The sequence below is a fragment of the Phoxinus phoxinus genome, assembly GCF_949152265.1.
Source record: "Phoxinus phoxinus genome assembly, chromosome: 5".
Taxonomy (NCBI): Eukaryota; Metazoa; Chordata; class Actinopteri; order Cypriniformes; family Leuciscidae; genus Phoxinus; species Phoxinus phoxinus.
The window spans coordinates 22,859,204-22,984,967 of NC_136880.1; the positions used below are offsets into that span (position 1 = coordinate 22,859,204).

At 37.7% G+C, this 125,764-nt stretch overlaps 7 protein-coding genes and 1 long non-coding RNA gene across 20 annotated transcripts; 5 read left to right on the top strand and 3 right to left on the bottom strand.

The window, feature by feature from the left end:
* The first annotated feature begins 15,032 nt into the window (after positions 1–15,032).
* Positions 15,033–32,511, top strand: palmda (palmdelphin a). 2 transcript variants are annotated; one of them, XM_079613821.1, is made up of 9 exons: positions 15,033–15,088; positions 23,967–24,018; positions 24,527–24,607; positions 24,708–24,826; positions 25,646–25,760; positions 25,920–25,944; positions 26,047–26,163; positions 26,476–27,330; positions 31,372–32,511. In XM_079613821.1, exons 2-9 carry the CDS (start codon positions 23,974–23,976, stop codon positions 31,410–31,412), a joined length of 1,398 nt encoding a protein of 465 aa, XP_079469947.1. In that variant the 5' UTR covers positions 15,033–15,088; positions 23,967–23,973; the 3' UTR covers positions 31,413–32,511. The 2 variants fall into 2 exon arrangements, with proteins under 2 accessions (XP_079469947.1, XP_079469948.1); XM_079613822.1 differs by lacking the exon at positions 31,372–32,511 and having other exon boundaries at positions 15,042–15,088; positions 26,476–30,226.
* A 23-nt stretch (positions 32,512–32,534) lies between these two features.
* Positions 32,535–41,673, top strand: LOC306998390 (uncharacterized protein). 2 transcript variants are annotated; one of them, XM_079612424.1, is made up of 4 exons: positions 32,535–32,805; positions 38,045–40,079; positions 40,179–40,267; positions 40,460–41,673. In XM_079612424.1, the coding sequence occupies exons 1-4, from the start codon at positions 32,800–32,802 to the stop codon at positions 40,469–40,471; spliced, it is 2,142 nt and encodes a 713-aa protein (XP_079468550.1). In that variant the 5' UTR covers positions 32,535–32,799; the 3' UTR covers positions 40,472–41,673. The 2 variants fall into 2 exon arrangements, with proteins under 2 accessions (XP_079468550.1, XP_079468549.1); XM_079612423.1 differs by lacking the exon at positions 32,535–32,805 and adding an exon at positions 34,779–35,100 and having other exon boundaries at positions 40,460–41,379.
* frrs1a (ferric-chelate reductase 1a) lies at positions 41,414–48,373 on the bottom strand. The gene is made up of 17 exons (XM_079612428.1): positions 48,254–48,373; positions 47,907–48,013; positions 47,258–47,493; positions 46,987–47,126; positions 46,311–46,405; positions 46,017–46,161; positions 45,734–45,916; positions 45,536–45,634; positions 45,219–45,366; positions 43,772–43,885; positions 43,399–43,514; positions 43,147–43,233; positions 42,403–42,500; positions 42,250–42,308; positions 42,008–42,151; positions 41,733–41,791; positions 41,414–41,551 (listed from the first exon to the last, which is right to left on the bottom strand). Exons 3-17 carry the CDS (start codon positions 47,478–47,480, stop codon positions 41,459–41,461), a joined length of 1,803 nt encoding a protein of 600 aa, XP_079468554.1. The 5' UTR covers positions 47,481–47,493; positions 47,907–48,013; positions 48,254–48,373; the 3' UTR covers positions 41,414–41,458.
* agla (amylo-alpha-1, 6-glucosidase, 4-alpha-glucanotransferase a) lies at positions 47,995–74,078 on the top strand. 4 transcript variants are annotated; one of them, XM_079612420.1, is made up of 35 exons: positions 47,995–48,058; positions 48,245–48,341; positions 49,439–49,597; positions 50,503–50,713; positions 50,826–50,995; positions 52,333–52,536; positions 54,234–54,415; positions 54,518–54,629; positions 55,462–55,588; positions 55,892–55,994; positions 56,069–56,166; positions 56,412–56,551; positions 57,367–57,554; positions 58,623–58,746; positions 59,665–59,828; positions 59,914–60,015; positions 60,112–60,267; positions 60,945–61,095; positions 61,846–61,970; positions 62,265–62,377; positions 64,476–64,610; positions 64,880–65,010; positions 65,893–66,029; positions 66,452–66,585; positions 67,010–67,185; positions 68,591–68,693; positions 68,972–69,197; positions 69,617–69,728; positions 69,814–69,949; positions 70,081–70,193; positions 70,511–70,722; positions 71,169–71,266; positions 71,360–71,447; positions 71,538–71,671; positions 72,030–74,078. In XM_079612420.1, the coding sequence occupies exons 3-35, from the start codon at positions 49,519–49,521 to the stop codon at positions 72,145–72,147; spliced, it is 4,602 nt and encodes a 1,533-aa protein (XP_079468546.1). In that variant the 5' UTR covers positions 47,995–48,058; positions 48,245–48,341; positions 49,439–49,518; the 3' UTR covers positions 72,148–74,078. The 4 variants fall into 4 exon arrangements, with proteins under 4 accessions (XP_079468546.1, XP_079468544.1, XP_079468543.1 ...); XM_079612418.1 differs by lacking the exons at positions 47,995–48,058; positions 58,623–58,746 and adding an exon at positions 58,216–58,339 and having other exon boundaries at positions 48,242–48,341; XM_079612417.1 differs by lacking the exons at positions 47,995–48,058; positions 48,245–48,341; positions 58,623–58,746 and adding exons at positions 49,088–49,187; positions 58,216–58,339.
* On the bottom strand, positions 73,746–74,547 carry LOC306998394. Its single transcript, XR_013797555.1, has 4 exons — positions 74,410–74,547; positions 74,181–74,278; positions 73,940–74,078; positions 73,746–73,869 (listed from the first exon to the last, which is right to left on the bottom strand). It is a non-coding gene; the product is annotated as an uncharacterized lncRNA (long non-coding RNA).
* A 345-nt stretch (positions 74,548–74,892) lies between these two features.
* On the top strand, positions 74,893–81,845 carry LOC306998393 (putative defense protein; the record flags this gene model as incomplete). 5 transcript variants are annotated; one of them, XM_079612431.1, is made up of 7 exons in its annotated part: positions 76,053–76,766; positions 78,099–78,128; positions 78,481–78,568; positions 78,844–79,036; positions 79,752–79,876; positions 80,092–80,186; positions 81,611–81,845. In XM_079612431.1, exons 4-7 carry the CDS (start codon positions 78,844–78,846, stop codon positions 81,843–81,845), a joined length of 648 nt encoding a protein of 215 aa, XP_079468557.1. In that variant the 5' UTR covers positions 76,053–76,766; positions 78,099–78,128; positions 78,481–78,568. The 5 variants fall into 5 exon arrangements, with proteins under 5 accessions (XP_079468555.1, XP_079468559.1, XP_079468557.1 ...); XM_079612429.1 differs by lacking the exons at positions 76,053–76,766; positions 78,099–78,128 and adding an exon at positions 74,893–74,927; XM_079612433.1 differs by lacking the exons at positions 76,053–76,766; positions 78,099–78,128 and adding an exon at positions 74,899–74,927 and having other exon boundaries at positions 78,517–78,568.
* A 2-nt stretch (positions 81,846–81,847) lies between these two features.
* Positions 81,848–99,988, bottom strand: LOC306998389 (ADAMTS-like protein 2). 2 transcript variants are annotated; one of them, XM_079612422.1, is made up of 18 exons: positions 99,308–99,988; positions 96,695–96,832; positions 94,572–94,647; positions 94,248–94,350; positions 93,779–93,924; positions 92,723–92,846; positions 92,162–92,242; positions 91,897–92,072; positions 90,543–90,975; positions 89,330–89,678; positions 87,911–88,014; positions 87,702–87,828; positions 87,336–87,549; positions 86,673–86,828; positions 86,403–86,573; positions 86,045–86,221; positions 84,970–85,114; positions 81,848–83,069 (listed from the first exon to the last, which is right to left on the bottom strand). In XM_079612422.1, the coding sequence occupies exons 1-18, from the start codon at positions 99,313–99,315 to the stop codon at positions 82,948–82,950; spliced, it is 2,850 nt and encodes a 949-aa protein (XP_079468548.1). In that variant the 5' UTR covers positions 99,316–99,988; the 3' UTR covers positions 81,848–82,947. The 2 variants fall into 2 exon arrangements, with proteins under 2 accessions (XP_079468548.1, XP_079468547.1); XM_079612421.1 differs by having other exon boundaries at positions 96,695–96,837.
* olfml2bb (olfactomedin-like 2Bb) lies at positions 98,751–110,027 on the top strand. 3 transcript variants are annotated; one of them, XM_079612425.1, is made up of 9 exons: positions 98,751–98,865; positions 103,171–103,258; positions 103,550–103,816; positions 103,994–104,101; positions 104,509–104,670; positions 105,094–105,283; positions 107,623–108,072; positions 108,157–108,333; positions 109,124–110,027. In XM_079612425.1, the coding sequence occupies exons 1-9, from the start codon at positions 98,783–98,785 to the stop codon at positions 109,720–109,722; spliced, it is 2,124 nt and encodes a 707-aa protein (XP_079468551.1). In that variant the 5' UTR covers positions 98,751–98,782; the 3' UTR covers positions 109,723–110,027. The 3 variants fall into 3 exon arrangements, with proteins under 3 accessions (XP_079468551.1, XP_079468553.1, XP_079468552.1); XM_079612427.1 differs by having other exon boundaries at positions 98,813–98,865; positions 107,626–108,072; XM_079612426.1 differs by lacking the exon at positions 98,751–98,865 and having other exon boundaries at positions 102,004–103,258; positions 107,626–108,072; positions 109,124–110,026.
* The last annotated feature ends 15,737 nt before the right edge of the window (positions 110,028–125,764 follow it).

The following is a 125,764-nucleotide window of genomic DNA, read 5'->3' on the forward strand; positions in this document are numbered from 1 at the left end:
TATGTTTATTCTCTGATATCTATCAGCATGTCATTTGGCAGTAAATAACATTGCATGTATACATCCAAACCATCTGTCCCCTAGATTGCTTAACAAAATGGGCTAGTAACATGGGTTTATCAAATATACCAGCAGATTTTGTCTATGATAAGACGGCCTGGTTTCAGTATCGCATTAATGTGCTCTTTTTTCCATTATTCTGTCTTATTTCAAGACTTTGAAGAGACAAATTTTGGTTTTCAAAAAAGGTGATATTTATCTGAATAATTGCCAGTGTTATCTGAATGTGAACTGATGGTTTAGAAGTTGATCTGCATCTACTATACTAGACTACACTGTAAACGATTTATGTTGTTTTCACAGTATTAAACTGTTTTTATCAACAGTTTATTGCTGTATAACCTTTGAACAGTATGTTACTGTAGATTTTGTTGTTTTCACAGTATTATTTCGTTTTTTCAACAGTTCTGTACTGTGAACACAATTGACAGTTAGTTACTGTAGATTTGCAATGCATTCTGGGAAATTATCAGTTACTGCAAATCTAAATACAGCAGTGCAAATGGACTGCGAAAAACAGCACACACAATTTGCAGCTAAAATTGCTAGCCAACTAACATTATTCTTACATAAAGCACTGGGTGACCATAACACTCTTAATTTCTATCAGTGGGGGGTGCATGAGAGCGCATTTAAAAAAAAAAAAAAGTTTTCTGTGATGTCAGTGCATCGTGTCTTCTCTGCCGACCTGGAACTTCGTCGTGTGGTGAGTAATACATTTTGATATTTTCATGCATACATGGATTCAGAATTTCTAGCTTATAACTTCAATGTTAGTTGAATAGCTGACCGCATATTCAAGGTATTTAATTTATTCTCAACATTTGTTTTTGTGTAGCCTAAATGATACTAAGGTTTCGATGTAGTTTGGAACATGTTAGCCTTCGGTAAATTTAAATAGATACGAAAAGACCGCGAAAAAATAACCACAAACTGCCATTTTATGAAGAACTTCAGTTCTCAGAGCAACTTTGAGAGCCTTTGTCTCGTGTCGCTGCCTGCCTGCAAAGTTTTCGCCATAAATATCTGGTTAGTGATGAATCTTTATTTTTTTATGCAAACCAAAATGTCAGTTAGTTTAAAGGGGGGTACAATGGTGTTTCATGTATTCAGAGTTGTTTACAGTGTTAAAGAGATGGATTCTCATGCTAATAATGGCCAAAGTTTGAAAAGTTATTTTGAACGAATAACAGAGAATTTCTGTGCTGAAAATCATACTTCCGGGTTGCAACACGTTTCGGCTGTTTTTTTTCTATCGTAGATCTAATGACGTAGACCAGAGTGGAACTCCTTATATGAGCATTGCTCTCGGAAAAGCGCGTTCACGCACACGTCGACCAGAGCAGAGCCATATAGAGAGAAAAAACGCGGAAGCGATCGTGCATAGAGCCAATCCTGATTCAAATATATTTGCCGACTTGTTTTATTCATATCAGATTCACAGTCGGCCCTATTGGCCCAACCCTATTACTGAGAGATGAGTCAATATTTTTTTTTTTTTTTCATTAAACATGTAGGCCTACAATTAATGCAGAATATAACCAAACACAATTTTACCATGGTCTTGCTGGCTTTTTTTCACATCACTTGTTATTTGCCTACATTAAGAAAATATGTATTAATAATAATAAAAAATAGATTATTGAAGCTATTCAAAATATGCTAGTGCACTTTCTTTTATAAATTTGAATTCCGGAAAAGTGGCTGGTAAAAAATATAAGTGGCTGGTAAAATTGGGCATCCACCAGCCACTGTGGCTGGTGGGCAAAAAAGTTAATTTCCCACCCTGAGTGTAGATATTATTTTTTACTCTCTATCAATTCAGGACTGCAAGTAGCTGAGGACTAGATGCAGTCCATTCAAATGTTTGGGGTCAGCACATTTTCATTCTTTTTTTTTTTCTTTTTTATTCAGCAATGACAAAGTGAATTTTGTTTAAAAGTGACAGTTAAGTTACAGTAATAAATCAAATCTCACAAAAACAAAATCCTGTATTTTTTAGGCTGGTCCAGCGTGTTCTAGAGTAAACAAACAGATGTTCGGAGATTTTTATGATTTCTCTACAAATGGTCCATCAATTCACCTTGTAATGTCTCAGTTTTCAACAACAGAAACTTTTGAGATTATACATGCAAGAACGTCTAAACTTGCTTTCCATGATTTTTTTAGCGTATTAAGCGAGAACAGCCTGAATGCAGTACACAGAGGGAGACAGATGGAGGGGTCATCTGGCAAAGATAATGCGTCCACAGATCAGCTCCAAGGGGGAGAGACAATGTCAAGTTCATTTCATGGCTGTCAGGCACGACCTGTCAAGGTAATGTCAAGGTGGTTCCTCCAACAGAGAGGGACAGACATGACTGTCAAATAAAGCCTTCACACAGCAGACATCTTGTTACACTTTGCATATTCTGGACTACATTGTATGTTGCATTAGACCATATTAACAGGTAACAGTGGCAGCACATACATATTAGTTGTTCTTTTGATGCCCTATAACACAGAATGCGACTTGTTGTTGGTTTACAAGGCACCATTATGTCACATCTATTGATGCATAAGACATAACCAAGCAAATATTTGATGACTGTGCTAATTTATCAGCAGAAATGCAACTTTAAATGGAAAGTTCACCCAAAAAGGACAAATCTGTCATCACCCTTAGGCTATACCATTAAACACAAACTAAAATATTTTAATGAAACCTGAAAGGTTTCTATCTATTCACTTATAGTCTTAATCCAAGTCCTGTGAATATATAAGATTGCTTTATATTAACATATTTAATTTAAAGGGTTAGTTCACCCAAAAATGAAAATTCTGTCAGTACTCACTCTCATGTTGTTCCAACCCCGTAAGACTTTCCTTAATCTTCGGAACACAAATTAAGATATTTTTTATTAAATCTGAGAGCTGGATCACTCCTCCATAGGCTTCTATGGGATTGAAACTTGTCTGCCCAGAAAAGTTAGTAAAAGACATCGGTAAAATAGTCCGAGTGACTACAGTGGCTCGAGCTCAAGTTTATCAAGCGCCGAGAATACTTGTCTGTGTGGGCCTCTGAGTGAGTTCACGTAGGGTAACAGCGCAGCACTTCTGGGTTGTAACGTCAGCAGGTAGGCTCACTATTGGCTGGCGCTGGTCATGTGTGTGATGCGTGTGACGTACAACACAGAAGCGCATTTAGCCCAGCGCACAGCATTGTTTTGGGATGTTCGGTAAGTTCCGTCTCGAAATATACGTCATAAAAGCCGTCCAATCAGGATGTGATTTCCCAAATCAAGGAAGTGACCTCGACGTCCGGGTTAGCATAAGCCATCAGGCAAGTGTTATTTAAATAAACTCCTGATATACTTACAATCAGAGGTTAAGGTTATTAATCAAAAAACATCTTAATGTGTGTTCCAAAGATGAACACAAGTCTTACGGAGTTGGAACAACATGAGGGTGAGTAATTACTGACAGAATTAAAAAATTTCAGTGAACTAACCCTTTTTTTTTTACATCTAAACAATAGTCAAGGCACATATATAGAGCACATCAAATATAGTAAACACGGAAGTTCAAACACTAACCGATGAGTTTTATTTTAAAGTGTGATGCAGGCACATTTGTGCTTCCGTGTTTACCATATACTGTATGTGCTCTATGTATGTGTTTAGATGTGAATGAAAGCCTACATTAAATCGGATCATTATATAAGCCATCATATCTCCTCACTTGGATTAAAGCGCTCAATTCATATGGATTCATTTTACTATGCCTTTGTGACCTTATTGGATCTTCTAAGTATTTGTGAAATAAATGGTGGGCCAAAAACCTCTCAGGTTTCAATAAAAAATCTTAATTTGTGTTTCAAAGAATAAATAACCAATGTTGTATGGGTTTGGAACGACATGAGAGTAAGTATAACATGGTGAACATGCCTTTAAGGTAAATAAAGGGGGGAAATGAAATTCATGAATTCATTTACTTTCAACGTCTTCATCAGATACTATTTGTAAATGTTCCACCGTCAGCATGGCATGCTTCCTTCAAAAACCATCGGGCATCTTAGTTGACAGGATGTTAGGCTACGTAAACAGTGGATTTGGATGTGCTTTGATGCCCTCCTACCTCTATTGCCTCAGAAAATGGTATTTTTCCACAATCCCATATGTACTTTCATAAACAGATATTCACAGAGTCATCAGGCACATGTACCTTACACAGTCAGCTTCGTCCATCATACACAGTGCTATCAACACAGGACAACACACTGTCCTATTTAACCAAAGCCAGGCGATGAATCTGTGAGGCAAAGAACAGCAAGTTTTCCATCTCTGCGATGTTGCCATGGCAACTCCTCAGCAGACTCTGGATAGAACGAGAGTGTTTCCAATCAATGCTTTTTTTCCCTCTACGATGAGTGTGAGAGCACATTGTGTAGCCGATGGCCTTGGCGGTGCTGCTTCTGAATCTGAAAAACAACATTTTAGACACTATTCATACCCTCATGCTTGATATAAGCAAGGTGCAAAAAGCTTGTGCAGACATCTTGAGGTTACCAGAAGGACAGGACGCCTACGCTTATCCTCGGATGAAGATTATTTTACACATTTCAGCTCAAGCCACTGAACATTTGCATGTCTACGGTATGTCTCTGCTTACAACACCTCATTGTGGCAACAAAGGCAGGCAAATAAAGCTGAACCTTTAATGGAAGCCAGTCCATTAAGGTGAGCCTGGGGTTTAACCGCAAAATGAAATCTCTCTCATGAGCTGAATGAGGAAATTGTATTTCTGTTTCCTGCAGAGTTTTTCCTTATTTAATGGGATTGCCCATGAGGCACATGGAGCTGCTTGGAAATAGTGGTGCGTAAATAAGTTGTAAAACTGTATTCATGCACAACCTGGCATGTAAATGAAGTCGTTTGGCTATTATGATATCATTTATTCCCATGTGAATCTAGAAGAGACTGTGCATGATGATGTAGCCATATTATCAGTCTAGATGTTTCTCCTGGGAAGCTGCTCTTATTGTTCTCTCCTATTTATTTTTATGGTTCCTCACAGCATGAGCAGAAGATACAGTAAGTTACTTTTCTAATGATTACAATAGTCTTTGTATGCAGAATATGGCCTGATCTGATGGACTCTTGCTTATGGAAGCCTGTTTCTGCCTCAAAGAATAAAAAATACTTCCAATCTCATAATGTGACTTTATAATTACATTATTTCTAACCATTTTCACTTTAAATCTCACAATACAACAATGTTAACTTTATATGTCACAACTACAACTTTAAATCTCTTTTTTTTTTTTACCAAATCAAGGAAGTGACCTCGACGTCCAGTTTAGCGGTAGCATAAACTATCAGGCAAGTGCTATTTAAATAAACTCCAGATACTTACAAACTTTCCAGTGCCTCGTTTTATGAGTACAGAACCTATTTCTACTACTGTAGAAGTTTGGTACCATTCCGGGCATTAGGCTAAGGCTATTAGTGGGGTAATTTACGTGATACAACCTTGGATCCGTTAGCGCCTGCACTAAGCCATTCGGCTGATATATCTGAATAAGCTCAAACTATAATAATGTTCGACCAAGGGGAAAAAAACTTTGTTTGCCTCGAGGTCATGGTGCACAGGACCCTAGGTTGAAATTACTCCGAACCATCCTTTAAGCGGACCAAGACTAAATGTTTTTTGTCTGTTTGTTTGTTTTGGTCCGGACCAAGCTATTGCTTCCGAACAGCAGACTTTTTTCTCTTTTTTTAACTTTCTTTTTTCCTGATTTCTGATTTACTGGAAAAGTCATTCCAGCCATTTTAATTTGATTTGACCAAGTTTAATATGTAAATGTGGTTATAGTGAAATAATTTTAATCATTTACAGTTTAATATGTGAAAACAGCTACACCAGTTTATCAGCTTCCAAGGTCCTCCCTTGACTCCAGTCTGGCTGCTGTCTGAATTTGTTGAGCTAATCCAAAAGCAAATGTGTTGGTAATGAAGTAGTAGACATAATCATTAAGTCTCATTCATTCTTTTGCAGGGTTGTTTTTCTCCCCTCCCTCAGCAGATAGATCAATCCTGCTGCGTTAAATGCTTCTCACTGTTTTCACAGGTTTCACCTTTTTTTGTAGGATCAACAATACATTTATGCTTTTTGTTGTTTTTCTGTTTCTGTTTCACATTTTTCTCTGGCTCTCATATGTAGCTGAAAGGTCTAAGCAGTGTGTCCTTTGGGCTGAAACACCTGAAAATGGTGATTGTGGCAAATGTAGGTCATGCCATGTGAGACCCCCAAATCCTCCACACTGAGGCTTTGGGAATGCAAACGAAACTGAAGTGTTGATGTAACAGAAACACTTCTATAAAATATTGTTGTTTACTAAAATATACTAATACACATAGTTAAAATCTGGCTTATTATAGGCGATGTTGGAATATTTGTTTTTGCATTTCCGGCACTGACTTTGAGGGAAATTTTGTTGATTGAAACATGGTACATTTGTTAAAAAGATCTGAGAGTAATATATGCTTGCTTATTGTTAGATAATGATAATAATGAACTATTGCTTAAACTACTGGTGTACATTTGTACATTTTAATGTACACGTTTCTGTACTCTATCAGAGTATTGACAAATGAATGACAAACACTCTACCCAGCTAACAGGGAACGGGAACTATTTGGTTGGACGTTCATTTAATGTTTTAGAATTTTCGGAAAACAGTCAAAAGTAACATCCCATTATGTTTGTAAAATTATCTAATGGAATATTCCCTTAAAGGAACATGCTGACTTTTTGGGACTTTAGCTTATTTACCGAAGCTTATTAAGTCCATAAATAAAAAAAATAGTAGCAGTGCTTCTCCTTTTGAGAATATAGTTCCCAGTATGTTTACGGTTTGAAGATGGCTTTGTCTCATGTGACCCTGTTATTTGTACACGCTGTGACTATACACATCACAACATGTAAATAGGAAAATGTTGGCGTTATTTTGTCACTTATTGAGCTTATGTATGCTAGCTGGAGCCGTTTACCTCCAGTCTTTGTGCTAAGCTAGGCTAGCAGTGGGTGCGTCAGACAGAGTTACGGCACGCACAGAGATGAAAAGGGTATGTATAGACTCATCTAACTCTGGGGGATACGATGAATAGGCTAAAGTCCCAAAAAGTCGGCGTGTTCCTTTGACGTTCGTATAACCAATAAAAAACATTTAATAAATTGGACGTTTTGAACGTTCTGAGAACATTCAGAAAAAAACTTTTTCATAACCAAACGGGAATAAGCAAAACATTCTTAGAACATATTTTTGCTAGCTGTAGTTATTGTGAGGCTTATAATCATGTTTTGTTTCTGCACGCGGACCCTCTGTAATATTAAAAAGAAATGTGTAAAGTGTTTGCTTGTGGATTGGAGTGATCAGCAGCCGGTATCATTGCCTGCAGGGGAAGAAACTGTTCTCATGCATGTGAACGTGCAGTAGTCTTTTTGCAAAAAAACATTTGCTACTAGCCTCCCCCCTGCTGGGCAGCACACACAGAACTGCACAGAACTGGCAGAAGCTCAGCCTGTATGTAGGAAGTTACGCCTTGGCCTGGATGAGAGTCAGAAGAGTTGGAATTGAGGTAAAGTAAATGTGTTGTTACAGGCAGTGATGGGAGATCTCAAGCCCACAAGGGCTGCAATACCTATAAGGCAAAATGCATTTGTTTTCGGCAATTTTTTATTATTATTTACTCATCTGTCTTTTCAGTCCTGTATTATTTTGGTTGGGGTTGGACGGCTGCGCCGGAATTGCAGATCCGATACCCTATTATGCACTACGGACGGGGCCTACGCCAAATGACTTTGTATATTATCAGCTTGCTGAGCTGTCAATAAATGTACGATTGAAATAATTCTCCCGAGTCTTTCTGGTAGAACTACTGATCCTACATTTTTGAATGGCCTAGTGTATACAGTATGTGGTCCATAAGTGTGTAGTGTACTATGTGGTAATTCTAGTACTAGTGTACTCTTCTGAAATCAAATAATAGTTTTATTTGACTGACATTTTAACCATTGTTCACTGAAAATCCCATCTGTCTGAATTTGTGTTTACATTTTGCAGGTGCTTTTATCCAAAGTGACTCACATTGCATTTCAAGGTACACATTTTACATTCTTATCAGTTCTTGCATTCCCTGGGAATCAAATCCATGACCTTAGTGTTGCAAGCGCCACGCTCTATGTTTGAGCTACAGGAAAGCATTATGTTATGTTATGTTATGTTATGTTATGTTATGTTATGTTATGTTATGTTATGTTATGTTATGTTATGTTATGTTATGTTATGTTATGTTATGTTATGTTATGTTATGTTAAATAACCTACTGTATCGTGATGGACAAGTATGAAAATCAACTTACACTTTCTGCATAGCACCTCATTTTTAATTTTATGAAAATAAATATAATAATATACAGTTGGAGTGAGATGAGGGTGAATGACCTAAATGAAGACAGAATTATATTGTAATGCATATATTGTCAGTTACAACCTACAGTATATGATTTGTCACATGCATCACTACTAGAAATAGATGTGGGAGCTCGAAAATCAAGATGAGTTCATCTAAGTACACTCAGATTGTTCCTCCTTTGCAAACTCAGTGATGTCCCTATAGACATGAAGTGGATGAATCATCTTCAGCTCATCCATGAATGACACTCATTAGGCATCGTCCTGACAGGGATAGAATCTTTGAAGAACTTACACTGTCTGCTTGTGTCTACTTGGCTAAATCAGTCTGTGCATCTGCAAGCATGCATGCTTGTGTGTCTGAATACACTGTAAACCATGCATGAGGTCTTCACAGGGGGTTCGTGGTAGTACTGTAGGGGGTCTCCCAATTATTTTTTGCTCTCAAACTAAGTGTGAAAAATGAAAATATTCATAAGCAAAATTGTAACAAAAGTAAAAGGTAACTAAAGTTCAGCTAAATGTTTCAGTGTGGAAAAAAATGCATTACAGTAAGTTCAAGAATGTACACTACTGTTCAAAAGTTTGGGGGCAGAAAGATTTGTTTAAGAGTTCGGTAAGACTGGGGGATGTGTACAGTCAGCAGATTGGTATGCAAAAGAAACCTCTTCAGGATGATACAAGACCCTATTAGGGTATTGGCCTGGCAGGAAAAAATGTGGGAACCACTGTATTAGAGTATTGGTTAAGTTTTAGTAGACTAGGGTAGGGTTAGGGATAGTAGAATCAGGCGTTATGGCTATTAGAATAAGTTGACCTGTACAGTACTTGCAAAGTATAGTCAGTAGAATGTCTGTTGGGAGACATTTACTATAATGTGTTAGATACTATGCAGACAGTCTACTCTACTATGAGTTAGTTGACTTGTATATACATCATTAATTAGTCAACAGAATGTCATCAAATAAAGTTGTATACGTACAACATGTAGCCTAACAGTATGTGATGATGTGTTTGAGACATGATCTATCTATGATTCACATCACAATTATCTGGAATCTTATTTTGACACACTGATTAAAGGGATAGTTCACCCAAAAAATAGATATTTTATGATCATATATCACCATGTTGTTCCAAATCTGTATACTTCTGTTGATCACAAAATAAGATATTTTAAAGAATGTTGGTCACCAGACATTTGACGGCACACATTGACTTTTTTTGTCTGGAACAACGAGGGTGAATAAATGATGACAAAACTTTCATTTTTGGGTGAACTATCCCTTTAAAGAAACATGTGGGTTGGGGTGGCATAAAGGTGACTTAAAGGAGAACTCCGGCGCAAAATGAACCTTTGGTCTAATTACACATTGTTACCTAGTCAACCATTATCTGAGATTTGTTTTCATGATTATTGAATGTAAATAGTTTTATCTCTAAAACAGTTTAGCCTATAATGCTAGTATAACGCTAGTATAACGCTAGTATATAGGGCATTGAGTAATGATAAATAAAAATCGCTTGTTAATACCACTAACAAGGCTCAACATAGCCCCACACTAACATGGTAGCATAATGAGGGTCCCTACCTTCAAACCGTGTTAGTGTGGGGCTATGTTGAGCCTTGTTAGTGGTATTAACAAGCGATTTTTATTTGTCATTACTCAATGCCCATATACTAGTGTTATACTAGCGTTATAGGCTAAACTGTTTTTAGAGATAAAACTATTTACATTCGATAATCATGAAAACAAATCTCAGATAACGGTTGACTAGGTAACAATGTGTAATTAGACCAAAGGTTCATTTTGCGCCGGAGTTCTCCTTTAACAGATGTGACATTTCAGGGGTGACTGCACAGCTGTTTTCAATCAATACATCCCATACTTACCAGTTAGTGATACCATATCCATTAAAATAAATCAGTTACATTTTCTTTTGCAATTGCATCCCTTTGATTATTGCATTCTCGTTTGATTATGAATAATGTTCATATAATCTAAGAAAACTGCCTTTGTAATTGAGATCCAGGAGCAGAGAGGCCCAAAGTGAATCATGTTTACAGAGAGAGGCATAAAAGACCTTCCTTTTTTTTTCATCCTCTTTTTTCAAGGCATTTTTATAGTTAGCTGCATGACATACTGTGGAGGGCACTAGAGAACATGCAATCCATGTGAAAATTCACCATAGCAACCATGCCACTGAAGCAACGAGAGCGTCATTCACTGCAATAGACGACTCAGCTTGACACAGCACAGCCCGAATACTGTCACATCCTTGAATATTGCAGATTAATCTTTTAATATGTACAGTATTCACCTATGCATTATTAATAAAGTAATCAATTATGCATTTAATTCATGCATACAAATTAGCATGTACATTTTGGCATGTATTATTTGTGTTTTCTAATGTACAGATGTCATGTTATTTGCTGTGTGTCTGAGTGTGTAAGCGTGTGTGTAAATGTGCAGGTAGGTGTGCTTTTATCACAACCCCTATCAAAGAAAATAGAAGTGTTATTTGGCACTGTCCCAAACCCTTTGATAAAGCAAACTGAAGTGTGTGATTAAGGCTACATCAGGGGCATTAGCATATTAAAACAGTCTGTACCGGTGGTGGAGCAAATCCATTGTTATTTTTAAGCTTAAATGAGTCATGAATGACAAAGATGCATGATGGTCTTTTTTTTTTTAAGGTATACCGTATAAAGTAATAGAATAATTCACATTATTGTGTTGTAGTCTTGCCAGCTATCTGTTTTCCTATATCCATGGGCCACGGCACGGAAACGTTTCAAAGAATAGCTCTTGATGCATCACTGGAGTGAAGCAGCTTTTCAAAATGGCAAGCTCTTATCAAATTTTGCAAGGTCAACACACTTTCATTATGTGGGACGCTATTTATTTCTATGATGCTATTGCATAACTGTTACCGTAGTGCCTTCATGAGCAACACTGTGTGTCAAGCTACTGTATATTAGATCTGCTGCTGATTTTTCTTTATCTTTTGAGCAATCCTCCTGGAATGAGCATCGGATGCAGAGCAATGCCATCTACTGGAACTTTGAATAAAGCACAATTTATAAATCAATGCTGAGATGTACAAATATATTTTTTGATGTCCATTTTTTGCATGCATTTTACTTAAAAGTTTTCATTTTACTTTAGATAATTAAAATGTAGGTTCCATATTGTTCCTGAAAGCTAAAACTAGAACTTTCTTACAGTATATTAATATCCCATTCTCAGGTACTGTATGTTTGTTTGTTTTTATAGAAATGCAAGAAATTAGACTGTTGTACTAAACATTATAACACTCTATGTCTGTGTATGGAATTTTTGTCAATATTTAAACAGAGTTTATGAACAAGAGATTGTGCTTTGGCAACCATAATGATGCATCAGAACAAATAAATGAAAGGTCAAAATATAATACAGAGAAACAACATTATCATTGAGGCTGGTAAAAAAAAAGAGCTGCTCTATAGACAGGAATCCTTTCTCTTGTTCAGGCTTTAGATTCTAAATATACATAGTTACTGTCAATGACCACGTCACTGTGAGCAAATAATGACAGGCTGCTAGAATGTGGTGTACATGGCAATACAATAACATTGAACAACCGGTTTGCCTTATTCTCATTTGCAGATTAATATGGGTTGCACTTAAAGTATATAAAAAGCACTTTCTCATCTCTCATTACATGTTTCTGTTCCTTCTAAGCGTTACAGCACTTAATGTTCTTGAAGAGTAAGGTCTCTATGAAGTCATTTTGTATGACATGGCAACAGAGCTCGAAAATTAGCGCATTTCTCAGGCATCTATTTTTATGGGGTTGACCAGACCTTGGTTGTCTCACAAGAACCGTACAAATGCCTTTCTGCTGTGTAACATGTAGCACTCACAAATTTATGAGTTAAAAATGACAGGACGTGGGAAATATGATTTGGTCACAATAAATAATAACAACTCTGTGACTTTTAGAGGTACAGTATGTAACTTTTTGCCCTCTAGCTGTTAAAAAAAAACTGCATGCATTTTGTGGAAGAACATGGTTTTGGTTGTGCTTCGGCTCAGCATGACTGTGCGGATGAATATGACCCTTCACAATATATAATGCTTTATAATTAATTCTGTAAGAGAGCTATGGCAATTTGTCTGTTCAATGAAATCACTTAGCCTACCTGTTGAGTGGTTGACCAAATTTTGAGAAAAAAAAAGTTACATAGTGCAACTTTAAATTAAAAAGCAGTTTAAAATGAGTATTAGGATCATGTGACTTTTGAACACACACACACTCTCTAATATTCACAACTTCTGATCAAAACAGTGGAAAGAATCACAGCCTTATTGGATTAGGACAGAAAAGTGGGTTAAGCATCTTGGATGCCACAAATATATCAGACGTACATGGGCATTCTGTCACTTCCCAAACAGGGGAAAAAGGCCTTGAATTCTGTAGAAATTTAGAAGAGTTAAAGGTGATAGAGACAAACTAGAGGTCTCATCTCTAGAGGTCAGTAAAGCATATAAGTTAGCTAATCTGATCAGTCAGCATTAGAACATCAAATTCACACTAATTAAATTAATATGCATTTAATGAAAATTCATTCATATAAGAAAGTTACTGACACAAACATGTTTTACAATACTGCATATTATAATGAATGGAATAAAATAATCACACTGCGATTACACTGAATCATGATTAAGCATTTTTTACATTTATATTTTTATTAGTTTGTATTATATTTGTTTATTATTTGTATCTATGTTTATTATTTAATAATATTTGATATATTTATATTTTGATATATGATATTTTAATTTATATATAGGCCTAATAATAATGCATAAGGACTCTATATGTATATAATTATGCAGGGCCATCTTTGACGGGGTATATTTTATTTTTAGTGTAATGCAAGTTGGTTTTGTAAAAAATCATCAGTTAAATGACAAGTAATCAAATTAACCAGAGTTTCTTAATCATTACAACTAATACAAAGGTAACATATGTTATCAATATGCTATTTTTGAAGCAGGCTTATAGTCTGAAGATTGTTGATTTTTTTCCAGAGGCCTCTGTAAAAGCATTGGGTGCCCTCAGCTGTCACTAGGGCAAGAGCCTGTGAATGCCCCACCTCACACATACCCTAAATATCTAAATGCACGTGTCATTTGATCAGGAAGCAGAAAGTATGACAGATGCTACTGCAGGGAGGCTTGTGCAATATCCTTTGAATAGTTTTGTTTTACATTTGCAGTGTCTGTTTCTCCATGCATAGAAGAAAGAAAAAAATCATCAATACATTCAAATAAAATGTTGTGTGTTATTGCGTGGGCCAAAGCATCAATTTGAGATTGATTTAAAAGATTAGATTGATGAGAAAGATTTCAGCATTCTTCATTCTGTTCATTAGATGCAACAGTCGGAATGTCCCATCCTGCTGTGGGTTTCATTTTCTACAGCTAGTGTGAACAAACAGGAGAGTGCATGTAGGAATGTCTGACACTTGACTGCAGCTTGTGAGTCGCCCGCACGTCAAAATGATTTGTGACACTGTTTTTCTGCTCCCAAAGCAGCTCTGAAGTGTATAGCCCAATGAAAAATTTGAAGTGCAGAGACACTGCTCTAGTGTACAACCTATAGGCCAGTAAAAATGTAAACAAATTAGAAGAACAGCTTTCCAGTGAAATCATGTACTGTATCGTACTGTTTTCTGCCTTACAAAGGGCACTAACACTGAAACTTATAAATTGAATAATTTGATATCAACATTCACTTGTTGTTCAGCATTGAGCCACAGTCTAAGATTAGATTTTAGACAAAACTCAATTTAGACAAAATGCAGATATTTACAATGCCAATTTTTGTTTGTTTTTTATTCCCTATTGTGACATATATTTGAGTGAAACAGTGAACAAGACAAAATTATATAGGGCGGGACTTGATTTTGTCTATCGGGAATTGATTGGATGGTTGGATCATTGGAGTTTGCAGTGATTGACAGGTTGTCCCTCCATCGCGCCAGTAAACACGTCATTAGAGAAGAGAAAATATGTGGTTGCAAGTTATTTATTAAGTTATTTTGATTAAAAAAATTATGAGGGCACATCTTTCTTTTTTTTAAATGTGCACAGACAAATCGTTTATATTAAGCTAAATACTGCAATAGGCTATTCCATTTAAAAAAATAACAATTGTCAATTTTGATTTCATGGTGACTTTTTTTGAAAATACTTTTTTCAAAACTTTTCCAGCATTCTATTATGGTGTGTTCCTCCAAAACAATGTTGTTTCCAAAGGTTTGCTAACCTCCACAGACATCAAACAGAAGTATAAATTGACACATTCGAGCCTGCATGGGTGTGGGCTGTCGTCATTCACTGATGAAACTGATGAGACTGAACAACTGAACAAGCTCACTGGCGTTTCATTGGCTGAGGGCAGGACTGTCAATCATGCCTACAGCACCTGCGAGCGCTGTGGCCATTTAATGAGCTGCGTGACCACTGCGCGTGAACTCCGAAAACCCTTCTGGATACCGTTCGTCTTCAGCGGCCCGGTAACATAGACGTTGGAACAGGGGGGGCGGGGGGGGCGGCCGCCCCCCCCTCCCTCTAGGGGTCAGCCAGCTGTTTTATTTCGTTGTTGTTTTCGTTATATATATGAAGAGCTCTTTTCCAAAACGCGATAAACGCCATTTAAAAAAAAAATGAGTTTATCATGTCATTTTGCTGTGTACTGAACCTATTCACTGCTCCATCAACGTGTCATGCCAAAATCGCGATATTTCCTGGTTTAAAATGTACTGCAAGATGCAGTTTCTTTCCAAAACGCGATAAGCGCCGAACCTATTTTTAGCCTAAACGCGATACATCCTCTCGACCAATCAGAATTCGGGCGCGTTCTAAGCAATCAAAATAGGCGGCGATCTGAACAGACGTTTATTTAATTAATTCCTCAAAACGAGTGCTTTAAAGTTTACTAAACGCAGACTGGACAAAGATAATCACAAAAAACAACAACAAAAGAAGATTCGCGGGAGGCGCGTTAATACCAACAGTCGGATGTCAACAAAGCTGCTCCCACAGGTTTCTGTCAGGCTGAGAGGCTGTCACCGGACGATCTGATTTTTATTTATCTTGATTTTTATTTTATTTATTTATTACTGACTGACTTGCCTATTGAATATCGTTATTATCATTATTTAATAATTCGTTTTTTCATGCATATGTAGTGGACAAATTGGTCCTATTTGTTACAGGTTGACACTTTACTAAAAATGACTCTGAGTGTATTACTAAATAACTTATTGAATATTGTTATCATTAGGCTACTAGGCTATCATTACTTTTTTCAGGTTCGGCACCAAATTACAATTAGCCTAAATTACTAAATTATTTAAATGTATTTTTAACATTGTTGTATTTAAGGACTGGTATTTGTGTGTTAGGGCTATGTGCTGGACAATATTAAAATGTGTCATTATTTATTTTATTGAACTATTCATTATAGTTGGCTTTTATTTATTTCATGCATTTGCACTTGTTTAATTTATATTAATTTAAAGTATTAAAGACAAACCATATTTTTTTTGGAAACAATTGATGGATTTATAGCGTTTTGAAAAAAAAGAAGAATGGATTTATAGCGTTTTGAAAAATAAATAAATAAACTTTGAATTTATCATCAACAATATTGTTGTTTGATTTAATAATCATTGTTCAACATGTTCAGACTGAGCCACACAACCTTTTTAACAGGATAAATTGAATATTCACAAAATGTGTGGGTCTAGGTAAAAAATGTCATTTTCCTGAAAACTATTGAAATGGATTTATAGCGTTTTGGAAAAGAGCTCCTCATATATATATATATATATATATATATATATATATATATATATATATATATATATATATATATATATTGAATATGAATCTAACTCATTTGTGAATATTCTGAATTAAAAAAGGAAATATGAATACAAAAATACAATAAAAGCAGATCATCATTCATTCAGCGCTGTTGCTGCTGCGGTGTCAATGACGCGTCACCATGGAAACCAAAAATAAACATTCTAAATTACGGTAAAATAATAACGGTTGTTTTAATCTGGTTAGCATCTGAAGAAAACAACACAATGACACAAAAACGAATATCAAATTTCTTTTCAAAAGCTCCCACCACAGCAAAGCGAATAAGAGAAGGCGGGGCAGCATCACTGGATTCATTGTTAAGTGTAGCACCAGCGGAAGAAAGCCGCCGGGTCCGGGATGAGCAGCGGCAGCTGACCCAAGTGAGTGAACCTGAACCCACCACCCTCACGAGGAGTCACCCTCATCCATCCCCGTCGCCACACGCGGATAGTCAAAAATATGCAGGTAGCACTACACAGTCCTTCAGGCCTCCGGCTGATTATAATTTTCCAGTAAAAAAAAAAAGTGGGGAGAGCTTCGCACGCAGCTGTAGGGCATCCTGGTTCCAAGAGTGGAAGTGGCTGGAATATATTTCGGACAGTGATGGCATCGTGTGTGGGGTGTGCAGATCGGCTGTCAAAAGTAAACTGCTGTGCCCAACTACCACCGATAGTTTGTTTTTAAAAGATAAGGGATTTTCAAATTGGAAAAAAGCAACAGAGAAAATCAGAGACCACGAGAAATCTAAAACTCATTTAGATGCAACCCAGAGATTGGCAGCGTTAAAAAACACTCCAATAAATGCACTACTCTCTGAAGCCAAGGCAAACGAGCAGAGAACAGCGCGGAAAACCCTCGAACTTATTTTCAGCTGCGTAAGATTCTTGGGGCGCCAGGGGCTTCCACTGAGAGGGAATGCCAATCAGGATGGAGTCTTGTGGCAGCTAATGCAGGAGCGAGTGCGCGATTATCCTGACCTCGATAAGTGGCTGAAAAGGAGAGACAACTGGATGTCAAACAACATCCAAAATGAGATCCTGGAGCTATTTGCGCATGACATATTGAGAACAATTGGAGCAGCAGCATCAAAATCTGACTTTTTTGGGTTAACTGCAGATGGGACAACAGACATCAGTGGCAAAGAACAATTCTCAATCAGTCTGCAGTTTAGCAATGACCACCTAGAAGTTCAAAATTTCTATCTTGGCTTTTACAACGCCCCTGACACAACGGCTGAAACCTTATTTCTGTGCATAAAAGATGTCCTGGTGCGCCTCCATTTGCCACTGGAGCGACTGAAGGGCTACTGCTTTGATGGAGCCAGCAACATGTCAGGGAGGTTCAATGGGGTGCAAGCTAAACTGAAGGAAGTATGTCCCGACTCGGTTTTTGTCCACTGCACAAATCACTCACTGGATCTGGTGCTGCAAGAAGTGGCTCGTGAAGTCCGTCTTGTTGCTGATACGCTAAACTTTGTGCGTGAAGTCACTGTTATAATCAACGATTCAGCAAAGAGAAAAGCGCTGTATCATTCCCTATTTGGAGCCGGAGACGTTGTGAACTTGCTTGGCCTTTGCCCAACTCGGTGGTGCGTCAGAGTTGGGTCACTGTCACGTTTGCTGGCCTGCTACGGAGAGATGATACAGACTTTCAGAACCTTGGAGAGTGACAAGACTGTGAAGGGGGACACCCGTGCCAAAATTGCAGGATTGCTAGCAAAAGCCACAAATATGCGCACAGTGTTTGGTTTGTTTGCCTGCGTAACCTTATTTACCCCATGTGAAGCAGTGGCACGATCACTTCAAGGAACCAAAGTCACAGCTCTAGGATCCATGGAAGCTGGCAAACTCCTTTGCAAACAACTGGACACACTGCGAAAGGATGAAACCCTCACTGACCTTGTGTCCAAGACCAAGCAATACGCAGAGCGTTACGGCCTGAAGCCGCCACATCCAGTGCGCAGCAGCAAGACACCTGCACGCTTTCGCTATACACAAGTGGAGGAGACCAATGACATGCAAGAGTGCAGCGAAGTGGAGGGTAAGGTTTTGCAAAAACTCCTGTTTATCGCAAAAAAGTTTACGCTCGGCTCGGTGGTTTTTTAAGCAATTCGAAAAAGGAATATTTCGGATATAAGGAATATAACTGGAAATAGTTGCATTTTCTTATCAACAGTGTAAACAAATTTATCATTGGTCATACAGACAATATTAATGCATTATTATCAACTTATTTTTATTTGTGCAAACTCACAATAACAAGAAAACTTTGCATTTGTAAAATAAAATAAAACAATCAGACGCGCTTTCATGATCTCCGTGGAGCGTGAGAACAAAACCAGTAAAATCGACTTGTTTTCCATATTAATTTGTGAATATTTTGAATGTTTAATAAAGCGACAGAAGTCATAAAAAATCTGAAATGTCACAATCCAAACCTCGGAGCAGAAATTAAGGAGAATCAGAAACTCCTGTCGTTCGCATTAAATTAAACATGTGCGCACATCTGTAATGGAAACGAGTTTGTAATAAAAAATACACAATTGGTCTTTTCAGTTGCTAAGGTTATTTATGTTATATTTCTGTATTCAGTGTATCCGAACGTGTGGAAAAGGGAGATGTTTGAGGCGCTGGACCTGGTGCGCTCTGAAGTGGAGAGGCGTTTTGATCAGGTCGGAATCCAAGTTGCTGCAGGGCGAGAGCAGGCGATCATTGAGGCAGCTCAAGGAAAAAAAGTTAATGTGACTTCCCTGAAACTCACCGGTTTTACAAGAGATCGACTAAGTCATGAGTTGGACATGCTGCGGAATATCTGTACAGGGCGTGAAGTTAACACAATTCGGGATGTTGTGTCCATTCTCCAAACCACGCAACCACAAACCCGTTCCATGCTGTCAGAGGTGGAAAAGCTCATCAAACTATGCCTGTGCCTGCCTATATCTGTCGCTGCATCTGAGCGCTCCTTCTCGGCTTTGCGCAGGTTGAAAACCTGGCTGCGTAACACCATGTCACAGGAGAGACTAACGCACTTGGCCATTATGAATGCCCACAGTGATCTCCTGGATGAAATCGATGTCTCGACTCTGATAAAAAATTTTATAAGTCGAACAACTGAAAGAAGATCCACCTTTGGAAATGCATGAATACATTTTTTTTTGGTTTAATGCACTTTTTGAGTAGCGTGTCTAGCATGTTCATAGCTTTTGACCGTCAATGTTATTTTAATAGGGCTATATGTTCGTTCAGTGGCTTGATATTAATGTCCATCCATCCATCCATGTTCCAAACAATATGAAATTTGTGAATTTGAACTTGTGAAAATAAAACAGCTCTCCCTCGTTTATTTCAGGGGATCTATTTAATTACCATTTGTGCATTTCATTCATTGCGCCTTGACACCAGTTCAGTCCCACAAATCCGCGACCATAACACGTAGTGGCTAATTCGTACTAATTCATACGACCTGACTCGTACGAATTTATACGATTTTTGCTAAAACGTACATATTTTACGAGTTGCAAATTCGTATGAATTCATACGAATGACCTACTCCCGACCCCGCCCCTAAACCTAACCGTCACGTGGGTTTAGACAAATCGTACGAATATGTACGAGTGAGGTCGTACGAATTCGTACGATTTAGCCATTTTTTAATCACTCGTACAAATTCGTACGAATTGGTCGTGAGATAGTGTTGCAGGCTATACAGACTCCGTGTAGGCCTGATTCGCTCTTTAGTTGTTCTTTTTTCTTTCAAAAATACAACAAATGAAAGCGTTTATCTGTAAGACTGATGAGAACTATTCATATACATTCATAAATCAGTCAATTTTGTATTTTATTATGAGAAGACATTTGCAGTAAAAACTTGAAATATAAATTCTCAGAAAATGCATTTACCAATATATTTAAACGTCTGTTTATAATAATAATAAAGGAGTCCAGACGTTGGAAAAATATCAGTCCTCCACATAGCCTACGTTTTATATTTAATATGAGGGAAGTATGCATGCATGATGAAGAAGAAGAATAAGAAGCTAATTCTGTCAGTTACACTAATCATATAGCAAAGTAATTCTTTCCACCGGATGAAGAAAGGTTGGCTCTCCACAGAACATAATATATAATTGCATCTTATTTTTCCTGTTCGCATTTATGAGGACAAAACAATGTTACGGACGTCACGAGTCAGTTCAGTTTATGACCCTGCTCTGCGTAAATGCATTGGCTCTTTTGACGCGTTTTGACAGATTTCATTGAAGGTAAATTGGAGCGGCCACACACGCAGCTGTGCGTACACAGACGTGAAGTCATAAATTGAATCAGGATAACACAGCGTACTATAGGCCTACACTCACCCCCCCCCCCCCCCCCTCCCCTCAAGAATCCCGCCCCCCCTCTCACAATATAGTTCCAACGTCCCTGCCCGGTAAGTGTGTTCTCTGCTATTTTACTTCTTCTTGTGGATTCACAGACAATTTAGCCTACTGATGCCATAATATGAGTAGGGTTTGTCTAAAGTTTTTGTAGTATTAATTAATTTGTAAAATGGGTCTCGATCATCTCAAATAAGGCGGCAGAATTCTCCCGTCATTTCTACGAATCCTGTAAATTGGGTGACATTTAGTTTCGAAAAGTTTAAACCCTCAAAAGTCATTAAAAAGAGTTTGTCATTAAAATATTCTGACATATGGAAACTATTTTATTTTCAGTCCGTTTGAATGCTGACAAAAATGTGAGCATGTTTTATCATTATTAGGCTAATGTTTTTTTCTTTGGGGGGTCTTTAAATACTAGTTTTATAAAGTATGAGATGTTCTTAATCTTTTTATATTCAAATAGGCCTACAATAACTGTATAGTTCCTGGATGTTTGTCCAGTCAGGAGGATATTGAGCAGATGCCACAACAGGAGATTTACATCTTAACTGACTGGTGATCAGATTAGAGGAGATTAGAGAGAAACTTCCTCTCGGCTAAAACTGACAGGGGAACTGACCATGTGCAGGAGCGGCCTGCAAAGAGTATCATATTCATGTGATTGTATCTGCCAATCAGCTTGTTCAGTTTGCTTTGGGTCTCTGCTGAAATGTTCCTATATGCCATATAAAGCTGTCAGCTATAGTAACCCAAACTGTTTATATATGTACTTGTATTGTCACTCTTAGTTTTCATATAGGCAAATGCAAATGTACATGTATCTGGTTATCTTTGCATTTCTTTGGGGTTTTAAACCCTGACCTCATCAAGGATCAATTTAAAAACATTCAGATAGGCATGAAGGTATTTGTTCATAGCCTAATTTATTGCTCATGTTATCCATTCTCTACATCAGCTTCACAAGTGTTTTATCAGTTTGATCCGTTTCAGAACAATTGGTGGGTTTTCGTGGCAGGGAGATGAACAGAGACCTAGTGCTGGTGTCCCACAACCTCAGACTCATTAGGCAATGTACCCCTGGGTGGCCTTGCTATTTTTAGATGTGCCTTAGTCTAGTGAAATTCTGGAGCATAAGGGGTTCGATAGGGGTCTGTAGATGGATGTACAGATAGATAGATAGATAGATAGATAGATAGATAGATAGATAGATAGATAGATAGATAGATAGATAGATAGATAGATAGATAGATAGATAGATAGATAGATAACTTGATAGGTTGTAATGGGAATTGTAGTTTTATGCTAAAAAGCTTTTATGGTTAAGGGCCTGTGGTTTCTTTAAGACTATAAAAAATGCTCGGTTGTTTCAACCCATTTCTGGGTCAAATATAGACTAACCCAACTGTTGGGTTTAAAATTGTACAGTTTGGTTTGTCTATATTTGATTCAAACATGGGTTGAAACAACCAAGCATTTTTTAGAGTGTAAAGTATATACAAAAGTTGTAGAAAAGTTTAAGATAAATTTTTCTTTCAAACAAAAATGTATAGGCATAGTCAATTTTACTTAATTTGTGTGTTGAAAGAAACTTTAATTTAGCAAGAATGAAGCATTTTAATTAAAAAGTAACGGCAAAGACTTTTACATACATTAACCTTTTTTAACTTTGGAACTTTCTATTCATCAAAGAAGAACATGTATCACTGTTTTCACAAAAATGTAAGCAGCACAAATGTTTTCAAAGTTGATAATAATAAGAACATTTTCTTAGAATGATTTCTGAAGGATCATGTGACTGAAGACTGAAGAAAACCTCTAGTTTAAATTGTAATAATATTTCACAATATTACTGTTTTTACTGTATTTTGATCAACTAAATGCAGCCTTTTAAAACATTAATACTGACCTTAAGCTTTTGAATGGTAGTGTATAGATTGATTAATTTTTTTATTGTGCGTTAATATTGATTGCATATACATAAAGCGGTTTCTCTTGCGAGCTTTTAGAATATGTCACTGAAATGAACATTGTAACATTGAACTGTGGGCAGTGAGAGGCCTTATATCTAAAGCAGATGAGCAGGGTTGTGTTGAGTCAGCGCTGGATACTGTCTATGTATGAAGCAACAGAGACATGAAGTCTGGACTGGAGTCGGTCTCACATATCCTGGGAAAAGAAAGAGCAGCCTGGAGACCCGCAGACACAGGCCCTTCTGTCACTATAACATGACAGTGTTACATTTTCAAATACTTGTGTTGGTCAAAAACTTGTAACTGAAGTATATTTAGCACAGACACAACTGACAGGGTATCGGAACGGAAGTAGATGATGTAAATTGAAATGATATAGAAAGTGACGGTCAACTGCAGTGTTTTCTGTACTTTTCCGCTGCTAAATCTACAGCGTCACAGCAAAAGAAAATGTATTTTACCCTATATCAGTTAAAAGTATGGTAAAATAAAGCAAAGACAGAATGTCTTTCAGTTGCGTTGTCTTTGTGGCCGCATGCAAAAACAAACATGCAGGACAACCATTATAGATTTATGAGGTCAAAAAGTCAGCGTAACTTTCATAACTGGATTACACATGCTAATAAAACATAACTCTTTAAAATGCTGGTCTATGTATTGCATACCTTTGCGATGTTTCATACTCTTGCATTGCACTGATGTGGGAATCACTGCAAGTCACATCTGGCCAGTTGTAAGAGATATTTAACTGAATGAAGCATGAAGCTACTTCAAGGGGCAAGTTCTAGCCTAAGGCCTTACTTGGATGTCTATTAAACTAGACAATATCTACAAGGGGTCACCCACTCAGACACGGGCAACCAAATCCTGTCAGGCAGATCATTTATGGTGCATTGCAGAGACTGTTTTACCACTGCTGCTATTCATGGAAACAGTGATCTTTAGAAAGCAGGAAGCAAGTGGTGATGAATGGACATGAACTAATGTATCAAAATATCAGTGTCACTGTATGGAGTTTGACCTACATATCGGCCAACACCCTTTTGAGGCCCCACTAGGATGATGATTTATACTGAACATATCCAGGGTTTTGCTCATCTATCTCTTTTTATCTCTTATAGTGTCATATAAAGGTAAATTAATCTTTTTGGGTTTTTTTTTTTCTTCTTCCAGAGGCAGGATGGAGGAAGCAGAACTCGTAAAGGAGCGACTTCAAGCTATTACGGTAACCTTGCATGGGTTTGTCTACTTGTTTCAAAGCTCTCTGAAATACTTGATTGTGGTTGGTTAAATGCCGCAATCTGTGCTAAAATATTTTTGAATGATGATTGCTAAACAGTATCAGTGTTATTTTAGTGTTATTCTTTTTTTTGTATTATACACTTATTTTATTAATATTTTGAATTAACAATTTTTTATATTTTAAATTTGTTTTACAAATTGTTACATGCTATTTTACATAATGTATTCATATTAAGCTTTATATATATATATATATATACTCATATTTAGCTTTATATATTTATTTCCGTTTTAGTAGTTCAACTTGATAAGACATTTCTAAATGTAATTTGTTACGGGGGGTTTTTTTTATCTAATTTGCATTTTATTTCAGCTTTATTATTTTTCAACAATGAAGTGTATAGTTGACATCAGGCAACCGCTTTCCCATCACATAGATGTACTACTGTTTTTCCATGTCTCTATTTGGACACGTGTCCATTTGTCCACAGAATAAGAAAAAGATCCAAGAGGAAATTGCCCACAAACGGCTTGAGATTGACAGAGAGAAACTGAAGCTTCAGCATGTTAAGGTACATTTTTGATGTTAGAAGTATAGTGTCATTTTCATCAGCATTTTTCTGAATTATAAGGGTCTGGAATTTAAAGTATGTCTCTATGTGTCTTTTATAGAAAAGGTCCATGCGAGATCTGTGGCTCATGGATGGGATGAACAGCAGTAATGCACAGGAAACCCAAAAAGCGCTTGATGATGCCCAGCAAACGAAACACCTCAAGAGTAATATATATCGGTAAGGCAAATTAATTGTGTTGTGCCTTATTGTACTTTTAATTTCAATGATTTCATTACTGTAGTTTTATTTAAACCATATTCACCACAAGAGTGGCTGTTGATCCAAACACCATTTTGCTATTTAAGATTTTTCCATAAAGTATGTCAGCTAGTTTGTTGAGATTATCATAGCATATCTGGCATTCTGGCATCTTCTGAATACAGTTAAAACATTTTCAATCTGAATCTTTTGTATTTCGCTTGAGGGGTTGGCCTGATGTTTCTCAGCTAATGTTATTTGCCCTGTGGTGCCCTAATAAAATCTTTTAGAGTGAAGTATGAGGCAAGCGGTGTGCAATGCTTTGTAACCGCATTGCATTGTAGTAGCAATGAAGTCAGAGAAGGACGCTTAAAAAATCTCTCCCCATGTCCTTGAGAAGCTGCTACATGCAGGTCACACAACCTGGTACAAATATTGCTGTTGGTTTCATTCTTTGCGGGTGTGTTAAATGATTTTGGCCGATGGTGATTCTGACTGAACCTGTCGTATGAGAGAATAAAATTATAATGTCTGTTATTAAATATTTGTTTATAATGCTTTCATACCCTCTTAACAACTCAATGTGTATTTAGCTCATTGGATCTAGCATGTCTATACAGCAAAAAGTGTAAACAGAGTGACAGGCTTTGTCACTCTTGTGTGACTTAACCCGGTAACAGAGGCCAGTGTGTGCGTGTGCGTGTGCGTGTGCGTGTGTGTGTGTGTGTGTGTGTGTCGACGAGAACTCTAAAAAACGGAAGATTTAGAAAGCAATTATTTTTTACAAATTCTCTGTAGGATAGAGAAAGAGATTGAAGCGTTGGAGAGAGAGGAAATTAACATCTCAACAAATGAGGGGCTGATTCTAAAGAGGCTAAAAGTCATTGAAAAATCTCCAGAGGACATCATTAAGGTACAGTGCTTTTGTTATGGTTCATTTAAAATAATGAGAAACTGTGTATTTTGCTTTAATTAACTATATATCTATATATTACTTTTTAAAATAGGCTTTATACAACTGAAAATTGAAGACACTTTATATTAGAAAATTATTCTGTTTGTATCCTCACAGGCAGTGAATGCAGATTTCATATCAGGTAAATGCTGTAAAATTACATCACAATAACAATGTTTATGGAACATAAAACTGTTTTTTTGAATTCTGGATTATTTATTAATATTGTAACTTTTTTTCGCAGACCCGATCTATATATATTCAACAATTCCAAATATGCTAAAGCCCAGCACACCTCTATTAAATCAGAGGAAGAAACAAGACCTGGAAACTGAAGCAAAAAATGATCAAGCCAAACCTGGTAAACTGACTTCAAACGTCTTCAATATATTTCTATAATGTAGAACTAGCAAAACATATCTCTTAAAACAGGGTTTCTCAAACTGGGTTTCACAAATGCCTGGGAATAGCAGGGAGTTTGTGAGTTGATTCATTATTGAAAGCTAATTAATTCAATCATAATTTTGACTAAAAGTTTAAATAAAAACAATCAAAATGAAACATTTACTAAACCAAGATAAAAAATAATAATATTTGTACACTTTCATGGAAATGGACATATCTTAAAAAAACATATATGGTATATTACACACATTCCATTTGTCTCTTACAGCTTTGTTTGCCATGGAAATTAATGTTCAGAAGGACTTGCGCACAGGGGAAAGCCAAGTGCTGTCCACCTCCGCCATTTCTCCCCAAGAGCTCCAGCAGAGAGGCATCAAAGTCTACGACGATGGCCGGAAGTCAGTCTACGCCTTACGCACGGACGGTGACCAGCCTGGTGCAAACGGAGTAGATGAACTCAGTCCCGTGGAGGTTGAGGAGCTGCTGAGACAGGCCTCTGAGAAAAAGAAGAGGTCCAATCAGGTTCAAATGGACCCTTCTTATCCCTACAACATCTCCCATGAACCACAATCAGACCCCAACAACATAGAGAGCCACAAACCCAACGGACTCCAAGATCCCTACAGCATCGACTTATCTGCATGGCCCGAGCTTGTGTACAATGATGCTGTTCGCTATCCGGAGGACGCGGGTCATAGACTTCCACTCCTTCCAATGCCTGATTATAATGAAAGACCAGACGAATACTATCAAAACGGCAATGGGAACAACCACAGCCGTGAGTTATATAGAGAGAAAAGACACGCACATGGACAATATTACAACCGAAGAGAGAGCAACCGGGTAACGCAGAATTTGGATTGTGACATCAGAAACCACAGCCTGTGCTCGGCCTACTCTGAGGACTCCAAAGTCAGCATCCTGAACGCCATGCCATCGGACGAGCCTGTCACCATGATCTTCATGGGCTACCAGAATGCCGAAGATGACAGCCAGAGCTATGAGGGCTCAGTTCGGGCAGAGCTGGTAATCGTTGGAGATGGTGAAGATGACAAAAACGCCTTTTCCTACTCTGCCGGATGGAAAGGCAAAAGAGAGGGCACAGAGGACCCATCAACTACAGGTACTCGTAAGATTAAAAAAGTCAAAGAGAGACACAAGCACTGCTGTGTGCTGATGTAGTTGCACTAACACTCTATCAGCTCTTCTATGATGCAGCTTCTCACCAGACTGGCTTTCCTCACTCTGCATGCTGGACACTGCTGTGGTTTTCAGTTTTTCAGTGTCTTAAACTGTCCTTCATGTTGTCATTTGCTTATGTTGTCTGACAGTGTTTGTAAAAACACCTTGTCGTATATGTGTAGCTTTAGAGCGGGGGTCTTCAACTGCAGGGTCCAACAATTATCATTAAGTCTCAAAAAAAAAATTGTGAAAATGTGTTGAACAAAGAAATCGATAATAAGTCAAGTAAAAACAAATCTAAGGTCATCTAAATACACTACAGTTTAAAAGTTTTGGGTCAGTAAGAGTTTTTAATGTTTTTAAGGAAGTCCTTATACACACACAGGCTACATTTATTTGATCAACAATACAGTAAAACCAGTAATATTGTGAAATATTGTTTTCAATTCAAAATAACTTTCTATTTTAATACATTTTACAATGTAATTTATTCCTCTAATGGCAAAGCTGAATTTTCAGCATCAGCTCTCGTTCCCTCTCAAGGAACTGGGGTTATATTCATAGACACTCCCCTTCGAGGGAACTCACCGCTGCGTCATAACGTTGACGCTATGAGAACGTTAATACCCACTTCGCCATGCTGAACAAGCACCTGCTTCACTAAGCTGTGAAGATATGCACAATCATAGTGAGCCAGTGTCAATAACCCAAGGGACTCACACTGGAATTTAATATATCAAAGTCTGTTCAGGCGCATAACCATGATATGCAATGCCCTTAATAACTAGAAGATCTAGCGGCTCAGCTAGTGACATTCCCGAAGCTCAATGTTCTAACTAACCAGGTAAATTCCATAACAGCCCAACAATGGATGAGATGCAGAATTGCTATCGCAACTCTAAACATCCTCAACCCGTTACAACCTCTTAAGCACTAGGAACAGCCTTAGCGAAGGGAGCATGAGGTAACTCCTCAGCAGGCTGATCTCCAGACCTAAAGTTCTGGAGAGGGCGACAGAGGGCTAAGCTCTATACCCTTTGCCTCATTGGCTAATAAAGGCCTATTCCCACAGCTTTAGTGAGGAGGACAGAAAGTGAGCTGCCACAGCACAATCCCACCTTTATACTCTGTCTTCATTCTCCTCACGAACCTTTAGGAAATGTGTTACATAGTTCCACTATGACCACACTATCACCATGTCCAAACTGGAGGGGCGACAGATGAGGAGTCTGGGTATTTGCCCGGTCTTCCTAATCAATACAGGTCCAAGGTATATAAACGCTTCCATCATTAACACTTCCAGGTCCAAACTGGAGAGGCGACAGATGAGGCAGTGGGACGCCTGTGGTGGTGTTGCCCAGTCTACCTAGCCTGTACCAGCACTAAAGACACCTTACCAAGAAGACTCACAGAGCCCTTCACACTTGATATCACTGTCAAGGTCTCAGCATGATGACCCTCTAGAGTGAGAGGAGGCTTATCTATGCTCTACCCTACATACACTCTGGGGAGACTAACTGATGAACTGATGATATCAATGGATCGAAATAGGAAAGCATAAAAAAGGGAAACTCCCCTGTCAAACTCATCCACCAGTTTATATCCGTGGTCCCCGTGATCAGAACCACCGCGGTGCCTCTGCAAACACAGGGTCTATGACGTGATGTGCAGTCGCTCGATTCTGATCCCTCAACAACAGAATCAAGCGAGAGCAGGACTCATTGCAGTGCGTGCATGACAGCACTCGCACTGCTCTCAAGCTTACATTGACAGGCGATATCTTCACACACACACACACACACACACACACACACACACACACACACCTACACAAGCGGATCCTGAAGTCAAAGGGCTGATGAAGTCTAAGGCAGGACTATAAATAAGGTTTATACTCACGGGCTGCATGTCATAGGGCTGCAATCTGCCAGTCAATTGCCGTGTTTCCACACCTGCTTGGGGTACATGACCACACCGGTCATGCCTGGGGGCGTTCGCATAGCGTCAACGTTATGACACAGCGTCTCATTCCCTCGAAAGGGAACAGTTGTGCTGCTTAACATTTGTGTGGAAACTGTCATACACTTTCTTCTCTAACGAATAGAAAGTGCTAAAGGACAGCACTTTTTAGTCTTTACAGTCGCTTTTGATCAAGTAAATGCATATTTGCTGAATAAAATCATGAATTAAAAAAAAACACAGAATATCTTTGAGGCCAAACTTTTGAACGGAAGTGTAAGTCATTGTACCTCTCATATTAAGATGTACATTTCATTTATATTTTAATTGCACCTAATACACTTAATATGTGATTCTGATCATTTGAATTAATTTGCAATGTAAATATTATAAGTATGTAAATGCATGTATACAGGCCTATACAGTATACATGTTATTAATGGTTAAAATACCTCAATTAAATTGTATGCAAAATGTGCGCACTATCCACCAAGGGCTCCTTGACAAAAAAAAAGACCCCTGATTTAGAGCTTTACCTCCCTCTAATGGTGGAAGGGCAGAAATGCACTTCTCTTTCAAAATAATACATTAAGAATGCAATAACTCTTATTTGTTTTCACCTGCCAAACGTTCTATGCTTCAAACTCTCTACTTTCTATATTTATTTTTTCATATGTTGCTTATAATTTCCTCCCTGTGCTTTTGCCGCTTTCAACAATAAGCATGACAGCATGCCATCTGCTGTGACATGAACAGCCATGCATGCTTTGGATTGTGTTTCTTTTCTGTCATGCATCCTTTCTTTTGCTTTGACATTGAGTGTATGAGAGTGTGAAAAGAGTGAGAGATTAATCTTTGTAATAAAACTGATTGAATGAGTCTTGTTTTTTTTTTGTTTTTTTTATATATATTCTAATATGTTGTATATTAATAACTAATAATAACAAATTAACTATTAATATCCTAATAGTTCGCCCAAAATGATAATAAATAGGTTTTTATTATTATGTAAATGAAATTATTTAATAATATTTTGAATTAGATTTTTTTATATTTTCAGTTTTCATTATAATTTTGTTTAAGTTTTAGGAATTCTGTTGTGTGTTTGTCTTGAGTTTTTTTTATTTTTAGCTTCAATTTATTTTTATTTAACTTTTACTAATTTTAGTACTTCAACAGAGTTTTTTTTTTAATGTCAAGACCATTTTTTTTTTTTACTGTTTTCATTTTATATTATTATTTTATTTCATCTTTAACAAAACATTTTTTTAATAGTTTTAGTTTAAGTGTACAAGTTTTTTCATGGAACACAAAAGCTTGACAGCCGCTGTCATTATTACTTTTGCAGAATATTCATTTTTGAGTGATCTATTCCTTTTTATGCTGAAAAACAAACGGATGACGACAGCATCCACCTACACAAATGTTGCATGAAAAGATAAGTGACTCACATCTTTTGAGGCCACAATAACTTAAAGCCATTATGGCAATATGTTGCTGATAGACTCAATATAAATGATGTCGTTTAACAGTATGCTTTATCAACAAAAAAAAAAAAAATATATATATTAATATATAGGGGACACTCCCACACATGGCCCCCTCTCTGTCATCTCTTCATTGTAAAATACGCCATCCAGCCCTGTCAATCTTCTTCAGAAACACACTTGGAGCGCTCCAGTGGTGGGCAGATAATTTGCTGTGCATGTCTTCCAACCTTAAGAGGCTTTTAAGAAGGCTGGGTGGTGTGCTTGAAACACTCTTATATAATCAATCTTGGGGATTATATAAATGGGGATAGCTTGTTTCATGAGGACAAATGTCTTTATAGCTTGAGTTATTAAGATTACCCTTTTACTTAAACTGCCCGTGCACAAAAGATGAGTCAGTGAGGAGGTGGAGCACTGCCGACAGGTCTCAGAGGAAAGCTATGGTGTGCCTCAGCTGTCCAGTAACTTCTATTTGGTTGGGAGGATAGAACCGAGCTGCTAAATCAATGTCTTTTCTCTCATGCTCCCAACAGCATTACAGATCCAGATGGAGAAACTGGGTCAAACCGCATAGTGCCCGACACGCACATTTTGTGGAAATCACACCCTGCGAACTCTGAGAATATTTTACGATTGTCCGAACTGGCCAGCAAGACAAGAAACATAGATCAACATCTCGGCGGAGTCTTCTGACAGTGAAAGGAGGATGTGCTATTAACACTTTTCAGGAAAAATAGTCTATAAATCTAAACCGCGTAAGATTTTGTGCCTCTGTCAGTTTCTTTTATTCATAATGGTGCTTCAAAGAAATATAACCCACACATATATCTGCTGTAAATGACACTGACTGATTGAAACGTCCAAAAAGGAAGATATTGTTGTCATTATGATATGTCACAGTCTGAAGCTTCCTTTCAGATGTGTTCTGCTTGTTGAGCAAAACCCAGAATGACAGTCAACCCTCGTGATGTGTGTGTGTGTGTGTGTGTGTGTGTATGTGGCTGACAGCTGTTTGGGACACCTTTATTATCTGTGCTATAATGAATGAATATTTCTGTTGTGTTTTTGTGTGGATTTTGTTTCATTGGATGTCCATGTCAAAGTCAGATTAGTGAGCCCATTTTCACTGTTAATAAGGGATAATTGTATTTTTTTGTTTTTATTTAGATAAGTGTTACCTTTATTAAAACAACTAAAAAATTAAAGGCATAGCTAAAGATTACAAATCTGTCAACATTTTTTCAACCTCATTTTATTGAACTTTCTTTCTTCTGATATTCTAAGCTGATAATTTATTTCTTTTTTTTAAGATATCTTTCAATATTAATGAAATATTTGACATTTCTGATATATATCATATAGTGAAAGTGAATGGGGACCAGGGATAGTCTTAGTCTCTATTCATTCTCATTATGGGAAAAAAGCAGCTTGGACAATCTGCTAAATAACTACTTTTGTGTTTCACAGAGTCATACAGAGTTATTGTAAAATGAGGGTGAGTAAATTATGATATAACTGTCCCTTTTATGAAACAGCCTATCTGACAAATATGTTTGATGCATAAACACCCTATAATGTTGTTTTTTGGTCCCCCTGTAGTTTGCAAAAGTGATGGTAGAGAGAAAAAATAAATAATAAAATACTAAATCAGATTAAAGCTGATCCTTTAATACACTGAGCCTCTGTATTTAATTCTGTTCACCGGCGAAACTCTGATAACAGTCGTCTGGTGCGAGCTTTTTTCCTTGTGTGTAAAGATGTTTTTTATTCTCCTTTCCCATTTATGTGTCTGTGTGTGTTTGAGCTTGAGCTTGTCATGTCTGTCAGTGGAGTTACTGCGCTGCCATTGGTCGATTCCCACGCATTCAATCACAGCTGTGGCTTCTGTCAAACACATTCATACATGCACTCAAAGGAAGAAACGAGACCTTCACTGTTAAACCAGCCGACCTCAAAGCTCCATGACAGTAAGTATTCAGATTTCAAACTTTTGTATTGATATGGAATACACATAGTGTAATAACACATCTTTCTGGATGGGGAGAGTCATTGTGCACCTGCGTCTGGTGAGAAACATTTTTAATGCTTTTTAATGAGTTTAAAAAAGCCTCAGATGTACACTTTGGAGTTTTGGCGAATTTGTGCATTGTAGTGGGAAGGTCTTAAGTAGAAAAGACGGAGGAGAGAGAGATGATGCCTTTTTTGGTGTTACATTTGCAATTTGCTGGAGTGTACTCATGGTTTTCTGTCAATTGTGTGGGTTGGTAGCAAAAACAGAAAAGATGGGGGAAACATGCAGAGACTGAGCCAGTGACACAAGCAGCAAACAGACAGAATATCCTCCAACAAACTTACTTTTGTTAAAGGTAATATCGGCTTATCTAAGATGCATTTGATCTTTACATTTGTCAATTTGCAATCATATCACCCAAAATGGTGTTGTAAATATGGTCTAAAAACCATGATTAGTTTTCACAAAATTAAATGCATTCTCAAAAGATTGTCACTTTAAGCCACGCCAATTTCATGATCAAGCCATTGGAATGATTGTTTTTTAAAAAAGACATTTTTTAAACATTTGGATATAAAGTTAGAGAGTGTGGAATTACACAATGAATAGAGTTCGCATCACATGTGACATTATTACAATAGAACAGATTTGAGTAATACTGAATTCTGGGTTATTCCTGGAAAAACATAATGATACATGAGGATTGGTTTGGCTTAGAGTCTAAGTGGAGGATGAGAGGATGAGTTTTATAGATAATAAATATAGAATATCAACATATGTGAGATTTAGTCTGTCCAAACTATTTTGAGGTTAACTTTTTATGTTAATATTTTACTTTAAAATATTATGTTGAATTTTTTGTTTATTTGTTAATGAGAAATTTGTGTACACATCATTGTTTTTTAGATTTGTATGAGTAAAAGTTATAGTTTTTATTCTAGTGTATAAAATATAAATTTAGACCCTTAGGGTAAGTTGTTTTAATCCCAGACATCTTTGTTTTCATTAAAACCTAGGTTAGTGTAGTGAAATCATTAAATATGCATTCATAGTCTTGCTATTATGACATATATTCAATTAAAATATTAAATATAAATGCCTGCATATGTCACGGGTTACTCAGGAACAAACCAGGAGTAAATCTAAACACTATTTATTTAAACACTGAGAGAATAACAGGAGCTTAAGTCGCAAACACTTAAACACAAACAATACCAGACCGGGAACTAACTCAAACTGAGGACTTAAATACACAGAGCAAACAAAGGAAACTAGATGGCACAGAGGTGCATGACAAATCAAATCAGTAACTATGACAACCAATAAGGAACTGGAGCATGGGAATTAGGTCAAACTAAACAGGCAACATAAGCAATATAACAGAATATAATCGTTACATATACAAGTCATAGAATAATTTACCTTTCAGATAAATCAATTTTACTGGGATTCTGCTGTCATCTGTTATTAAATTATTATCAACCAAAATTGTCAGAATAAAATGTTTAATACAATAGTTGATTTAGTATTTTACATTAATGACACTTTAAACATTATATAAATATTAATAAGAATTATATAAAAAGGTATTATATTCTGCAAAAGTGTATTCAGGGGGCTTCTTACCCCATCTTACCCTTTATATATATAAATATATATTTTACATTTTGTGTTATAACAAATGTTTCTATTTATTTCCTATAATAACATTGGCTGATGCATCATCACCCTGCACATGCTAAAGTTATCTATTATGTTACAGTTAAAAGTAGGCTAAATCCACATTGCTGTTAGGGGGGGGGGGGGGGGGGGGGGGCATATTACCCCATCCTACCCATATTAAAGAAGAGTCCAAGAGTGACCTTGCTTAGAATATGGACTGCATGTTCAAAAATCGCGTGGGCACAACCAAGCGTTCAATAGTTGGTTGAGAAAGTGTGGGCGCCCAGAGGAACAGATCGGCTCCGTTTCAGTGCAACCAGTGCTGGCGGGGCTCGTGCATTCAGTTGCTGTCGTTTTTGTCAATATCTTTATCTGCTCTATTTCACATTTGACAATTGCTGACGGATCGATAGGTCTGAACAGGAATTTGTCGCGAGCTTGATTTTCCCTCATCGAGTTCAACCATATGAATTACTCGCGACGAGTCGCCATTTGGTTACTCGCGTTATCAGTGCAAATTATTCAGGCATGTGCGTATTGCGGTAGATTGGAGATGATATCCGTTTGGCTCCTCTTTTTAAAGCTGCTGGTAGGTATCACAATATTGAAGCTTTGTGCATCTGTTGCATCCGTATCTGCTTTGGTGAACATCTGCATGCGCAAGGCACGACGAGCGAGTGATGCAGGAATTCTGTGTTGCTGCATTTGTGCTTGGAAGAGTGTCCAGTGTATTTAAAAAGAGTTATGATGCTGCTGTGCTGTCTATATCCGAAATCTCTATGACTGATCGGTATAAATTCCTTATCTGCTTGTAATGTCAACACTGCAGTGATAGAGTAGAATATAGCTACCCATTTACCAGAGAGAAGACTTAAAGGGATAAATCACATTCACCACAAAAAGCAAATCCATATACGTTCTGTGGAAAACAAAATGAGACCAGTCACCATTCACTTTCATTGGATGGAAACAAGATGCAATGGAAGTAAATGGTGACAGAGGGTGTTAGTCCCTAACACATCTTAATTTGGGGGGATTTTTCCCTTTAATGCAACAGTCACACTTATTGGATAATAACTGATGACATAATTTTGCTACAGTATCTGCAGAATTCCACCTCTGGCAAAGTGGATGCGATGTTCAGACATTAGAAATCTATTTTCCAAAACAGACAGGGGTTAATGGTGGTCACAGCACCAGCAGGCATGCATAAAAGAACACCATATCCGCTCGATATGAGCAATAGATTTGTTTCTCTGTCTCTCTTACTGGATAAACTCAGGCTGATTGCTCTAATAAACCAACTGCATCATGGCACTTTGATAAGGTTGTCTCTGACTAGTGAGCTGCATATACATGGCTCTGTATAATAAACAAGACAGCCTCCTCAGATGGAGCATGTTGCCAGGCAACCACTACTTTATGGGGAAAAAAACACAGAACAGACCCTCTGAAGTCATATCTTGCAAATACATTTACTATGACAGTATTAAATGAAATGGCATTTTGATCATCCTCATAATGTAAGCTCCTCTCAGTTTATGTTGCATGAGTGTGAGCTGAAGCAGCACAAAAGAAGGGGAATGATAAACGATTAAGTGAAAACTTCCTCACTTAATAACCTAGAGATGGCTGCTCTGTCAAGTCCTCGTCGTCGGTTAGGAAGGTGTGCTCTTTGATACCAATCTTTTATTTGAAAGTCACATGTCTAGTATCTGTAAAACCTCATTTTTTTCATCTAAAAAATATATCTAAACTACGTCATATGCTCTCAATGAAAAATGCAGAACAATTAGTTCACAAATTCATGACATCAAGGCTAGATTATTGTAATGCTCTACTGGTAGGTTGCTCGACACACTTAATAAACAAACTACAGCTTGTCCAAAATGCAGCAGCTCGAGTTCTTACCAGAACTAGGAAGTATGACCATATTAGCCCGGTTCTGTCAACACTGCATTGGCTCCCTATTAAACAACGTATGCATTTTAAAATATTGCTGATTACTTACAAAGCACTAAATGGTTTAGCTCCCCAGTACTTGAGCGAGCTCTTAACGCAATATAGATCCTTTTCCTATTTAGCACCAAAACTTTGGAACAATCTTCCTAACATTGTCCGGGAAGCAGACACACTCTGTCAGTTCAAATTTAGACTAAAAACACATCTCTTTGGCCTAGCATACACATAACACATTATAGACTTCTATAACTCAATGTTAGGCTGCATAGTTTAGATCAGCCGGGACCGTGAACACTTCCCATAAATCTTGATGTGCTTGGTACATCATAAGAAGGATGGCGTCTACGCTAATATTAGTCTAATATCTGTTTATCCCGAGGTTTACCGCTGTCCGCCGGATCCAGGCCGTATCCAGATCTGATGAAGGACCAGCGCCAGGACACGACATCAACGCAGTCCTGAAGTGTCACTCTCCCCTGTGAAGGCCTCCTTCCCTTTACCTTTATACAGATAAAACGTTGTCGGGATAATTCCGGTTCGCGTGGCTACGCAGACGCAACTAAAATTTTCCTGAATTATACATTTCTAAGGCCTAACAAGTAGTTTGTTGAGGGTTGATTTGTGAAGGACTACACGCCTGCGCACATATATATTAAAACGTGCATACCTATCGACCGAACACGTGATGCGCATGCGCGTGCCGTCTGCGTTTTCGCGGGTTTGCGTTTTTGAGGTTTGCGCAGAGAAAACGGATAATCGTTTGCACCTTCTAACCTATTTCAGGGAGTGGATTCTCGAGACACCTTACACTTTTTGTGCGGATGGGCGGTCGGAGCGCGTAAAGGGTTTTCTGTTAGAACGGTGTCATGTTAGCGGCCCCTAAGTTAATGACTAATGATCTTCGCAACTTCACTGTTACGCTAATTTCCATTATCACTGTAAAGCTGCTTTGAAACAATCCATACTGTTAAAAGCGCTATATAAATGAAGGTAACTTGACTTGACTTGATACATTTTAAGGAAATATGAATTATTGTAGATTGTAACTGAGTAAAGTCATCCAATTAGCTTTTGGATTTATAGTACTTTCAAGAAAGTAGTGTACTTTGTCAGTAGTGTTAGCATTCTCTTTATTAAAGCTTAGAAGGTTTTGTGATCACAACTTGTATTAACTAATTGGCCAACCCGAGTTTATTTAAAATTCCATACTTAAAATTAAAGCAGAGGTCACATATTTTATTTGAGGCTACTAAAACATCCTTTCATGTAGATTTTCAGCCCACTTTGTAATTGCCTGCATTGTTAGAAACCACTTCTCAAGGTTATTTGGTATCAAAGAGGTCCACCCACTCCTCACAGCATGGATGCCAGAATAGCTTGATGAAACTAAAGTGACACGGTGCAAATCTGCAGAAAACAGCACAAGGCTGGTTGTCTATGTTAATTGGATCTGAGACTTTTCAAGGACCAAGACTAAGAGAAAACAAATGTTAGCGTTTGTCATGTTTTGAGTCTTTCTAAGCTTGGTTCCTTTCATTCTAAATAGATCTGTTTCAATGTAACTTTCTTAGAGAGCCACAGCTGGTGTGGGAAGGTCATATGGAAGTGAACTAAATGAAGGCAAAAGCACCTCTGTAAATCAGCAACAAAAAGAGCAGAAATACCTCTCTGAAACAGTCACCATGGAGACCAGCCAGCTTTCAGAAATGGCTGATCTAACAGACTGTAAAATGGATCCTGGGTGTACAGAGGACCAGACATGCCAATTCACTGAGGAGGTAAATGAATGTTTTGCCACATATTTCTCAGAGTGCCTGGATACTAGAAAGAGCAACCCCCACGAAGACCTCGGTGGACAAGGCGACAAAGGCATAACTAATGCAAGTGATAGCTCAGGTGAATCTGATGGGAGCAAAGAATCTCAAGATAGCGTTATGGTCAACAAACAAGAACAGCTGAATGGTAGAGAATCTTTGACCTCTGATTCTCATGAAGACCCTCACATGAATGACCAACCAGAAGAGGAAATGGAAATCAACAATTCTGATGATGCCCAGGAGGAGGAGCACAATGAACCTGAGGAGAGGGTGGAGGCAGAAGAAGAATCTGTGCTGGAGCAGCAAATGAATGAGCTGGTGATTTCTGAAGTCCAGACTGAAACTTGCCCAGATATGGATCGAGATGACCTGAGTGACTGTCTGCTTGTGGAAATGGCCATAATTTCATCAGACAGTGATGCTGAGGAGCCATGGAGATCTTTAGTTCCACCAGCTGTCAACAAAGAGGAGATTGAAGAGAACGGTGATCTCTTGGTTATCGATCAAGCAGAGGTAAACACGGAAGACCAAGCAAGGCAGGAAGAAGTTGAAGTGATTGATAACAATGCTGAACCTGAAGATGAAGCCCTGGCTTTGAATCTTAATGAAACTGAGATTCTAGAACAACCAGAGTGTCCCACCGAATGTGAGCTGCAAGATATTTCTTTGGACTCTTCTGTCCATTACTGCAGCTTAACTAAGATTGCAGAGGACGAAGATGAGCTTGGGAAAACCTCAAAACACAACCTGCAGCGCCTGTCTTGTTCAACTTCAGAGCTCGACAAGAAGTTGCCGCAGGACTTCTGCGTGGTTCAGGAAATAAAGAGCGAGAATGTCAGCACAGAGCATCTGGATTTCAGGGTTGCTCGCAAGCAATGGCAGAAGATGGAAGAGCAAACCAAGGGTCTGGTGCACCGGCCAGTGATGAAGCAGGGATCTTGCCAGGGTGGGCACAGCTTCATGTATACACCTGTCCGCAACATTGACCGCCCTAGAAGAGACCCTGACATTGAGAGTCTTGGTCTGGGGGAGCACCAGTACACTCAATTCAGCCCCTGTTCGGAGGATTCTGGTCTGGACGACACAAGCTACAGGTCACCTTACGATGAGCCAGAGACTCCAGTGGAGCGGGAGATCCGTGAAGCTCTCGAGCGAGAGGAGAATTTCAGACGAGAGAGGGCAATGGCAAAGATGTCTGCTGGTGACGCTACACAAGTTCAACCCAGGCCTAGTGTTCTTCACCACAGTAGATCAGAGCCTGGGGTGAAAGGACGGATGTTTGACACACCGGAAGACAGATGCAGGTCTCAGAGGTCCCCTAGTGCAAGAACTCCAACTTTGTCCGTCACTGCATCTTCTGGAAGAAATCCCACATACCATGAAATGACCGCCAGCAATGTCATTATACTCGAGCCGGATTCGTACCCCACAAGTCCACGGAATCGAGGGAAAGGTGGGCTGCTCTCTCCAGGGACCAGCAGTTTCCAAGAATGGCCAGACATGAACAACGTGATCATCCTGGAGACATCAAATCTCATAATTCGAAGTGCCTCGGAATTCTGCCTGAGCACTGCATGTCAAGAGACACAAGAGAGCACGTTTCAGAACAATCCCTTCTTCAAACTGCGCTCTCACAGCACCCAGTCTCTGGTGGATCAGGAGATCAAGTTGGTGAAGCAAAGAGAAGAGGAGCTTCGGAGGCAGAGAGCACAACTATATGTAAAGGAGAGATATGACACAGTCCTCGTGTCCCCCAGCCAACTGCAGAATTTCACTTATGAGAGACCAGGTAGCACATTTTGCAACCAGTAAAATATTTACTTCATTGATGTTATTACACAAAGATGTAGTGAAGTAAACATCGTTCTTTTATTTGGACACTTTACAGGAGAGGTACCAGCAAAATCCAAGTCATCCCCCTCATCTCCATCGAAGATGCGCAAAATGGATCGCTCCGCTTTGTCCTGCGACCACAAGGTACATTCAATTTAGGCATGCTGATTCAAAGTTGCAGATTTTAAACTGTACATAACTTTCTGTTTGTCCTCTCATGAATCATATATAAGTGTTTGAATTCCATTGCAAAGCAACTGTTTTTCATCTGTTTCACATCTTTGACATCTCATTGATCTGTGCCCATTTCACCTTGAAACTGGAAACTGCATGCAGTTTTACAGGTGAAGTTTTCTCCTTTAGTTCCCTGAAGTTCCTTTCCCTCGAGTCAGACGAAAAAGTGCCCTGGCCCAGAGGTGGGAGGCAGGTATCTTTGCCAATCATCAGCAACAAGACTGAATGATTTGCCTAAATGAAGCACTGACGCACAAATCAAGTTTCCATTACAGTATACGCATGTAGAAATAGATTAAACAGTAAAACAGTCATTAGTACAAACCTGGAACTTAATAGGTGAGTAAAAATATTCAGAAATGATGTCATACCTTTTTTAATTTTTTGGATGCGAATAGTATTTTCATTCTGAATTTTATCCTGGGTACACTTTTATATTACTCCAGATGGAACATTTATACAGTAACGCATTCCTAAATTGCACTATGTACAAAAATAACGCCAAACACTGAGAAATATATTATTCTGATTTCATATAACATACATAGTTTTAGAAAATACAAATTTTGAGTCTTAACCATTCAGTTTATTGTTTATAAGATATTTTGTCACTTTAACCATACAGTGGTGAGCAGAAGTAAATAAAATACATTTATTATTATTATTATTAAATCAGACTAAAAGTGCAATTTAAGACAAGAGAAACCGCTTCTTGGAATGTCTGTTATAGAGAATATTATGGATGTAGCTTCCAGAGGTGTTACAGATAAGTAGCTGGCTTCTGTACCATTATAACATTGTGAGCCTTTTAAATATTTTATGCTTTGATTGCCTGCTTATAATGTCAACATTTATTCTTGTGTGAAAATAATAATTGAAAATATGTGTGAATTTCACTTCATAATATTCATGTTTGAAATGGCATCTTAATAGATATGTTTCTTCCTTGCAGGATGTTTTCAATCCAAAAATACTGTTCAAACCTTGCAATAAAATGAAATGACAACTGATGATGATTTGTTCTGCTGTATAAATAGGCCTAACTGTAGGCCTTCATCCCAGTTTATGTCCTGAATAACTGCCATGTGATTCATATGTTGGTTATACGTTCCCTATGGAGCCGAGCAGTGAGAGACAGAAAGCTGAGTTTCCGAGCACAAACACGGCAAGGACAGCCACTCTAAACTTAGTATCCTGTGGAAGCAAAAAGAAGGGCATTTAGATGCTTATATTAACATTATGTAAGGTTGTTTTTGAGCCTTATATTTTACTGTAAGTTTTTGTTGTGCCTATTGCAATACACACTGATTTATTTTATTATTTATTACGTTTTTTTTAAAACCTCCACCTTTAAGTCTGAGTAAAGTAAACTTACCCAGTTTACATTCCCTGAAAAGTCTGAGAAAACTGGAAGTTTATCTTCATTGACACTTCCTGTTGAAACAAGAAAAATGACTAAATATATAATGTTATCTTTGAAAACATATTTTGCTCCATTTCACTCTCAGTTGGAATCATCTTCAAATGTATGTCTGAACCACAGGAAGAGGGAACGTGATTGAACAGGTACTGTGTACTTCCAAATGAATCAGACTTTTGCTTTTGCACAGTCTTTCAGGTGTATTTAATGTGAAAATGATTCATACAAACCTTTTCTAATAACATCGTGCTTATGAAGTTTTAACACAAGCTTTAACACGATGGTCCAAACCACAAAAGCAGAGAGAACCCCTGTGGTCCACGGGTAAGGTAGCAAGAGAGACTGTTGCTTTATTCCAAAAAATATGGAAATCACTGCAACAATTAAAAAAACAATGTAATTATTACAGATAGAAACGGATTTATTTGAGATAGATTTTCTACACAACAAAATTCCAAAAAGCGAAATTCACCGGCAATAATTTCAGCAGCATGTCCAACACCACAGTGCAACCAGTTGAATATCCACCTCCTGGCAAAATGAAGTGATTATCCTAGTGTTATTATGTTTTTCAATTTATATGTAAGCAGAAGATGTAAATATGGAGTCATTGATGAGTCAGTACCTTGAGGAGTCTGGAGCTGGTCTGAATGCAGCCATTATAGGCTGACAGAAAGTGAGAATCATAACTGTGCAGCCTAGGTAGGGATGAGCACCTGCTCTCTGCAAACACATTTGGTAATAGGATTGTTAACTAAAACCAAAACTATTATTAGAAATTGAAATAAATCTGAAATAAATGAAAATCTAAATATTAGATGACATTTTTTTTTTAAATCTTAAAATTTTAAAAGAGAGAAAAATCTCTAGAAATAGTCTTATTTGTTAACATTAGTTAATTAGTTAGTTACATGAACTAACAATGAACAATGGCAACGGCATATATTAACCTTTGTTAATGTTCGTTAATAAAAATGTTCACATTCATATTAGTTCACAGTGTACTAACTAATGTTAACAGATGCAACTTTTGACTTTAAAAGTTAATTAATGAATGACTATAATAAATTAATAAATGCTGGATTAATAAATGGTGTAATTGTTCATTGTTAGTTCATTATAACAACTGTAGTTAACTAATGTAAAGAAGTGAAACCTTATTGTAAAGTGTTCTTAAATTAAAATTCAATCTGAAAACAATAATAAAAGCTGTAATACTGTACAGATAAACACATATTATAGAACATGGGCTTCAATATAACACACACAATGAAATGGGGCGCTCCCTATTGGCAAGGAGTGTAACTGTGGTATTTAATACATTGAATATTGCATTTTATTGCAAAACATTGTCTAGGCAGAGACTCACTGTGCTCCATTTTCCTCGGTAGATAAAAGGGAAAATGAAGCCCACAGCTGTAAGCAAAACTGTAAGGGACATCAACATGCGATGCACCTGTAAACAGAGAAAATGAAAAATATATGCAGTTAAGAAAAGCTGATTACAAGTGAAATGTTCAGAAAACTGCAAAGTATTAAAGCATGAATAAGTAACAAGCAGCAACTACAAAAAAAAAAAAAACAGTTTATAAAAACAGCATAATAAAAACATACTTCATACCTGGAACCATATTTTTTGCCCAAACAATGTTCGTTCTGGCCAATCGGGTTTAAAATAGCCAGCGAGTAATGTTCCAGTGCTTCCTGCTAGCATCCAGGCAATCAGCATTAGAGCTCCTGCATTTACATTTGGAATTATATTTGGAAACTTGCAAATGACAGCATTTTGCAATTTACACCAATAACATGTAGTAGATTATCTAATTACCAATTTGTCATGCTTTTATTCCACAGCAGTTGCAATACACTTTTCAATGGCACAATGATGATAATTGCACTTGCACATGCAACATTTCCTTTTCCTGACCATATATTTAACCATTCATGGAAGTCTCGGTATCCTGCAGTAAACTTAATTACAGCAAAACACTTACCATGACATTTCATGAGCAGTGGAGATCGAGAACCTGTCAGTATCTCAGGAGGGCCGGTTATGGTCTGATGGTGGGACGATATCAGTGGCTGCCACGTGTGTCTATGGATCATACCTGCAGCACAACAAAACAACACAACAATTAAACTGATGAGATAACTTGGATAAAGCATAATCTCACACCATTTCTATCAATAAAAATGGTGATTTATCATACAATAAAGATAGGATATAAAAAATAAAAATAAAAAGACAATTGCTGTGTAAATCGTAGAACATCACCTGGTCAAAGATTTTTAAGAAATGCTTGTGTGCTCATTTCCTTGTAAAAGTTTAATTCAGACTTTAGCAAGCCAGCTGTAACTATTTTATTCCCTGTGCACCCAATGACCCTGCCATAAAATAAATGAAAGGAAATGAGCACTGATTGCTCAGGCCTTCACAGACTTGTTAACCAGTAAGGTCAGAAATCCGGATCTGTGGAGTAACACGCAGTGGGGAGGCCATAAAAACAAAGTTATATGTGACACTGTATCTGATGAGATGCATGATCATTTGCCAAAAGGGGAAATACAGCCGCGAAGGACGTGATGACCGCCGGAAAGACAATTCCTGCTATATCATCATGCTGTAAATGTAGCAGTTAAAAAAAGTGACAGCACACATAAGACAAAAATTCAATCTACTGTAGCTTATCTATTCTGTAATATTTCATCAGTGTTATTTTAGTATATATATATATATATATATATATATATATATATGAAGAGTTCAGATGCAAAAGCCTCTAAGTGCCATCTGAAATTTTCTTCTAGAATGATCATTTTTATCAAGCTTGTAAAGTTCAGTTATTTCACTTAATTGGCAATGAAAATTACCTAATAATTGTCATTTAAGTGAAATTATTGAACTCACATATATGAGCTTGATAAAAATTATCATTCTAGAAGAAAATGTCAGATGACACTTAGAGGCTTTTGCATCTGAACTCTTTATATATATATATATATATATATATATATATATATATATATATATATATATACACTGTATATATATACTAAAGTAACACTGATGACATTATAGAATAGTAGATAAGCCATATAATATATACAGTATTATATTGTATTATTTTATATTATTTATTTAAGTTGTAGTACTTTTGTTGTGTTTTTTTATATTTCTATTTAGATTTTTTTTTACATCATTTGTTTTTATTTCAATTTTACTTTTAGTAATTTTAGTACTACAACTTATTTTATTTTATTTAGTTGCCAAGGCAATGCTTCCCATTTTTTATTTTCAAGTTTAAGTGTTTCATCTAATATATATATATATATATATATATATATATATATATATAGCTTCATTTCAATTAGTGAAAATAATTTTTAATAGCTTTATTTGACAATAACAACACTCTATGTCATTGATGCAGAAAATCTCACCATCTTCCGCAGTGCCGTGTGCCACGAACAGATAGTAACTGTTGTTAAGACTGAACCGGACTGGATCCTGAGGGGTGTAGATGGATCTAGAGAACTTGCACTGAATGACCCCATCGGAAACTCTCCAGCCTACATCAGTCAGCACAGACTGCAGAGGAAGTGAAAATCATGCTGATTACATTTTATGACTGACACTGCATAAAGTTTAGAGCACACGCTGTCATCTTTTTGGACTATAGTGTTTTTATGGTTTTAAATTTATGTTGTAACATACTGAAAACTAAAAGCAGCATTCAAATCCTGAAGTACTCTCTCACCTGGGATGCCTCCTCTGGGTATGTCCTTCCTGTTGTGTGTGCGGACTCAACGCTTACACGACCCCCGTCATTTACGCACAAGTACGCATCATCATCTCCCTAGAAAAACCATAAGATCTTCAGGGTCACATGAATATAATATATCTAAAGTCAGTTCATTATAATGCTACAATTTGAAATGCATTTGATCATGCTCACCATCCATTTATCCTTGGACAGGGCAAAGGAGACGTACCCCTGTGCAGGGCCACTGAGCTCAAACGAAACTTTTTGGCCCGAAGTAGAAAAAGAAAGGAAGAAGCAGTTTGTGTGTATAGAAGGGTTACAGCCGACAGGGTCAATAAGACAAGACTTCCACCTGCCACATCCCTCTGGAGTGAACTGTAAGACAAGTGGCATCATGCAGCTTTTTTTTTTTACATTAAAATGCTATGTAAAGCAGCTTATAAGAGCAGAGTATCTTTAGTATTTTGGCACGTACTGGCTCAGGTAGTATAGAGGTGCTTGCAGAGTTTGTAGACACGATGGTGGTAGATTGAGGTGGAGCGGGAGTCACGTCACCCTGAGATATGACCGGACTTGGAAGTTTGAGCCAGAATATCTTGTAGTGGGCAAGAACTGTGGCACTTGATGTGAGAGAAAAAAAGGAAGAAAAAAAACATATTAAATTTGAATATACCACAAATATTGTTTTTTGAAAAGAGCCAATACAGTGAGTGACTTGTTTATGAGTATTTTCAATATTGAATGACAGTAAGATTAGAAACACACTCACAGAAACTGTACAGTGGGAGGAGCATTCGACGGGGCTTTCCAGATCACCTGAATTTCGTTCTTTTTGGCATTACTGGTGTGACTAACGGCAGAGCCCTTTAAAAGACATAATACTTTCATTGTACGGCAACTCTTCAACATTAAAAGCAGATTTTGAGACACATTTTAGCATACTTTGTAATATCAAATAATTCATGGTAAGTGTGATTTATACAACAGCAGGGCTGTGATCAACCAATGATATTTAGTATAATAGAACTTTTGCTCATGTGATATTTTTAAATACAGTACCGGTTAAAAGTTTCAAAATGTTTTGAATAAGCTCTCATGCTTACGATTTTTTCGATTAAAAATACAGTAATATTATATTATAAATATTTTATATGGCTGTTATATATTATAAATATAACAGTAATGATGTGAAATATTACACAATTTTAAAAATAACCATTTTAAATTTTCTATTTTAATATATTATAATATGTAATTTATTCCTGTGATGGTAAAGCTGAATTTTCAGCAGCCATTATGCCAGTTTTCAGTGTCACGTGATCAGTCGTGTGATCATGTGTCGTTTATTTGGTGCTCATGAAACATTTCTTATATTATTATCAATGTGGAAAACAATTGTGCTGATTAATATTTTCGTGGAAACCGTGGCCTCCACTATAAAGTACCTCTATACTGTTGCATGTCAAACGCTGGGAAATCTTGGGATCTACCAATGCGAATGAGCCAACAGCTGATCCATCAGGGTTTGTGGCATCTCGGGCCTGAATTAGAAAGCCTTCAAAGTGGTCACTTCCAGAGAGAGTGACTATGGACAGTGGAAGTGTCAATAAATAAAGGCAACTGGCAAAAGGAAGCAATATGATTGTTCAACTTTACTCAAAACATCTAAGTTGGTAAAAATGATAATCATTGTTTAATGTGTTTCCCCCCCCTCACCTCTGATGTCCATCCCTGGGCTGAATTTACTGGCATTCACAGTCAGCCTGTATGGACTGGCCGTAGTGTTGGGTTGGCTGTGATGTTCTGGCATCATGCTCTCGCAAGATTTCTCCACCTTTCCATTTTTGTATCCACTTACAGCTGTCAAACACAAAGTCCCAAGGATTGCCAGAGACGTTTGCAGATTCCACATTTCCAACAGAAGCAAAGTGATCCTCATCTGTGGATAGATCCTGAGAGGAGTACAACTGGCCATTAGTCCTTATGTCATGGTTTATACCAGCTCCTTATGATTCGTATTACATTACATTAGGGTTCCCACATTTATTGACAAATTAAATTTCAATAGTTTTTCTTAACTTTTCCAGTCATTTGTTATTTCTGTGAATTTATATTTGTATGTCAGTTGCCATTAGAATTATAAAAGTTATATAAAATGTTTTTTTCCCAATATGAAAAAATGTTCTGACTCCCTTTCTCTCATGAAAAAGGCAAAGCCATTATAATTTGCTGCCCAATCTATTGAATTTTCCATGACTTCCAAACAACCCAGTTTAACAATGACAATATGTAGTAGGCTATGTGTGTAAATAAAGATGTTAATAAAAAGTTAATGAAGGTTTTCAAAAGAAAGCACTGCTCTTACCTTGTCAGCAACCTGTCTGCTCAGGACCAGGTAATGTTGGCAGATAATCGTTTTATGGATTGAACATGAATGGGCGGGTCAATGTCGCATTTTAAGAGTCTGTAGGCCTGCCACCACACGATGGAGACAAAATCTGAAACAACTCCCAGCAGGTTGTAGGGCCTATGTTTGTTTTCACGTTTAATCTTTGTATTTATTTGTTTATTCGTTATTTATTCGTATACGTGAATGTAATGTCAATACGTGACTAGTACAATATTTTTCTATCCAATCATTTGTATAAGCATACACGGTGTTCTGAAAACATTTCATGTAAATGGCAATGTGTATTTTATTAGTGTATTTACGGTAGAGGGAAGCAGAGTCGTGCGCACACGCCTCCTCCTTCACCAGCGACTGGAACGTCCTTAAGCCGAAAACAGGAAAAATACACTGGTGTGTCTTTTAACCCTACTGCTCTATAACACTATTCTCGTGCAAAACTGATCTAAATGTTTATATCAGTTTAGATTTTAGACTGTCGTGCATCAGAATAGGACAGTATGTACGCATGTTGTAATATGGCTTGGCAAATATTAGCCTACTGTTGTCCCGATTACTTATTTAAAATAGATTTGCTTGGCCTTTATCCGCTAGATTCTTAACCCCGACCAGTCTGAGATAGAGGATACTTTTTTTGGCCGTGCCTTTTAAATAGTATAGTCATGTTTACTATAGTGATGGAAGTCGGATATATTTCCGCCAGTCGGTTCTTTCGAACAATTTGTTTCAAAGAACCGGTTTAAACGATTCAGTGATTCTTTTTACATCTCGGTGTGGCCTACAGCCTAATGATGAAGATAATCTAGTAAATACGTACACACATAGGCCTATTGGTTATTGTGGATTAGAATAATTTTAACAATTATTGTATTCTCGTGTTATTAAGTTTTAGTTGGTTCATAAAACAAGTATTTTACAAGCTAAATAAAATTTGCATTTACATTAGATAAAACTCAAATTAATTAATATCTCTTGTAGCTAATAATTTCTGCAATTCGTCTCGGCAAACTTACTTTTCGACCCATTAGTCAGATAAGTCACGTGGTCACTCCAAGTGTTAGGTACATTACATTACGAATCGGACATGTTCTATCCAGTGAACCGGTTCAACCTATTGAAAAGATCCGACTCATATGAACGATTCGTTCACGAATCGGACACTGTTAAACTATCAGAGCTGGTGGTGATGGTGCAGAGCGTAGATACTAACGTACGGATACAATTCTTGACAATATTGAGGTATATTCCGTATATGTATTCCGGCAGAGCTCTCTGTTTTGGTGGTTGTAATGCTCACTCGTTATCATGTTATGTGGCTCTTACATTGTCACGGTAAAATGTTGCAATAATTTGTATTTTAAGGAAACTGTTGCAATTCTGTGTTTTTTCAGAAGCTACACTTCAGGCTTCTGTTAAGTTGAATCAAGTCATCACCTGTAATACAGTGTGTGTGTGTGTGAGTGATGATTTGTATTTTGCATATATTTTAGTTCACTCTTCAGTGAATGGGGTCCCGTTGAATTCCTGTTCATCGTTGTATTAAGGACGTTCTAAAATAAGGAGGGCAATCATGACACCAAAACAAACAAGAGTGATGGTCCTCAATGACATGGAGAAACTAGACAGGACCCTGTTCCGTCTGGACCAAGGCAAGTTTCAGCTCACGTTTAACTCTTTGCATTGTCCTGAGGCATGACAGAAGTATTAGTGTATTCATTGTAGTGTGATAATGGCCAGTAGTCTGTGTTACGTGCGGAACTTTCCGTTTGTGCTTATTTATAGACGGTGTCATGGTGTTCTCATGGGGCCAACTTTATTAAGTACCTATTCATTCATGCACTTATAATGTAGCAGAGTATAAATATAAATATAAATATAGCAGAGTAGTTTGGCACTGGCTAATAAATTTGAGACATGTAATCTGTTCATTATACTATGAATCCAGTAAACAAATCTTGTTCAGAACTTTTCACTTTTAATCCCATACTCTTATGAAGAGGTTGTCATTTGTATCAATGTATCTTCAAATTCATATGCATCATATACTGTTAATGCATCATTTCAAAATAGTGGAATGTAGTTAGTGTCTAGTTGTTATCTAATTTGCATAATGCTAAAGCTATGAGATGATATGTTATTAATATTATTAATAATATTATTAGCCCTATAGATCCTTCACATTATAATATGTTTTTTTTCTGATGATAACTCTTCTTTTTTGGATTGTATCATGATAATACAATGCTTTTTAGAGACTACTGTGATGGTAAAACAATGTTACACTTTAAGGAACTTTGAAGTACCATGTAAATATCATGGCATAATAATAAGGAATCAATACAAAGTACCATCATATTTCCATCTAATACTGTTACTATGGTACCACAAGACATTGACATTTATTTGAAAAAAAGAAAGCTTAGGCTAATTGTTAATGTCATGAACAGTTTGTGCCAAGTTCCACCAGTATTTGTATCAATTCCTTTTATTATTTATTTATTGCAACTCAAAAACAGCAAGATCTGTGTCATGAAGCTTATGTGTTTCTGCTCAGGGTTTGAGCTCCAGTTTCGCCTGGGTCCCACTCTTCAGGGGAAACACGTGCACGTATACACCAACTACCCTGCAGAAGGGGAGCGCTATGAGCACCACAAGTTTCACGCCTTAGACTGGATTAACCCTGCTGGAAGACAGGATGATTCGGACAAGTTCTGCAACCTTGACCTCAAGATTTCAGGCTCATACCAGTATTATTTTGGCCATGGGTGAGTTAGTTGCAGAATCTTTTTTTTATATATATATACTGTCAGTTCTGCATTTAAATGTTGTTAAAAACTGTACAACAGGTCTTTGTTCATTTCCTTTTTTACTCTTCAGAGATAAGGATAGGTCTGGTGGTGGATATATTGTGGTTGACCCAGTGCTCCGGGTAGGGGTGGACAACCACATCTTGCCCCTAGACTGCATCAGTATCCAGACATACCTGTCCAAATGCCTCGGTCCCCTGGATGAATGGCTGGACAGGCTTAGAGTCGCCAAAGAGGCAGGTAAGAAGACCGCTGGTGCTATATTAGTTAGACTTTCAATTTTAACACTTACAACTTTAACTCCATTTGAACTTCTCTTATCTCCTTCTCCTTGATTACATTAACACATCAATAACCAATAACTATGCAGACACTGAACAAATAGATTTAATGAGGTTAAGTTAGTCAAAGTTAGTTAGGCCAAGTTAGTTTTTCAGAATAATGACCATTATAGAGATGCTTGGGTCAGCTCTAACATCAGCCGAATCTACTATTAAAAATAAACCATCCACCCGCCACCCATCCGAACTGATTTTCTCTGATTTAGATATCTGATTTAGATATCTGCACCCGATCGTCACATTACAGTTATTCTAATTCTCAGTGTTAAGCGAGAGGATATGGTAACATATTAAACTGAAGTAGGCTGCTTTTAAATCAACATTGTTTAATGTAAAAGTTCTTTGGCAAAATTACATTTCCTTAATAGCCTAAACAAAGGCTTTACTCTCTTCAAACTTAAATTCCCACTAGTTCCGCCAACTTTCCGAACACACAGAAGAAATTAAATAATATGTTCAGTCCAAGCAAAGGCTGGATATAGGCTTTATTCGTTTATTGTCATATACATACTGCGGTTTCACAGCCATTACATATCACGTAGGCTACCCACCACTTGATTCATCCTGGTTAGCTATTTCAGTAAAATGCTTCCAACTCTGATCTGTTTTGCTTCCACTAACCCTGCAATTGCATAGTTTATTGAGAGCCTGACCAAAAAATTAAGCTTTTAACACTTTAATATTTCAAACATTATGTTGGAAAACACTCCTATCCGAATAATTTCGATTACGCTTGTGTATATTTTTATTTAAAGCTGTTAAGTTATTAAGCAATATCTTTTTTTCATTTGTGTTTTATATAATGACCACTAGGAGGTGATTGATGCTTACTACAGTACAGTATATGTTTTCTTTGATTGGTTTTCCCTGAAGAGATAAAAGTTGTTGTTGAAACAAAGTAAAGGAGTGACGCACATTTGTTGCATTTTACCATGAAATCCGCAACCCACCCGACATTAATTGTAATATTATTATCAGCAATGCATCACTATGAATGTATATAATCATACACATTGAAATGCATGTAGATTATACTTCTTTAAACTACTGTATATGAGTAATGTTTCCTATGAGCAATGTGCCTTAAAGGTTAATTTATGAAGATATATGGCTAATTTGGAATGTCATAGTTTGCTATAGATTGCATTAATGTGGTTTTATTACATTAGTACATTAACTGAAATATATCTTAGTATTCTGTTTCAAAGTAACTGATTTCATTTGCATCTTTTTTAGGGTATAATATGATTCACTTCACACCACTGCAGACGCTGGGTGAGTCTCGCTCCTGTTACTCTCTGGCCGATCAGCTGGAGCTTAACCCAGACTTCTCCCCTCCTGGGGAAGCTTACACCTGGACAGATGTTGGCAACCTGGTGGAGAAAATGAAGAATGAGTGGAATATGCTTTGCATCACGGATGTGGTTTACAATCATACCGGTGCGCGTTTTTCCATTTTTTTATTATTATCTAATTTATAGACAATTTTCAACAATGCTTTATGCATTTTTGGTACTTTATAACTTTTAAAATATCCTAATAACTCTGATGCATAACCGTTATAAAATAATTGTCAAAAGGTTGTTAAATAATTTTAGATTAAGTATAACATGTCACACCCACATGACTTCTCAAAAGTATTGCATGTCAATTATCCATTTGCAGGGTCCAGCTATAGTCGGTTCTCTTATTCCAATGGAAAAGGCCACAGTTCCAAAGTGAATGCATATAATCTCCTGTGTAAGCCCCCACTAAAAGCCTTTGCATTGACTTCAATTCTAAAAATAGTTTATTTGCAGAGGACAGGACCTATCGGTGAAACATTTAGCCTGTCCGATGTAGTGCGGTTAAGCTGTTGTATGGACTCAATATGTGAGCAGAATACTAAAGAGAAGCACTTTAAAACTTTCTTTCAGACACTGACTGACTGTGGGAGGTTTAGAGAAGGCTAATGTGTTTACAGATGAATAACTGCAGGGGAATTTGAATTGTTTACTTGTTTTGCGTAGTCTTGATACAGCGCTTCAGTCTCTGTTTGACATCTCTAAGCATGTCACTATAAGATCATGTTTCTTTTTCCTTAATCTTGTCTTCCTGTGCATGCATGTGTTTGAGTAGTTAGGCTTAATAGAAAGCAAAGTTCATAGTTAATTTCTTTCTACCAGAACTCAGCACAGCTAAAGGTCAGGGGGTGTGTGATACCTTATCTGAAGCTGTGTACAAATGCCAAACATTTAAACAAGGGGAAGTCCAGTCCAGTGCGGTGTGGTGTATGTGTGTATTTGTGCAGGTTACATATGGGGTAAAAAGTGGGGTCCAAAAGTCTGAGGCCACATTATGAATCTGGGAATCAAAGTCAAATATACATATAAATATACAAATATTTATTTGATAAAAAAAATATATATATATAGTAAAAACTGTAATATTGTGAAGTATTATTACAAATTTAAATAGTTGTTTTCTATTAATATATTTGAAATTATAATGTATTCCTGTGATGACAAAGCTGAATTTTCCGCAACGTTACTCCAGTCTTCAGTGTCACATGATCCTTCAGAAATCATTCCAATATGCTGATTTGCTGCTCAAGAAACATTTCTTATTTTTCTAACAATTAATATACAATTTGTAACAAAAAATTGTGCTGCTTGATATTTTTGTGGAATTCGCAAGACATAATTTCATGATTTTAGATCATTTGAAAGTTCATAAGTACAGCATTTATTTCAAAAATAAATATTTTGTGACCTTATAAATGTCTTACTGATCTCAAACCTTTGAACGGTATTGTAAATAATGAATAAATAATAAAATAAAGTAATAAATATTCATTATTATTATTTTGAGGTCACTAATGGAATTACTATTGTTCCATTAAATATTCCAATAAATAAACTGCGAAATAGACACATTTTCATTAGTGTCATTTCACAAGTCTCAAACCTTTGGACCTCATTGTAAATTGCTTGTAATCTATACATTCATTGTAAATACTGTCTCATTAGAACCAACAACTTATTCTTGAAATACATCAGTTGTCATTTAAATCCAAAAAAGTCCTTCAAAAGTGGACTGCCGTGACTTGCAGTGACTTACGTGATGCCCGTTTCATCTTCTATGTCCGCCTTTCTCAGCTTCTAACAGCAAATGGATTGAGAAACATCCTGAGTGTGGTTTTAACCTGGTGAACTCTCCTCATCTGAAGCCGGCCTGGGTGCTGGACAGGGCCCTGTGGCACGTCACCTGTGCTTTAGCTGATGGCAAATACGAAGACAGGGGTCTCCCTGCCCTGATCGAGGATCACCCGCACCTCCATGTGAGTTAATCGCTTTCTGTGAAAGCCATAGAATGGAATTAATTTGGAAGTGTAAGGTGCTCTTATTTCCTTTCAAAACGAACTGTAATGTGTTTTCACTAGGCCATTCGTGGAGTTCTCTGGCAGGATGTGTTTCCCAAGATTAAACTCTGGGAGTTCTTCCAAGTCAAAGTGGAACCGGCGGTGGAGCAGTTCAGAGCTTTACTACTAAGCGGTGAGTTCCTGGATGGTTCTCAGACACTTAGGTTAAGAGAAATGAAAATGTTAAAGAAGTTGCGATAGTCTTTTGTCCGCTATTGTGATGGATATCCAAATGAAACGGCTTGTTGAACAAGGAAAAATGTAGGGCGGCACTTGAATTTGTCCATCAGGGAATCGTTGGATGGTTGTGGGTTGCTATTGGTTGATTTCATGTGAGTGACAAGTTGTCCCTCGCGCCAGTAAACACGTCATCAGAGAAGAGAATAAATGTCTTTGCAAGAGGGGGAGGAAGATATTTTGATTAAAGATGACAAGGGCACATGAATAAAAAAAATAATCATGTGCACAGATTAATCATTTGTACTTCAATATTCCATTTGATTTCATGGTGACTTTAAAGGATTAGTTCACCCAAAAATAAAGATATGTCACCAATTACTCGCCCTAATGTCATTCTAAACCCATAATACTTTCCTTCATCTTAAGGAAATCTTAATCTTCAAGATTCTTCATCTTTTCATTAATAAAAAATGAAAATATTTTAATTTTAAATGAAATCTGAGATATTTCTGTCCTATTCACCCAAAACTCTGATGCTTCAAAACTTTCATAAAGAAATTGTAAAATAAATTCATATGAATCAAGTTGTTTTAATCCAAGTCTTCTGAAGAGACATGATCGTGTTATATGATGAACAGATTTAAGGTTTTTATTCACATATAAACATTGACCAGTCTGATGGGTTTGCAATGGCATGAGTATGAGTAAATGATGACCGAATTTTCATGTTTTAGTGAACCAACCCTTAAATGTATTTAGTGGTTTGTTCTAAATTGTCTGCACAGGAGCCAAACCTGATAAGATCAAGACTGATGGCAAACAGCAACTGAAGATCATTCAGGACCCTCAGTACAGGCGCTTTGGTAACACAGTGGACATGAACTCCGCTCTAGAAACCTTTGTGCCCCATGGGTTAGTATGCTGATGCACATTTGAGCATGTTTTCAGTGTAGACCAGGGGTGCAAAACTCAGTTCCTGGGGGTCCACAGCCCTGTAGAGTTTAGTTTCAACCCTACTCCAACACACATACCTGTAGTTTTCAAGTAAGCCTGAAGGACTTGATGAGCTGGATCAGATGCGGTTATTTAGGGTTAAAGCTAAACTCTTCAGGGCTTTGGCCCTCCAGGGAACTGAGTTTTGCACCCCTGCTGGACACTGTTTATTATGCTTTATTTGGTATTCTACAGATGAATTAGACATGTATGTTGTTGTAGGAGCAGTCCTGGTGCCATTGAAGATTGCTGTAACTGGCTGAGGAGGAGACTAGTGGAAATGAATGATGAACAGTTTCATGAAATTAAGCACCATCAGGAGCAGGTGAGTCTCTCTCTGTGGCATTACCTGTAATTTCAATGTAGTCCAGTGCAGTAATGTCATCTCTTTACTCTCAGGCTACCAACTGCATTGATGGAACCGTGAGCTATGAACGACTGGCTGACCATGGACCCAAGTTGGGCCCCGTCACCAGGAAGCATCCTCTGGTTACCAGGTAGCACAGTTCATTCCATCAGCCTCTGCTGAAGTTTTAGCATAATGTCCCTTTGTGTAAGAAAATCAATGTATACAATCAGGGCCGTAGCTAAGGTATCCAGAGCCCCGGTGCGGGTTGTTGTTGTGGGTCCCTGTCGGTTGCGCCCTAGAATTGTCACCAACTTTCGGCCCTCTAGTTATGTCCCTGAATACAATACAATATATGTAATTATGGTGCTTCTGAAAACTTTTGTCTGTATGCAGATATTTCACTTTCCCATTCGACGAGGCAACTTTGGAGGAAGATCTGGAACTGATGAATCAACCAGAAAAGTCATGCCACTTCCTGGCCCACAATGGCTGGGTCATGGGGGACGATCCTCTGAGGAACTTCGCAGAGCCAGGTTTAACAGTATTCCTTGACTAACAGAATTGTGTTACATATTTTCTTTAATTATGTAAATATTGTAGTTTATATACAGACCGTAAATAAACTTTTAAAATAAAGTTGCATGTTGATTTATTCGTTTTTTTCTTCATTGAAATGGCCATTTTGAAAGAGCTTTGAAAAGTACATTACCGTTGAAAAGTTTGGGCTCAGTAAGATTTAAAAAAAAAAAAATTAAATAACATTTTTATTTCCCAAAAAAAGCTATTCATCATTGAATACTAAAATAAAATGATCACGTGTTCCTCAGAAATATTAGGCAGCACAACTGTTTTCAACATTGATAATAATAAGAAATGTTTCTTGAGCAGCAAATCAGCATATTAGAATGATTTCTGAAGGATCATGTGACACTGAAGACTAGAGTAATGATGTTGAAAATAATTATACATAATATATTTAAAAAGTTTACTTTTATTTTTGATCAGGTGGTGAGCATTAGATACCTTTTTTTTAAAACACTTTTTTTATTTATTCTTACTGACCCCAAACTTTTAAACAGTAGTGTAATTAATTGTATTGTTTAAAAAGGTAAAACTATTCATGGCTAAATAAAAAAATAAGTTTTCATCTACCATTAAGACTTTAATATTCTCAGTTCTGACGTGTAACGCCTTTAACCATATTTAAAGTTCTGACAGTTCTGACTTTAAACACAAGGTGGCGATATCAACACATTTGTAAATCCTAATCATTGACAACACTTGCCAAGCTTTTTTGGCAGTGAGGTGAATCAAAGTTGCTTTTTCTTCTTCTCCTCATTCTGGTCAGGGTCCAATGTCTACATCAGGAGGGAGCTGATCTGCTGGGGTGACAGTGTTAAACTGCGGTATGGCAACGGGCCCGAGGACTGCCCCTACCTGTGGGCCCACATGCAGAAATACACCGAAATCACGGCCAAGCACTTTGTGGGAGTGCGTCTGGATAACTGCCATTCAACTCCACTGCATGTGGCTGAGGTACAGCGGCAGTGTCAAAAGATGGATTATTACTTTTGGCTAGATCGCAGATAAATAACCTGCTTGAGATTAACTATGTGTAAAGATGAATATTAGACATGGGGGGCAGGAATGTTTTTTTCCCCTACACATTTTTATATGGCGAGCTCGTTAGTTACTGTCTTGGTTAGTACGTTTTGGCTGCTGACTTTTCCCCATCCACCGATAGCTCCGTCATTTGCTGTACTTCACACTAAGAAATATTAAGTGTGGCTTATTCTCTGTCCTATGCTTATTGATAAATCAGTGATGGTATAAGAGTCATGCTTTGCAACTGACGCCTTTTCCAGTTTAACGTGGTTCTTTTTAAAGTACAAAAGTTGGTCCCGCTTTATATTAGGTGTCTTTATCTACTGTACTATCAACAACAAAAAAGCTGTTAGGTACAATGTACCTATTGTGCTCATGTATTGCAAAACACATTTGCTGCTATTGAGGTTACACCAGGTTAGGTGGTATTTGTATAAATGTATTCATTGGTATTAAGTCTAGGGTTAAAGTTATTTTAACACGTATGCACTGTATTTAAGGGACATGAATGAAACCCAGCTAAATTTAACATCAGTTGACGCTTTTCTAGGCAGCAACACTTCTGAATTTTATCACATGTTGTGCCCTGCAGGCCATGCTGGCGGTGGCCAGAGCCGTCAGACCCAATCTCTATGTGATAGCCGAGCTCTTTACAGGCAGCGAGCTGATTGACAATGTGTTTGTAAACCGGCTCGGAATAACCAGTCTCATCAGAGGTACTGATGTCTGTAAGCATGACACTAACAATGTCTTATCTGTTTGTTTTTCTCTTTTTGCTCTGCATATCCTGTCATTTCCTCTCTGAACTATCATTCCTGAATATTTCCGTCCTAAAACTCTCTCCTGGACCTTGTTTCCTGTTCACTCATTTTGGCTTCGTTTGAGGCATGACTCTCCTCCTTTACTAAACCCATTTTTTTGCCCCTCACCTGACATACTAACACCCGTGGTTTGGTTTCCTCTTGGCTGTGTGTCTTGCACTAACCCTGCTTGCTGCAGTTCATGCTGGATGCCGCCCGCACACTGAGGCCTGACCTGTACGTGGTGGCCGAGCTCTTCACGGGCAGCGAGGAGCTGGATAATGTCTTTGTGACTAGATTAGGAATCTCCTCACTCATCAGAGGTATGGCCTTTTAATAACCCAGGTCTTTGGCAAAATTGCATTGTAGCTCTTTTATTATATTGTTCGTACATAAGTGTATAGTGTGAAGTCTAACACTATTATCAAACATCCTGAATTGTTACCATTCAAAAGTTTGGGGTCACTAAGGATTGAATTTTTTTTTTGAAAGAAGTCGCATGCTTAACATGGCTGTATTCAAAATAAGTGTTTTTCAATTTGAATATAATTTATTCCTGTGACGGCAAAGCTGAATTTTCAGCATCATTACTCCACATGATCCTTCAGAAATCATTCTAATATGCGGATTTGCTATTCTGAACTGCCTGAAATGAGTCGTCAGTAATTCCAGTCTCACTTCCTGCACAAACGTATGTAGGTTTGTAAAAAAAAAAAAAAGCATAATCTCAGCCTATAGTCATCATTGGCTGCCTGCAAGCAACGTCTACTTTGACCTGCCCTCAAATACTGTAGTTGTAGCTGAGGCATGGAAGTGTTTGGTTTGTGTTGTCGACATGTCGAGATAACAAGACGCTGTTTTATGCACTGTAAAAGTGAAGCAACTTCGGCTCAAATTGGTAAAATTGATGCCATTGTTACTGTTCGTTTCACTTTGTATACAAATGCTGAGGAAGCTTTCGCAGCTGAAATTCAGATGTGTTAATTGGCATTTCGTTTGCAATTTGACCAATCACAACAGACTTGGCCGTCTGACCAATCAGAGCAGAGTAGACTTGGAAACTAGGAGTTTAGAGCAACAAAATCTCCAAAGTAATCTCCCAAAAAAAATGTATTACTTTGGATGCATGTAAACCTGATGTAGGAGACTTTTAAATAGCATAATAGGGGCACTTTAAACTGATGGAGTATTGATATTGATATTTTGCATTGCGTTACTTGTCATTCCTTGTGTTGTCGTAGAGGCGATGAGCGCAGGAGATAGTCATGAGGAGGGCAGGCTGGTGTACCGGTATGGAGGGGAACCAGTAGGGGCTTTTCTTCAGCCCAGTCTCAGGCCTCTGGTGCCCAGCATTGCCCACGCCATGTTCCTCGATGTCACACATGATAATGAGTGCCCTATTCAGGTATAGCATTTTGAAGCACGTTGAATTACATTAATGTTGATGGTGCTTCTTGAATGAGTTCTTATATTGATGTTCTGTGTTGTAGGTCCGCTCTGTATATGATTCACTGTCCAGCTCTGCTGTTGTTTCTATGGCCTGCTGTGCCACTGGTAGCACCAGAGGCTACGATGAGTTAGTGCCCCACCAGGCAAGATATCAACTTCACACGGACTCACAAAACATGGATTGAGTTCCTTTTTTTGAGTACATCTTGAAAGTCCTTCTTTTTTGCCTCTACCATCAGATCTCAGTGGTTTCAGAGGAGCGCTTTTATAGCAAATGGAATCCTCAGGCTAAGCCGTCATCCCCTGATGAGGTCAACCTGCAGTCAGGAATCATCGCCGGAAAGCTGGCCCTCAATCGACTACACCAGGAACTGGCTGCAAAAGGCTTTAACCAGGTAAATGCAGCCCTGGGGGTCCACAGTGATGGTAATGCGCGGAAGAACCCACTTTTTGGCCTTTTCACACTGCAGGAACTGGGAACGTATTTAGTTATAGAAATGCCTTTTGGGGGGACTAAATTAGCTCCTACTTCAGGGTAGGGTCTAACCCAGCACAATAAGAGCTACGAGTGACAAAACTGTACGTTGATTGGCCAAACGTCACACACCGACATATACTTACTCCATGAACTAACTCTACGAACATGGAAAACAGGGATAAGACATAAGCATACAGAAAGCTAATGTTAACGCCATTTACCTGTCGCCTTGCATTATGTTCTTTTCTCAGTCTCAGTGATATGTAGCACTGCAAGTTCTAAATACAGTTACAAATAAATGGTATTAAAATAAAAATGCAGAACAAGTTTAATCAATTAAAGCTGTAACTAAATAAACCATTGCTGAAACTAACCAGCTAAATAAATAAATGTTAAATATTTAGAATTTTTTTATATAGTATTTTATGCTATATAAAAAAAAATGCTAAATCGTATATACAATTATGAACTAGAAATAACCTGAAAAGAATAGAATACATTTGTAAGCACGATTCAAATAAAAACCAAACTGAAATTCAAAACTATAATGTCCATTGACAAGCTTTATCAATATGTCTTTGGGTCTTTTCTTAGGCGTTTGTGGACCAAGTGGATGAGGACATAGTGGCGGTCACCCGTCATTGTCCCAGCACGCACCAGTCAGTGGTGGCTGTGTGCCGCACTGCTTTCAAGAACCCCAAACACCATCGCTATGCAGATGAGGTTCCACCGATGTGCATCCCAGGTGTGTCACAGGCTCACTGCTCCTTATCAGAGATGCTGAACCTTCTTTGTGTTTAACTAGATGAGATATCCTCTCTCACTCGCTCTCACTAGCTACGTTCACATGGATACCTTTTGTTTGAATTCATTCCAATTGACTGCACGAATATACCAGAGTTTCTCGCTGTTAGTGCATACTAACCATTCTCCAATATTTCTTATTTTCTTTGTTTTAAAGAGCAGACAATATTTATGTATTTCGTGTCCTGAATAGGAGACGACGAGCACATGAACCGTTGTGCCGTGCTGCTTATGTTTATCAAGCAGTTTAAACGCCCTTTCCCGCGCTCAAAACAAGGCATCTATGGATGAGAGCAACAACAGCTCGTTCCGCACGTAATACTTCATTAAACCATTTCTACATCATTGCACATGCACAGTACTTTCAGTTTTCGGGTTTCAATCCCATCCAGTGTTTACATTTCCTCTCGATCGAATTAGAAAAGGTTTAAACCACCCCTTACTATCCGAATGAAATTTTAACCGGATTTGGCCAATTCAATCCGATTGACGTGGTTACATGTGACTTTTTTATTTTATTCCTGTGCTACTAGTTTTATTACACTCGGATTATTAGGGTCAATGTAAATGCAGCTACTGAGATTAGGTTCTGGTATCTGGTTTTATTCTGTCTCTATTATGTTTCCTTTGTACTTAATGCCTGACTGGAAATCAATCTCTGAAATCTCTTGGAACAAATCCTCTCTCACAGGTAAGATAGAGGAGGTGGTGCTGGAAGCGCGTACTGTGGAGAGGCAGACGGGCTCCTACAAAAAAGATGAGAGGAGCATTAATGGCATGCCTGGGTACACGGTGGAAATTAAAGAGCACATCCAGGTAACTTGAGTGCTGTGAGACCGCTCTAATTATAACCGTTCTAAGCCGACACAATGGCCTCAGCAGAGAGCACTCATTCACAAAAAGGTAAAAGCTCTATTCCTACAGCCCTCAAAGAGCTCTCGTTTCATCTCAGCAAATTGTTTTGGTAAACCTCCCCTTTCCTGCCTGGTTGTAAAAGTCTGCCGCCTGGACATGCATGGCCTTTTTATTTGCTGTACTGTCAACACTGCACTAGTTAATCTTATCTTTTGGTCTCAGAGGTTTCTTTTGTTTGCGTCTCTGTCTGCTCAGCTGAAGGACAGCAAGGTGGTGCGGCTGGCTGGGGTGACGTCTCGAGGGCGCAGTGAATATGTGCAGGAGATCGTGTTTGAGCAGCTGACGCCTGGAAGCGTTATTGCTTTCAGGTTAGACTTCAACAGCTTTACTGTCCCTAAATCGATCTATGACAGTGGTTTTTTAAATGGTTTTACATCAGGATTTTGCCTAGATTTTGCACTGGACATGAAGTGGTGATGCCAAAATTGTGTATCATACAAAAAGTAAATAAAAAAAGTAAAAAACGGCGCAATTCCAATAGGGTCCTCACACCATCGGTGCTCGAGCCCAAAAACAACTTGAAATGTATTTTTATTAATATGAACTGCATAGGCCTGAAAATATACAAAGTAAACATGTAATAGGCGAAATGGGACAATATTTATATAATAGGACGGCATTTATACACTGGTATTGACATGAAATTGTTTTCCTAAACACTATTTAAAATAATTTTAAAAAGTTTAAATGGAGTTTGATTGGACACATAATCTTTAATGTCAACAACAAAGGACTGAAAGTGTTTTGGAAAGTTTGGGGCTGGTAAGATTTTCAATGTTTTTTAAAAGAAGTCTCGTATGCTCACCTCGGCTGCATTTATTTGATTCAAAAATACAGTTAAAACAGTAATTGTCAGGTGTAGTTATACACACGAATGTTTTCTATTTTCATATTAATATATTTTAAAATGTAGTTTATTCCTGTGATGGTAAAGCTGAATTTTCAGCATCATTACTCCAGTCTTCAGTGTCACATGATCCTTCAGATTTATTCTTATATGCTGATTCAGTGCTTAAGAAACATTTCTTATTATTATCAACAGTTGTGCTGCTTAAAATTTATTAATTATTTTTATCAATAAAAATGTTATCAATACTGAGAACAGATGTGATGATGAGTTGAGTTGAACTTTATTGTCCAGTCTGTTTTCACAGAGCGGAAATTTATCTTTGACACTGCGACATACATTCACATTAGCTTACTGCTTAAAAAACATCACACATCAACAGCACAAATACAAAATTAAACACTGAAAGTAAAGAAAAAAATAATACTAATATTGCCAGCCGTTCTAGGCTGTTTAACTTAAAACACTGTACGATTTAAGATAATCACTGCCATTGGGAGAAAATATTTTTTATAGACGTTTCTTCTAGCCAAGGGAATTTTTAGTCTACGCCCAGATGGGAGCAATTCAAAAGTAGAGTGAAGAGGGTGTGTATTATCTTTAAAAATCGCAATTGCCATTTTTCCCATAAAATGATCAAACAAGCCCTGAATTGGCTGTTGTTTGTGTTCAATAATCTTATTTGCTTGATTAATTATTTGTGAGAGTTTGTTCTTTTGTTTTAATGTTAGATTGCCGTACCATGAAACAATATTATATGTGAGAATACTCTCAATCATTGATCGATATAACGTAGTTAGAGTCTGCGAGCTAATATTAAAACTTCTCAGTTTCCTGAGGAGACCCAAGCGTTGTCGTGCTTTTTTATGAATGTACTCTACATTACTTTCTTACTGATGGGTTTAATGAATGGAAAGTTTGAAAAAAAACAGCATTTATTTGAAATAGAAATCCTTTGTAACATTATAAATGTCTATTTTTTATTTTATTTATTTTTTTATTTTATTTTTTAGAGAAACAGGGACATCGTACAATAAACATTAACCTCAAAGGGAGAGATGCATTGTACCGGGTTTTAGCTCAAGAGCTAATTTTCACCCGTAGTCCCTGGGCAGGCTGATGTTAAGCTAAGATACATGAAAAACTAATAAAATGTCCAAATAAAAATGTACAAAAGGAAATTTTCACACCTTTCATATACATACCTTAGAACACACACTTACATACACACATACATATATCTGGTCACATGTGGGGACAAAATTGATTTAATTAAAGCCATTTATTTGCCTGGCGTGTGAACGTGTAAGAACTTGAAGAGTCTACTGTAACTTTTGATCAATTCTTGCTGATTTTTTTTTATCTTACTGACCCCACTCTTTTCAATGGTAGTGTATATATATATTTTATTACTTGCATTTTATAGTTGTTTCCTGCTATCCACACTCAGCTGATACAGTGCAGACTCCTCTGACCCCACCACTGACCTATGGAAAAAAGTTTTGACTTCTAATTCAATTTATTTAGAAGTACGTAGTGAATATGTCTTTGTTTCTCAGGGTAAGTCTGGACCCCAAATCCCAGGAGCTGGTTGGTGTGTTGAGGAACCATCTCATTCAGTTCAATCCGCTGTATAAAGCAGGAAGTCAGTCTGATCCGAACACACCCGACATACTAAAGAGCACCCTGACACAGTGAGTTCACACTAACAATTTCATCTTTTGAGTTTGAGTAACAGTTTTTTTTTCTTCTAATAATCCCAGTCTAGATCCGTTCAGCACATTTCCACTGACGCTAATGGACATCCCGTTCCTTTTTTTGTTGTGCTTAATAGCTACTGCAGCCTTATAGTCTTTCTGTCCCCCATAGATTTTCTTTCTGTGCACAGAGGACTGAACGTGAATGTTTTGTTCATTGTTGAGGAGTTCTGAAAATGCTTTTTGGTGTTTCTCCTCCACACCAGGATTATGTCTAAGATGACTCTGGCTGATATGAACATTCTGCTGTTTCGCTGTGACGCAGAGGAGAAGGAAGACGGAGGGGGCTGCTACAACATCCCCGACTGGACGCCACTCAAATACGGTGGTCTGCAAGGTACAGATTGTATTTAAAAGGACTTGTTTTAAAACTTTTGTTCAAAAGGACAATTTACACTAGGTTTGTATTTTGTGCAAATAAATGCTTTTCCGTTGTCTTAAACCTAAAAACCTTTTTGATGAAATCTGAGAGCTTTCTGTACTCTCCATTTACAGCTATGCTACTGACAATTTGACACTTAAAAATAAAGAGATCGTAAAACTAATCCATATGAATTGATCAGACTGATCCATATGAATTTAGTCCAAATTAGTCCAGAGGCACGATCACTTTATATGATAAAAAGATTTAATTTATGCTTTTTTTATGTTTTTTTTTTACATGTAAACATTCATCAACTCGCACATAAGTTGTGGTAAACAGAAGCTCAAGGATATTCGCTTGACGTGCGAGAACCAATGAGGTTCATTCTCGTGTTACGCAGCACGTTTGAACTTCCGCAGGACCAATGAGGTTCATTCTCGTGTTACGCAGCATGTTTGAACTTCTGGAAGAACCAGCGAGGTTTGTTCTTTCGCGTCAAGCAGGTTTGGTTGAGCTTCTGTTTACCGTATGTTCGCCGATCAATGTTTAAATGTAAATAAAAGTCTAAATTAAATCTGTTCATCATATAAAGAAATCGAGTCTCTTCAGAAAATTTTGCTAAACCGCTCAATTCATGTGGATTAGTTTTACAATCTCTTTATGAACTTTTTGAAGCGTTGCGTAGCTGTCAATAGAGGGACAGCAAGCTCTCAGATTTCATCAAAAATATCTTCATTTGTGTTGCGAAGATGAATGAAAGTCTTACGGGTTTGGTACGACATGAGGGTGAACTATCCCTTTAAATAAATCACAGTAACTGGCAATAACTGCTAGATAACAATTTCACCCACACAGGTCTGTTGTCGGTGATGGCAGACATTCGACCCAAAAACGATCTTGGCCACCCGTTCTGTGACAACCTTAGGCAAGGGGATTGGATGATCGACTATGTGAGCAATAGACTGATGTCACGCGGGGGCACACTGGCCGAGGTGAATGAGTCAAGCTATTAAAATAAATACTGTATATACCTGATAATCTCAGGGTGTTATCTGCTATGCTTTGGGAAGAGCCAGAGTTAAAAACTGCTGCTCCTACTTTTAAATCCAGTAGTTAAATTTGGGTAACACTTTAGTTTAGGGTCCAATTCTTACTATTAACTAGTTGTTTATTAGCATGCATATTACTAGGATATTGGCTGTTTATTAGTTCTTAAAAAGCACATATTAATGCCTTATTCTCTATGACTATATTCTGCATCCCTAATCCTACCCAATATCTAAAAGTAACAACTATCTTATGAACTATTAATGAGCAACTATTAATGAGTTTGCTGAGACAAAAGACATAGTTAATAGATAAGCTAATCTAATCTAAAGTGTGACCTAAATGTGTAACTCTAATGTGTGCTTAGGTGGGTCAGTGGTTCCAGGCTATGTTTGCTTACCTGAAGCACATCCCTCGCTACCTCATCCCCTGTTATTTTGATGCCATCCTGGTTGGGGCCTACACCACTGCACTTGATGCAACCTTCAAACAGATGTCAAGGTCAGTGTCTAAGCAAGAATGATCATCCTGGTGTTTGTGTCTATCCTAGCCCATCCTCAACTTGTGATTCCACCTTCAAAAACAACCATAGTATAGGGTTTGTGCATCAATAATGAAAACAAACAGTTCAGTTCAGTCATGAAACTCTTGTGAGGAGCTGATTGATTCTCCTAACCCAGCAACCAATCGATCTCTATTTCCTATCTTATTTAGCAACCTTATTTATTACCATCACAACCTGGTCCAGCTCAATACTGTGTGACATGGGAATGTTCTTTAGCCCTCCTCATCCTCCCCAGCACCACTTGTCTAGATCTGCTATGGGGTTCTACATACTTTACCCTCCAGAAGCAGAACGTATCCTAATGCCTGTTATTCTGAACAGCATTGCAGATCTAGATCTATTATTGTGTGTATGTGTTAGTTTTGTGCAGAATGGCTCATCTTTTGTGAAGCTGTTGGCTCTGGGATCGGTCCAAATGGGTGGCGTGGGACGATATCCAGCTCTTCCACCTCTCTCACCAGCCCTGAGTGATGTGCCTTACCGACTCAATGAAATCACTGAGAAGAAGGAGCAGTGCTGTGTCTCCTTGGCTGCAGGTGACTCTATAGTTACCCATAGACTCCTCAATATGTCACAAGTTGCACAGGTCACCAGAGTAAATGAATTATTAAGTGTTGCTAGCCGAATAGCCAGAGTGTCTGGGCTGCTAACATAGGATTGTAGGTTTAAAGGGCACCTATTATGACATTTAAAATGTTCCTAATGTTGTTTAGGGAGTCCCCAACAACAGTTTTACATGCATGCAATGACAAAAAACACTTTTGTTGTCGTATAATATGCATTTATTTTTACCTGATTTGCTCACTGACTCCCAAATGAATCGTTCAACGACTCATTTTTCAAACCCCTCCTTTGCGCGACGCTAATCTGCGTTGATTGGTCAGATGACCCAGCAGTGTTTACAGAGATAATACTTATTGTTTAACACGGAGTACAATGATGCTTTTATCAATTAAATTGTGTTATAATAATTATTATTGTCCACTGCTTTGTAGTTTGTAGTAAAAAACTAAAAATAAGATAAAGCATGTAATGTTATGTTAGCGAGCATAGCCCAGAGTTCATATTGTAAAAGCACAATCAGTCTTTGTTTGCGTTAGCCCGATGCATAAACATAACGTTTTTACAAAAATAAAAAAAATAAAATGCAGTTACGTTACTACGAGATATTACTCTATTCTTTAAGACAACGACAAACACTTCACATAGGCTATCTCAATACAATTGCCATTGAAGACCTAGAAGCTAAACGGTGCTTACACAACAAACAAAATAATTATTAAGCATGCTACATAAAATATAAAAGCAAAAAATTATTAATAACACTTACAGGTTGTGATACGGAGGAGGAAGCTGATGCAAATACACTTGGAACTGAACCTTCCTTCAATATCAGCCGGCTCGCGAATCCCAGTTTGAGTGCATTTAAGTTGGTAAAGCAATCGTCTTGAAAATGGCGTGAACAAAGCACAAGGCTCGGTACACTTCTGTGGTATAGTTGTATATATGAATTGTAGCCACTTAGTCTTCAAATGCTCCTCCTTGGGCAGATGAAAAAAGTTTGCTTTTGAGTAGCACTTCAGAACACAGCGTCTCCCTGATATTTTCCCTGGGCTTGGAGCGCAATAAGTGGGTGTATCGTATTCAAATAACTTGACAAGTTGACGTCATCTAGTCAGAGAAGCTTCGGTCTTCTAACGATTCATAAAAATGACTCCGAGTCGACTCTTACTTTTGAAAGACAATAACTTTATATACGGTGCACTTTCATATTTCAAACTTTGCAGGATGTTTTTGTTCACTTAGATCTATGTTACACACTACATGAAAGGTACATTTCAAAATTCCATAATAGGTGCCCTTTAAACTTAACTATGACCAGGTACATTGTTTAAGCCCTGTGTTATCATTCTTGGCCTTGATGATTTCCTCATTCCATAGGTCTGCCACATTTCTCTGCTGGGATTTTTCGCTGCTGGGGTAGGGACACGTTCATCGCCCTGCGAGGACTGATGCTGGTCACCGGCCGTCACCTGGAGGCCAGGTACTGAATTCAGTTCATTTCTTCAGCAATCAACTGAGACCAATGTGAAATATGCATAAGAATCTTTAGGCACCTCACAATTTCATTTTGATTGAGGGACTTATCAGGGAATTATCACTCCATCTAGAATCATTTGAGAAAGATTTGTGATGCAACCGCTAATGGATTATTTTCCCCTTCTGCTAATATGGATGACCTTAGACTGAGAAAAAGGAAAATGATTTTATTCTTGATTGACTAGTAGATTTATTTCTGTTTCTCTTCATCCTGCTTTACAGGAACATCATCCTGGCCTTTGCAGGCACACTGAGACATGGCTTGATCCCTAACCTGCTGGGAGAGGGTACAGGGGCCCGTTTTAATTGCCGTGATGCAGTGTGGTGGTGGCTGCAGTGCATTCAGGACTACTGTACCATGGTGCCCAACGGCAATGACATCCTCCAAAGCCCCGTGTCCAGGATGTTCCCTACAGACGACTCAAAACCCCTGACACCTGGCACCGTTGTGAGCACACCACCAAAAAAAATGTGTTTTCTCTGCCAGTATTGATTTCCACTAAAATATGTTTCAAATGTATACATTTAGCCTTAAAGCAGGATAGATCAATCTAATATGCTGACTTTTGTGTTAAAAAAAAAATTCTTATTCGTATCAATGCTGAAAACAGTTGTGCTGTTTAATGTTTCTGTGAGAACCATGATACATTTTCTTCATGATATTTGATGAATAGAAAGAACATTGATTTGAAATAGAAACATTTTGTAAGTAACAGTCTTTGCTGTAACATAATTAAATGTATCCTTGCTGAATAAAAGTATCAATTTCAGTAGTCATTCAAAATAGACCATTTAATGCACTCTATTCATATTTAGGCACTGTTAGCCAGATGTCACCAGTATTGTTTTGTTTTGATGATGCCACAGGATCAGCTGCTGTATGAGGTCATTCATGAGGCCATGGGGCGCCACATGCAGGGTATAGAGTTCAGAGAGAGGAATGCCGGACCACAGATTGACCGCAACATGAAAGATGAAGGTAAAGCCTATTGAAATCATTTTTAGACTTTTTTATTTTATTTTTTGAAAAATGTATTAATCTGTTTTATTATGAACTTTCTCAGGCTTCAATATAGTGGCCAAGGTGAACCCCGACACTGGCTTTGTGTATGGTGGAAATCGGTTTAACTGCGGGACCTGGATGGACAAAATGGGAGAAAGCGAGAAGGCCCGCAATAAAGGGATACCGGCTACACCCAGGTATGCACTGAAATCTCTTAAAGCCACAGATACTCTATTTATAAGACACCATTTATAAGTGGATCTATTTTCTTTCTCACATTCTATGTCTGTTCCCATGATTGAATATGACTCTTTTGTTCCTAATGCAGAGATGGCTCAGCGGTGGAAATAGTGGGTCTGTGCAAATCTACATTGCGCTGGCTGGTGGAGCTACATAAGAAAGGGCTCTTTCCTTACAATACTATGACCATACACAGAGACGGTGAGCTCAGATGTCCCAGACAGTGCTCATAACATTAGCTTTGTTCCAAAACTTAGTCAGCTGCCTACCTAGACAGCATTTTAAGGCATCATCAAGCACATTCCCAATGCAAGTGATGTTACCTTCTAAGATACCTTTTATCATTTCCTCCAATTATTTGTTTGTGTATATTGTTTGTGAGCATTTCAAATCATAGGATGCTGCCTTTGTAGACAACAAGGCAGCTCACTAAGCTTTGGAACAGAGCTAATATTTGTGACCGGTTCATTCGGCCATCCAGAATCTTTGAATCACAAGTGTTTCTGTTATACATGCAGGCAAACAGCTCTCTGTGTCCTATGAAGATTGGAACAGAAAAATCCAAGTGAACTTTGAGAAGATGTTCTATGTGTCTCATGACCCAAATGACCCCAACGAGAAGCATCCTGAGCTGGTCCATAAGCAGGGGATTTACAAAGACAGCTACGGAGCCTCCAGCCCCTGGTGTGACTACCAGCTCAGACCCAACTTTACCATTGCCATGGTGGTGGTGAGGATTCCTTCCAAATGTAACACACTAGGACTTGATCAGAACTAAAAGATCAAAATCACTTCATTTTGTGTGAACAGGGGTGCCGTAATAGGGGGATCATATACTATGTATAAATGTAATATAATTTATTTGCTTGTTTGCTTATTTATGTGATTTTTTTAACATTTGGTTTTATCCTAATCTTTAGCATTATTTAGAGCATTTAGAATCATTTACAGCTATTTTTGTGTTTTATGTTCATTTGATTTTATATGTTGCATCAAAAAATACTTACCGGTAGATCAGCAGTTTATTTAAATGAGATTTTAGGTCAAGCCTTTTATTTAAATGGGCAACATGCTGAGTTTTTATATGGGTAAAAAAAAAATGCCATAATGCTCAAAAGGGCCAGTTAGTTACTAAAAGTTTGTAATTTGTATATTTCGAATGGTTTCCCTTCCCAGGCTCCAGAGCTGTTCACTGTGGAGCGCGCTTGGGAAGCACTGAATGTTACAGAAGAGAAACTGCTTGGACCTCTCGGGATGAAGACCTTAGACCCAGAGTGAGAATGTTTTCCTACCGGCTTACATGAATTATACTGCGTTACCTTTATCCCTGTTTCCTGTGAGTGACTCAATGTCATTTGTTTGAATAGTGACATGGTTTACTGTGGTGTTTATGACAATTCTCTGGACAATGACAACCACAACCTTGCCAGGGGCTTCAACTACCATCAAGGCCCTGTAAGATCCATATAGTACTACTTCATCAGCACATTTTCAGCTTTTCAGTCTAAGGGATCACTTACCTTTCTGTTCATTTACCCTCATCAGGAGTGGCTCTGGCCTATCGGTTTCTTCTTCCGTGCAAAGATCTACTTTGCTAAGAAGTTGGGCAAAGACACTTATGACAAAACAGTGTATTTGGTGAAGAATGTCCTTTCTCGCCATTATATCCACATGGAACGGTAAACAATTATTGCTCTCCGAAGCAGTGAACAGTATTTTCTCTTAACTATTTTGTTGAACAAAATGGATTTTTTAATTACACAACTAATTGCTGGTATAGTGCAAATATTACTTAAACAATCTGATATGTAGTAAATCTCGTTAAAGTTCGTAAAGATAAACACCTGTTCAATAATCCAATTAAAAGTGAGTCATTTCAATATCGCTGTAGTCCTCAAAATGCGGTTCAACAAACGGCTGACCGTTTTAAATGTGAATGGAACAATAAATGATTATAAAAACAGATGATTAAATCTTATGCTGTGTTTAGAGATCTCATGTCTTCTGGATTTGATATATCTGTGTTTTGTTCCGCAGGTCATCCTGGAAGGGACTGCCAGAGCTCACGAATGAGAATGGCCAGTACTGCCCGTTTAGCTGTGAAACTCAGGCCTGGTCTCTTGCCGCTGTGCTTGAGATTCTTCATGACCTGTGAGCAGAGATCCTGTGCAATCTTGTGTCTGCTCTTTACTTTAACAGGTCTGAGGACATATCACCTCCCTGAGCTACAGTGTAAAGTACAAGACAATGTGCTGTACTTCCAGTAGTGTCAATAAGACATTTCCTTGTTCTGTCTTCCCTCCCTCGTCCAGCTTCTACTAGACTATTAGAGACTGTGAATGTAGCAGAATTGAGGCGCATAGTCAAAATGTTGTTGTTATTCTGTCAGAATATTCAGATCTTGTCTAGTATGACCTATAATTAACCCATTGTTAGTACTGTAAGTTAATGTGTGTCCTTCTTCTTTGCACACAAACGTCTTTCACGCTGCTGTAAGGTTAGGATGCATCGTTTAAAACTCAAAAAAAAAATTTGTTTGCATGTTTGAAATGACTGAATATTTAGGAAAAATTAAAAACAGGGATACATGTGAAATAAAAAGGTTTAAAGACTGAGTCTCTGGAAAATGTTATTTTTTTAAGTTACATTTTTTAATTCAAAAAGCAGAGACATTTTTGTTGCCAACTATTTATTTTATTACATGTTTAACACCTTAAGCGGCACCACCTTTTTTTAAATAGACATGAAAATGCACATTCCGAACTTTAATGGTTGTAATTCAAGAATGCTTTGGAATATGTAAGATTGGTCTTGTTTTAAAGAAGACATTTTGGCAGATTTTTGTAGAAGTGAAATAAATTAAGAAAGTTACCGGTAAACAGAAAAAAGTTATAGAAGTTTGAGTTTATGAAAATTTACAATGTTACAATTTTTATTATTCTTATATTATATAAAATATATATTTTCAAAACCTGGAGGACTCTAAAAATGAAAAAGCCAAAAATCTGAATAAGTTGTGTTTCAAATTTCAGGTTGATATCTCAAAAAAAAAGCTTTCAGTAAAATTTTGTTTGGGCAGTACCAAACTTTTTCACTAGTTGACATTACTGCCCATATAAGGGCGCCTCCATTTCCATATGTTGTTTGAGTGATCTGAACCATTATTTTTACAATTTATGAAGTAGACATCCTATTCAGAAGTAGTATTGGAAGTTTGGCAGATTTTGAAATAAATTCAACCTCTAAGAAACATAAAAAGAACACGTATGTGCATTATAGCTCGCTGCCACATCACAAATGGTGAATCTATTATTTTTTTCTTTATATTTAAAACATTTTCAGACCTTTTTTTCTAAAAGAATTGAATGGATGCTATCTTTTGAACTCTTGGCATGAAAACAAACTGAGGTTTCTACAATTCTTTCATGATTTTTCATGTTCATCACTATTTCAAAATAAAGGTCTGAACACGCCTTAGGAGTATGAAAATATTCTTGTTGCAAATTGATAAATTACGGCTCCTCTGTAACTTATCTTGAAAATCAGTCACCAAATATGTAAACTAGAGATTGTAAGCTTTCAAATGATATATAGTTTGTCAAGATTAGTTCAGGTTTATGATATTACTGTATTATGGATATTACAGTATTTATGTAATGGCTGTGGCCGGCCTATGCCAATATAAGGGGTTACAGTATTCACATACTCCACAATTATTGCATGGCTATATTCTATAAATACTAATATTGTATCGTCAAGTTTTATTACCTTTAATCTAAAACATCAGAGTTGAACAAAGGTTGATCGAAGTACATGTTAGTGCAAGGAGAATCGCAGTGAGTTGCATCGCACTCAAATGTGTGTTTTTGCAGGAATTCTGTCAGGAAAAAGAAAACATTCAAGCACCTGATGATTTGAAAATGAGAAGCATGTCTCTGAATACTCACTGGTAAAGTATGTTGAGAACCAGCCGGTGGTCTTGTTGGAGATGTAGTGTTGTTTGGAGGGGACTGATTGTCAATTGATCGAATTGTTGAGCTGTTCACCATGGTCCAGAAAACAGTGTAGTCTCTGACAAATGTCACACTGTAAGGGCATTCAAATAATGGAGAATTATGATCAAGGAGTTTTAATCATTTAAGAGACTGCAAAGTATAATTTGGCTATAAACGAGTGTTAAATGCATACAAAAACTGAATATCAACCAGGGAGGTGTTTGTCGGTGCTTCCCATGTAGCCTCAAATTGGGATTCCTTGACTGCAGAAGCTTGGCTGAGAGTTGAATTCTGAGGGCCAAAACCAGAGTGTTTCCATGACTCATGCCTCCTTTTAGCATTAAAGCAGCTAATATTTAATGCAATGAATCTGAATGAGCAATGTAATGCGTTAACTCCATCTTAAAATAACAATAAAGCACCTCTATATTAAAGCAGTTCAGGGCACGGGATTGGACGGTATTTATTGATGTGAAGCGTCCCACTGCAGTTTTTCCGTCCACCTCTCGAGCCTGTAACATGAAGCCTTGGAATTCTGAGGCATTCTCCGCCGCCTGCAGGGTTACTGAGAGTTAAACACATAGACAGTATATAAGAGGTTAAACACGGAGATGTGTGTTGACCTCTCCAGGCCTGTCAGCGTAACTCGAGTAGACCCCTGCTGCTTACATAATCATGAGCTTTTCATTATTGGGATAACTGCAATGGTAGTGATGTGGTATAATGTGAAACCATGAAATTACTCTTAATAACGCAGCGCAATTTTAAGGTGTTATGGTTGAAATACAAATAAAAGTCTTTAAGAAGATCCCATGAAATAAAGAAAAATTTAGCTTTTAGTCCATATCTGTTAGTTTTGATGTCATCTATAGACCTTAGTTATCCTGCCTCTTTTCAGCGCTGCGCTCTGTCTTCCGGTTTGCATTTCCACAGCATGAAGGTAAGATCTTACAGATTTATGAATGAACCGCTTGTTTTAAAATCTTCTTATGTAATGACATCCCCTTCAAACATTACAATGGTCATGATAACTTTTGCGAAGTCTACGATAAGTAAATCCACTTCACCAGCGAATTAGTACTCGTTGACAGCGATGCCAAACACAAAATTCTAAAGATGGCCGCACGCTTGTTTCTCTAGCCGCGCCTAAGGTCTACATGATCGTGTAAATGTTGACAAATTCAGTTCAAACTCAAAATTATAAAGATGGCCGCTTTTTGTTTCTCTACATGATCGTGTAAATGTTGACAAATTCAGTTCAAACACAAAATTATAAAGATGGCCGCACGCTTGTTTCTCTAGCCGCGCCTAAGGTCGACATGATCGTGTAAATTAGAGATGCGCGTATGGGCTATTATTTCATCCGCAACCGCATCACAAAACTCATCATCCATCAATAATGCCGAGATTAATTCAGTATAGAAATGCAGATATCCCAAGTCTCCCGGAAGTTCCAGGAGTCTCCCGCATATTGATAGCGGCTCACTGATCCCCGCGAATTAGTTAAAATCTCCCGGAATCTAGAACGAGAGCGCCCGCGAGATGAGACTGTGTGTTCCAAACTATTTTTTTACTGGCTATGGTTCAAACCGCGTAGCGCGTGCACGGCAGAGAGGGAGAGCGTGTGCGCGCGGTCTCTTGCTCTCTCTCTCCCTCTCTGCCGTGCACGCACGGGCTATGTAATTCCCCTATTTTCTTTTTTTGGATGTAGGTATTGTCAGATAACAATATTTAACAATGTATACATATATTTTTCATTTGATTGGTTCAACCGCCCGCCACCCGCCCGAATTTAATTAAAATATAATTTTTCGTCACGTCATCCGCCCAAACCGCGGAGTCCGCGGCTGTAACCGCCAACCACGCCTCTCTAGTGTAAATGTTGACAAATTCAGGTTTAGTTGATATGGGCATTTACATTTTTTTATTTTTTACAAAGTTGTAAATAAAAGATTGGCTATTACAAGAAAATATGGTAACACTTTATTTTGATGGTCCATTTTAAACATTCTGTTCACTATCAATAACTTTGCAATTACATGTCAACTAACTCTCATTAGAGTAGCCTATTAGTAGACTGTCTGCTGAATATCTGCTAACTCTTTATTGTGATGGTCCTCCAACAGACATTCTACTGACTATATGTAACTTTGCAACTACATGTCAACTACTTCTAACCCTAACCCTACCAGTTTACTCATACTCTACAAACACTCTAATGAGAGTTAGTGGACATGTAGGTGCAACATTACTTAGTCAACATAATGTGTTAAAGGGACCATCAAAATAAAGTGAAACCGAAAATATTTTTTTCTGTCATTCTACTTCAAAATGTCACATTTAATTAATGTCACTTGCCGTGTCTTTGTAATTATTTGTGAAATTTATAATGGGAAAGTCCCTCCCTTAATATCAGCAGTTTGAAACTGTGATGAAACTGAAGTCTAATTGGCAATTTTTTTTAAAGGGACAAGCCCTTTGATATGTCCTGCCCAAACTTCCTATTTCAATAGGAAATACATCATAGAAAACTGTGCTTGTCAGTCTTTAAAAATCAAATTTATTTAACAAAAGGGTTACCAATAAACCTAATATCTAAAAACCTAAAAAAGAAGCAGCAGTTAGAAACTGCCCCTCACCAGTGATGGTTTGTCCTGGTGTGAATGTGGTGCTGTTCACAGAGACTTTGTAAGGAGAGCTGCTTGTCTGGGACTCAGAGTTCGAGTGATAGGGGATCATGCTTTGACAGGAATCCTCCACTCGCCCATCAGGGAAAGATGTAAGCCCCCTCACACACACACACAAGAGCAGGAGAATGTAAACGTGCATCTAAAAAAACAAAAACAAATGCTTATCTAACAGATTTGATTGATTGATCAAAAAATATAGATGTAATTTCAGAAATTAATTGCAGCCGTAATTACATGCAGGTAAATATAAGTACAGTGTAAAAACGTGTCCTATACACAAAAAGTGTATTGTAACAAATCATTAATTTAAATGTTAGTACTTAGTTAAAGACACTTTTTGGTAACACTTTGGAGAATATGGTTCCGTCGTTATAATGAATAACTACACAGGAACACACGAGTAACACAATATTAACATTCTAACTACTATTAACTAAGCTCTGATGAATGAATTAGTAAGTAATAGCACTCAGTTGAATGGGCTTGTTCACTATTAACTATTCAGCAGCTACTATTATTTTCATAACTCCCAGAGGACAACTAAAAACTACTAAATACAGGCTCATAGTCAATGAGAGTAATGCACAAAATAAAGATCATGTAACGTATAGTAATGACTTAAGTATTACCAAATCCTGAAATCAAATAAGGAATGACTTATTTGGAACAGTATTCTAAAGTGAAAAGCATGATAAGTATTTTTAAGCTATTTGTTATGATGCTGTGGAACCAATAAAATATGTTTAAAAAAATAATAATTGCATGTTCTTCCGCTGTAAAATTCTCATTCAAAGACAGCAAAGTAAAACCTACCGTGTAAGAGTGTGAAGTTTGCTTCTCCAGAAACAGAGTTGTTTGAAGGCTCTTTATTGACAGTAGTAAATTTCAATCCCATATATACAGACTGAATACAGATTGAATTGCATGTGGGTGTAAAAACTCTTTTGTATTTGTGAATGTGCATGAGTAAAGTGTGTCGCAACTTTATATTGTGTTCTAGTTTTCCCATGTATATTTATTTCGGTTTTGATTGGGACATTGACTCTCATTCATTTAGATTTAGAGCAAAGTTTGATTTAATCTATTATTCAAACAAGTCATTATGCTGAGTAAAATTGATCTTAAAATCTTTATTTTTAATACAAAATTGAGATTATATTTTCAAAGAAATAGTAGTTGTTATTATAAACCTCCTAAAAAAGTATACACCAAACAGTGTGAGTGTGAAAGTGGTTTAAATAAGAGTTCTTGCTTGGTCACAGTATGTGCAGATGGCAAGTGTTCAGGGAAAGAGAACGAGTGGGTGGAGCTGAGGGATTTGATGGAGTCTACAAATATATATATTTATATGGTACTGTATAGTGTTCTTAGAAGCTAATACCGTAGGCGTTTTCTTTTTTCTTTGGTTACATGACTGAAAGTGACCCAAGAAACCTGGCAACCAATTTATGGTAAATATAATAAAGCAGATTTCTTATCACTTTTATTTCCAATAATAAATATGTATGTGTAACGTGGATACAATTTATGATGCACATTCAGGCGATCTCTGTTAGTTTTAGAGAAGCACTCCACTCCACTCATCCATTTTTACACATTTAAGAAGTACAAAAGACATGAAAGAGTGGATATTTATGTAGAAGAGAGGCAAATGTTTTTTTCCCCTCATAATTCAAATATCCACTTTTATTTTTCACAATTCACCAATTTTTTTACCTCATACATCACATATCCACTCCCCTTTCTTTATTGTTTTATGATAGCAATAATGATGTTTTTTGCATTTACACTCCTGTTCTCAAGGACATATAAATCCCTCTTCTTCCTGACACAAATCAGATAGTGACATTTTCTGGAAAGCTGCGCAACATTGCTGTTTGGTTTTGTTAAGGTTGGTAACTCTTGGTTAAAACATTTATTGGTACAAAAATAGTGCACTTAACTTTATTGTTTTTATTAAAATGTCAATAATTGTCATTAGGAATATTTATACTTGCTATATGCTATTCAAATTGAAAATCCATCTTTTTGATTGATCCTGTTTTAGATGCATGTACAGTTTCTCATCCTTGTTCGAGAATAGTCCTATATTGCAAGAAAATGTATACTTGCTATCTATATGCTATTAAAATTGAAAATCCATCTTTTTGATTGATCCTGTTTTAGATGCATGTACAGTTTCTCATCCTGGTTTTTGGGCTGAATCTTCATGCTCTAACGGCGTTCCCTAATGGACAGGTGACTCAGGCATGCATGTCTATGACTCCTGAACATGGGACTAACTTAAGCTCTTCATTAGAACCTCCATATACTGTCACCTCAGACGCCTCAAGCTACACAGATGGTCAGGTGATCACAGGTTAGTGACAGCTATTCATCTTGTACAAGCATGCATAAATGACATTTCATTAAACACAATCTGCAAACACATGCTTTTCTCAGAAATAACCACATTTTTACGGTAACACTTTACAACAATGTTCATTCGTTAATATTAGTTAATCTACAATGACCTGACAATGAGCAATACATTTGTTACAATATTTATTCATCTTTGTTAATACAAATCCAGCTTGTTTGTTCATGTTAGTTCACAGTGCATTAACTAATGTTAACAAATACGACCTTTGATTTTAATAATGTATTAGTAAATGTTGAAATTAATAACTAAGATTAATTAATGCTGAAGAAGTATTGTTCATTCTTAGTTCATGTTAACTAAGGTTAGGTTTAACCCTATTTGTAAAGTTTATTGTTCATTCTTAGTTCATGTTAACTAAGGTTAGGTTTGACCCTTATTGTAAAGTGTTACCACTTTAAGCAACACTATAAAAAATACTTTTTTTTTATCAATTTGGCTGTACAACTAATTTAAACTTAAATGATACTAAACTTAAATAAATCTAGTTGAATCTCGTAAACAAAAAATAAGTTGAAATTAAACAATTTTTAAAATAAAATTTGTTACATTATTTTGAGGATTTTTTTCAGTGTGGAGTCTTGTAATCTTTTGTATTGGATGTATGTGTCAGTTTCCCTCAAGTTCACAGTTAACATCACTGTTTTATTGTCAGTGACACTACAAGCAAATAATACTGGATTCAAGGGCTTTCTTCTTCAGGCCAGGGATGAGGAGGGTCCAGTAGGAACTTTCACACTCATAGGAAACAATTCTCAATTACTCTCCTGTGGAACCGAGGTAAAATTTCATTAAAGGGACAGTGAACATTCCTGTCATTTGCTCACCCTCATGTCATTCCAAACCTCTATGACTTTGGGAAGCTTCCTTCATTAAAGAAGTTTTGGCCTTGCATTACATAATTATAGCCTAAAGTGACTGGATACATATACCAAAGAGGGAAGGAAGATAGGATTGTCCTCGTTTTATGTGAACCAGCATACTCTGTCTTTCAGGGCTCAGCTGTCAGTCATAATTCCAGGGATGTCAAATCAACTATTGTGGCTCAGTGGAAAGCTCCCAACAGTAACAACACAGATATTCACTTCAGGTAAAACTTATTAGAGGCCAAACACCAAAGGTGTGTAGGCACCTATCTGTTATTGTTCCTTCTTCTTCTTCTTCTGCTCTTGAGTCTATGGCAGCCCATAGAACGGCTTGCGTGAAAATTATGAAATTTGACACTAATAAAGGACAGTCTCAACATTAACCACGGCAATTCTGGATTCTCTAACTCAATCCCTTAAGCACCACCAACTGACTTTTGTTTACACTAATAACTTTTGAACCATAAGGCTATAAATAAAATAAAAATTCCTCTGATTGGCTCAAGAAGATTCGATTGCACGTCATGCAAATTATATCATTTTCTGTCATGAAAATTCTTCTGCTATTTGGAATTTTCTGAGAAACCTTTTTCGAACTTGTCCAACACGGTTCGTCCAATTCTCACATTGGCTCAGATCATCTACAGACCATGCAGACAAAAATATATTAAAAGCTTTTTTGATATATCTCCGCATAGTTTATTGCAATGAATCTTGGTAAATGCCATCACAAGCATGACCTGAGGCAATGTTGTACAGCACAACATACTGGTTAGGAGATATAAAAAATGGCTAAGTTTACTTATACAGTTTGCCCAAAATATCCCAAAACGGTTCTCTTTTAAATTCACTGCAGCATACCGAGTCCAACGATTTTCCCATGGCCATTTTGAAAATTGTCATAAAATGCTTTATTTTCTGAACACATTAGTGTATCGTCATGAAAATCGTTATGTGTCCTGAAGGTTCTCAAAAAGGTTTACCAATTATAATGATATTTCAAATAATGCTAAAAGCTTTTGATTAATTTTGCCTATTTTAATTAAACTGGTCTTGGTAGATTCCATGAGTCATACCGATCGAACTTGCTGTCCGCCATTTTGAATTTACTTTTTGAACTCATCCTAGATTGTTGGTCTGATTTTCAAAAAAGAAAAGAAATAATAATAATAATAATAATTAATGAATAATATGTATATATATTCTCTCAGATCATCTTTAGACCATGCTGACCAAATGTTATTACAAGCTTTTTGGTTGAACAAACCGTTCTTGAATAAGCACATCAACGAAATTATGGCATGGTGCCAATCTGATTCTGAGGCTGTATCTCTGCTATGCTTTGGCATATTGACACCAAACTTTGTATGCGTCATTGTCTCCTCACAGTAACCACACAACATCAATTTGGTAACAGCGGCCCCTATTGGTCAAAAGTGATTAGCAATTTAATAATATTTCAAGTGATTAATCATATTTCAAGCATTTTTAAACATTGCATTCATAATGCAGCAATTGAGGATTCTCCCTTTGAAATGACACATTGAAAGATGCTTTCAACAAATAATTATGACATGCAGTGCTTTTCAGGTAAATCATTTTTCCTGCTGTCATTGCAAATGTAAATGGATTTAATTGTTTTTTGCAGGGCAACATTTGTGCAGAATGTCTCTCTCTTCTGGGTTGGTGTTCAAAGTCATCCTGTTAGATTTCTGCCAACAAATCCTCCAAACGTGACAGCCTCCCCACCGAACATGACAGTCTCCACAACCAAAGTGACAGTCTCCACAACCAAAGTGACAGTCTCCACACCCAACCGAACAAGTCCATCAATATCTCTCACATGGTGTCTTTTTTTTCTACCTCTGCTGGCAATTATTTAAAAAAAAAAAAAAAAAAAAAAAAACTGGACAAAATCCTTAATCTAATCAGTTTTTATTGGCTTTTAGTTTAAAACTCAAACAGTGAAGCCCATAGAACGAATACAGGGAACAGGGAAACAGGGAATATTGGTGAAGTACAATGGGGTTAAAAAAAGCACTTTTTATGGTCTCAAAATATATTACATTTGTCAATGATATACTGATATTGTAATATAAATACGTTTTCTTTTAATAGGGCAACATAAAAGACTTATTGTACCCTACTGTCATATTTATATTTACAATATATACGGTAGTGAAGCTTGTATCAAATCTTAAGACTATGTAGCCTATTAAATGTCAGTGTCTCGGTGGTGGGACATGGTGCACTTTTTTATCATCATAAATTAGGAATCATTTGAAAGCTTAAACACTCAAAACTTCAAATTAGACATTGCCTTACCATGAAAACAGGCTTAATTTTTATCAATAAGTTAGACATGTGGCTTTGATTTTCTAGCAATTTAAGAGTCCAATTTTATTTTGTATAAAATAAAAAAACATGTTTAGTTCAGTACATTTGCTTTCATTCAATTTACTTCTGCAAGAGTGTCTTTTACAGGTGAGAAAAGCATGAATGTTTACAGTATGGGTGAACACAATAGTCTGGATGTATGAAAAAAAGACAGCCCAGATCTCAAATCCGCTTTAGTTTTATTTCTCCTTCCAGACCAAAAGTGGACACAAAATACAAACAAAAACAAAACAAAAAAACTTTGTACATACATATATCATACGATGTGTTTAGAAGTATGTAAGAGCAGAATCAAGGCTTCTACAGTACACAGGAGGAGCCTGTACAGTTGTTTGATCAGAAGACAGTGTGTCTCTATCATCAGTAGACCCACGGCTCCTCCGCAGTCCAGTTACAGGAGCTGCCTTTCCTGGGACCAGTGCCCTTTTGATATAGCACCTTTCTTCAAGGAGGGGAGAGTGACAGCAATGAGGGTTGAAGGGCTGGACTATGGACAGGCAGGGGTAAAGTTCTGGGTTCAGTGCGTCCAGTATATGGAGGAGGGTCTTCACATTAACTGCCAGGCCACAGTGAGGAGCCAGACAGACTCTACTGGCTCTTGTTCCTGCAGGACAGACAGCAGGCCTTCCTGTAGTACCAGTGAGTGCACAACTTCACCCGCAGGACAAGGGCACAGTTGGCTGTCGCTTTATCCTGACAAGCATCCTCAGCTGAAAATAGAAATAGAAAAAAAACAAAAGAAAACAGAAACTTTTAAAAGACAAAAGATGTGAAACTTGATTCTTACATCATACATTTGCATTAAAAAAATACCTTAATTATATAATTATTATAACTTTTTAAATGTTAAAATCACAATAAATAAAATGTTTGTTTTTTTGCTAGTTTAATAGCAGTTCAGTCGGGCTCTAACGTCAACCCGACTTTCATTTCCAACCAAAATGCAACCCTTGTAACCAAAATCATCCTCTGACTGACGTTACTACTTTATACTCAAGGACCTTGACAGAAATGTATGTGGAGTAAAAAGTACGATACTTGTCTTTCAAATGTAGTGAAGTTAAAGTAAAACGTTTCCAGAAAAAAATACAGAGTACAGAGTACATATAGAGTACAGATACTCAAAAAGTGTACTTAAAGGGATAGTTCACCCAAAAATGAAAATTCTGTCATCATTTACTCACCCTCAAGTTGTTTCAAACCTGTATGAGTTTCTGTCTTCTGCTGAACACAAAAGAAGATATTTTGAAGAATGTTGGTGACCAGACAGTTGATGGACCCCATTGACTTCCATAGTAGGAAAAAAAGATACTATGGAAGTCAATGGGGTCCATCAACTGTCTGGTCACCAACATTCTTCAAAATATCTTCTTTTGTGTTCAGCAGAAGACAGAAACTCATACAGGTTTGAAACAACTTGAGGGTGAGTAAATTATGACAGAATTTTCATTTTTGGGTGAACTATCCCTTTAAGTACAGTACTCAAGTAAATGTACTATGTTACTGACTATTTAAATCCACGTCAACGTTCATATTTATAAAAACGGTCTTTGAAGTGGAAAAGTAATTAGCGTCACGTCAGGATCTAAGCAGACATACACACTTTTCCTTGTGGCAGAGAGTCGAAGTCCTGCAGGAAGAGAGGCGTAAGCACATTTTCTGTGTGGACATTCATTCTCTGAATCACCCATAGGACATTTGAGAAATGATCGTAAGATATAATGTAGTATGGAAAGCATTTTATGAATGAAAATATTTTATAAATGAGGCCCCATTTCCCATAATTGTGACTTTATTTTCAACCAACGTTGTGAGAATTTATTTTGTTATAAGTATATTTTTGGCATTTTTATGCCTTTTTTAGAAACAATGAAGAGGAGAAAGAAGACCGGGACAAGCATAGAACCGGTGCTAAGATTTAAACTCAGGTTCAAATCCCAGGTGACTGAAAACCTAAAACACTAAAAAACGTAACAGTGGAATGGGTGGAAACCTGTTTGGAAACAATCATGATTTTTGCAGTACGGCTTGTTGCACAGACATTACACACTTCACCTTCACAAGGCAAGTCTTTGCAGAGATGTCGAGAAAAGTGCTTTAAGTAGATCTCGATGAACATCAGCGACTGCAGGTCTGTACCATGTTCCCCCTACTAAATCTCTGACTGAGAACAAGGAATGTCACTGCTGTCCAAAAACACAAAATTGGCTGCCAAATTGACAACATGCATGATGCACTTGCCCTGCAAAGCTTAAAAACAACAAAGCATTAATCTGGTCTAAATTTCACAGGAATTAGCTTGTGTTGTGCCAAGATACATCCACATGTGCTTTTAATTGAGCCAAGCGTTTTAACACGCACTCGTTGCTGTGTTTCATTAAAAGGTACAGCGTAAACTACTTACAACTGGCATGATCAAATAACAGCCTTGCCAGAGTGCGTCCTTATAGCATCTTTCCAAATAAAGATAGATTGGATTTCTTTTCACTTCTCTCAGGGCCTGTCTTGTTGAAAATCTGCTGTCCGTATCCAAGCTTAGACCATCTCAAGCTGGTCAGGAAACCTCAATCTATATTTGTATCGTGGTGCTGGGGTTTGCTTTAACAGTACCTGGTGGCTCAGTGGTGCAGGGCTGCACCTCACAGCTCTGTCTGGCCTCTGGTCTCAGCGTTGAATCACAGCTATGGCCCAGTTCTTCTCCTTGATAACACTTGACCTCTCGCACACGCACTCCAATCCCACATGTCTTACTGCACTGGAGCGCACAGACACACATACAAACACATGTGTGAGCGGCTAACATTTGAATGAGCTATAAACCAGAACAGAGAAATCACAGCCTCTTTGCACTGATGACTTTTTTAAAGAGATGTGCAAAAGCAAATATTTTCTAAAATGTTGGTCTTACAGAAGCCCTGTATAATTAGGCTGGGTTACAGTCATGCGCATCAGATACCATACAGACGTGTTTCTAAAAGTGCTGACACATTCATTTTCAGGGAAAAAAGGTCTGTTGTCTTTGATGCATGTAGCACTCCTCACATGGAAGTCACTTTTAAAACAAGCAGCTACCTGTTGGTCAATGTGGCCAACCTGCACATGAGCAAAATCATCAAAATTGTGGGGAACTTTTACACCGTCACATGAAACTTCAGATCGTGCAGATTCCTATTTAAAAAATTTGCGATTTCACTCGCAAAATTACCCCAAGCAAATGTGACTGCACGTTTAGGAGGCTTGAACTTGTTCATTTCATGTCTCAGAATTGAGACTTTATTTCCGATAATTTCTAGTAATTGCAACTTTTATCTCGTCATCTTAATTAAATCCCACAATATCTCATAACTGAGACTTTCTCACAATTTTGACTATTTTTGTCTTATTGTTTGTAATTGTGACTTTTATTTATTGTAATTGCGATTAAATTGTGACTTTATTTCTTATTTTAAACAGGCTTCTATGAATGACCAGTAGGATGTTGAACATCTTACTTTATGGAAAACAAAAAATATAACTGAGATTTGTACAGTTTAAAAATGGCACATAACATTTTGTGTAATACATGACCCTAATATGTAAACATCCCAATGAACGTGCTACACATGGCATAAATTGAATTCTATAGAACATATAACATTTAATAATGAGTTTCCAAACCAGTTAAACTATAATAACCACTCCTAACCTGGGACCAGGAAGTGGTGAACCACTTGGAGCAGGGTCTCTCGAAACAGGCCACACTGTCTGCATGCCTGAGGGATCTGTCACACATCCGTTCGGGGAACTCCTTGAACACACCACCCTCCAGCCCAGCACACACCACCTGACGCGTCTTCACCCCACGGCCACATGTGGCATTACACTGGGAATGTTCAAGACCAAATACTACAGTAAAAAAACTCATTATACACATAGGAGCCGAGTTGTTATCGTTCACTAAAACTAAAATCGAAATATTGATAAATACTATAATAGTATATGAATAATGCTGCATAGGAGATGGATGGGAAGAGTTAGCGTTCATAAACTGCAGGTCAGCTCACCTGTTCCCACTCTTGTTCCACCCAGTGGGAATGGCAGTTTTTGTCTCCGCACGGATGCACCGCCAGCGGCTTGAGCTCTGGATCACACTGCCCATCAGAAATCACCTTCCCATTACTGTTCTTACACACCACGTAGCGTCTCATCCTGCCCTCCCCACACGGCCCTGAGCACTTAGAGAGGGACAAACAAAGACACATAATGTCATGTTTAACGGACAATCTATTTCAAGTTTCTGTGTGATATTTTACAGGATGGTTTCAGAAACCCACCGGCCCCCAGTCAGAGACGGTCCACCTGCGGTCACAAAGCGGCCCCTCACACTCTCTCTGGCTGGCCGGTCTGGTGGATTCGTTACAGAGTCTGGCCTCCATGGAGCAGCGCACCTCACGGCTCCTCACCCCACGACCGCCGCACCGCGCTGAACACTGTCACAATGAAAAACACTACGGTTCCTGCCACATTCGGAATCTTTCTCTCTTCTGACTGCTGTAATCAATCTCTCTATATTTTTTCCCTCTTTTAGAAAGTCATGGAAACGGTATTGTGAAATTTTTCTTTTATATTTGTATTTCTTAAATATTTGAAATGACTTATTACATAAAAAGATGTACTCACGTGGGTTAAAAAAGCTCTCTAAAGTTCAGCTAATTGCATTTAATATCATTTTAAAGTAGATTATTATTATTATTTTTAATTCCAATTATCATGCAATTAAGCATCTGAAAACATTACATTCTGTATGCACTGAAGTATATTCTTTTAAAGTATATTCTTTCTTTAATAAGTACTCTTTTTAAAAGCATTAAACAAATAAACTGAATTGAGATCAATGCAACTATCTGTGCAGGAATACATACATTTTTGGCAGCTAATATTCAGTTCACATGCACATTTTAAATAAAGTCTTGAGACTCAAGGCTTTACACACTGACCTCAGACCAGTCTGAGATCTCCCACTGCGGGCCGCAGCTTTTGCTCTTGCAGGCTTTCCGTGTCATGGGCTTCTGCAGCTCCGTGGCCTGACACAGCTCATCATACACAGTGCTGTCAAATCCCGGCGCCATCATCTTCCAGCAGCGCACCGTGCGGAACTGAAACCCCTCCCCACATGTCCGGGAACACTCGCTCCAGCGACTAGTTTCCCACCTGCCTCAGAATACAGAATACCTATCATCAACAGCATCTGCATCTATGCTTAAGATGCTGTTCCAAACATCTATGCTTAAGAATTGGCTTACTGTATAATGAAGCAAATTATGTTAAAACTCAATTCACTGCATGAAGTGTCAGTATCAAACCTGGGCAGGCACTCTTTCCCTGTGCAGAACTCATGTGTGGGCTCAGGCCTGGTCAATGCGTCGCAGTAGCTCTCGTCCACCTCTGACCCATCATACTTCACACATAAGGCATAAGAAGTGCTTATACCTACAGACACAGAGCAGAAGGTCAGGTTCGTCGTGTATTTGTAAATGTGTATCAGTGTCTATGTATATGCTTGTAATTTCACCTGTGGTACACGTTGAGCTGCAGGGTGCATACGCAGATACCTTCCATCTGTACATGTCGGACATGCTGATGTCATGATCCAGAGATTCCACCTCAAACTCATTACTGCGGGAGTAGGAGAAAAGAGAGAGAGAGAAAGGACAGATAAACAGAAAAAAGTTTGTGAGTAATGGTGGTTCAAATGACTGATTCATTTATTTATTTTTCAACTATGTATTATGTATTATATACCATATTAAGCTTATACAGTGTTAAAATAATGTTTTTCATCAGTCAACATATTTATTCACAGGGAAAAAAACAAGTATATTTTTACTAGGAAATAGACCTTTATAAGCTATCATACAGTATAGACAAAATATGCAGATTTTTTGGTTTTCACTTATACATTACAGATATATTGTAGCTGTATAGCTGTATACATTTTTTTCAAATCGTCTTTTTTTTAAATCAATAGTTTTAAAGAAAATTCTGTTTACTATTTGTAAAATAAAAAGTCAAAGTATAGAAAAAAAATCATAAAGAAAACTTAACATTACATTTAAAAAAATATATATATATATACCGGTATATATATTCTATTATATTATATTTTAAAATATATTGCTAAAAAGGAAAATGTTCATTCTTTTGTGGTTGGTACAGTGAAAATATTGTCAGGCCAAAAAACCCCCCACAAAAACCAGCACAAAAAAATGTTGGTGTAGTTTGGAAAATTAATCAGAAATTAGTTATTTCGAATTAGTCATTTAATCACGACAGACGAAATATAAGAGATTTCCACATGAGTTTATATGGCATTTAACTGAATAAGGTAAGACTAGCATTGGTCAACTGAGTTCCAGTTCCAGCTCTTGGTCATTTCCCAATCCTGTTTCTGTGATTCCTGTCTCAATTCAAACTGTCCTATCAAATAAAGCCAGAAAGGCACAAAAATATAGCTTTAAAAAAAAACTAAAGCCTGTTGTTTTAGATTACATAGGCTAAAATAGTGCACATAACTCATTAGACCTTGAATTCACCCACCCTGACACTTTTGTCGCTTTCACACTTATATGTATGTTTGCTTAAGTCTGAACCAGAATTTGATTCATTGAACTACACTACCATCAATACAGTCACTACAGCAGAAAATGTAAATCCCCTGAGTTCCTGCATATCCATAATTTAAGAAAAGGCTAATTTATTTTTCATAATTTCATGTTAACTTGCCCTCTGAGAATAGAACGTTGAAGGCTGGGAAAGGAAAAGCTTTCTACCTTTTTTCTACCCTAACAAGCACATCTGTGGAAAGGATGCAGTGACGTTTTGAAAGATTGGTGCACATTTCCATTCATAACAACTCAAGCCAGACCATGGCAATAAATATGTCAGAGCATTCATTAAAAGGCTCAATCCGCTCAAATGCCCTCTGTCTGACCTCTCACTGTGGGGGGTCTGCACTGGCTCCACCTGGTGGAGCAGGAGAAGGTTGGACTGGTGCTTTGTGGAGTCATTGGTCCTGGGCTCAGGCTGAGGCTCTCCATCTGAACCGTGCATGTCCAGGCTGCCCGGGTAAATCTCTAGTGTCAGGCTGTTGTCCAGTGAAGAGCTGGAGTTGAGCTTGATGATGGCACAACCTGAGAGTGCAGAACCGTCTTTACAGGGCTGTCTGGAGCCTGAGGGCCATTGCGCCCCATCATAGAAGAGAGTCTTCAGAACTGGCATCGAGGTGTGATTGGAGTCACTGGAACTAGACGAATCACCGTCAATCAAGTTGGAATCAGGACCTGGACAACAGCAAAGCATGCTTAAATGTGAAATCAGTTAATTGGGCCATGACATTTTAGCCAAGATTAGATTTCCTTTATCTTATAAAAGTTCTGTACAATATTTACAGTATGTGCACTTAACAATTTGGATATTTTTATTCAATTACTTCTACAGATTGTACTATAGACAAATGCACTGTTTAATAATAAAATATACAGTGCCGTTCAAAAGTCTGGGGTCAGTTTTTTAATAGAAATGAATACTTCTATTCAGCTAACAAGGATGCATTAAATTGATAAAAAGTTACAGTTAAGACATTTATTTTATAAAAGATTTCGATTTTAAATAAAGGCTGTATCATTAAAAATTGATCACGGTTTCAAAAAAATAATTCAACATTGACAATAATAACAAATTTCTGAAGCATCATGTGACACCAAAGACTAGTCCAGCTTCACAGGAAAAAAATTACTTATATATATATTAAAATAGAAAACGGTTATTTTAAATTGTAATAATATTGCACAATATTAATGTGTATACCAATATGTGTTTTGATCAAAGGTGAGCATAATAGACAAAAACATTAAAAAAAAATATATATATATATATTACTGACCCCAAAGTTTTGAAAGGTAGTGTATATAATTGTAGAATGAACATTGTTTGTTTCATATTGCCAAAATATTCCTGCATTTACATCAATCATGAACCATACTGTAGTTCACATGAACAGAACCCCCTTTTTCCGAACAGACCCACGGGTAATTCCCAAGCAAAACAGCTTTTACACAAATCAAACTAAACTAAAACTCTAATGTGAAAGTAGAATGAAATGCCAACGAATTAACCCAAAATGTTTCCCCCTTAAAATGACTTACCAAAACTGCCTTGTGCCTCAAGATGGTGCATTTCATCATCAAGCTCGTTCTGGAGGACCTCACTGGCAGGTCTAAACAACACCAGACCAGGGAGCTCACTGAAGTTTACAGAGGCCTGAAGCCCCCACAACAGCTCCTCGTGGCCCACGTGCACCTCCATGTCATCTTGAGCTACCAAAGAACTGCTCTGGTTGTCTTTCTTTCCGTATTCTTTCCGAGCCTCGATTTCATTATGAGTGGAGAAGAGCTCCGTGGAGGACGCGTTAACCTTCTGCTCTGCCGATGAAGGGTCTTTGGATGTCTTGGACATCAGATTGCTTATTTGAGGTTGCTCAGGGGTGGAGGCCATGGGAGGTGGCGCTCTCAACTCTGGAGCTCGAGGAACTGTGTATTCATATGTGATGTGAGGCATCTTTCCATTGAGGTTGTAATACTGCACATAAACACACAAAGAAAAAAACAGACTGTACTTAAAAAAGTCAAGCCACATTTATTATCGCTTTTTAGCTCGTTTCAAAGCAGCTTCACATTATCAAGCAGGAGAATAACAGCGTTAATGTAAAATTCATCAGTTATGAAACAAATAAAATTTTAGCTGTAAAACAACTCTACAGAAGATTATAGCGTCATTATTTAGCACAATTTAATCCAATGTTGTTTCTGTTCAGTTCAATAACTGCCAGTGTTGCAAAGTTCATCAATTATGAAACAAGCTCTGCTGAAGACAACAGTGTCATTATTCAGCTCAAGTCAGTTCAATGTTGATTCAACTCTGTTCAATAATAGTGTTGATGTTGCAAAGTTACAGTTATTATTCAGCTCAAATCTGTTCACATTTTGTTCTCATCCGATAGTGTCAGTGCAGTTAAATATGACTAAATATTAAAGGATTAGTTCACTTCAGAATTAAAATCTCCTGAATAATTTACTCACCCCAACGCCATCCAAGATGTTCATGTCTTTATATACAGTTCAGTCGAAAAGAAATGAAGGTTTTAGAGGAAAACATTCACATTTTTTAAAAGGGAAACATTCACATCGCAGAGCTAGTGCAAGATGAGCATTTGTGGTTAAAAACTATATAAATGTTTGTTTGTTTTTAGAAAATGACAGATCGTTTCGCTGGATAAGACCCTTATTAACTGACATTTGGACCTTCAACCCGTTGGACCCCATTGAAGTCCACTATATAAAGAAAAATCCTGGAATGTTTTCCTCAAATTTTAATTCTGAAGTGAACTAATCATTTAATTGTCTTTAATTATACATACATGCTGTCTGAGATATTATCAGATGGTCACATATGAGATAAAATAAAAACATGGTTGTGATTTTTACATACCTATATACCTACCATGACATTCAGGGCCTGATGTGTGGGACCCTGAGCCATGATGTACTCAAAGCCATCAGAGAAGAGGTTAGCCGGCCTCCTATACTTGAAGACTGTCCCAGCAACATGGAAGTTCTGTGGATTGTCAATCACACTGTTCCCATTGAAGAAGAAGTGACCAGCTTCATCAGAGAGAGCTAGAAGATAACGCAAGATACATTTAATCACTCTTTATTGTTCTCTTTGCCCACCAGAATTTTGACTGATCCACCAATGAAACTCTGACCCAAAATATTTTCAGTTTTCCGCCGCTCTATGATTTGGATATCAGTGGCACCAACTGGTATATTGGTTAAGAACACATAACCTAAAGACATAAAGACAAACGAAAACATTTAAAATTGTTCAAATAATGCTTGTGTTTAATGACTGTCAAATGAAACATCTTCATTAAGGGATAGTCCATCCAAAAATAAAAATGTGTCATTATTGACTCACCCGATGTCATTCCAAACCCATATGACTTTCTTTGTTCTGTAGAACATAAAAGAAGATACGTTGAAGATTGTTGGTAACCAAACAGTTTCGGATCCCAATTACTTTTATTGTATGGACAAAAAACAACAACAATGGATGTTAATGGGAACCAAATCTGTTTGGTTACCAACATTCTTCAAAATATCTCTGCAGAAGAAAGAAATTCATACAAGTTTGGAAGAATGTGAGGGTGAGTAAATTATGATAGAATTTAAATTTTGGGGTGAACTATTCCTTTAATTTATTAAATGCATGGAAAAAAAAGGAAACAGATGGTCTAATCAACCTTTAATGCTAACATTAGATATACCTAACTGTGTGATCCCTTTCCGGTAAGATCCTGAGACACGATAACAAGACCCTCCGTTTCCACCACAGACTCCACATTTGTCTATGGTTTTACTGGAATACAATTTCCCATCACACCCTACTACCTGCAACAAAGACAACAGAACAGTTAGCACTGAACTGAAAGTTTACAGTGATCACTTTATGACACCAAAGAGCTTAAACCAGCCGGTTGCATAAACTGCTTAGCCTAGTCTTAAAATTTAGTCACCTACATTTTTTCTTCAAGACTGGTCAAAACTTTTTGAAGTCAGTTACATGAGATGGTAGATCGGTCTAATTTGAATTCTAAAAGTTAGACGGAGATTACCCGTTGGTTAACAGCAAGTTGGTCAAACTAGTTCTTAAGAAATAGTCTTCACAGAGTTAATAAGTTTATGCAACATGCCACCTCCATCCACTTCCTTCTCTTTTCCTCTATTTTTACATTAAACACTAATTTAAAGTTCATCTTTAAAATAACTAATAACTTAATAACACTGTTAAATGCAATCTCTAGAAATACTCAAATTAATTTCTAATTTTCTTTTTTCATATTATAATGTTGTGATGCCTGAATACGTAGTAAACATTTTTTATTTATTTCCGTTTTTTTAAAGGTACACTATGTACTATAACTGGAAAAAAAGTTACATAGTGTACGTTTAAATTAATTTTAATATCGGGGGTTAGTTATTATCAGCCTTGACATGAAAATAATTATCGGTCATCATTTTAAATATTAGTGCATAATCAATTTATATTTAAATGTTAGCTCTACAGATTCCATGTTTCCATGTCTGTCTTTGTTATAAATGTCGAATAAATTTAAGTTTGAGCGTATTGATTATTCATGATTTCTACACAAACCGGTTAACTGAGACCCAATGCTATCAACCAATAAAAATTCAATTGAAAAACTGCTTTTGCTAGAATGTCAAGCATCCTACATATATCATTAGTAGCCATCTCGCCTTTCAGGACCTTGGCTTCTTGAAGCTTGGAAATAATCTTTGCACCAAGTATTATTCTGACACACCTGACACTGTCCCTCGATGCAAACACCCTGGTAGATGCCGTCCCTGCAGAAGGTCCCGTCGTGGGCAGGCACCAACAGCTGCCTTTCTCCTGTGGTCGTGGTGCACTGGAGGTCACATGGCTTATTGGAGATGTTGATGTAATCATCTGAACAGGAGGTGACATCAGCAAAACATCATTACGATCTAGGCTTTAGAGAATTCCTCTAGAGATAATAGGTCTTTATGGCATTGAGAGGCCTCTTTTGTACATAGGGGACTATGGGCTGAGGAAATAATCCTAAAGGGGCATCTGTGAGCTATAATAGAGCTGGCCAGGAGCCAAGACAAGAAATTCAGAAGAGTCTAGAACACTGAAAGGCTAAAAGATGGAGAGCAAATGAACTCAGAACACTAGAGAGATTTAAAAAAAGAACAGAGAGAGAAGGAGAGTGAGGTGGAAAAAGAAAACACTGAGGGACGTTTTTTTACCCGGATAAAGTGGAACCCACTCATAGTGCTTCCTGCCGAAGGCTTTGGCATTGAATTGAGAGCACTGGTGCTGTTTGAAGCTGATTCTGCTGTTTGGGCACGGCTAGGCAAACATCCAGACAACAATAAAGACACAGCTCGTGAGCCAGGCAGCAGGTCAAACAGCCTGCAGATATTAGAGCTTCAAGCCAACATGTGTAAAAATGCACAGTTATGCCAGTTGGCCTGGATGGAGTATTCCACCCAGTAAACACAGTCACATTATTATGGGTTATCATTTAATTATACACAAGCATCTTTATGAAGATACACTTTAGGTCATACCTGGTTTGTACACAGCTGATACTGTTTGGATGGTCCAGTGCAGAAGGAACTGTTGATGTTGTGGGTTGACGTCAGTCTGAAAACAGTTCATCTATAAGTCCATCTTGATGGGACAGAACATTTTTACCTATTCATGAAAGGATCTGCTATGGCGGACAATCGATTAATAGGCGACATTAAAATTATATTCTATTTCCTCTTAAAAAATAAAACACTTTGAAATCTGTCATTTTAAATGCTACAAGTAAATTAAGGCATCGTAACATAATTAAAAAAATGGAAATTAATTTTGAGATTAGTTAAAAATTATATTTAACATATAAAAATAGGGGAAATGAGCAAAACAATTTAATATCTAATATCAGCAAATACCAATAAATCTTTAATATGGACTGATAACCTTTATGGAACGATCATTCCTATAAATTTTTTTTAAAAAACTGACACCAGTACTGGACCAAACCGGTCAAGGCTGTTTTTTTTTTTTGTTTTTTTTTAGTACTGGTGCTTATTCAGCTTTGGACCAGTGTTATTTTAGAATTTATATTAGCCTATAGTTTTTATTAATATTTTGAATTAGCTTTAACTAAATTTTTTGTCATTTTGTCATGTGCTTTTGTCTTATTTTTTAAATATTCCAATTTGAGATAGTTTTTATTTCGGTTTTAATTTCAGTTCAGTTGTAGCATTTATTTAATTAAGCAATTTTAGTGCTTTATATCAAACTTATTTCAGTTAGATGTCAGGCAAAATGTCTAATTGCTGTTTAGTTAAAAGTTTTTCATCTAATATTTATTGACTTGATTGAAATAAAGCTAAAATAAAATAAAAAAATTAATGTGTTTATAATAGTTCGTGTTTTAGTTAACGAACCCTACTGGGAACATCAGCGTACCAGGATCCCATACTGGTGGTAACCAGCATGCAAAACACTGCATATGCCACTGGGATCTCTCTAAACGTATCCGTATATGATTCTCCTCATCTTTCTAGCTCTCTCTGTTCCCTCCCCCCACACACACACCTTTCGCTGCCTCCACCATACTGGGAAGTGCTAATGGGAGCCAGCTGGACTGGCTCAGCCAGGGCCCTTATCTTCAGTGGAATCTCCTCAAAATGTTTGACCATTTGCTTTAAGAGCCATTTTATAAATATGTTTGTCATTCTGAGCAGAATTCCCTGTGTCATGTGGGCCAGTGGATTGATTTTAATTCCACATGACATTCCTCTGGGTGCTCTGGAGGATATTAGTCAAAGGGGAATTCTCTCCCACTTCCCCCCTTTCTCATGTGAGGGTTCACTTGGGTTAGTCTGCGTTCTGGTATAGGCTGAGGAAGGGAAACTCTGTTTTATACATGGTTTATCTTCAATGGATGGGACAATTCTTCACTATTTTCTCTCTTTCTTTAAAGAAAATAATAAACTACAATAATTACTAAAAGTGAACAAATTCATTAAATAATAATAATAATAATTAAAGTCCCCATGAGCAAAATTGACAATTATTATTTTTTATGAAATATTGCCGTATTTATTAGTAATGATTTATCTATGCATTGCACATTATTATTATTTTTAATCCATGTGCTCTCATAATCTTCCTCTTGCAGCAACATCTCTTCTCTTCTCTGATGATGTTTACTGGCATGAGGTCTGGACAACCTGTCACTCAAATGAGATCACAGCAATAGCAAACCACAACTATCAAAAGATCCAATCAAAATCAAGTCCCATGTCCTACATTCTTTCTTGTTTGAGAAGCCGTTTGACCCGGACATACATCACAATAGGGCAGAAAAGACTATCACCACTTCTGTTTCATGCTGACTTTAAATGTAATACAGTTACCGATCAAAATTGTTCATGAAATCAAAGTAAAATCGTTAAGCGTTCAGGGCCAAATAATCCAACATTAAATGAATTTTGTTAGTTGATCGTGAGTGACATTACCCGGTGTGAAAAGTGGGTTCAGACCAGGGTCAAATTGACAGCTCTCAACCCATAGTGGAGAACCTCGCACAAAGCATCAGACTTGTCACTTCTGATTAGTACAGATTCAGAGGGTCCTTTTACCTCGGTTGAGCTGTATCTGAGTGAGCGTGTGTGTACTGGTTAAGGTTTACCTCTGCTGCAGACAGTGACGCTCTTGAGAGCGCACTCCTCCTCCGCAGGTACGGGAACAGGTGGACCAGCTGCTCCATTCACCCCACCACTGAGCTACCTCGTCTGGCTGCCTCTGGAAATCCTCCCTCCCCTCACTGCTGTCCTGGCAAAGACAGAGACACAGTGCTTCACTGCTGCACGCTTGCATGATAACATGGAAAATCTGTAAACAATGCCAATTATTGTCAGACACAACCACTTCTCTGTGTAACTTGTGGGTAAAAGCTGTCATGACTCTCAAGGCACTAATATTAGTCAAATGTTGTTGTAGTACAGATCTTGTTTACTACAGTATGTTGGACTCAAGTATTAACTCAAGTATTAAAAACTTTTAAGACAAAAAACAACTCAAGACACATTCATAAATAAAATAGAGAGAATTGAGAATAGAGAGCAGAATAAAAAAAAGAAAAATAGGACAGTAAGGAAACACTTTGGCTGAAATTGGAAACAGACTGACTGTCTATGAATTCAGAAACTCAGACAAGTCTAGACATTAAAGATGGGACTTTGTTACTTAAGAGAGAGATGAGTGGAGGGCAGTTTTAGGGAAGAGATGGAGACGAAGGTGGATGGAGCCCCCCTAACGGCCCAGATGAAAGGGCAAGCGACTGTAGGCAAATTAAGCAGACTCCTGTTGTCTAGACAGCAGGTTAATCACTCCTCTTCAAGCCGTGCATCAGTGAACTTTAACACAGCACAGGCACGGCTCCTTGGAAAGTCTTGTGAAGCTCTCAAAGAGAAGAGCTGCCCAGCATGGTTGATCTCAAACCAGCTTTAATGGTCAACGTTTGGATTTTGGTATAAGGAGGCGGATTTACACAAAGACCATTTTCTTCCTAGAGCTCTATGCACCCGTTGACCCATCCTGTCATAGTGTGCTGTTTAGTCCACAACTGACATTTGGAAAGTTATGCTATAATTAAGCATGAAATCCACTTGTTTGAAAGTGACATTTTGACATAGATGTGCACTTATACTGTCTTTTTTCACGACTGAGTCTCTTTAGATTAGAAGCATGATTACAGTAGAATACGTAACAGTATATGACCCTTAAAGCAAAAACACTGACTATTACTGCAGGCTTGTAGAAATGCATAATCATGGGATGTTTTGTAGTAGGCTACAGAGGTTTGGCAGCCCCCCTCTACAAACCCAAACAGCTTGGCTAGAGCCACAGTATCCCCCGCCCTAAACGCAGGGGATCTTAAGGGGATCTTGTCCAAACAAGGGTCTGCATGCCCATATGTTTTTTATCTGAATGCCCTCTAGATGTTTATATTCTAAATAGACAATAGACTTTGTCCCACTTTCTAATGCAGTCCTAAAATGGAGACCCCCAGGGAGACCACATGGGCCCAATGAGTTTCGAAATGTCACTTCAGTTGAGTTTAGTCTGCTGATGCTAGAACACGGCGCCGGTCAGGTCGAACTGGTTATATTAACATTCTGAATGAGCATCAAAACATCTTTTATAGTAACAGCATTGCTTTCAAACAGCATGTAGGCTATGGCTATAATAACGCCCATAAATGTTAGACCAAACAACTGAGCGAATAACAACAATGCTCTATTTATGGACAACCATAGGGATTCGTGAACGAATCGTTCTTTAGATTCGGATCTTTTTTTAGTGAATCGGTAGAAAAACCTGTTACAAATCCTGTTTGAACCATTCACGAAACGGACTGAATCGGCGCCAGCGGTTCTCGAGTCAAACATTGAAATCGAAAAATGGGGGGGATATGATGTTTAATAGTAGGAATGACAGCTTTATAAACACAGATGTTGGTTTTAAGAAATAACATTCTAACACGTTTCCAGCCGAGCGATGTAAATTTATTTTAACCAGTTTAGTATAGGCTTATTATATTTACGATCAAAACGACTTTTGTCCCGATGTGCTGAATAATGCCTGGAAGCCCCAGAGCAGAGCATGTAAACTGGTAACAGGAACGTGCGGTGACGTATGTCGACTGAATCAGTCTTTTAACAGGGTGCTTTGAAAATTACTGTTCGAAAGAACCGATTCACATAAATGAGTCTTCATGAGACTTCCCATCACTAGATTCACCTCGAATCAACTCAAACATGCAACAGAAAGAAAAGTCACCGGCACGGAGTACAGAAGGCAAGTGAAAAAGACATTTAATAGGCAAATAAATTTAATAGGCAAATAAAAATGTATTCACGATTTGGTATTCTCGCAAATTACTAAATCGTGCGTGTGGGTTAATAAATCGCAAAAAAAAAAAAAAAGTAATATTAATGTGCAGTTTTAATTTGGGAAATTCCAGACATAAAAACTCTGTCTGGGCTTTGATCTCAGAATCCAAATGAGCTCAAAACGCGGTATAAAAGAGCAATGCCGTGCTCGTGAACGTGGTCAAATCCGTGTTTTGGTGTGAAAGTTTGACGTTACTCCAGTCCCGCCACAGAGACATTTCTCGCTTCCCGCATTTTAACCGGCATTTGTAACTGAGCGCTTATTCAAAGCAGCGTTAGTAGATCAAGCTTACGACTTCAAGCCCAAAGAGTGTTTCACAGCGATACAAAAAATGAACGCGATTTACCTTAACATTTGCACCTGCTGCTGTATTAATAATCCATAAGTGTAAGACAAAGTAGTGTAGTAGAATATGTCCGAATCTTGCAGTCCAGAGACAGTACATGGTTCATTTGAGAACAAGGAGACCTCGCCCCCCTGATCTTACCAAAGACTAAAGAGAGAGAGGGGCTCGCACTTTGAGGTCTAACGGTGAACCAAAGCCTTGATGCATTAATGGCTTTACAACCTGCTGGAAGAAAAGAAAGGGGGCTGGTCAGACCCACTGTGATTGACCTTGTAGATTTCAAAGTACAGCATCCATCTCTATGAGGACCCAGAAACAGAAGTTTGCCTACATTAGTCATGTAAATGGTCTGAGTGAACTACTACTAATAACAGGACAAAGTTCCACAAAGGCTACTAGCTCACCCAGAATCACCTGGCATGTTTTAACATGATATCCTGATCACAGCCTGTCAGTTTTATGCTATTGCCATATTTTACATAATTAATTCGAGCCATAAACATGTGTAGAAGAAAAAGTTAAGGGGTTAAATTTTAAGAGGTTATTGGACCATTTCATTGTAGCAAACTACTTTTATTATGCTCAATGGCTGTAACATGATGCATACTTTCCCCTCGAAATGAACATTGTCAGTCACAATATGAAATATAGCCTATTCAAGTCTAAACATCAATATCTCAAGGTATCCATCTTTTGGATATATGATGCACATTAACATGCAAATTTAATCAAATTTGTATCATGATCTGTTGCACTGGAAGTTTTTTGTTTTTTTTCATAAATTAATATTTTTTCCATGAAGGATGCATTAAATCGATCAAAAGTGATTGTAAAGACATTTCTAATGTTGCAAAATATTTCTATTGCAAATAAATGCTGTTCGTGTGAAATTTCGATTCATCGAAGAATCCTGAAAAAATATATATCACGGTTTACACAAAAATAGTAAGCAGCACAACTGTTTTCAACTCTGATAATAATTGAAAGCAAAATTCTTGATCAGCAAATCAGCATATTAGGATTATTATGTATAAATTACATTTTAATATATATTAAAACTGAAAGCGGTTATTTTAAATTGTAATAATATTTCACAATATTACTGTTTTTACTGTATCAAATAAATGCAGCCTTGGTGAGCATAAGAGACTTCTTTCAAAAACATTGGCGACCCGAAACTTTTGAACAATAGTGTGCATGCCCTGAAAGACCATAAAAATGACACATTCTTAGTTTAATTACCTTATTAATTATTCACCAGATTAATTAAATTTAAATCAACACACAAGGCATTATATATCGTTCTCATGCTGTCATAAATTTAGGTTTCTGACAACAAAGGCATGTTCAGACACTCCGCCAAAGAACCTTGTGTCCTTCCACTGATTTCCCTGACTGTGCTTTCCAAAGTAAACCCACTATTCTGTTGCTATTAATTCCAATATATTATATTTTCTAAATAAAACATCAAAGCAATCCAGCATAAGTTGCAGTCAGTTAACATTGAATAAGCATTTCTCTGTCTGTCTGTGTGTGTGTGTGTGTGTGTGTGTGTGTGTGTGTGTGTGTGTGTGTGTGTGTGTGTGTGTGTGTGTGTGTGTGTGTGTGTGTGTGTGTGTGTGTGTGTGTGTGTGTGTGTTTTAGACTCCATCAATTAAGACTCCCATCATTCATGACATAAAGAGAATAAAAACTCCACAATGCCAGGTTGTTGCAAATACTTGATATAAACAATAGACACCTGTGATTTAAAAAAAACATGACTTTTGATTAAAGACCTATAGCAACATACTTGTAGGTGTGAGTCAATGTCAAGAACAGCTTCAGTGCTGCTCCGCACCGCTAAAGGGCATTGTGCCTACACAATAGACTTTTGTTTGGAGCTGCCAAACTAAAGGAATCTTTTTCTTACAGACACTGACATATGGACATTCCCAGTAATATAACATGAAACGTAGATCAAGCATTACCAAACACAAAGAGCTATCTGTCAGGCTTTTTACAGTATCCAAGACACCCTAAAACCAATGACACTATCACTGTGCTGATGTTAGACAGTTATGACAGTATGGTATTTGTACATTTATTTCGTCTGATGCAATCATGTATAAGAGTTATGATGTAGACATGCTTTTATCATGGAAGCCAAAATTATACAGACTACTTTTCTATTCTTTTTTACAAGTTCAACATTTACAGTTAAACTACAGTGGACACAAACATTTATTTGGACACTTTTGTTGCATTAGATAGGCTACAAAATATCCAAGTGGCTTCTGCAAAAAAAAAAAAAAAATCTTCTAACCGCTCTCAATGTGATTTACCTCAAGTTTACACAGGCATCCTAGACGAGTACATAACGGTAGTTAACTGTATGTTTCACAAATTTTGATTTATAGGTTTATTATCTGAAACCTATGAAACATTGTCTTATTATTATTAGTGCCCGAGCACCGATATACGGGAACTCTCTTGGAAGTACTCTGTTTATTTTGTAATGTTTTGTCTTTCTGAAGTTTAGAGTTTTTATTCTTAGCTGCTCAAGTAGTAAATACTAACAAATCATGCACTTTTTGGTAAGAATGGGTCTGCTAAGAACATAAATGTAAAATCTAAAGTCTCTGCAAAACATTGGTAACAGTGAATTAAGGTTCCCCCCCACACACACACACACACACTGCAGACATTAACTGCAATTAACTGTTATGTCAAACCAACTCTTTATACTGTACAAACAATTTGCATCTGTTTGAAAGGGTCAAAATGTATATATAACTTTGGTCAAAATAAATGTTGTTTGCTTTTGGAAACTCAGGACAGTTAAATTTGCAGTCTATATCCCCCGTAATTCAAGTGTGTGCAAGAGTTTATGTGAGAATGAGTAAATGAGTGAGAGGAAGGGGCAGAATAAATAATTAGTTGCATATACTGTTTTATAGTCATTCATTGGATAAGGAGGGATACCTTCATCTTTTTTTTTTGCTTACTATTTTGAAAAAATATATATATATTTAGAAAAATTAACACATTACCCAGAGTTAAAATAACCAAGTAGTTTTATAATAATAATCTCACACAGGTAATTTGCACATTAACATTTTCCCATTTGTTTTGATAACTTGCGATTCGTCTAAATGTCAGTAGATGGCGTAAACGCTCTACTTCAGATGTAGCTTCAGTGGCATTTGGAGTTTCTTTCTGTAAATCATGATGTCTTGCAAAAATATAGATGTTTTTTGACTCATAAACAACTGATCAATATATCTAAAAACCTCTAGAGAATTATTTCATAATTAAGACATAATTAATTTCCACAATGAAATACATTTGAATACTTTAACCATGAATATGCTATTGGGCATTTTCAATTATTTATATCTGTACCGTTTTTGTTGTTGTTGTTGTTGTTTTTGTTGCGTTTATTTATTTTAGAGCAGTAAAAAGTTTGGGTCATTGATCCAATGGCAGAACTCCTCCCTGTCTTCACACACTGCTTTAGGTTCCTGCCCACTGACTTCTGTTCATACAGCAAACCTTTCAAATATCCATTCATCACTGGCTATCCAACACACTGAAGGTCTTCTTTCTGTCTGTAAAAACCATAAGCATCTGCTTTCACCAAACCAAGGACCCTTTTGACGTCACCAGCGGCACTTTTTACATCTTCATTAATTGATGGACCGTTGATGCATAGATTACATGAAGAATAATTGCATTTTTACTTGGACGAACAGACAAAGAAAATACTTCACCTTAACGTCTTACCCTACTGCTTTAGCAGCTCTTCTTGTCTGAAGAATTTTTATAATGGAATTATTGTTTTTGATTTTTTGCTGTGGCACGTTTTGTGTTACACGTGGAAGTGTGACGGAGCAACAGACTGCTGACAATATAGACAACCGTGCAACTCTAGAAGATGAAATGGACAATCAAGAAAACATCTTAACACAGGTAATTTTTTTTGGTTATCTACATTTTTTAAAATCAAATTACATGAACATACTGTATGATAGTTAGTGAGTGTATCTTACATTAATAATCATATTATTAACAATAATTGCAGTATATTATTAAATAATTTGCATGACCAATTTTATAGATATGTACATAATATAATATATACTTCATGCACATAATATATATGTCAAGTCATATACATAATATAATAAGCTATAAAGCACTATTTTTAAATATTTTAAAACTTGAATTTTTTAATAATGATTCCATTCTTGACTCTAATAGCTCATTGGGGACTATGATAAGGTGAAGACTCTCTCTGAGGGCTCAGACTGTCGGTGTAAGTGTGTAGTAAGGCCTCTGAGCAGGAGCGCATGCAAGCGCATTGAAGAAGGCCATGCCAAGGCTGAGGACTTCTACACAGTGGAGACAGTCACTGCAGGACCCAGCTGCCAGAAGTGTGCCTGCATCGCCCCTCCGTCCGCCCTGAACCCCTGCGAGGGAGACTTCAGGTTTAAGAAGCTGCAAGACGCCGGGCGGGACGATATCAAGGTAAAGGGAATCATCACAACAAAAAACAACTGCACTGGTTTTAATAGATGATCCCTAATAATACTGGATCAGTTTTAAAACCAGACGTATCCTATTTCTTCTGTTTTAGACTTAAATAAATGAGTATTATAAATAACTTCTATTAACCCCCTAAACTCTTATTTTTTAATGTTTCAGCTTTCAAACATAATGGACCTGCTAGAGGGAGCATTTTATGGGATGGACTTATTAAAGCTTCACTCCGTCACAACAAAACTTCTGGAACGGGTCGATAATATAGAGAAAGTGAGTGAGTTATAGTACATTACATTTATTCATATTCTACACACTCAATGAAAAATCAATACATGAATTACCTGCTGTGTGGGCCATAACTAAAAAGTTCTTTTTTTATTAGTAAAAAAATGTTGGGTTGGTAAAAGAAAAAAAAGTTAAGCTTCCTTTACCACATTAGCTGACCAATCCAGTCACGGTACATTAAGAACAAGAACAGGTTGTCACATTATTTATTTTTAATCACACTGTTCCCCAAAATAACAATGTTGCTTCTGTGCACTATTCAGTATTACCATGGCAACAGAAATCACTGTGTCCTTTCAAATGTTGCCACTGGACAAAGGGGAATTGAGTTCAGGTGGTTTAGGCGGAACTGCCACCCATGGACCTCTATTGTGTTTACATTCTCCCTACAGTCGTTTTCCGGAAACTTGACAAAGGAGAAAGTGAGCGTGAAAGGTGAAAAAGCGCAGGGGAAGGGGCCTCGCTCCAACCAGCGGCAAGAGAAGAAGAAGCGCCTCAGTGTGCTGGAGCCCTCGCTGCAGAAGAATGCGGCCGCTGCCTTTGCTCACACCGAGGTACAGATGCAGCACACACTGGCACAATCCATTACAAATGCCTTAATATTTGTCTCACTTCACATAGAAGGCAACAGCCAACATATAACGAATACACACTGCAAATGTCATTTATAAAATTCATGCAAAGGGCAAAGCCACCAGTACTAAACCCTGCCCAGTGGAAACAGTGGTTGAATTCACTGTGAGCTTGAAGACATGTCAGTAGAGAAATAGTCGATTACAGCCATACTACTTTCCCAAAGCATGCTCAAGTCATTAATACACCACAAATTCCCCCCATCTCATCCAGGAGATTTATGCAGCCACACGAAAATGGGCGGCTTGGAAAGAGACAATTAATGCTGCTTATTTGATGCAGTGATAATTACATACATTTGTGAAGATAATAATTTAACTGACAATTTCACTGTTCCCGAGCAGAGGAAATATGAGGAGAAGTTTGTTGGGAATCAGGGCCCCGGCAAGCCTGTGCTGAAGAGAAGCAACTCTGGGGATCAGGAGGAGCCGCATAAACCTGTGAAGACCAAAGCAGGTCCCAATGGCATGAGCATCAGAAGCATGACCTTCTACAAAGCCAACACGATGGAGGATAGTGAGGGGGAAGAGCACAGTGAGTGTCCAACATCTCATTTTACTTTATTATATCCATTTTAAAAATGTATGTTATTACACTGGGACCTCAAGTTGCAGCTCCTATGTTTATCAAAGATATTGGCAACTGAGGGAAAAAAACTAAGAAGGAACAACAAGAAGTTCTTGTGTTTTAACTAGAAGCTAAATGAAAGTTCAACACTGATAATCACTCATTAGCATTACATAGTGACCGCCCACATTATTTTAACTACTTTCCCTGTTTATTTTATCCATAGGGTTTTCAAAAAACACTTCAGTAATGAGTTCTAAACCATGAACTAAACCAACCAGTTTTGAAATTAATCACAACATTACAAAATTCAATGTAAAACAAAAAGGTATATGAAAATCAGAAAAAAACATGTGTACTTAATGTCTTCTATGAGGCAATGAACTAGTGCAAATGATGTAATCAAATTAAAACAATATACAACTTAATTTATAGCAAAATGTAAGTTTAAAATCTATATATATTTACTACCAAAGTTTGAGGTCACTGTTTTTGTCTCTTTATGCTCAGCAGGGCTGCATGTATTTGATTAAAAATACAGTAAAACAGTAATATTGTAAAACATTATTACAATTAAAAATAACTTTTCTATTTTAGTATATTTTAAAATCTTCAGTGTCACATGATCCTTCAGAAATCATACTTATATGCTGATTTGGTGCTCATTTTATCAATTATTATTATCATCAATATCGAAAACAGATTTTTTTCTGAACATTTATAAATCTTCTGTAACATTATTAGTGTCTTTACTGTCACTTTTGATCTATTTAATGTGTCCTTGCTGAAGAAAGTATTAATTTCAAAGAATCCTACTGACCTTAAAGTTTTAATGGCAGTGTAAATGCATAAGAAATGTAAGGAGCCCCTAAAGGGGCGTGGTGGTGGAAAAGAGTTTGGGATGGGAGACTTTTTTTTTTATCTTTTGCATTCCCTCTCAAAACTTTTGCGTTCCCCGAGAAACATTGCGTTCCCTTTCAAAAGATATTTGCGTTCCCACGCAAAAACTGTTGTGAGCTCGGACAGACACTTTGGTTGTGTAAAACAACACCCTTTTTACCTCCACAAAAACAGCTCTATTCACAACGACCCGTTTCGGTGCATGTCTCTTTAAATGATAATGAGCAACTGTTCACCCCACCCTCTCTTCCATGGGGGGTGGGGACACAAGACACGTAAAGTGCTGCCTTGGCAACCTGCCTTGGCAGACAGTAAACAAATGGCTGAGATCGGAAATATGCTAATACGGGATAGTCCGTCAGTGGTCATGGGCGGAGCAAGAACAATATGACATCATATTGCTCAGAAAATCCGAACGGCTTGATTATTGAGAGCGTTTAGGCTTTTTGAGTGAATGGATTTTTTTTTTATTGTATAGTGGTTGTGTCCACACACTGCAAAGAGACATTTATATGCAAACACAATATAAAAGTGAATTTTGCATCCGATGACCCCTTTAAGGGGCTCCGTAAAATGTGATGGTGGAGAGAGACTTTTGCTCCATGAGGTTGGGCAGACATTCAGGGCTGTAAGACCAGTGCTTCATTTGAGCCGGATCCTGTTTCGGAAAATGTCAGATTTTGGATTTTTTGCATTCCGCCGTTTGTTTTTAAACGATCCAGCATTAACAACTGCATTACATGGTGATGTGAGAGACAGAGTCAGCGTTGGATTATGCAGATGTATTTGGAGGTTATGTTTTGCTATTGGCCCGCAGCATATATATTTTTGACCAATCAGCTTTTTTTTAGTTCAAAATCACTCTCATTGATTGGTGCTTACTGCTTAATTGTTTTGTGCGCAGTAACGCATACATTTTGGAGTGTGTATATGTACCTGACAAATGATTCTAATAAAAATATTTAAATATCAAACTGCTAATATAATCAGGATAGTGGGAGACACACGCAACGGGAGTTAGATCAGTCATATTCATAAATCGATGTAATGAAAGGCAACAACGTCAAAAGTGAGAGAGAATATCACAGATCAACAGAATAATATTTGGTCTCAACGTAGCTATATACATGTAATTAGGCCCATGCTGAAAGATATGATGCTCTTATATATAAGTTGTAAGATCACCATTTAGTGAAGTGATACATTCCAGGAAAAATTGTATGGTCTTGTACTACTTGTAAGTTGTATGTGCTGTATGGTCAGTGTCGGTCACAGAGCCTTTTCATTGCTGTTTTTGATCCGGCAATTATTCATTTACAAACTAGGCACTGTGTAAGACCCATTATTTTCATACTACAGGTGAAATTTTACAAACAAGCTCAACTTAAGCATTTTTCTTCTCTCAGTAGTTGCCACAGCAGCACATGAGGTTGTAAGTGGCGATGGCTCGGTGGATTTAATAATTGAGGACCAGCTCCATAAGCAAGAGCCATCTGCACCTGTGACACGACCTGGAACTCTTGCAGCAGTGACCCAGACATCCTTAATGAACCTCATCCCACAGAACGGAGACCCTTCTGCTGCAAACATGCCAAATGTGACAAAGCAAACTAAAGGAGAGACTGTAAAAGCCAAGAAGTCAGGCACAATTACAACAGCAAGGGCAATCCTGCCAACCTCAGTGACTTTAACTGCCACAACGACACCAAGCACTAATACAACAAGCATTGCAACTCCTCTTGCAGTGCCGAAACAGCTGGCCAGTGTTACAGCACCCACAAAGAAGTCCAAACTTAGCTGGGATGAAGCTACGACTCAGACAAGCACACAACCCCCAAAGAAGACTAAAGAACAAGGTAAGCTTGATCCCGCTTTGATGATTATTAACTAAAATGATCTGTGATATATAGATTCATCCCATCTGTTTTTATTGTTGACAGGCATCTGCAAGGACACATTAGCAAGCATTGCTGATCCTGTTACACACAACACATATGGCAAAAATGAAGGTGCCTGGATGAAAGACCCAAAAGGCAATGGGAAAGTTATCTATGTGACCGACTACTACTATGGGAACCAGCTTCTGGAATTCCGTGATATGGACACCTTTAAACAAGGTACATCTGACTTTAAAATAGTCACTTGAAGCATACTGTACTGTATATTGTCAACTTGGGGTCTGCAAAGGGATGTTAGGGGGAATATTTCAGACAGTGTAAATAAAAAATAAAATAAAAAGATTATTTTTATCAAATTGTTCATTCTTACAGTTTGATTGGAACTGGACTGGTTGGAACCATAACTGTAAAAAAATAATAACAAACTACTGTTTAACCTAATCTTTAGCTTAGTGCATTTTTGTAAATAAATTTATACTTTTATTCAGAAAGGACGCATTGAATTGATCAAAAGTGACAGTAAAGACATTTATAATGTTTATCAATTTACAATGTTTTCAACATTGACGATAATTAGAAATGTTTCTTGAGCACCAAATCAGCATATTAGAATGAATTTATGAATACATTACATTTGAAAATATATATAAAAATATAAAACAGTTATTTATAAGAGACTTCTTTCAAAAACATAAAAAATCGTACTCACCCGTATTTAGATTTTTTAGATTTAAACTTTTTCTCTTCACATTTATACATAGTAATACAGTATAACGTAATAATATATAAAGTAATATAATATTACTTTAGTAGTACTACGAAAAATGTACGTTCAAAACACAAAGTACATCTTACAGATAATATCTTCATCATTTCAGCTACAGTTGTACAGTTACAATATAAAAAGCCAATTATTCAATTTTGAAGACATCACAATATCATACTTTTTTTAAATATACTTAATATACTTGTAAGATTATGACATTTCTTTCTCTTCTTTTTCTCACAGGGCAGTTTAGCAACTCCTACAAACTCCCTTATAACTGGATTGGCACCGGCCATGTCGTCTACGGTGGCTCTTTCTTCTACAATAGAGCTTTTTCTCGTGATATAATCAGGTTTGATCTTCGTCTCCGGTACGTTGCAGCCTGGACCACCCTTCATGACGCAGTATTAGAGGAGGAGGAGGCCTCCTGGGGTTGGGGAGGACATTCAGACATTAACTTCAGTGTGGACGAGAGCGGGTTATGGTTAGTGTACCCAGCTCTGGACGAAGAGGGGTTTCACCAGGAAGTCATCATCCTAAGCAAGCTTCAACCCTCTGACTTACAGAAAGTGAAGAGCTGGAGGACGGGCCTGAGGAGGAACTACTATGGAAACTGCTTCGTCATCTGCGGCGTTCTATACGCCGTTGACAGTTTCGAGCGCACGCATGCCAATATTTCCTACGCGTTCGACACGCACACACACACCCAGATGATTCCCCGTCTCCCTTTTATGAACAACTACAGCTACACCACACAAATCGACTACAACCCTAAGGAACGTATGCTTTATGCATGGGACAACGGCCATCAAGTGACCTACAATGTAATATTTGCTTATTAACAGTAATTTAACACTTTATTAAGGTACTGCTTGCAGCACTTTCCGTGTAAAATAGTAAAATGATTGTGTCTTAAGTGGGTTGTAGATCAGTCTACATGACAAATATTTTTATGAATATTTCATCATATCTTATTTTTTTGTCTGTTGCATGTCTTTTGTATTTGCTTTTCAAATGATGTTTCTTATTCTCTTAGGGGTACAGAAATAGTATCGAGCTATTCGTGACAAGGTTCTCACTGCTTTCTTGAAGTGTATGTTGTATATAATGTAATTTAAAATAAACTTTATACGTAGCAAGCTCTTCTAAACTTGTGAAGTGTCATTACCTCAGTCTAAAGTTATCTTAAGGTCAACATGAAAAGTAATTCACAAGCAACCCATTAAACTTCCATAATATGGTGTATTTTTGAGTGAAACAAAATGAGACAAAAAATTATTTCCATCATGATTTTCAGATTTCCTTCTGAAATTGATTGGATCGTCAAAGAAGGTTTCTGTTTAGCAGGTGGCTGAAAAGAAGGAGATATTCAAATTTGATGAAAGAATATGACAAACATTTTTATCTTTGAATATCATGCACTGATTAATTTTGCACTAAAAGACTAGGAATGTGCATTAAATACAGATTTTGATTTCACATTGATCTCAAGGATTGACTGATATACTTTGGTATAGGCTACATCTGTTATAGTCCGCAAGCTCTACTGTAATATTTTCCTTGCCTCTTTCCTCTGAGAAATTCCTAGGAAAACCAGTTGAGAAAAAGAAAGGGGCTAAACGGCACCTTGTGGAATTGATAAATATCACCATTACAAATTACTAGTGTTGGCACGCTACCAAAATTTCAACCGCTACCAATACCGTATGTCACAGTTCTCTGTGCGGATTTCGATACCATAGCAAAAAATATTGGACCTACTTAGTTGTATCTTACAATTTTTTAATAAAATATATGAACTAAATTAAATTAGTTAGTTAATAATGATAATAATTATTAGTACTAAATAACAGCTCACACTGAATTTTGTGTGTGTGTGTGTGTGGGGGGGGGGGGGGGTCAAAACATCTGATTGGTCATTGCATCTTGCACTAAACAGACATGTCAGTGATTGGCTAAAAAGCTCAATGCTTCAAAAAATGTGGGAATATTTTTTGTTATACTGTATATGCAAGCAAACAAACATATTTATTTATTTATTTGCTGGTCTCGTTTTATTCCTTTAAACATTTAAGTCCCTCAGCTGTATGATAACTCAAAGGGATATCTGTGATGTGAATATCAGTTATAATAGAAGGCTATTAATAGTTATATAATACTATGCAGACTCATTGAAAACTATATGGTCTCAATGAAAACAGCATGCTCAGTCTTTCTCTTTATAAAACATGTGCAACCAGTTTCCTTTTTGGAAACCTTCCTGTGAAAGTTAAAGCTGCTCCATTAATGTCAGTCTGGTTTGAGAAGAAGACAAAACTGAGACAAAAAAAGACAAAACTCACTCAATACCTGACAGCGTTTGAGTGTTAGACAAGCTGAAGTGACAGCTCTGATATGCCATTGACACTCACTCCACATATGACAACTGAAAGACAAGAAACACAAATGCCCCTGGTGGTTTAAATGGCCTTAAAGCATTATGAGAATGGTAGAAAACAAATTGGCTGTCCAGCAGGGCTGTGGGGAATCATTCAGACAACTACATATTAACAGGGCCCTGAATGGCGGCCACATCTGCAGAGCTTTGGAGAAGTGGGATTTGAAACCCCAGAGGTCTCCACAGAGGCTTTACTTTGGCCAGGCCCACCGTCTGTCTGGGCGAGCTGACTGTGTCACGTTATACTGTACTCCAACGAGTTCATATGTTCACTCACTCCAATGTCAGCCAACGCAGTCATTCATTCATGCTTTAACGTTGATGACGAGGTTCCCTGATCTTATTCTTTTGAGTTAGTTAATATTGCTCTGACTTTATTCAGCTGTTCAGGCTTTCGGTTGGATAACTCAGAACTCTTACCCCAGGCACAAGACTTACGTCAACCAAAGTCCAAAATTAACACTCATCAAGTGCCAAATAAGAGTAAAAATTGGCTTTCCCGAGTAAAGAAGACAGAGTTACCCGCCAGTTGGCCAAAACTTCACCATTATGTGCTTTACCCTGTTAAATGTCATTGTCCTCCTGGTGTAGTGGGATACTTGGCAGGCTGTTTTATTGCCTTTTTTCCTTATCACATATACTTATGTCATTTGAAAATCATTTGAAACACTAAAAATTCATCCTGTGAAAGCCCCTTTGAACACTGGACATTGCGGTACCATGGAAACTGTCCTTAAAATCCCTTTAGTGTGCTCAATTTGTGTGATGAACTTTTGGATCACAATTAGGTCAGACATACTGTATGGCTTTAATTTTCTAGCAATTTGAAAGTCCAAATTCTTTCGTAAAATAGTTTTCGTAAAATTCTTTTGTAGAAAAATAGTTCCCTAAAACTTCAAATTACTGTTTTAACTAAAACTATTTTTATTTATTGTATTACTTCTGCAATAACTGAGTGTTATAAAAAATATTAATATTAGGTCTGTATTCCTAAGCATTCATGAACTACAAACATTTAGGATCAATGCTCTATGACAGGCTGTTAACAAGTCATAGCCTAAAGGCCATTGCACACTGAGTCCGAAATTCGCATCCGAAATTTTCGCACGTTAAAAAATAAATACGACCTCACGTTATGTCAATCACGCTTGCACACTGCCTCCGAAACTTTCGTCCGTCATAAAAAAATCGAAACGGGTTCGATTTTCTGCGTTTTTCGCATCCGTAACAAGCAGTTTGAATAATGTTTGAATGTTGCTTTGACAATTCAGAGCCACCGAATCACGAATACGAAAAAAACGCATATGAAAATTTCGGACTCAGTGTGCAATGGCCTTAATGGAGAAATGATAATCGGATCCTTACTAATGTAAGTGCATGTGTGATTAAAGAAATCATCAGTGACTGTCATGACTTATGAATCTTTAGGCTTTTCCCACATTTTAATATTTAATATTAAAGGGGTGGTTGAGTATGATTTCACTTTTCTAACTTTAGTTAGTGTGTAATGTTGCTGTTTGAGCATAAACAACACCTGCAAAGTTACAATGCTCAAAGTTCAAAGCAAAGGGAGATTATTGCTTTTAAAGAAATCGTTTTTTAAGGACTACAACAAACAGCTGGTATGGACAACACGATATTCCTCCCGGGTTAGTGACATCACCAACCCTAAAATGTACATAAACCCCGCCCCCGGGAACATGCAGTCCATGTTGAGAAGAGGGAGAGTTGTTGTAGTCGAGCACATTTGTAAGTCAGTTCAAACTGTTGCATCTGTCTTTTTACATGCAATAGAAAGTCACTCTTTGTGCATCTCACAACAGTTATACGAGCGATTTATAGATTATCATGACAGAATATCCTAATTGAACTAACTAACCATTCAGAGACGTCCTGTTGCATTCTACATGTTGTCACTTTTTCTTGAGTCTCTCCATCTTTGTCTGATTCCGTTTAAACATAAAAGACAGAACAGTTTCTGTCATTTTAGTGAGTGTCTGCATTAGGGAATCGGAGCTGCTAACACCATAGACAGTATATAAGATGGACACAGCGACCCCATAGACTTCAACGGAGAAAAGTGAAGCCCATTTGAAGCACTCACTTCCTGATCGCCAGGCGTACTGCGCAGGCTCAAACTGAGCTTGGTGACGTGAGCAACGTGTCTGACAGCTGTCAGTCTTCTAGTAGCTGTGCCGAGAGAAATCTGAATTATTCCCTTCCGAATCTCGCAGAGACGGAGAGCGTGAGTATTAGCTGTCCATGAGCTAGCAGCGGGAGCAACTTTATCACTCTCTGTGGGCTACTCCCTTCACTTTATCAGACTTTATGCCTCCAGGTCCCCCCGATTGCCTGCGAGCTTCTCCGCCGGTCTATACGGTAATTTCTCTACAGTGCGACAGAGAATCGCATGGGTTATGACGCAATCGTTAGCCTATTTTTACAAAAACGGCTTCTACAGGGCCATAACGTAAGGTACAAGGTAATGGAGCCTTTTATACATTGTCGTGTTTCTTTAGAAATAAATAATGGACAAATGGAGTCTTTGGACGCCTCAGATGTAAAGTTATTCGCTGTCAAAGTGACGCCAAAATGAATGGGAGTCAATGGAGTGCTAACAGCAGGTGAAGTTCTGCTACAATGGCGGCTCCCGGGGAGGCTTCAGTTTCCGGCGGATGGATTACCCCCTTGGCTAAGTCGGGTAATCCATCCTCTGTGTCGGGAGCAGCAGCTAGTTTGCATTTAAAGGGCCAGACACAAAACGGTGCGTTTTTGCTGACCCTCAAAAAGTGACAACTTTAACATGCTATATAAAAATAGCTGTGAGGTATTTTGAGCTAAAACTTCACACACACACTCTGGGTACATCAGAGATTTATTTTACATCTTGTGAAAAGGGCATTTGATCACCCCTTTAAAGGTTTATCTGACTTAAATGAATTGAATAGGCTTTTTGCCCTGCATATCTCAAGAAAAAGTAGAGGAACAACCAAGCTGAAAGACAGAGAGAGGTGAACATATTGAGAAGCTCCTCAGAGAGCTGACCCTTCACATATGAGAGGATGGTGAGGGGATGTTGTTGTCATGCAATGAGCCGGAGTGAGAAATGCTCCCGCTGGGCGTATCTAAGCCCATCATGCATGCTCCCTCTTAAAAAGACATGTCTTCACAGTACTGGGGACCACTGAACTTGCCTGGGTAATCCTCTGGAGCAAACAAAACATACAATAACCGGACAAAGACAGTAACCCACAGGTCAAATTCAGCTATAATTCTCAAACACACTTCAAATGAACTCCGAACGAATGAGGTTAAAAATGTCATGCAGAAAAACAAGGTAAGATGAGAGAGGGGAGCTCATAAATTTCGCCATATTGTCAAGAACTTCTGGAAATACTTTTGGGGTTTTGACTGGTTAGGACTCTGGGCCCCTTTAAACTCAAACTTACCAGGTGGTTTTCATGGACCACTAATAGTTTTAGAATTACAAAAAGTGTCTTTATAGACTGTGTGAAATGGCTTTACAATGTCCTGGGTTGACGCATTTCCAATTGAAATAGGATGACGGGGCAGGACGTACTGTATCAAATGGGCTTGTTTTATTTTTTACCCTGTAAAGCCTGACATAGATAATAAGTGAAAAATATTTTTCGAATATTTTTTAAATGGAATAGTTTACGTGTTGGTTTATGGAACATTTAGACAAAATATGTCTTAGGAAGATGACATTTAAATGCTTGCTTTTCTGATCAAAGCTCTGTATTGTGGAGGGCAAAACAATGCAATGCAATACAATAATGATTGAGAGATGTACAAATAAACACTCCTCAAATGCCTGTGTATCATATTTGATAACATGATTTAATAAATAAATAAAAAAGATGTATGGAGTAAACCTAAGATGCTTCAGTCCAGTATGTACTCATCTTGAAATATTACTATCAATAAGTTAAGAATCAGTAAAGATTTTGCAGCAAAAAAGCCACAGCCATGGACCATGATCTGGCACTTGCTATTGCTAATGGCAGGTAATATTAAGGATCCTTCTGGAGAGCATTTAGACCCTTAAAAGAAAAGAAAAAATGTAAAATTTGAATGTATCCATATAATTCCACACAATCACAAAGTGTGTTTAAATTGAAATGAGAAATATTCTGTTTAATATAAAATAATTGAACTGAAAGAAGACAATAGCAGAACAGAGAATAACAGAACAATTCAGTCCTCTACTAAATCAATATGCCTCCAACTACAAGGAGTTGCAGCTACCAAAGACATTCAGCACACGTCACAAGACTTGGGAGAAACTCTGAGCAAATTACACTCAGCCATTATGGAAAACAGGGTCACATTGGCTGGATGTATTTTCCCAAATGCTCTCCAACAAAGCCTTTAGGTCCAGCTTTTCTTTCCCACGTCAGCTGGGTTATTACCAAGCCAATGCAGCCCCAGTCTGTGCTTTCTATCACTGCGTCTGTTGTATATGTATGTGTATGTGCTCTGGCCATTCAATCAGCCAGTGAAGGTTCTGGGAGCAGAGCTTCTTTTCTTTAGCTTTGACCCAGGAGGAACTGTATCTTGTCTCCTAAAACTCTGACTCACAGATAAAACAACTGGTCATCCAGACCTGGACAAGTTTATTCTGTTTAGGCTTTGGTGCCACCGTGTTTACACTTTGTAGAAATATACATTTACAAATGGTTTACTTAGTTGCCATTTCAAAGTCGGCATGAAACTGAAGTTTCTTCCCTATTGTGACGTATACACCAGAGTGAAACGTCTTCTCAAACAAGAAATAATAGGGGGGATTTTGATTTTGTCCATCAGGAATTGATTGAATGGTTGTGATTTGCTATTGCTGTGATCTCATTTGAGTGACAGCTTGTCCCGCCCTTGTGCCATAAACACATTATCAGAGAAGAGATGAGGGGAAGTACTTTTCATTAAAGATTACATTAATTGATGTGCACTGATAAATCATTTACAATCAACACTGCTATTCCATAAAAAAAATAGTCAATTTTGATTTCATGGTGACTTTAAGATGTAACGTATGTTGCATAAGAAGTCAAGAGCATGAAAGAAAACACAAGTATCCTCATACATGCATAAACCTCATGGAACTGCCACTTCTGGAGACTTAAAAAGTCCAGAGACAGAAATCAAGCATGGTGATTTTCTCTCTCAAGTTCCCATGAGCCCCATTCTGGCATATCATCAGAAAAACATTCGTCTGCTCATCTAGTAGTCATCGGCTTGAAATAATGCTGAAAATCAGGTCTGGAACTTCAGAGGAGCTGTCTGAATAGGGCTAATTGTGGGAGTGTTATCCCTGCATGGCATTAGGACTCCTTTCACAGTGAGACTCAATGCTGATTTATCAGATTAGCATCAAGAGAATGCTTTTACCAAACCTCATCGGACTGTTTATGCAGCCATCAAACACATGGCATTCCTGGAGACCTTTCAGAGGGGAACTCAACACGCTGTATCTGCATTAGATCAGGCATTACAGATCATTCTTTGAAGTGAACACAATTATGCTCATTTGGGCTGAAAGGAAGGCATGCTTTTACCAGCACTAAGCACTGCAGGCTATAAAAGCCAAAAAAAGCTAGCCAAAAAGTTGTATTTTTCCTTGTCAAACCTTGGTTTTTAAACTGTGAACTTTTTAGTGGAATTTTAGAACATTTCTGACATATTTCAGGAATTGTATATTATTTATTTTCCCATTAATGGAAAAAATCCGATATTTCACCCTAAAAAAAGTCTTCATATTGTTGTCAACACATCTTCTGAGATTAGTGTAACTCAGTAAGCATTAAATATGACATAAATTGTACCTGAAGACCAAGCAAGTTATCACAACTACATTTAAGAGCAAATTTCATTTTGTAAATTCTATTAAAGTAAGTCAGAAATGTAGTAAATATAACCGCACAAAAAATGTGGGAAAGTTGGAATCTGTTGTGTGTTGCATAACAAGACTTTCGCAATCATTTCCTAAAACCATTTAGTCTGCTTTCATCAGAACCCTCCATGTGAAAGCAACAAACAAAATATAATATATTCCACACTGAATGTAATATTTGTTTTTAAAACTGTGTTAATATTCCCACTAAAGTTACAAAACAGTCATGACATTTTTTTTGTATGAATATTTTCCACCATCTCTCTGACCCTTAGAATTAAAAGGACCATTTTAATTTTAGTTTTTAACTCCCCATTCTTCAACAACAGCCTCTTCAAATATAGGCTGTGCATTGTCTGTATTACATTGTGACAAGATAACAAAGCAATCCATTCAAACGTTCAATGGCAAATGACAAAATCAGACTGAAATGATACTCTGTATATTGTTGAAAATAAACTTTAGCCTCTTGTTTCCACATCCTCTTCTGCACCACTCTTCCAACACAATACACCCAACAATGGCACATTACAGCCCTGTATGTGAAACCAGATGTGTAGAGACTGAACAGGAAGGGGTCTGGGACAGTCCCCTGAAGGGCTTCTGTGCTGCTGACCATTCAATCAGCCTTACATACTGTATAAAAACCTGTTTCATGCAATGAACAGTTTTTCTAAAATGCAGTGTATCAGTAGGGATGTTTTAGCTGGAACTGGGAAACATTTCAGGTTAGACAGAAGATGTATAACCTTCAGTCATCAACTGGGAAATTAAAATGGAAAGATGATTCACCGTTCTGCGTGACAGCACAAAACAAAAGAGTAATTGTACATCGATTCAAATTTTCCATAACTCCAATGCTTCTACAGTCAATTATTTGTTACAGCAGCTCCAGTGTCTATTTAATAAAGAAGTAAAGTAAATAACTAAATGCATGGTGTCTCAAGGGAATCACGTAAGGGCTGATAATCCACATTTGCTCTAGGCTGTTTTTAATTTTTCCACATACACATACCATTTTTAAGAAATTAATACTTTTATTCAGCAAGGATACATTAAATTGATCAAAAGTGAGTACATAATATTTATATTTCAAATAAATGCTGTTCTTCTGAACTTTCTATCATAGAATCCTGGGGAAAAAAATGTTCAGACAAAAAAATTGGTTCTTGAGCAGCAAATAAACATAGCTATTAGAAAGATTTCTGCAGGAATATGTGACAATGAAGACTGGAGTAATGATGATGAAAATTCAGCTTTGCCATTACAGGAATTAATTACATTTAAAAAAAATATTAAAATAGAAAAAAGCTATTTTAAACTGTAATGATATTTCACTGGGAAGTCTGCATTGCGTCCCTCTACTCTATTTGACGCCTTCCCCAAATTGGGGCTTGAAGTACGGACCTTTTCCCCCTTGGGATGGGGGTTCTATTATTAATGAAGCCTGGTAATGAGAGTTGCCATGGGCAGAACGCCAGCGTCCCATGCCCCTCTTTTACCACCCTCTCATGTTACATACAGGAGTTTCAAGGCAGACCTAATGGCTTCCTTCCCGTCATATTCTTCCTTAAGGGTGATACAAGGTGGAACTGTGTTGGGGAGTCCGCAGAGCATCCCTCCATTCCATCTATCTCCATTCCCAAACATAGGCTTCAAGTAGGGTGTACGCTATCCCTTTGGATGGTTTGTTTGGTAGTATGAGTCATGATAGTTGGAACATTATGCATCCCATGCTACACTTTTCTGCCCTCTTTGATTAATCAGAATTTAAGTAGGGCTAAAAGCTTCCCTTTTAGATAAGTTCCTCCTTAGGGTCGATAGATGGAGTAGATAGAGTTATTATGGGCAATCTGCATAGTGTCCTATTCAATTTACCTCCCTCCCCAAGTAGTGTTGGGTTTGAAATAAGGGCATACGCTCCCCCTACCCTTTGGCTTTTGTGAGCTTCTTATCAAGATCCATGTAATAATTAATTAATAATTCGTTACATTTATATAGCGCTTTATCTGAGACCTCAAAGCGCTTTACATAGAAGGGGGGGGGATCTCCTCAACCACCACCAATGTGCAGCATCCACTTGGATGATGCGACGGCAGCCATATTGCGCCAGAACGCCCACCACACACCAGCTTACTGGTGGAGAGGAGACAGTGATGAAGCCAATTAGTATATATAGGAGGATGATTAGGAGGCCTTGATGGACAGCGGCCAAGGGGCAAATTTGGCCAGGATGCCGGGGTTACACCCCTACTTTTTTTCGAAGGACATCCTGGGATTTTTAATGACCACAGAGAGTCAGGACCTCGGTTTAACGTCTCATCCGAAGGACGGCGCTCTTTTGGCAGTATAGTGTCCCCGTCACTACACTGGGGCGTTAGGACCCACACAGACCACAGGGTGAGCGCCCCCTGCTGGCCTCACTAACACCTCTTCCAGCAGCAACCTGGTTTTCCCAGGAGGTCTCCCATCCAGGTACTAACCAGGCTTAGCCCCGCTTAGCTTCAGTGGGCAACCAGTCTTGGGCTACAGGGTGATATGGCTGCTGTAAAAGTAGAGGTAATCACCTTCTTTTTCTTTCTTGGCATAGCGGCCAGAGTACTGAATCTCTTGATCAAAAGGCATGTGAAGAAGAAGCAGAAACAAGCGATAGCATTTGTAAGCAGATGCATATGTAAAATAATGTGATCATCAACATTAAACAGCATAAATAAAAACAGCCTAATGTTACCGAATTAAATGTCAACCCAGGACGAGGTATAGGACTGTGCAAGCTTTTGATGGATTCGATCTACTCCATCTATGTTTTGATCATCGTTCTGAATCCAATCCAGCTGTAGTCTTTGACGAAAACATGATTTGCTTAGCTTTTTGCTCAAAATATTTTTAATGAAACTTACCGACATTCAAGTGTTGGTTAAAAAAAAAGAATACATTAAAGCAGAACTCGGCAACTCTAGACATTTCTTCGCTGATTTTCACTTTTGTTGTCGCATGTTTTCCCCACGAGCTCCCCCTACAGCTGTGGGGCTTATATTTCACAACACTGTCGTAAAAACTCACTTGCGGCACCCCCCTTTCAACCACTGCTCATGTGCATTTGTTATGATCGGAGCAAGCCAACATTATCATGTGGAGCTAAGTCTACCGAGGTGGGTAATACATCATGCACATTATCATAGAACATTGACATGTACATTTTGTATTCTGTTATCAACCATAAAGCAGTTCGTGCTTCTCGCTCGTTCTCGCTTCTCACGAGACATCCAATTTCTATCTTGCCGGGACGGCAGTCCCCAAGTTGCAAGGTTGATTTTCCGCCTGGGAACGCTGGGGGGAGCGGGGAAAGTGACCAATATCACCAGAACCGGATGTTTAACCATCCAAATGATTTCTAGACAGTTTTATTAAGTTAAAAAAGTGGCCAAGTTCTCCTTTAAGCTAAAATAAAACAGGTCACTATCCTAACAGGCCAAAATACGGAGCTCGGGGTCTTCTCCTCGGACAGCACGCTAAATATGCATACTACTTAATCTATCTGATTATTTGTAAGTGTGAACTCGTGCATTGCCTTGCTTCCAGGGTTTCAGGCTAGGACCTGTCGGGACTTCCCTCATCTGAAGTCAGAAGTTTTAGGGGTTATTTACTAAGCACCTGTGGAGACAGGCTTAGGGAGCAGATCCACTGTGCATCTCTTGCACAAGTCACATAGGATGTACCCTCTGTTCATACTCACAGCCTAGTGGGGCAGATATTTCTTCAGCATGGGGTCGTATGTATTACGCCCCCCTTAGCGCCTACACCTAAATCTTCAGACAAAAAAGTTGATGACGTGCAACTCTTTTATACTCTTGGGCTGCCGTCTGCCAATGATTATTGGCGTTTGTTTACACATGCTCAGACATCGGTCACGCTGATGACGCAGCGTCTCATTCTCCTTCACGTCGAACTTTGTTGCATTTGCAACCTGAGATGTTATCGTCCGATAATAAAGAGACTCAAGTCTCTAAATATAATTATATTATTATTTGCATTATTATATCTAGAACTCATTGTAAGTCAGGGCACACGAGTGCAGCTGAATCAACACATGGTCACTGATCTGCAGAAATCAGGCCTCATCACATCCAGGATTTCCACTGACATTCCACGACCCTCTCAGGACTCTCCCGTTACACAGAAGAGGGGGATTCTTCCGTCTGCAGCCGCTGGAGAATGATGTGAAGTGAGAACTACAGTGTGTGTGGGGTGATTAATGAAGTCACGGCAGGTGGAGGAAAGGACTCCCATGTAGAGGAGAGGAAGAGTGGGAATTCTCCAGTCTGACGATTGTCTGACAGAAAGCTCTAACAGTCTGTTTAAAATGAGGCACAATCTGATTGAAGTGAAAGAGTTCTGCTGGCCAGCTGTGTGACACGTAACCGGTATCTACTGCCTGAATGCATGATTTTGCTATATATTACAGTTACGTTCCTGCTGGGGCCCATGAGAATGTTTAGCACGGATGGGAGTGTTTTTCAAGCTTGTTTGTGATATGAAGAACCACATGCGCATACGATTTTTTTCTTTCTCTCTGCTCCTGCCCTCATCCAAAAAGCTATGTTTATGCTGATTTACAAAACTCCTTAAGTAAGAAACAAGAAAAACTCTCCAAGCCTGTGCTCTACAGAGCATTTCATTGAGCTCATGCGGTGTTACAGTTGAGGACAAATAAAACTAATATAGCTATAAAATATTCGTTAAAATAATTTACAGGGTAAACTTCACACCTGTAAACTACAGAGAATTCAAATGACAGGTTAATTTCCAACAAATTAGTGGAAAGCCTGATGAGTTAAGAATGCAGTAAATGTCAGATGTGTAATTCACACAACAAAGTTGACGTTTCATACAGTTGGCAAAAAAAGACATAAATGCATGAATAGCTTTATCAAGAACTTACATCATTCAGGTTATCTGTTCACGTGTGAATAATATTTTACCAATTAAATCTACCATATATATTTAAAATTAATATTTAATGCTAAAATAAGACAGTGGTTGTTTATAAAACTGGACTTCCTTGCACCAAAGTCTAATAAAAAGTTGATTTGAATTATTACAGTTCAAAGATTTTTAAGTCAATAAGTGGTTTTGACAGATCAGCTCTGCCTATGTGTCTATTTATCACAAATTAACATTTATACTGGTATTCTTTATATCTTTTGCTTAGCATAAACTATAGGCAACAAGAAGTTTTGATTTGAAAGGAACTGCTGTGATATACTTTTGATTTATATATATAACAGAGAGAGAATCATAAAAACCAGGCCAAAAGGCTTTGCTGTAGTTCTGAGAACCTTATGTGCTGAGATGAGACTGACAGATGATGTCATTACACAGCAGAGTGATCTGTTTACTGCTGCTTGACAGCATGCTTATATATTCTCTGGTGTGCAGAGAGCTGCTTACATGCTCTGAACAGGCCTACACAAACACATCAGAATAATAAAGGGTTCCTAAGAAAAATGGGTCCAAAAGTAAGTGGACCAGTATAACCACACTTCTCTGTGAGGTTTCTTGAACAATACAGTTAACAGGGAAGTATTTACACCGAGACAGCCATTTCCACTGTTAAATATAGCTCCGCTGTTGACAAATCAAACAAGTGTGGCTTTGAACAATAGATCTCATTGTTATAATGAATAAACTTGAACTGTTTACAAAAAAAAAAAGAATCACTATTAAGTTTAACCTGAAGGAGTTTGTGGATGAAAAAGAGAGAGAAAAGCAACAAGCAAGGTGAACTTGTGACTTAAAAATTGCTATCATTGAGATTCCAGTACAGTATGTATGAAGGTCTGCGGTAATTTTGTGCCGTCAGGGAGCAGCTCTACAGCAGAAGGGCTGCCAAAACTAGAAAGCTGGGTCATAACTCAGTGAGAGACTCACATTGGTTATATAAGCCGGTCCTGCTCTTAATGTGTTCTGCACACTACGCTTCTCCATCGCCCGCGTTCACACAGACCAACTGCATTACAATCTTCATATGTCACCTCGATGCTCACCAAACGCACCACTGACAATTAGCACACAGAGACTTACCTTATCTATCTATCTATATCTTACATTTTGATAATATGAGCTAAAAGTGTATTTGGAGATGTGTAAGCTGTCTATACGGTACCATAAGTCATGCCCCGTCTGGGGTTTCCTGCTCTGTTTTAGATGAGCGTGAGGTCCAGCAGATGTCTGCTGTTATCCAGACTGTCTGTGTCCTGAGCATTTGAAGAACAGTTGCTCTCCAATGTAGTGAGGGGTGTAGTTGCAGAGAAAACCCACCAGGGAAATGAATGTACAGACTAAACGGACCTTCAACTTATTAAAGTAAAATTCCACATATCCTGTGGAAAAATACAGTTTGCGTCCCAGTCTAGATAAAGCCAACAGGTGAGAGGTAAGCAACAGTACATCAACCTAGTATCAGTTATATCACAATTATAGGCAACACTGTACAAAAAGGTCCCATTAGTTAATGATAGTTAATGCATTTACTATTCAATTAATCTAAAACATAAGTAAGCTTGGCAATTAAGGTCATCTGGAAAACTAGACTACTGCCACCTTTCAGCAACTTTGAAAGACTCTGAAAGTCAAGATGCTAGGTTTGCTTTACTCACAGAGCTACACAACAGAGCACAACATCTTCTCTGTAAATATCAGTCTCGAGTAGCCAAACCTTCAGACTGACGGCAGAAGGTCTGATCTCCATACCTGCCTTCATTGGCCAAGGACCACCCAGAGGGCTGACATGTAAAGCAACCATTCACAGTTCGTTCTGTTCAGCATCTTGTTTAGGGGCGTGAAAATGTAAAGTCTATCGCTGTGTCCGAAATCAAATACTTCCTATACTATATAGTATCTGATAAACAGTACGCCAAAAGAGTATACGTCCGAATTTCATCCATGCTACCCATATTCATAGTATACCTTTTACAGTCGCAAAGTAAATTCAAATGTAGTACGGACGCAGCATAAATCCCTACAATAACAGACCAAAGTGTAAAACTCTTGGATGTATTTTATAGAGTTTATGTTGTAAACTTCACACACTTTTGAAAATCCAGCGTTTAGTTGATCACGATGAGCGCTCATTGTCACAGTTGTAAACACAACGGCTTTCTTCTTCCGTAAGGGAGTTTGGCGTCACAGCGGCTTTGTTTTGCAGGCGGATCATTAAAGAACATGACACACATGTCTCCCAGAAATCCTGGAGAATTCAATTCAGATGACGACTTTGAAAATCTCAGACGTTCAGCCAACGGTCCATGGGCATGAAGTCTGCAGCTTAGACTATGTACAGACAGAAGTCAAATGACTGACCTTTGGCTTTGAAGTAATCAAAAACACTCTTCTATTTGACTGGGGTACTTAACAAAACTTCTAATGGTAAACTCTGCAAGGTTTTGTTAATAAGCAAATACTTGGCAGTCAGAGAAGAGAGCCAAACAACAGCACTTGCCGATCAGCAGCACAGCCAGGAAAAGCTTACAGTATATTCGTTCTCTCATTGTAGTTTATTTAACAAACATTGGAGATGGATTGGAATGGAAGTGGCAGCTTGGGTTCGATTGAGCACTTTGGTTCTAAATATAAGCGCGTTTGTTTCATTGAGCCGGCCCTGGTTGACGTCTCAGCGTTCCGAGAAGCCTCAGCGTATGGAAAGTTCGAGCAGCCCACAGCACCGGTGGGCCAACTTTCCAGAGCATCCGTCAAAAAGTGCTGTTTCAAAGTTGGCTTTTCCACACATTTGTGAGAAGAAAGAAATGAAAATATGACTTAACTCAAGCAGTTTGTTCACGGAACAACGGACGACATGCAGCATTGAGCATCTCTCATTCATTCAGATCAAGACTGGAGCAGACTATCAAGAAACCAAAGTCATTGCTTGGACTTCTCTCAGGGTTTCCACTCTTTCATTCCATTAGCATTAACATTGCTGGCACAGGACCCCCGGAAATCTGCCATATTTGCTCATGGAACTACAGATGTTTTTGAGCAAATCACCTAAGCTGCCATGTGACCAGTCACTCTGGAGCAGCATTAAAGTTATACATCATGATAATGTTAATTGGTGGATGTTGCATCATAAGTACACACACACACAAACTCTACACTAGCAAATGTCCTTAGATGTGACATCAAAGGCAGAAGACTAAGAAAAATAGTGATTCCAAGTCACTGACATATGTCATTCAAACGCATATGAAATAATAGTCAGAAAAAAAAGATTTTTTTTTTTAATTGAACAGTCTATTGAAACTTTAGACTATATATATATATAAACTCTAAAAATGTTTGCATATGTCTTTTTTGTGTAGCTACGAGGATTTACCAAACTTACATTTAACAGAAAGATGAGCTAGAAGGTGAAAAAGTGGCGTCTACATCTGAGCGTATATACTTCACCTTTCCACGAGGAGACAGCGAGTGAAGCGGCACCAGCACCTGAGGCTTCTCATTTCCAGGACACACATATTTCATCACTGGACTATGA

What these genes read in the sequence shown, in the direction of transcription:
- LOC306998390 (XM_079612423.1), top strand. Translation starts at nt 34,978, where the DNA reads ATGAATTACTCGCGACGAGTCGCCATTTGGTTACTCGCGTTATCAGTG. An exon ending in TCCTCTTTTTAAAGCTGCTG is followed by an intron (nt 35,101 to 38,044) that starts GTAGGTATCACA and finishes TAACTTTCTTAG; the next exon opens with AGAGCCACAGCTGGTGTGGG. An exon ending in TTTCACTTATGAGAGACCAG is followed by an intron (nt 40,080 to 40,178) that starts GTAGCACATTTT and finishes GACACTTTACAG; the next exon opens with GAGAGGTACCAGCAAAATCC.
- frrs1a (XM_079612428.1), bottom strand. Translation starts at nt 47,480, where the DNA reads ATGAGGATCACTTTGCTTCTGTTGGAAATGTGGAATCTGCAAACGTCT. An exon ending in CCTCCCACTGTACAGTTTCT is followed by an intron (nt 46,162 to 46,310) that starts GTGAGTGTGTTT and finishes TCTCACATCAAG; the next exon opens with TGCCACAGTTCTTGCCCACT. An exon ending in CCTCTATACTACCTGAGCCA is followed by an intron (nt 45,917 to 46,016) that starts GTACGTGCCAAA and finishes CTTGTCTTACAG; the next exon opens with TTCACTCCAGAGGGATGTGG.
- agla (XM_079612420.1), top strand. Translation starts at nt 49,519, where the DNA reads ATGACACCAAAACAAACAAGAGTGATGGTCCTCAATGACATGGAGAAA. An exon ending in CTGTGTCTCCTTGGCTGCAG is followed by an intron (nt 67,186 to 68,590) that starts GTGACTCTATAG and finishes CTCATTCCATAG; the next exon opens with GTCTGCCACATTTCTCTGCT. An exon ending in CATTATATCCACATGGAACG is followed by an intron (nt 71,672 to 72,029) that starts GTAAACAATTAT and finishes TTTGTTCCGCAG; the next exon opens with GTCATCCTGGAAGGGACTGC.
- palmda (XM_079613822.1), top strand. Translation starts at nt 23,974, where the DNA reads ATGGAGGAAGCAGAACTCGTAAAGGAGCGACTTCAAGCTATTACG. An exon ending in CTCAAGAGTAATATATATCG is followed by an intron (nt 24,827 to 25,645) that starts GTAAGGCAAATT and finishes AATTCTCTGTAG; the next exon opens with GATAGAGAAAGAGATTGAAG. An exon ending in AAATGATCAAGCCAAACCTG is followed by an intron (nt 26,164 to 26,475) that starts GTAAACTGACTT and finishes TGTCTCTTACAG; the next exon opens with CTTTGTTTGCCATGGAAATT.
- olfml2bb (XM_079612425.1), top strand. Translation starts at nt 98,783, where the DNA reads ATGAGACTTCCCATCACTAGATTCACCTCGAATCAACTCAAACATGCA. An exon ending in ACCGGCACGGAGTACAGAAG is followed by an intron (nt 98,866 to 103,170) that starts GCAAGTGAAAAA and finishes TACACGTGGAAG; the next exon opens with TGTGACGGAGCAACAGACTG. An exon ending in CCGGGCGGGACGATATCAAG is followed by an intron (nt 103,817 to 103,993) that starts GTAAAGGGAATC and finishes TTAATGTTTCAG; the next exon opens with CTTTCAAACATAATGGACCT.
- LOC306998389 (XM_079612421.1), bottom strand. Translation starts at nt 99,406, where the DNA reads ATGTACTGTCTCTGGACTGCAAGATTCGGACATATTCTACTACACTAC. An exon ending in ATCAGCTGTGTACAAACCAG is followed by an intron (nt 94,351 to 94,571) that starts GTATGACCTAAA and finishes ATGTTTGCCTAG; the next exon opens with CCGTGCCCAAACAGCAGAAT. An exon ending in AGATCTCAGACTGGTCTGAG is followed by an intron (nt 86,829 to 87,335) that starts GTCAGTGTGTAA and finishes TCATTGTGACAG; the next exon opens with TGTTCAGCGCGGTGCGGCGG.